Here is a 144,179-nt window from a genome sequence, read left to right on the forward strand (position 1 = left end):
TTACATGATATAATCGAAATGTACGGAAATGAATGATGTTGGAAATGGAAATAAACAAAAATATTATTATTATTAATTAATATGTTATTAATTTATCTGTTTTTGATTATTGACATTTAATATTATTTATTTAGTTATATTTATTTATCCATTCATTCATACATTTATTTATTTATTTGTTTGTTTTCTCATTTATTTATTCATTAATTCATTTCACATAATAAAAAAGGGTAGGTTCTGTATTGCCCGAGTAAGCATCTGCTCGTTTTCATCAGTGCCCCGTTAAAAAACAATAAATCAAAACATTGCAGTAAATAACTCGAGATGGTCAGAGATGCATCGTAGACCGTAGAGCATCTCTATTTTACATTTTGAAATGACAAAACAGCACGTGGTAGCAGCGCCAGGTGAGACGATATTCGCACGTGGCATTAAAGTTTTTTCCTTTTTTTTTCATGAAAGAAACTTTCCAGACGGAATCGTCCATGTAGAGAATTAGGGGGAATAAAAAGAATGTGTATCATTGACCATGTCATATTATTTCCAGATGCAAAATCGATAATGTCTATTCTCACAATATTTATAGATTTCCTGAAATTGGATACAGGGTTACTCATTTTAACTTTTTTGCATGAGTGTCTAGAGTTTTAAATGCAAGAATATCCCCCTCCTCCCTAATGGAATGAGTGGAATGTAGAACTCGCATGTGTACTTTCAACTTTACCGCGCCAAATCTGTGCATTATACGCTCGCTCATGCAGCAAGGCAATCACCGTGCCGTTGCAACTGTCCAGCGCTGAGTACCGGTACCCCATCCAGTTCGGCCGCTCAAGCCATACCGCTCGGCCCGCCGCCCGCCCCGCCGCCCGCCCCGCGGCCGTGCTGCTGACGTAGCTAGCTATCCGCAAGTTCAGTGGTTCTGTCATTCGCTGGTGTTGTTGATATGACGTGCAATCTTTTAATGACCTATTTGAGATGAAAGTTGATCCTGAAATATGTCGGAATCACAAGCATCGGTAAGTCAGACCAACAGAGACAATTTATGTAATATTAAGAGTTCCTTTCGTGTGCGATGATTTGCAGTGTTGTTGGGAACTTGTCTTCTGAAATTGAAAAGACAAAATGTGATGAGATTCGTTGTGAGGAGCCCGAGTAGCATGCATGACATGAGTGCGGAGAGATGGATGATGCTGCAAGCGCTAGATGACACATTTGGCCTAACTGTTCCATGAATCATGGAAAGTGCTGCAAAGACAAAACAAACCCCAAAATCATATTGGCTATTGTTATATTAAACCACACTAGGCCTAAAGTTAGCAAGTAAAACTACACTGTGCTAACTACATAATACACTACAGTATCGTCAGAAAAGATTGTCAGATTTACGATTCGTAAATCTGACAATCCTTTTTTTTAATTGATTTTGGTGTTTAAATTGGAACACAAAAAAAATTAGTATCAAAATAGTCTAGCATCTGTTAGGCCTAACGTTAGGCCTGTCTTACGTTAATCACTCACCAATGACCAATACATTGTAAAAATGTCAGAAATTTAACTTAAATAAATCCACAGAAACGATTTGTGAGGTTTTTTTTATTAAGAAAATATAGGCCCTAAGTTTTTTTTCTCCAGATACCCTACTTCTAGGACCTACTTTGTAAAATCTGATGTTATATTTAGTGTTAGGCCTAGAGCTAGACTAAACTTACCTCAGATTCAGTTACGTAACTAATAACAGTCATCACTAACTTTAATAGAAAAAAGTTAAATGAGTGAAATTACCACCACAATTGATCCTGCAACTTCAAGGCTGTGTTCAATCCTAACGTTAAACTTCTAAAGATATATCATGATTTTCAAAGACCCAGTGTGACAGTCCAAACCAAGATAATGCTAGAGACTCTAGAGATATTGTAATTGTTATTTTTTTGTTAAATCATGATATATGTTAAGGATTGAACACAGCCTTGAAGTTGCTGGATCAATTGTGGTGGCAAATTCACTCATGCAGGAAATTAGGAATTCCACCTAAATCTACATGTACATGTATTCTAACTTGTTAGAATAATATACCACAAATGCACTTAAAGCGCATGCATGCATGCAGGACCAAATAATGAGCTACATTAGGTGGTTTCAGACCGCCTCGAAGTTCGTCAGTTACTTACAGGTATTCTCTGATCGGGAAATTTACCCCGATCAGAAAATACCAGGTATTTTGGTAATGCGAAAGCAAACTACGCGTAATCTCCCCGAAACAAATACCGCTAAATAGTAGGTACTTGGCGAAATTACGAGAACTTTCGCGGGGATTTTTCCAAGGTCGCAGGTATTTTGGCGATGTGAAAGCAAATTACGGGAACTTTTAGCCCAGCGTGTCGTTGGGCGCGGGAGCTGTGGGTGGCTGCTGGGCTAAATCTAGTGATTTTGAATCTCTCGCCTTGCCTGCTTATCAGACCATACTGTGCGCATGCTCGTAACTTCAGGAACTTAGCTCGTTACTTCAGGAACTTATCCCGAAGGATATGTTTTGGGGCGGTGTGAATGCAGGAATAATTAATGGGTATTTTTAGCCGAAAACAGTTCCCGTAATTTAACGGGGATTCTTGTGATCGAGGCGGTTTGAAACCACCTATTGTATGTGTGAGAAGAATGGAATACGCTCCAAGGTCCATAGGACTGAGTGCGGTATATCCATTTGGCTAAACAAGCACGGAGTTCATTATTTAGGTCATGCACAAGAATGCGTGTACAACCCACCCCATGTTACTGAGACTTGCCCCGAATGCTATATTTGATCTAAATTCTGGATAATTCCAGACCTCACACCATCCTAGGGGGGGGAGGGGCAGTCACATATAAAGCTGTACACACGCGTGACACAAAAACGGGTTTAAAGGGTGTTTTTCAGTTTTGGAGGCGGCCCGCGTGTGGACTCATTAAGGGTTTAAAAAACAGATTTTCAAGAAAAAGTGGTTTTGAAAGACTGGTCAATGGTCAATCGCGGGGTCAAACATATTTAAGGGTATGTTTTTCCCCAAAAACTTTTTTTTTAAATTAGCCAAATTGTGTTTAGGGTATGTTTTTTCCCCAAGCTTTTTCCGAGGTCATATTTTGGCAACAACTTGTTTAGGGGCCAAAAATGTGTAAATCCTGCGAAAAACTTGTTATAGGGTCTTATTATGCACACAGAGAAAAAAATTTAGGGGGTGTTTGGAAATTCCTTGGTCACGCACATGTGTATCGCAATATATTTGATTGATGAATACTTAAAATATACTTGCCTAGAAATCTATCACACTTTCCCGAAAAAAATCCTTGAAAAAACAAGTTTTACCTCTTCAAAAGAAAGTTTTGTGGTTTTATAAACAATTGACCTTTTTCTCTCTTTTGACATGGACTGATCTACCATGTTATTGCATTCCTTTTTCCAAAGTGATTTTATCTTGCCTGTGATGACCAAAGTCAGGGTCAATATCATATCATATCAACCCTAATTTTGGTCATTCTACTGTGAAAATTTTGCTTGCCTGATTAGTTTTGGTCTTCACTTCAAAATACTTGCCCGACTCAAAGTTTTACTTGCCCCAGGCAATCGGGCAAGTGCTTATCATGTAGCGCTCTGCCGGTAGTAACTTTTATGCAATGGGACCCTCCTCGTCCTCCTTTGAAGATAAATGATCAGCATCTATTCACAGATTGCTGAAAGGGTTATCACATGACTTGGTCCCATTGTTTTTAATGCAGAGCAGTGCAAGGATGTACAGTAGTAGGCTGACATTGAGACAGCAGAGAAGGAGAAGGCAGATAAAAAAAGGGAAGGAGAGGAGAAGATTGAAAAGAATGAAATACAGGATCAATAAACAGTGGATTAAACTGAAGAAAAGGGAAGCAGTTATAGAAAAGAGGGAATCATTGGAAAAGGAAAAAGCGGGAAATACGGCAGAAACAGAAATAATGGAAGAAGTAGAAATAAAGGTAAGGGATTAAAGAGAAGAAGGAAAATAAGATTTTAAGATTCAATAGCCTGGATTCGGAAAGGATTCAAGTTTACAGTGCCCAAGTTTTTAAATCATGTGCAGCCATTCACACAATCCGATCCTGAATTGCCTATTTTCTTGAGGTGTGCCAATGTGGGATTTGTGCTTATTTTCGCCTACTAGATCCTTGAAGTCACAATGTATGGAGGACACCTCTTGGAGGTGAAAACAATCATTGCGAGTTTTCATGAACTTTTCTTGATATTTAGAATAAAATTTAAACACACTAACAATATCCACAGAATAATATAAGATCCCTTTCAGATCGTTAATGATAATATGAAGAAAAATGAAATGAATTGGGGGGGGGGCTGAATATTTGTCCCATGTCTCCATACATGTATCTGTGTGCTGTACTGTAGAAGAGGTGACTCATTGAAGTTGATAAATTTGATGATTAAGAAAAAATTCTTAGATGTATTCCAAAACCAGTCTTATTACATTGAGAATGGTTCCTTCCAGATAATTCTAGCTCTTGTAACAAAGCTTTAATTGATCGTAGAACATTTTTCTACGATTGATTGCATTGACTTCACCATGTGCATGTGCAATCAATCGGGAAAATAAAGCGTACGATTAATTGCTAACCTTTGTGTTGAAACGGGACCAGGCAGCGGGAGCATTTCATTAAACAAATAGTCACTGATTCTCACCGAGTATTGTTATAAGCTACTGAAATCCTTGCATTTGGTTGGCCGAGAACAGATTTGTCAGTGGAAGGCACTATCAAGGTGCTTCGTGTCCAGAATACTCCCCAGGGCTTCTGTTTACAGTATATTAAAAAATTATAAAGTTTATAATATAAACCTCTTTTGTGAAATCAGGCCAAAGAGTATGGCAAAATTAACAGTTATTATTTTTTGTCTTTACTCCACAACGTCCCATATCAGGAACCAACCGAGGGATGAATTGGGAGTGCGCACTTAGTTTATTATTATTCCTTGTTGCGTAAGTCTTTGTTGCGAAGGTATATAGTTGCATGCTTTCTGAAGTTCATCGGAGTCTGAGATTGGCTGGATGTCGGGGGGGGGGGGGGTAGAGAATTTCAGTCCTTGATGGTGTGTGGAATGTACAAGTTTTTGAAGCAGTTGATGCGAGTTGACTACTGGATGAAGGATTTACATGTACCGGATGTGCGTCTGGTAGCTTGAGTCGCCAGACTTAGATAGTCCGAAACCGGCAGTGCCAATTGTACCCCCCCCCCCGCCTTGTGCAGTATACCGAGCCTCGAAACTTTCCTTCTTGTCGAAAGGAGATCCCATCCTAACCGCTGCATTAGTTTGGTAGCACTGGTGGTTTGCCTATAGCCTGGGGAGGGGGGGGCACTTACATTGACGAGTGGATACCATGCGCGACCAAAAAAAACATGTACAAAGGATGTCTTTTTTAAGATAGGGTATACATGTAGGGTATCTACATGTACATGTATTTTCGATAGGAAAGCTACGTGTTTAGGGTCAAATTTGCGAGGGTATTAAAAAATCAAGACTAAAATGTATAAAAGGATGTACTTTTTGCCCCAAGAGTCAACACTATGTGTTTACAGTACGATTTGCGCGAGTGGGGTTGTACTCAACCCAAAACATATACATGTAGGTATAGGTATTAAAGGGGAAGTTCACCCTGAAGAAAACTTTGTTGTAAAAATAGCAGAAAAAATAGTAAAAATTATTGGTGAAGGTTTTAGGAAAATCCGTTAAAGAATAAGAAAGTTATTAGAGTTCAAAGTTTTGGATTTGTGACGTCATAAACGAGCAGCTGCCCCATGTGTTATGTAATATAAAATGCATGAATTTCAAATTTTTTATGGTTCTTGATGACTTAATTATGTTTTCTATTCATGATCGGGTGTGAAATGATTTGTCTATTGATATACAAAAGGTACAGTGAAAACCATTTTCAATTTTCTGAGAAAATGACATTTCATTGATTTTTTACCATTCGCTATGTACGAATGCTGCTCGCATATGACGTCACAAATCAAATAATTGACATTCTAATAACTTTTTAATTATTTGATGAATTTTTCTCAAACCTTCGTCAATATTTTTTATTATTTTTTCTGCTATTTTTACAATAAACTTTTTGTCAGGGTGAACTTCCCTTTAACCAATACTTGCCAATAGTATCGTCTTGTTTCCAATACCTGTTAAGGGTAGGGTTTCGCATGTCAATACTTGTTAAGGGGTGCATTTTCAGAATATGGAAAATACGTGTTTGGGGTGCTTTTTGAGATCTCATGGTCATGCAATACTATCCACTCGTCAATGAAAGTGCCCCCCACCCCCGGGGCTATAGTCATTACATACCATTCTGGCTGCCCTTCTTTGCACCTTTCCAATGTCATGAATATGTTCTTTTGTATATGGGTCCCAAACACTAGAACTTTCTCTCATGTAAACAATGTTTCCATTCTTTTTCTATCACAGCCAACCCTTGAAAGTGCAGCCAGTTCCCAAGCCCCTTCCCCCGTCACGGGCGCACCAAACGCACCGAGGTACGGAACAATCATTCCCAACAGGATATTCGTCGGTGGAATCGCATTTGGCGTGAGTATAGTTTTGATTACGGTACTAAAATTTCTATGAAAAGGTGTGAAGCATCTTGGTCGAGTAGTTCAAACACTCCACTTTCAAACAGAGGCTGCTGGATTCAAATCCCAGTCAGTGCTTTATCCTACATGTAGATGTACACAGCTTTTCGTAAGCTCCCTTTTTATCTTCTTTTGATTCCTCAAACTACATGTAGCAACAATTTTTTATTTCTAATCATTTTCATAAAATACAGACACAATGTAACACAAGTCAGAGTTAAAGAGAAACGCCAGTATTTGCAGTAAACACTGATTTCATGAAAAAGTCTGTAAAACCAGGCTTAATTGTCAGTACATCTTAATCAAGGATCTAGATCTGGTACAGTTACATAAACTAAACTTTGTGAAATCTTGAAATGTACCCTGAAAAATGTTTACACTGAAGATCATCAACACAGATAAGCACATGTGGGACAGTGTATTATTGCTTTGAATGTCGGCCTGATGCTTGACCCGAATCCTGTGCTTATTTGCTAATTTCTCAGCAATTACACAATTACTTCCACAATCCTTTTGCACATATTTTTTATTTATACAAATGGTGGTCATTTCATTGGATTCTGTACGAACTCATTTTGATTTCGTTACGATCGGACTGGCATTTTACCTTTAAAGGTCAAGTCCACCTCAGAAAAATGTTGATTTGAATCAATAGAGAAAAATCAGACAAGCACAATGCTGAAAATTTCATCAAAATCGGATGTAAAATAAGAAAGTTATGACATTTCAAAGTTTCGCTTATTTTCAAAAAAATAGTTATATGAACGAGCCAGTTACATCCAAATGAGAGAGTCGGTGATGTCACGCACTCACTATTTCTTTTGTTTTTTATTGTTTGAATTATACAATATTTCAATTTTTACGAATTTGACAATTAGGACCTCCTTGCCTGAAGCACAAAATGTTAACACAATGGAATTCCACGTGTTCAGGGAGGAATGAAACTTCATTTCACATGACAATGACGAGAAAATAAAAATATTTCATATAATAAAATACAAAAGAAATAGTGAGTGATGTCATCAACTCTCTCATTTGGATGTAACTGGCTCGTTCATATAACTATTTTGTTGAAAATAAGCGAAACTTTAAAATGCCATAACTTTCTTATTTTACATCCGATTTTGATGAAATTTTCAGTGTTATGCTTGTTGAATTTTTCTCTTTTTATTCAAATCAAGTTTTTCTTGGGGTGGACTTGTCCTTTAATGATAAAACACCATACTGACATTTTGCTAATTTACATATTCAAATAGAGATTTAGTTTTTATCATATTGCCAATTTATACTGACTGACGGAGTACTTATCAAGATTATAAGCCCACAATTATTTTATTTTAATTTGTTCGAATCTACTTTACATGCCCTTTAAACATCCAAGGTGTATAGGCCTTTACATGTGTATGCTATGGAATTTAAACCCTTATAGTACCCATAGTATGTTACAGTGAGTGGGTGATGTCCAATGTTTTGGTGTGATGAGGCATTGTATCTGTCTGTGCAAGGCAACATCAATCAAAATCAAATGAACAAGCTCTTGACCTTGAAGTGTAATCGCTGTGTATAAAATAGTCTTTGTTTCCAGACCCTATTGTACATGTGAATGTACATGTACCTTGAAATGTTTGATTACAGACCCTTACATGCCTACTCTCTGAATAAAATGATGGGTTTTTTTACTGTCAGATAACTCCTTTTAAAACTCAACATGAAAGTCCTCAAAATCTATAGTATTTGGCTGATCACTTTTTCTTTTCTTAAAAATTGCCGTTGTTCCTGTATCTGCCACTGTTTTTTTTTCCTCTCCTGAGAAAGAGTTGCTGAAGACATTTTAAAAAAAGCACATACTGGCTACTGTACACCTTGCATACATTAAAATGTACCATGATTTTTTATTTTTTTTTAGCCTGGTTTAATCAGTGTTCTCACATGTAGCTCAGTTGGTAAAGCGTCCGTCCCGAAACCAGGAGGTCGGGAATTCAAACCCCAGCTGTGTCAGACCAAAATATGTAAAAAGATGGGGGTTGCGGCTACCCTATTTTAGTGATCAGCATTTAAGGGATAGAGTCTCGCCAATCTGGCCCTGCACAGTGGCCCGCAATCAATTGGGCAAAATGAACTGTCAGAATATTTTATTTTCATATTTCTATTTCGAACAATACCGGTAATATATGGACTCTCATTATTGTATCCCTGAACAGAGTTCAGAAGATACTACAGATTTGGACTCTTCGCGCCGCTGTCACGTCCGACTAGAAATTTTTTATGCTTATTCATACAAAATTTATTCATAAATCACAAAAAATATGCTTCTACTCTGTCATTTCTTCATCAATTTCAATTCTGTTTCCTCAATTTATGTAACCAATATAATTCCCTTTGTCAACTGGGCTTGAATTGAAAATTGTGTCTAATTTTGTTGTGAGATGCCAGATAAGCTCCACATCATTGATGTGCTAGTTCAAATACTGTACTGGAAATAGCCCTGAGCCATAAAGGTACGGTAGTTACTGTAGCCTACACTTCCATATTGAAGTGACCTTACAATTTTGTATACTATAAATGTACATGTTGTGTGTACTGTACATGTAAAAATGTATCACATGTATATTATCTTTAGTAGATATTAACCTATTACATGTATGTACATGTACACTGTATGTTTTCAAGTTACTTTTAAAGGGGAAGTTCACCTTGACAAACACATCGTAAAAAAAATAGCAGAAAAGAGAATAATAAATATTAGTGAAGGTTTTAGGTTTTGTTGCACATTAATACCAAAACTGAAGAAAGGGTTTAACACCAGCACTCTACACTTGACACCACATTCTTAACACCAACACCACATATTGTGTTAATCCCCCTGGGGGCACAGTCAATTCATCAAATTTACTAACTCCGTCTTGCTGTTGTGTTTTTCAGCAGACAAGCGATGCAGAGCTCAGGAATTTCTTCTCGGCGTACGGTCACGTCAAAGAGGCAAAGATTATCGCAGACAGAGCAGGGGTGTCAAAGGGGTAAGCGTAATTTGTCTTGATTTTTCGTCTCCTGTTTTTAGGTGATCCTCAAAGAGATAAAGGCATAAATACTCAATTTTTCACTTGATTTTCATATGGTGCATTGAAAAGATCTTCCACTTTGAGCTGAATTTTTTGTTAGCTTGTTATTTCTTCAATGAAAATAGGTAACTAACAGAGTCCCCCCCCCCCCCCCCCCCATTCTTTTCAAAATTCCCAATTATATTTCAATGAAAATGCTTCCTGTACAAAGGTGAATGGGGAAAGCAGGGTCAGAAAAATGTGGTCAGAGGATGTCAGGGAAAAGAGTCATGTTTATATATGGATACCCCCCCTTCTTGTTTCATCAACACAGCTTTCTAATCTGCACATACATGTATCATGTACATGTATTGTACACGATACATGTATAGGAGGTGCATGGAGATGCGTCATTTGGTGTCATCCATGTAGGCCTATATGTTGCAGCATTGTATGCTTTGACTACTGTATATAGTTCCAGCACATTATCCCATTCAAAACAACTGTAACCTTATACTTGATGATCATGTATAAAAATAGAATGAGTCACAGACAGTATGTATTGACTTTAAGAAAAAAAAGGTGGGGGGTATCCAGGAAAAGATTTTGCCCTAGAGCCTGGATATTGCCAAAGGTTGTTCTTTAATATTTTTAAGAAGAACTTTTTAAAAATTGTTATGTGATGTTTTGGACCTAATGTAATTGTCATAAAATAAGTGGCCCATTAACACACACAAAAAATGTAATTGAAATGAAAAGCAAATGTAGATTGCATTTTATGTAGACAAACACAATTAACAAAATACATACATATACATGTTGCAATTAAGAGGACAGTGCAAACATGGAAGACAAATTGGATTTAAATAAAAGAGTTGGGTTGCCATTGGCCCTTTTTAAAGCTTGTGTATAGTTTTGGTAAATCCACCAAAATGCACCTATCACTATTCCAATTCATTGCTAGCTAATATGAATGGGTATGCCCTATAACAGTTATGATGTGGAGGATATGAAATGAAAATGTGTTTTACAGGATAATTTTGCAATTTTACATGGAAATTTAACTTGATCGGGTCACCCGATCAAATTAAAATATCTGTGTGTTTTTGTCTTTCAATTAAATCCTATTCCAAATCATGGAATGGGCTGAAACTTTCAAGATATGTTCTTTGTCTGTAACTTTTGGATATCTAATCACTAAATTTATAAGATAAGTGCTTGAATGCCCATTTTTTAAATTTAAAACAAGCATCGCCGAGAGAGGGCGCTATACATGTATATCCAAGATTTGAATATTTGAAATTTTCTCAGAGAAGTGCAGTTGGAAAAATATCTAATGGTCTCTACGCTTCAGTAAGACTGTCATATTAGATGATATTCGATTATCAATCACATTATTGACCCTTTACCAAAGCTATACACAGGCTGTAAAGATTTCACAATTATGATAACTTTGCCATATATGCTATTACTATGTAAAAATTTGATCGTGATTGGCTGCTAAAGCTGTGTTACCATGGTAGTTGCCACAGTGGCAAAATTACCGTAGTAACAACTCAAAATTAAATGGGGCCCTGAAATAAGCCATATAGGATGGGGGGGGGGGGTGACCGGATATTTAATATTTTCAAGTCTTTTTTTGTCTTTGGATTACACCAAAAATATGAATTCAATTCATTATCTTCTATTTTGTTCTCTCTAATATTTCCTAACATTTTGTACAAAAATTGATGAAACTTTGCTTAAATTTTTCCAAATGATTTTCTAAAATGGGTCATCTGGACACACAACCTGTCCTGACACATAACAACTGGGTACTATACATGTAACTTGGCCCTGGCAGTAGCACTCTTTCAAGTTCGAACTGTTGTTTTCTCTGGATACACAAAACTCTCCGGACACACAGCATCTGTATGCTAGTATCTGTAATGATGTACATGTATCACACATTTGTAGTACAACCCAATGTATCCATTCTGTGTTCACCTCCACATTGCTTGTATAAAGAGTAGTTCATTGCTAGGCCTATATGAATGCACTTTGTACATGTGCACGCACTTGTACACGCACTTGTACACGGTGTTTATAAGAAAGTATGCAGGCCCAAGACATGTCTGTAGAATGCCACGATAGGTCATTGACCTCTCTCCTGACTTGTCGCTGCTGTCAAAGCAGCTTGAGGATCTAATTCTTACAGACAGTCTGGAGACTGTTTTCTTAGTTGGTCATTTATGCATGGACCTAGTACCATAGGTCTATGATCTAATTAAAGGTTATCTGTTATTTCCACCTATAGTTTCTTGTTACTTTTTCGTCACCACAATTTATAAAGGTCACTTACGGTATTTCTATTGTAAAAAAAATTGATCTCACACATTCATGACAGGGCATAGGTATTACAGCTCGGGGCTTTTTTGCCCCTAAAAGGCTCAAAAGAGCCATGGAATTTTTTAAAAAAGATTTCTGGAGAAAAAAAATCCTCATTTATTGTAATGAAGAAAGATACATGTACATGTAGGACCATTAGAACCTTAATATGGATGGTCATTTAACTTTTATTCAAGAGATGATAATATTGGTGAAAAGTAACCAGATGATATATTAAAAAAAAAAAAATTATGATATTGTGCAGCTGTAGTACTAGTTTTAATACAATAAAATTTATTGCAAGTTTGTTTCACCCATGTTGAATTACAGTTAATTTAATATCAAGCTAAAGAAAGTTTGTGACTTGTCTTTTTTTAGGTCCACTCCTACTTTTACCCTATCAAAACTATCTTGTCTTTTAAACTAAGCCAGAGAATCACTGCTTGATAATGATATTCCCCTTTAAAACCAGCTGTGTTTATCTGTCACAGCTCCGCCCAGACCTGTATGTGATACTGTGATTGGTTGGGCATACTGATCAGTACTAATTCAATGGTACCAGGGTAGAGCTGTCTAAACCGCAGCAATGTACATTACATGTGGTATGTGGCATGAGGTATTGGTATCAGGAATAACTACATGTACATGTGCATGCACTTGACCTATTTTCGCTGCACTTTCTTTTTTTCAGCCAATGTGGTCATTTATACATTTTTGCAGCCATTGTGGTCAGAGATCTATAAAATCAGCTGTCTTTAGATTAATGAAAATCCAGCCCCGGGATCCAGCCGATCTTTCAGAGCTGAAATTAGTCCAGGGCAGGGACAATATTACACTGGGGGCTCGGGGTGATTTTGCCCCCGCAATGCTCGACAGAGCCGTGGAAAATTCAAATCGAGCTTCAGAAAATCCCGATTCACTGCGATTTTATAAATTCAATGTTCCTGAATTTCATGTAGGCAATAGAATGTGAAATCACTTTGATTGAACAAATAAATTTTGAAAAAATGTAGCCCCTGATATGATTTTTTGTGTGTGTGCCAGGGTGCAGTGTTATAAATTCAGTGTTCCTGATTAATATGTAGGCAGTAGAATGTGAAATCACTTTGATTGAATCAAATAAATTTTGAAAAAAAATGTAGCCCCTGATAATATGAAATTATTTTTTTTTTTGCCAGGGCCCAGGGCCTACAGTGCTCAGTAACACAATACATCATTGGCCCGAATTCACAAGGTGGTTTTGTGCAGATTTCCTGTATAAATTAATGATAACAATAATAATAAAATACAGTTCTTGTATAACGCATATCACATTATGAATAATGTCTCTATGTGCTTCCAAAGGAGTTGGATATTTTTACCTTGTCAGCTGTAGCTTGGCAGCCGTAATTACTAAGATTACAGTGCACACGCATTTCAAGGAATAAATTAGTGCCAGTTATACCCATTCACCTCACCTGGGTTGAGTGCAGCACAATTTGTACAAATTTCTTGCTGAAGGAAATTACGCCATGGCTGGGATCTGCACCCACGACCCTCTGTTTCAAAGTCAGAAGACTTATCCACTGGGCCACACCGCTCCACATTTATGCTTAATTTACCGCATATCAGGTGCATGTATAATAAATGTCCAATGCTGATGCGTGCTTTCGTCGCAGTGCTCCAAATTGATGCCTGTTACCATGGTATTCATGAGTCCGCTGTTAGAAGAGTGGACTCATTAATTCAAAATGGTAGACTCATGAAAAAAGCGTGGATAACCACGGCAACAGGCATCAATTTGGCGCACTGTGACGAAAGCGTGCATCAGCATTGGACATTTTTTGATATACGCGGTAAAGTAAGCGTAATTTATACAGGAAATCTGCAGAAACCATGGACTCAACCTTGGGTTTTCCAAGACCACTTTGTGAATTCGGGCCTTTGTGATTGATTGCAGACTTGATTTATAATCATGAATCACGTGCATTCAATTAGAAAATTTAGCCCTATGATAGTGGGACCCAAACCCATGAACTTGACCTACGGAAAAAATATTTTCCTAAGTAATATGGAAATGTTGTCTTGGAGAAACAGGAAAATTAGAGTTTGGTGTCTTTAGAATAATTTTTTTGTTTTCTTCAGACAATTATTACGACTAAAACAAAACAAATGCGTACAATGTACAAGGTGTTTGTGACTTATACCTTGGTCTCATTTGATCTACGGTGGCCGCACGGCGAGTCGACAACAGCCGTTTTATTAATTTCAATTCAAACCACCTATATGTAGTTGGAACAAAAAATGTTGAAACGACTGTTTTCGACTCGCCGTACGGCCGCCGTAGAGCAAATGTGACCATGGTATTACATCTAGTAGTTTGCACAAATTGTGGGACTTGTATTCAGGTTTTTCATATTTTGAACATTACTACATGTACTCGCACTGATTTTTATTCTTTCAAATTAAATTGAAAGGACTTAATAGCTCACAGTGATTGTTTTCAGTTTCCCCTCACTATGCAGAGTTTTCATCTCTTTTTTTTTCAGGTATGGTTTTATCACATTTGAGACTGCAGAGGAAGCACATAGAATACTAAAAGAACATGTAAGAATGCGATGCAGAAAGGTTGAATTCTTAATGATAATATTTTTTAAATTTTATTTCTTTTTTTGGGGGGGATAATGATGATGATTGTCCTAAAATGATATCATCATTATTATCGTCATGGTTGTTGTCATCGTTTTCATTATCATCATCCTCATTGACATCATCATCATTATCATCATTGTCATTATCATCATCATAATCATTACCGTTGTTATCATCATCACCATCCTCATCATTGTCATCATTATCATAATTATCACCATCATAGTTATTACTATCATTATCATCGTCACCATCATCATCGTCATCACCATCATAATCATCATCACCATCATAATCATCATTATCGTTATCATCATCATGTACTACTACTACTACTACCACCACTACTACCACATCGCCCCACCCCAACCTCTAGTACAACTATTACCTACATGTAGGTTTACTTCTGTTCTACATCACTATTGTTGTTTCTTTGTTATTATTTGGGGGTTTGAAATTATAATTTTACTTTTTTTCATCCATATTAATCAATTGTGAATTCTTAGAAGCAGGCTTTTATACCATGTACAAAATTGTTTTTTTCCCCCTTATTCACTTCCAGGCCAACAGTTTAGTGTTCAAAGAGAAGAAGCTAAACATTGGGCAAGCAATAAGAAAACAGGTGAGGAATGTGCAATTTTGAGGTTGTTTTAAATAGATTTGTTGCATGATTCTAGGTATGCATGTTTCTTTTTATAGCTCTCCATCACTCACATTTATTTTAATGTTTTAGTGTCCCTCTTCTTTAAAGTCTTGTCTTTGCCATTGAAGCATTGTTTTCATGATTTTTTGTCAATTTGCTATTCCATTTAGTTTTTCTTCAAAATTACTTCAAGGTATATCTTTGTTGCACATTCTGGAAATGGAATTGGAATGGAAATGTTTTGAAAATTGAACATTTCATATCCTCCAGAACCATAATTTGGACTCTGAAATTTGTTCTTGTTTGCTTTGAATGTAATGCAGTTTTCCAGAACTTTAAAACTGAAACTTGAGATCATGTTTGCTCCTGAAAATGCTTTATAAGCCCAAATACAAGTTACTTTAATACTGTTCTGTAGATAGACCTCTTTTGAAATTTGTTATTTTCCCTGCTTTGAAGAAATTTTGTTTTTTGCAGATTAGTTTGTTGACAAGTTTTTCACCGTTCTCATTCATTTTCAGCCTATCAAATACCCCAAAGATGTGGGTGAGTTACAGCATTTTTATTGCATTTTTTTTTTAGAGTAGATTTACTGCATGTTGCCCTTGTAGTGTGCTTTTCAAACTGTTTAATGGGCAGCTTGACTTTGTCTGTTTTTAATAGTTAAATGATAATTTTTAGATATGATCTAGTGACTAGCACTTGGCATTTGCATTGATAATGCTTTTCAAACTGGCACAGTATTGTATTGATAAAAAGTTGTTAAGCATTAAAGCATTACTTTCTTGGGTGATGTTAGATTGATAAGAAGACATTTGCTCCTATGACAATTGCTCCTCGGCTATTTCTTGAAGATATAATGCGAAGGTTAGGGCTGTGATAGGGTTTTAGGTTTGGAATTGGGTTAATAGAATTAAGGTTTGAAGTTTGGGTGTGATGAAGGTGATGATGGTGATGGTGGTGGTGGTGGTGATAATGATGATGGTGGTAATGATGATGATGGTGATGATGAGGATGATGTCAGATGATGATGACGATATCATGGTGATGATGAGCATGATGATGTGGATTGTGATGATGATCATGATAATAATGTGATGATGGTGATGATGATGATGATGATGATGAAGGTGGTGATGGTGATGACGGTTGTTGTGATCGCAATTTTTGGAGGTGCATCCACATTTTTAATGGGAAAGCTTTGTGCATTTTCTTTTCAATACATTATCTTGTAATGATTGCAAGGTATGTTTTCCTAGTTTAATCTTAATCCCCCTGCTGAAATTCTGTGAATATTTCATGTGATCAACTTGCAGATCCAGCCCTTATTCCAAGTGGGATGGTGTTCCACTCACCGAGCGGTGCATACAGCTATACATACCATAATGGAGTTGCGTACTTCAACCCAGGCGGTGACGTACAGTCGGCCAGCCATCCAGTTCAGACAACAATAGCTACCCACCACCATCCACAGCAGACACAGGTAACGTTTGTTGACTTTTGACCTTCCAGCCTTGACTGACATAGCGTTTTACTTATAGAAATCAACACTGTGTGAGTCAGGGAAAAAACAAGGAAGTTGGAAAAATTTCCCGGTAATATAAAAAGGTTTTTCTGACTTAGATGATAATTGGTGACCTTTGACTTATATGGACTTTGCCACTGAGTGAGGATGAAGGAATAAATTACGCAACTCTGGAAATTAGCAGTCAATAAGAGTTGTTCAGATATGAAGCAATGCAATGATCCCCTGCAATGGTATGTGCAGATATGGAAGGACATGTCACATCATTTATTGTAGTGAGATGTTTCTGTTAAATTATCTTGCAAGGATACTTAAGGGCCTATATACATGTAGTAATCTTTTTGTGGATGGTCAGTCAGCCGGATAAGAGAGAAGATGATTAGGCAGCCGATTTGTGGTCAGATTGTTGCCAAACATGTGGATCAAACTGCTTCCTCGTTTTTTTTGTCCAATGGTCATGAAGGCAATAGACACATTGGTAATGCTTTACAAAGAATATGTTTATTTTTTGCTGCTTGCTTTCCCCTACAGCCCCAGTATGCACCGTACACCGTCCCATTTATGCTGCCCCCTCCAGGACCACAGCATTACATGACGAATCAGCATCAACAGTTTGCCTTCCAACAGCCCCAGCCAGTCAGACAGGTATGTGATGGGGATTGTTTCCATTTGTTCTACTAGCAGAACCGGGGCCTGTCTTACAAAGAGTTGCGATTGATCTCATCCACCACAACTATGGAAAGCCAGCAACATCAAAATCTAAAATGCATACGTGTTTTAAAAATGTTCTTTAAATATGATGTGTGTTCATACATCCATTGTTGTCTTGACAGTGCAGTGCACTCCTTTATGTTTTCAAAAGTACATTTTTACTATTTTCATGAATAAAATTTACGACGTTAAAGGATTTTCATATAGTGAAAAATTGATCAGATCCATTGTGTTTCTTTGTAAAATAGGACTTTGAAGTATTCTATTTATACCTTGGAAGTAGCTGAAAGTTGTTTATTTTTACCTCTCTGTGTCAATTGGCGTAATATCAAATTTTTTGATGCACAGTTCTTGGACCAGCATTCCTAGGGCAGTAAATATTTTCTACTTAATTGAATATTTCTTTCCTCTGTCGAGTGTCAAGGGTTTTATGGCATACCATTTTGTTGCTGCTTAGTTTGACAAACTCTGGCATGTATTAACCTATGGTTTAAGTCTGTGCTCAAGTTATGGGGAGCTCCGTGTCAAACATTTCTTTTATGCCTCTTGTGAGCTTATTGATGGGGATCTTTTCAATGGTTTAATTTATGCTGAAGAAAGCTATTGTATCTATCATTTCAACGTGGTTTGCTATGCTTTTATTGTCAAATGTGATGATATAAATTGATAATCTAGTGAGAGTATCATAGAGATTTGTGTTTAACGTTTTGCCCTCCATAAAGTTAAACCTCAACATTAGACCAAGTTTTAGAAATGCCAGTAATTGCAGTAAACACTGCTTTCATGAGAAAGTCTGTAAGATAAGGCTTAATTGTCAGTATATCATCAAGGATCTAGATCTGGTTCAGTTACATAAACTGAACTCTGTGAAATCTACGCTGAAATATGTTCACACTGAAGATCACCAACACAGAAAAGCGCACGTGGGACAGTGTGTAATTACTGCATTGAATGTCTGGCCCGACGCTTGACCTGAATCCTGTGCTTATTTGCTGATTTCTCCGCAGTTACACAATTTCTTCCAGAATCCTTTGGCACATATGTTTTATTTATACAAACAGACACTTTGGTGGTCATTTCATTGGATTCTTTACGAACTCATTTTCATATTGTTACCAAAACTTGTATTTACCTTTAAGCTCAATCTGAATACAGAATATGGGCATCTAGCTTCAACTAGTTTATATGATTGTGTAATTCACTACTATAATCATGATTTTTGTCCTGTTTCTTACTCAGACTGCTCCACAGTATCAGACGCAGTGGAGATGGGTTCCAGCACAGGTAAAAATAATGATATTGGACAATGCAATAAAATATGTACATGTGAACCCCTATAAAGTGGGACCTTCCGGAAATAATTTATCTGTTTTCTAGTTCATCTGGGTCCCGTACAAAGACTTGTGATTGATCCAATCAATCACAACTATGGACGGCCAGCAACGTCAATATCTAAAATGCATTTTCAAAATATTTTTCTAGATATGATGTACATTCATCATTCTCTTGAAGATTCAGTGTGATTCTCTTTGTTTACCAAGTACATTTTCCAAATTCCTGTAAAAAAAAATTATGGTGTGGATGGATTTCCATATAGTTGAGATTGATCGGATTAATCGTAACTCTTTGTAAGACGGGGGCCCTGAAAAGCTGTAATGCTCACAGATTATTATTGCCTAAATTTAGTTAATAAAGTAAAATAGGAATTTAGAAAATGGGGAGGGGTCAGACATTAATTGCTTTTGTGGTGTTCCCCTTTATCTCCAAGTATTTTTTGCAGGTATGGTTGCTGACCTCTGATCAGCAACCGGGGTAAAACATTTGTACTATTATTAAGTGGTACATAAATGTTGCATATTATGATTATTATTTTTTTTATATCTATATGCACAAAGTATGACTACCAAATGCGTGCCTGTCTTACTTAGCAAAATATGTATCAATATCTTTGTAGCAGACAAGAATATTGCTACAACACAGAATAACAGTGTTTGTTGGCTTCTAAGATTGACTGTAAGTCTTGCTTAATTCTTGTGAACCATCACCTTTATTCTCATTTCCCCCAGGCCCCTCCTGCCGCAGCGGTGAACGGCAGCATGCTTCCAGTCTCTCCTATCTATCCCAGCCCTCCGCAGCCCCATAGCCATGAGGTCATCTACCAGCAGGCTCATCATTATCAGTCACCGGAGATCACAGAGGTACCCATTATGGAACCCTCACCAGCAGAGGTAAGGAAACGTCCCTATTCTATAGTGCATCCCAGAATAAACGAAACCGAGATTTAGCGATCATTTATCATAACTTAATCATACATAGAATAGACAAATGACCTACCAATTTAAAGCTTAGAATCTCGTCTTTCATCTGATGCTACTTAGGTTATTTCTTATTCACGCATGAGTGAGCAAAAACAATTTGAAGAAAGGATACCAAAAACTCATTTTGGGGGGTTATCTGGGTTTCAAAAAGAAAACCACATTTCTGAAAAGTTCAATATCTGCTCTTTAATTTGGTACCAAAATTACAAAAAATGGTCAAGAAATAAAAAAGTTCTGTTCATTTGAAATAAGGCTTGTATTTCCATAATTTCATGAGATAAACGTGTTTTCACCGGTTTCCCACAAAAGCTTTCGCATGGTGAACAAAAGATTTAATGCATGGCTGATCGTCAACAAAACAGAGTGTCGAGAGAGTTTGAAAGCCATCCTGGAGAACCTCTTCATTTTATGAAATTATTGAAATTCAAGCCTTATTTCAAATGACCAGAACTTTGTTATTTCGTGACCATTTTCTGTAATTTAGGTATCAAATTAAAGAGGAGATATTGAACTTTTCAAAAATGTGGTTTTCTTTTTGAAACCCAGATACCCCCCGCCAAATGAGTTTTTGATATCCTTTCTTCAAATTGCATTTGCTCACTCATGCGTGAATGAGAAGTAATCTAAGTAATATCAGATGAAAGAGGAGATTCTAAGCTTTAAATTGGTAGGTCATTTGTCTATTTTATTTATGATTAAGTAATGATAAATGATCGCTAAATCTCGGTTTCGTTTTTTCTGGGACGCACTGTATAGTGGTATAGTCCATGTACTGTGACCAGGGGGTGTTACACAAAGATTTAGTATGGCTTAGAGTCACACCTACATGCCGTCATGCACATGATATGCAATGCGCAATCTGAGTGATGGATACACGTTAATGCGCATGATCGGACCAATGGGGTGACGTCTTCTGTACCGTACACAACTGGGAATTTAAGTGTAACTCTATGTCACAATTAATTCTTCGTGAAATTCTTTGTTCTTCTGGGTGGTCCTGCACGATTGTCATGACCCTTCTCCATTCAAGCATGCCAAGCAAATTACAAGAAGGCTGAAGGACCCTTGAAATTCTTTGTTTTGACTAGGATCGAACCCACGACCTCCCGTTCTTGAGGGGGGCGCTCTACCACCGACCTACAATGCCAGGTCCTTGTTTCAGAAGGAAATACTTTTCAGGGGAAACGAAACTTGTGGTCTTTGAAAATAAAGGTGGTCCTTCTACACAGGTGGTTGACCATCAGGGCTCAGTTGCAGGAAGGACTTGCAACTGTTGTAACTTGCCATTATGGCAACTACCATGGCAACAGGGCTCAGCAGCCAATCAGAATCGAGTTAACCATGGTAGTTGCCATAATGGCAAAGTTAAAACAGTTGTAAGTCCTTTATGAAATGGAACCCAGGTGGGGCTCTATACCACCCGTTACTAGTAGCTCATTGATAACTCGCTTATTTTACTCGTACAGAGGATGGGGCGTAGAAGAGCTTTAGCTGGTTAAATCATTTTCTCCAAATATAAATCTCATACCTTTCGATAACAAATTATACTGTATGCAGTCCTGTACATTGGAAGGAACAAATTTTTTTGGGGGGGTTCCTTTATGCTACCTCAACTCGTAATATTTTGATTACTTTCTTTCATAGCTTCAGTGTTACAGGTACCATTAGCAATGAAAGGTGAGATGTGTTCATAAAACATAACGAGCATCAATGACTTGTGAGTTGTGGCTAATTTTGAATCCTTAAAGGGGAAGTTCACCCTGAAGAAAACTTTGTTGTAAAAATAGCAGAAAAATTAGTAAAAAATATTGGTGAAGGTGTGAGGAAAATCCGTTAAAAAGTAAGAAAGTTATTAGAGTTCAAAGTTTTGGATCTGTGACGTCATAAACGAGCAGCTGCCCCATGTGTTATGTAATAAAATGAATGAATTTCAAATTTTTTATGGTTCCTGATTACTTAATTTTGTTTTCTTTTCATGATCGGGTGTGAAATGATTTGTCTATTGATATACAAAAGGTACTACAGTGAAAAACCTTTTTCTATTTTCTGAGAAAATGACATTTCTTTGATTTTTTACCATTCGCTATGTATGAATGCTGCTCGCATATGACGTCACAACTCAAATAATTTTTTAATTATTTGATGAATTTTTCTCAAACCTTCGGCAATATTTTTTATTAATTTTTCTGCTATTTTTACAATAAACTTTTTGTCAGGGTGAACTTCCCCTTTAATTGCATCATTTGTGCAATGTAAAGAAATGTGCTTTAGCCTGTCTGCATGAAAAGGTGTGAAATTAACTGATCCAGAGGTGTGGTTCATTCTATAATAATAACCATATTTCTAATGCGCACATATCCACTCCGAGGAATGCTCAAGACGCCTGACAATTCATCATAAATTCAAATATATACAGTAAATTGGAAAAATATAAAATCACATATTAATTAAAAAAAAAAAAAAATCGTTCAAATTCATGAGGAGAGGGGGTTATTAGGGTACACATTACATATTCACATATTCTACATTCTAGCATTGTAGAACTGGATTTTAAGGAAAGTGATTGTGTAGAACATTGGGGGAGTTTGCACACTGGGATGCCCAACGCATTCAAGAACACAGGAAATGTATTGAAAATGCATTCGACAAAGATCTCGGCTGTTCTGTGTTATGAAGGGCATTTGACAAAATGTATTCTTGGTTCGCCATGCACTGTCTAGGTAAAAGCTACAACTCTCTATCACCTTGCTGCCTGCTATTCATAAAAATCTTAATTCATAAAAAAAATCTTATTTTTCAGAAAAATTAATCATACAGCCTTGTAGATTTTATCGCACACTACCACTGTGCAAATTTTTTGCGGCGTTCGGCGGCTGAGATTTCGGGGGGGGGGGGCGGAATCCACCCCCCCCCCCCCCTCGGCTGTGAGACGGGTCCAAATAGCCCGACCCTTAGGGTTAACACTAAATAGACTGGGCTATTTCGAGGCCTAAAAAGACTGGGGGGGGGGCTGATTCAGCCCCCCCTTATGATCTCGGCCGTTGATCGCGCGATCGCGACGAAAATTGGCACACGCATTACCCATGGCATTATCTACAAAACTATAACATCAAATTCGGCAAAAAATCTCATGTCTCATTAATTATGCTAATTTATGCGTAAAATCATAAGTTTGCTCTAATTAATAAAATAATGCCCCTGAAATGCTAATTTTTGTTTCACATACTCTAGATAGGCATCTGATCAAATTGATTTTTAAAAAATTTCAAAATCAAATTTATTTTCTTATGTATTCTATTGTTTTCTAAATTTCTTATGTATTTCTTTGTTTTTCGACTTTTTGTTTTTTATTGTTTTTTCAATGGAAATTGTCGGGGACTTTATTTTGACCATAAACAAGATAAAATTAATTGATTTTAAGCAGTAAAAGGAAAAATAATGAAACATTTATGAATTTTGGCTAAGAACACTATTTGCATTGGATTTGTACACAAATTCACGTTTTTGAGTAATTTTGGGACTGCATGCACTTACGAAATGTTGCGTAATTTTGGAACCGCGTACCCGGGGGTCACAATTTTGGTCTCAAAAGTTGCGCGAGACTTGAAAGTAAAAAGTCAGTGAGCGACGCGGTCAAAAAATTTTGCGCAGCGGATTTATCGCGAAAAATGTCGAGGGGGGGGGGGCTGAATCAGCCCCCCCAGTCTTTTTAGGGTTAAAGCTTATCAAAGTGTTGCAGATTTGATAGGCAGTAGTTATTAAAATGAAAAGTACCCCCCCCCCCTTAAAAAAAATCTTGCCTGATTGGGATACTTGAATAACATGTTGTTTTGACTGATGTGATCATATACTCATTCTTTATTTTCATTTTCAGCCCTGTATAGTGTGTTTTCTGTTAGTCTATTTGATCCTTCAAAACCTGACTCTTGTTAATATTGTGTATTGAACTTTTCTGTGTGCCTATTTTGTACCTTGCCATTGTTTGTACTTGAATTCTATCATTCCAACAATATCATACTTTCTCATACGAAAACGGAATCCCAAGGAACTGTCATCAAAGATATCACATAGAGCAAAACATGCACACTTGAATTCTATCATTTCAGCAATATCCTACTTTATCATACTGTGGTACACCACTTTGGAAACTTAATCCTGAGGAACTGTCATCAAACAAAAGTATCACATAGAACAAAATGTGCATATTACCATTAGTGATAATGGCCCGTATTCTGAAGTCGGGTTTAACTTAGACCATGGTCTAACTCTGTGCTAAAATTATGGGTAGCCAAACGTTTCAAAATTTTGTTTACAGTGAGTACATCTCATGTTTACTGTGCTCTTTACTAATTCTTTAGTGGTGAAGACAACTGTCATTCTTATCCTTCCCAGGCAGTTAATAATGTTTCGGGAGTCAAATGAGCTGATACATTGAACTTCTACTGTTATAGATTTATGTAACAACTGGCTTTCCATAGTTAAACCACAACTTAAAACCAGAGTTTAAATTAAACCCGACTTCAGAATACGGGCCAATATGATAAAGAATGACTGTATGTCAGCTTCTCTCCATTCAAGGATTTAGATTTTGTGTCTGTAACAATTGTTATATTTTTTGTTATTGTAATTTGTATGTATCATCTAGGGCACAACTGTAGTACAGACTGCAGAGCACTCAAACATGCCGACACAAGTCATTACTCGCCATCAGCCCTACATAGGGACAGTCTCCGAGCTCCAAGGGACGTACACAACCTCCTATGACCCCAACAGCATCCCAAACTCAATCGTCCAGAAGGTTACACCCAAGTTCACGGGCAAACGCCCCATAAAGATGCCGAGACGCGGGGACCGCGCCGTCAAGACCATCCGGACCGACATCCCAGGCCAACCCGGCACCTCCCCCATCGGTTACCCGACCATGATGATGGCGGCCCCACCCAGAATGGACGAGGCGATGATGATGGCTGGCCCCGCCCAATATGGCAACTCGACTCACATGGGAAATGCCACCCATGTGTCGGGAGGCGGGGACAACTAACTCGTAACCTACACCTTTTCTATCACCCACCCACACCCATTTTAGAAGTGTACATGTCGGTCCCATCATAGTAATGCTTGAAGTGTTGACAAAGGCTATTAAATAGGTGCCTAAACTTATTGTCTATGTGCAGGTGTATGTTTCAAAAGTGCCTGCTGAAAATATACTGTCATTTATAATGTGAAGTTGAAAATCTTTTTTTGAAATGGCAGTATTTTACTTCTTAGATTGCTGTATATATTTCATTCAAAGTTTAGATATGTTTAATACGTAAGAAGATCAGAATTGTATCTGATACATCTTTTTGTAAGTCTAATCAGTTAGATCATAGATGTCTTTTTTTCCAATCAGGGTATATGCAACCAAGTGTCTTCCATGAATTTTCTCAAAGAAAATTTGTCTTGCAATTACGGGATATGGGACTATCAGAAGTAGTTATGTGCAAAAGGCTTTGATAAAGAAAATTCTACGGGTTTTGGATTGGTGTTATACAGTAATGAGTATTTTGCATAAGTTTGATCGCATCTGTCTGCCACTCAGTCAACAGATATTGATGTGTGCTCAAAGGATGTAGTGTCAAATGAAGAAAATTATATACCTTGTGCCAACTCTTGCAAGTGTAGTCAAACAATTACATGTACAGTAATGTGAGCTTTCTTGTTTAATATTATATTAAAAAAAAGACAAAAAGCTGAAATCCTTGCCACATTTTGTGCTTAAACGAAATATAAAACTTTTGTGAGTGTAATAAAACAAATCATGTGTGCTCTTGTTATTTCAGCGAGAAATAATATAGAAAAACATAAAATCCTTGCCATATTTTGTGCTTAAAGAGGATATAACAGTCATGCAAGTACTGAAAAAATACTACCATTACATCATGTGTGCTCTAGAACTATTTTGGAAAGAAGAAGATGGATTAGCTGTAATCCTTGCCACATTTTGTTCTCAAACAGAATGCACAATGTACTTCGAGCGTTCAGGAAATGCGCAATATTTTCTCAAATTGTAAATACCGATATTACCAAAAAAAGGGTTTTTCTTGTGCCAAAGTTTGCTCGATAAGTTATTTCATAACCAGGTAAATGTTTCATAAAGCTTTTTGGAAGTTGTGATTGACTTTACGAACGACTGGGATTTTTCATTAGTTGCTGAATCAACATCACTGTTTTGAAACATCTTGCTAAAATTGCTTTCATTTTATCCATAGTTATTATTTGTAAGAAATATTGATTGTTTCCTGGTTACTTGCTATAAATCACTTTGATAAAAAAGGGGCTTATTTAAATTGTGATAGCTCAGTTCCCACAGTACCATCTAGACATCCTGAAATACTGACACAAAAGCTTGCTTGAAATGGTAAAATTCTTGCCCTTGTAATTAGAAATATATATCTCATTAGTCATATATCTTGTCTAACTAATACCATTTACTTGTAAGTGATATCATGAGCAACATGTCTTCAATTCACTTACTATGTTACCTTTCTTTATGCAAAAAGTAGAGGTATTTTGAAAGGAATCTAAATTTGGGGGAGAGGGGGGGGGACTGTTCATCAGTCTGAATTAAAAACAATGTTTTGTTTTTTTTTAAGTTAAGGGACTTAGTAAGAAAAATAGAAAATTGATCCTCCAAACTTGGCATTCAAACATCACTTTCGTTTAAACTACAAGAAGGCGGGTTACACTTCGTAATTCCGAAGGTTTGTAATTCCAAAACATGTAAATTGCCTATACCTTGATGTTCGTTAATCCCAAAACGTAAAAGAGTTAGTTAATCCGAATATTTATGGTGTTATTATAAGGTTTGATGTTTCAAAGGTTCGTCAATCCAAAAACAAAATAGGTTCGTTGTTCCGAAGGTTCGTTAATCCGAAAACGAAATAGGTTCGTTGTTCCGAAGGTTCGTTAATCCGAAAACAAAAAAAGGTTTGTTAATCATTAGTTTTCAGACTAACGAACCTTCAGAATTACGTACCTCATTTCGTTTTCGGAATAACGAAACTTCTGAATTACGAACCTCACTTCGTTTTCGGACTAACGAACCTCATTTCGTTTTCGCACTAACGAACCTTCGGAATAACGAAGCTTCGGAATTACGAATGTATGCGAAGAAGGCGTCATGATCTTCAGATAATTTTTTTTTTTTTTTTTAAATCTTTGAGATTTATGGCAACAGAATTACAGTGTAATTACATATCAAATAAAAAAAAGTTATCTATCAAGGGTCAATGACTGACAGAGATAAATTCATTGTAAAAAGTCCATGGCATAAAAGTCCAACTTGTGTGATTCATTTTTATTTATTTTTAGGGGTTGGTTATGTAACACTGAACAACTCTAGTAGCATTATTATACTAGTATATCCCAAATGATGAGGTATCTTTAAGATAATTCTACATTTGGGCAAACAAGTAATACATTTGCTATTATTTACTCTGCATGTGAACATATACACTAAATCACTATATGTATATATTGATTTTTATCAGGTATGCAATACATTAGAATAGTCACAGGAAAGCCATGGGTAGTCAAATATAATCCATGATTAGTCAAGTAGATGGTAAAAAACGATTAGCCATTTAGATAGTCAAATATAATCCATGAATAGTCATGTAGATAGTCCTATATAGTCCATTAGCCATGTATCATGGTCATCAAATAATGAAGTCGTCAAACTTCATTATCTTGTAAATTAAGATGCCGTCAGTAGTGTGTGATTAAATAACTAAAGCCAGTATACGCCTGTCGCTGTAAGAACATCTGTCTCGTGGTATAGATTTGTAGCAAAGCTATATGAAGTAGAAAAAAACATATTCATGGAAAAATTAACAGGCAAGTGAAAATGGTTAAACATTGTGTGTGAAAAATTTAAGGATATATGATGTAAGAGTACTTTCATACTTGTGTTTAGGATTTAGTTTTCATTGACTCTTTTATGTGCGACTGGTATTATGTTTGTCTTATTTGTTACAGTACTGCTCTATGCATCATACACGACTTTGTAAAGAGAATTTCTTTGTATGTGGAGTAATTTGATATTTATGTTTATGGTTAGTTTTCATCAACTCTTTCACGTACAACTGTAATGCATCATATGCAATGTACTCATAAATGAGTTTATTCTACAGTGGAAATATTATTCATAGAGGCTTATATTTAGTTCTAGTTGAAGTGGAAGAAATGGATTCCTGGATGTATGTTCACAACTGGTTTGTATGTCATCTTTGCTGATTGCTAAAAAGTGATCTGGGCCCCATCTTACAGAGAGTTGTGATTGATCCGATCAACCTCGGGTAAATGGAAATCCATGAATGTCACATTTTTTTCTTCAGGAAATTTGTACTTTGTAAACAAAGATAAGCACACTGAATTTTTATGAAACTAGGAATCGATGGATACATGTCATATTCAGAAAATATAACAAATAATTCAGACGTTGACATTGCTGGCATTCCATAGTTGAGGTTGGTTTGATCAATCGTAACTCTTTGTAAGATGGGGTCCAGGATTTATGTTTTCTCTCCCCTATCCAGGGTAATGTTTGTCTATTTAAAAAATTGGAAACTTTCAAAACTAAGTTTCAAAAATCGAAAAAGATTCCAGAAGATTTTCGGTGCTCCCAATTGCTTTCAACTGGATCTTACAATACTCATCGGGGTCTAAAATCTATAAGTTTGGATACAGTTGAAATACAGCAGTTATAATCAGTCGAATATTTTACATGTATATTGATCTAATTGGGCCCTGTGCCAAGAAGACTAGTGATTGATTCAATCAAACTCAATTGATCTCAATTGTGTACATGAAAGATACAAGTTGAGATTAATCTCATTCTGATTTTGTGTTGGATCAGTCACGGCACTCTATTAAAATGGGAATCTCATGTAACTGGTTAAAAGAACAATATTAATACTTACAATTTTACTCCTTTTTTATGCAAACTACGAATTCCCTATATGGATAGAAAACATGGGATATTTATTTTTTGTAGCACAACTTCGTGAGCTTAACCTGTATTTACAGTTCCTCTGATTTGAAACCTTTTGCAGCTTACCTTGTCATTTATAGAAAAGGCAGGTGACAGTCAGATATTTGTATGAAACATTACCTTGTGTTTGTATATATTTTGTACTCGAAATGTTTCAAAAATAACACTAAGTATTTTACTTATTAAAAAAGAGATTTGGCAAGTTTCATTTTATGTAATTATGCTACTAATTGTGTAATTTTAAATGGCTTAAAATAATCATTAATTAATCAATTAAAAAAAGTATCACTTTAAATGGCTAAAAGATGCCACTTAAGTTGTTGATGTTGTAAACAGATTAAACATCTTTTGGCGATCTAGTAAGGGAAGAATATGAATACAAAAATTGTTTTTTTTATAATTGCAACAAGTAAACATATAGTCACAAATGTCTTCCAGATAAATGCCTCCAAAATTGATGGTTGAAATATATTTGTGTTGTCTCCCCTACCTGTTAGTATGTTTTAAAAACATTGTTGTGGAAAAATTTTGCTTGCAAAATGAAATATAGCAGCAAGTCTTCCAAGCTGAAAATGCTTAACTGAAATTGGATCATCACAAAGAAAAATGAACCATGGTTGTAAAAGTAAAGATTATCAATTATGAATAGTATGAAAAGGTTTACACTCTAATGTCAAAAGACTTGATTTTCTTTGCGTGAAAAGAGTCAATCAACTTGAAATGTTTTTGTACTTCAGTCAAATAGTCTACTTTTTTATATATCCAATTTTTTAAACCAACTATGTACAAACTAATGAGGTCTCTATTTTGCTACGATGAATTTTTTTAGTGAAAGAATATCTTTTTCAAAAAGTAATAGAATTTTATTTTGACATTTTACAGAAAGATAATGAGTGTAAGTGCACACCCAGTTGCCATGTTAAAGTTCACTTTTTGTTCAAACTTTTGGCAAGTTTCTATTTTGGGGTTCATTTGTATTTTGTTTCTGAATGATCTGTCGTTTGTGTTCACACATTTCCAATTCTGAGACCATTTAAACTCCGCTGGGGTTTGGGTAATGCGTTCAAAACATTTTTTTCAAACAAGATAAGGTTAAAAAGTTCAGAGTTTTAAAAAATATTCAAGGTTAAATTTTGGATATGCATTTCATATTGATTAAAGGGAAAGTTTATAAATTCAGAGTTGGGTTGACAATATTATTGGTTAACCTTTGGAAGTTCACCTCATTAAAAGTTGTATTCTTGGACTGGATTTAAAGTCAAACTTATGAAGAAAAATTGAAATAACACTGATACTATGTGGTAATTACTTTCTTCTATTGGATTTTGGTGTAATCTCATTTTTATAAAGGTATTTGATGCACCATTGTAATGATTATGATGATATGTTGTTGTGTTTGCTAAACCCTATTCAAGGTTTGCTACTGTTTTAAATGTGACTGTTGACGTCATCCTTTAAAGTATTTCTGTCCTTTTTTGACTTGGTTAAAACTTAAATGCTCAGATGTTATGAAAAAGTTCTGGTTCTTTGAAAATGTTTTATTCTAGTTCATTTAGCTAATAAATCTACATTGTTATCAAGTTGATGCCTTCCTTGTGCCAGAGATGTTCAAATTTGAATGATTATAATATCCACATATATTGTGCAGAGATATTTTAAAAGTATTAAAATAATAATGTAACAATCACAATTGGGATGATATAAAATGTATGTCACAGGATTTAATTATTAGTTAATACCATAATTTGTCAAGTTATTTTAGGTGCACATTAATTGTACAACAATTATAATGTATGATTATCTTCAAGACACACATTCTGTGTATCTGAAATTGTTTTTGTTGCAATTCATATGGCACCATATTTTAGGAAAACTTTGTAAATGTATGGTTGCCAACAAATTTTCAACCAGCAAATTATGAGATTTTTGCAAGTTGATAATGATTAACAGTACTAAAATGACATGCATTTTTGAGCAGGGAGTTTTTGTACTTGGGCGTTTGTATATTCAGCAGGGGGCAATTTGTCATATCGGGCATGGAATATTTTGTACTAGGGTGTTTGTAATTTCGGCATGGGCCATTTGGAATATCTCAATTATAATAACAAATGCAATGAAACATAACTTAATTATCTTTGCTCTTTCAAAATTAATATCTAAATAATACAGAAAAATGCAATAAAAGTAACTTCATTATTTGTGATCTTTCAAAATTGTATTCTCATGCATTTTGTATTTGCCACAATTCTTTAAAAGAGTGGTAGTTTTCTATACACCATTTGTATTTCATGCCTTGTGTACTTTTAGACATGGTTTTGTCAAAAAAAAATTGCCAAAGTGTTCTTTCATGACGATGTTCAGAGTTATAATGTTTACCTTGTTAAATAGTTACCAAGTTTCAGAGTATTCGTGTGTTTTGTGCTGCTTACACGTAAAATCAAGGGTATGGTCAGTGCTTTAAAGAAAAATAAAAAATTTCTATGAAATTATTAAAGATAAGGAGACAGATTGTTGTGAACTATAGTAATGATTTATAAAGAAATTTATGCTGTGGACAACCAATAAAACAAGATGAATAAAAAAATCATGTTCATTCATTGCTTTTGTTTATGTGAGAGTAAGCTTCAAGTAATTTTTTTTATATGGAGTGTTGTGGCCCAGTGGAGTAGTCTTCGGACTTTGAAACAGAGGGTCGTGGGTTCGAATCCCTGACACGGCGTAATTTCCTTCAGCAAGAAACTGATCCACAATGTGCTGTACTCAACCAAGGTGAGGTAAATGGGTACCGGTAGGAAGTAATTCCTTAAAAAGCTGTGTGCACTATGAACGCCCAGCTAACTGGGTAATGTAGGAGCGCCTTGAGCACCTAACAAGGTGGAGAAGTGTGCAATATAATACCCTATATTATTATTATTATTATATCGACTCGTGGGGCTTGTTGCAAGAGAAATTATAATCAATCTCTATCTGATTTTCAGCCAATCAACAGAGTGTATTCTAGACTTGCAATTGACCATGTTATGTCTAAATGCAACTCGTCTTGCAACCGGCCCAAGATTTCCATTTAAAAAAATCATTCTGCATTCATAGGTGATGTACAATTTTGTTTGTGGGGTTTTACTTTAAGAGTATCCCGAATTTCACTATTTTTCAACAAGAAATCACCTGAAAATTGTGTTTTATGTGAATTCTGAGATATTTTCAATATCAATTATAACTGGAGATGTTGCCCTTGCCCGAAACATTTCAACCTAATATTAAGATATGCAACTATTTAGCTTATGTTTGAAAAGGAACATCTTTTTCTTTTCTTGATTGTAGAACGTGTACCTAGGGAAAATACAGTTGCTTCTATATTTTTTATAGCAAGATCGATACTCTGTGTTTAAAAGACGGAGTACTTTCAAATCCAATTTTTTTTTGAGGAGGGGCTATTTCATGTATTATGAAACTGTTCATAAAATTATGAATGCATTTATGAACATGTGACCAAGTTGTCAAAATATAAAGGGTAAACAAAATTGCAAACTATAAAAATAAAGGTAATACATATGGAAGAAAATATGATTTCATGGTGTGTGTGCATGGGATATCTCTCTTTGAAACTTGTAAAATCATGTGTTTACACCATTATCAATTTGAAAAAAAAGCTTTTAGTCTATGGTATTTAACGTAGGCTTCATGTAATCAAAAGACAGAACATCAAGGAAGTTCAGAGATGAAAAGGAATGAATAAAATCGTAGAGGGAAAAAGATTTGGATGGAATCACTAGGACCCCCCCCCCCTTCCTAACCCTTCTGTTGCTATCCATTGTGGCCCATATTCTGATAGCAGGTTTAACTTAAACTTGGGTTTAAAGTTGTGGTTTAAGTATGGGAAGCCAAAAGTATCAAAATTTTTAGGAAGTTGTATGTTTCTTATGTTTCCTGTGCTCTTTCCTGATTCATCGCTGGTGAAGACAATCGTCTATTTTATACTTCCTAGACAATTATGAATGATTTGAAACCAAATGAGCTGAAGTATGATATCTCTACTGTTAGTGATATATGTAACAATTGGCTATCCATACTTAAATCACAACTTTAAACCTGAGTTAAAGTTAAACCTGCGATCAGAATACGGGCCTGTATATGAATGTTTAATACAGTTATTAAAGTGAATACCATGATCGAGGCCCCATTTACAGCTCAAGTGCACACAGAAGAAAATAAAACGACACATTTTGTTTAATTTATTTTTACATGGACGGATATTTATTGCTTTTCTAGAATGTGTCCAATGATACCATTGTCATAAAAAATAAAACAGACATTAGTTTTGCATATTGTTCCACTGCAATCTTGCACTGCATATCATTCCAAATAATGATCTATAAGTATAGAAAGTAACCAACAACTTTGAATAACAGCTTTTCAAATATAGAGTAATATAGCGATTACAATATAGATTTAGAGGGATGCATTTTTATCAATGATAATAATACCCATACAAAAGTAAAAAAAAAAAAAAGGGGGGGGGTCCAATATTCAAAAACTTACATAAAAGAGAAGGTTCTCATATTTTACATTAAGCTATACACTGAAAGACAAAAGTTATATATCTGTTCTCAGATAATAAAAAAATACTTGAATAAAAAATATGTTAAAAGAAAGTAAATATTATTATTCAACCTACAGCATTTACAACCGCACCAGAATTTAATCTGTGTAAGATATAGTGTTTTGTATTCCACATAGTACAAATTCTCATTAAATTAAAAAAAAGACTATCATGCTCATTGTTCCTAAATGATATTCAGAAAATAATCACACAGAAAAACATGATCAGCAATTACAAAATGCGCATGTGAATAATTAAACGGCTCAGTTTTTGAGGCAAGAGAAATCTGGGAAGCATGATGTACAAGTTGCAAATCTCAGTATAAAAATGACCCATTTCATGAATTGGCCCTCATGAATATTCATTATCTCTCAATTGTGCCTACAGCCATTGAAGCACATCATAATGCTAATTATTCGAAATACTGAATAAGTGTCAAGTCCAGAAATAATTCATAGGTCTCCAATAGTCACACAATGTCACTAACTTTATTAGCATATTTTCAAAATACTATCATTTGAAGATCCTACATTCAATATTGAGACCATATAACTTTACAAATCCTCTTTGATCCTCATGGTTTCAACTTAAATATTTTGATTTGATAAAGTGCAATAACAAATTTACAGTAGATGTAGTAAATCTTTGATATATATCATAACAAGTATGAAACTTTATACATAGTCCCAAAGGCAGCGATCATTCATATATACACATACTATTGTCCAGTAAATGTTGAGGAATAAGATATATATATAATCTTAATTTGAGCTTATTATCACATAATACAATCATAAAAACAATTATCCATCCAATCTTGTCTTATTCACAGCATATAGGCTACAGAATAATTTCATATAATTGCACATACAGTTTAGACAAAGACAAATACATTAACACATGTAATAATGTAGAAAAGGCATTCAAAATAGTCGTATAAGGCATACTTAATTGCATAGATCTAGTGCACGTATATGAAATACAGGTGCAGGGGAAAATACTCAGTATTGCTATATAATGATAATATAATTACGGAAGAAGGCACCTAAAACATTGAATGCATGTTGCATATTTAGTATATTACATCTGGAAGAATACTACAATTATAGAAAACTATTCATTCATAAATCATTTTGATCATTGTTTAATTTATAGATCTCTAACCGTACATATATACATTACAAGGGAATACACAATTGTTGCAAAGGTTACTTTATCACTCAAATGAAGAAAATGTGACAAAATGGCAGCATACATACAAGCTCTTCATGCATTATAAAACCTTAGAGCCATTATTTCCCTTTGAATAATTGCAAAAATTTTTGAAAGATTTTCACTAAAAATACTAATGCAGAGGAAATGGGCACAAATGGTTTTCACTCTTGTGATTATTCCCTTGAGTTTTAGACTGCATTAGAAAGTTAACAGACAAAACCACAAAAAGGGGAACAAGAGGACAAAAAAAAAGCATTGCACCTCAGATTTTCTTCTCGTTTTTTTTTATAAATAGCATGTGATGTTAGGATGAGATGGATATATTATCTAGAGCAAAAACATCTTCACTTGAGAATTAGCTGAAATTCACCCAAAACAGGTTGTTACTCCATAAAAAAATCTAACTGGGATTTGTTATTGTAAGGTCCCCCCCCCCCCAAAAAAAAAGCCACAACTTGTGGCCTTTACAATGTGATGACATAGCCTTAACTTAATAATACTGGTAAATAATAATTATATGCTACATATATAAAAGCACTTAATACAATCTTTCCACACCCTGCATACCATAACACAGGCAGGGCAGATCCAGGATTTTCCAAAGGGGGGGGGGGATTTTCCCAAGGAAAAATTTGACAGGCAAAAAAAAAAGGCTTCACTAGAGGGGGAGCACTTCTGTTTTATCAGCATTTTTACATTAAAAATTTGAATTGTGCCTCTCAAAGGGAAAAAGGGAGGGCACGGGCTGACTTGGCCCCCCCCTGGATCCGCCAGTGTACACTGGTATTAGATATGGCTACCTTGATCACATGCCCGACTCATTTAAGGAGTTTCTTCCTCAGTACACCTGGATGGAGAGTGGCAAATACAAATAAATGCCTTATGCCAATGGATACATGTACTGCAGTGTACTTTGGACCGTGGCACTTCTGGTTCAAAGTCTGGATGTCTATCCACTAAGCCACAACACTCCATACTCATAGTAAGCTCAAGATCTGATTGGGAAAAGCTGAAAACTAGGCTTACAGTTACCATGGTAACACGGCCTTTACCTATACTGTTCTAATGTCCTCTCATCCTTGTCTACTTTGTTGAACGGGTTGCAGGGTGGTACCAAAGTGACCATCTTGGACATTCGTGATGTCCTCTTGTGTGCTGACTGGTTCGGGTCATATCGGTCAATCCTGTCGAACAAGAATAAAAGAATGAATTAATGAATCGACAATACATGAAAAAAAAATAAATACATGTACATAAAAGAATGATTATATAAATGAAGCATTCAAGGAATTTCTTCGTACCAGGTACCCCATTCACCTCACCTGGGTTGAGTGCAGCACCTAAAAATGTTGGTAAATTTCTTGCTGAAGGAAAGCATGCCATGACTGCGAATCGAACCCACGTCCCTCAGATTGAAAGACGAGAGTCTTAACCACTAGACCATGCACGATGCCCCTACATATGGAATCTACCATAAATAAATAAAACCTACCTGTGAACTCTAGCTGTAGTTTGTGGTGGCGGGATGGGCACATTAGCATTTGCTGGTTTCTCAGACTTCCAGTGTGTACAGCCTGTATATCCAGGGATGTTTGGCCGACTGTGGAGAAAAATCAAGAAACAAGTGGGTCAGTTGAGTGTGTTGAAATCAGTGGGTCAGCGAGGCACGATAGCTTAGTCGGTAGAGCGGGGTTTCGGATTCTGGTGACCCGGGTTTGAATCCCATCAGTGGACAAGTGCCCTTTGGTAAGGCCTTAATCCTCATTACCACAGAACCCTCGGAGAGGAATTTAAGCTGTTGGTCCACTGGTTGCTTGATTACAAGCATTAATGTGCTCTTAGCAATCAGGTAACATAAAAATATTATAATAAAAAAAAAGTTTAACAACTCTTCTAATATATTTCCTTCTTGTCTTAAATGTAGCAGTATATCTGCTAGTTAAGCGATTGAAATTTGCACTAGTAATCCAAATCATGAATGATATGAATCAAACTAAAACAAGTACTCTCATATAATCAGAGTTGATACAAAGTTTGATGAACTTTCTTTTGAAAGAATGGCATTTCAAATGTAAATCATGCTTGTAATATTCTTGCTTGACTAAAAATTTCACAAACACATGCTCTGTGGAAACAACCCTCTAAAACTTACTTTGCTGTGTCTGTGTACCAGGGAAGGCTGGTTCTCTGGACAGCAGAAGGGAAGAAATACTGCTGAGGATGATCTCGCTCGCCAAAACCTCCCACAAAACCAGTGTAGTTGGGAATCTGGTAGTTCTTCCGATGGGGGCTACAGCTGTTGATAAAACGAGAGGAAATTAGGAATAACAATTTAGGGTAAAATTGCTTGTTAAAAAAATTAATTCTGCAAAGTAGCTTTTTCTTGTTGATAATAAAATTTACATCTTTGCTAGGCTATTCATCTCTTGGATTTCTCTTCCCCCATGGGCCTAGCAATGATGTATTCCAAAAACAGGTCAAATGCATTACTATGATGCAGAGATGGGGGATTTGGGGGCTCTTGTTCCCCCCCCAAAAAAAAAAAATCACAACCAAGGAAAAAAAGAGAAAAGGAAAAGAAAATGAAAGGGATAAGGGTGAAATATATTATTTTCAGAATATTATGTCAAAATCTATCACCAACTTGGATTTTTTAGATAAAAAGGTAGAAATTTTTGCTTGGTCACTTTGCTTGCTCGCAACTTTTTGTCAATTTTACGCAATACACCATATCGAGCCACTCAAAATTTTTGGCTCAATAATGCCACTGCATATCTGTATATGGCAAGTCACTGGGACCCCTGCAGATTGTCAATGTTTGCTTTATTAGAAACTAGTTTGCATGAAATTTGAAACATTGAATGAGCACATTTTTTTTTGTAAGGATGAATGGCAACTCTATATTTTGTAAATGTTTTGGGTAAAGGCCGCATGAATTACCACATGATCTGCGAATAATAAACCATCCTTCAAACATGTCTATTTTATCTTGGTAAAACAAAATCACAACTTGGGAATTTTTGCATAATTATTCATTATCAAACATCAGAAGAGTATTTCAAAACCATATGATATAATAAAGGAGAGTCTGCTAAAACTTAAAATACATTGGGACCCCAGAGATCCATTTGAAATATGCAAACTTTGACTCAGAAGAAATAAAGAACACATGGATTGGATAATATTATCTGAAAAGAGTTTTTCCTCTTCAACTTTATACTAAAACTCATGCAAACTTTTTAATTGTGTACTTACAATTCAATCGGTCCTTTGATATGAAAACCATCTCTGATCTGAAACATGTCAAATGATCTTCCAAGATTCTAGATGGAGGGGAAAAAAGAGGTATTAGAATTGCTTCTTCTCCTATTTTTTTATGGTATCAGCATTCAGTCATATCTCTGTCTATTGTCAATAACATCATTCCAATCATCGAATTCATGTTTCTTACCCATTCTCTGTTCTGTTCATATTTTATATCAAAACTTTGAGAAATAAGATAATCGGACACCAATACTTCAACTCGGTTCCAACAAGTGCTTACCCTGGACAATTAAGTAGATTACAAAAGTACCGTGGCAATCAAGTCAAAATAATTTAAAATGGGGGATAAGAAGAATGGAAAAACTGTTTTCTTGGTTGGGACACAATATCAAAATCGCAAATCAATAATATGAATTCTATGCTTCCGATGTAGTGATCAGTCTTCACTTTTTGTGTTACCCATGATACTTTGCAGTCCAACTTCTTTTCCTATGCCGCCAAAGTGCCCACTGGCTACAGTTTCCTCAGTTTAATAGGCTGGGCTGACAAAACACATTCAAGGAATTGATAATAATGTGTTTATGAAACAGGGCTCCATAAACTGAGAACATACCTGCCATGGCTGTGCGGCAGACTCATAACGTTTGTTCACACTGAAGCGATGTGAAACCGGGTCTGGTTGTCTCTCCAGGGTGGTGGCTGGGGGTAGGACCTTGGGCGCCAATTTGGCATCCCAGTTCACCGCTTCATATGCCCTATATCAAGGAAAAAAAATAGTAAAGTGCAATACCCCTAAAATAGCAATATGAATGTAAAAATACTGAAGATATTTGATGTGCAGAATTGGAAATCAATATTTTCTACATAGTGGGCTTTCTATCTTACTTTTGTTCATACCATAAATAGTCTGTAGAGCCTCCATAGTTTTATTCTATGAAATAAGTATGTAAACACGTATGTAATCCTGGTAGGTGTTTCATAAAGCTGTTCTCAAGATACTAATGACTTTACGCACGACCGGTGATCCTATCTTGTGCTAAATGATATCCCTGTATAATTGATATATGACCTAAGAACATGTTCCAGTCGTGCATAAAGCTGTGCGTAACTTTACAAACAGCTATGAAACACCCCCAGGTCTCATATAATCATATTCACATAGTTTTACAAACCACTTAATGACTACCCCCACCCCCTTTCGGGTCAAATCTACTACACTCACCTTTGGGTAGAGGGTAAGTAGACATATCTTAGTGCTGCCTCATCTTTCCAATCTTCAGCTTTGTCAATGACCTTCAAAGATAAATTTAGAATCAAATTTATGATATAGGGTTTGTAATCATTATGTACACACTATATAGGCCTACAGGTAACTGACATGAATTGCTATATTTGTATTAAAGCTTGTGTATAGTTTTGGTAAATCCACCAAAATGCACAGGTCTATCACTATTCCAATTCATTGCTAGCTAATATGAATGGATATGCCCTATAACAGTTATGATGTGGAGGATATGAAATGAAAATGTGTTTTACAGGATAAATTTTGCGATTTTACATGGAAATTTAACTTGATCGGGTCACCCAATCAAATTAAAATATCTGTGTGTTTTTGTCTTTCAATTAAATCCTATTCCAAATCATGGAATGGGCTGAAACTTTCAAGATATGTTCTTTGTCTGTTACTTTTGGATATCTAATCACTAAATTTATAAGATAAGTGCTTGAATGCCCATTTTTTTAATTTGAACAAGTATCGCCGAGAGAGGGCGCTATATATCCAAGATTTGAATATTTGAAATTTTCTCAGAGAAGTGCAGTTGGAAAAATATCTAACGGTCTCTACGCTTCAGTAAGACTGTCATATTAGATGATATTCGATTATCAATCACATTATTGACCCTTTACCAAAGCTATACACAGGCTTTAAAGAATGGCCTAAACAATTTAAAGGAGCACACTGAAAACTACCTAACAAGGAAATCCAAATTAAATCATTCCAATCACAAATAATCAGTATATCAAGATTTTTGGTCATACAAAAGTTTGTAAAGCAGAGGATAAGAATTATGATAAACAACGAAAGATAAAATTATTCTATCATCACATCTTTTATCCCTTAGACCAGAACACATAACTAAGGCCTAATTCATAAGGCAATGAAGATTATGGCAAATGTCATTGAAATCTAAATATTGAATGACTGCTAACTCTTGTAATCCGTGATGGAAATAGGAATTACAATGGGGGGAGGCAGAAAAAAAATACCATGACTTGGAGGGAGCATTTTTTTTTTTACTATTTAACAAATTAATAGCAAAATAAAAATGCAAATTTACATAACTATAAAACATTTTTCGCTTGTGTATCCCGCTCGCATTGAATGTTTAATGAGATACATAAGATTATTCTTCATAAGGATTCCTGAGTTTGTTTTAAAACAAGTCGCCATTAAAATCACTATCATTATAAGCAATAATTTGACCAAACAACGCACAAGAGAGCGCTGCATTTCTCCATTCTATCTACCGGTAAACCTCTGATCGAATGCTATACATGTATTTAATCAAATTATTATGTTCAAGTTGAATGGTACACTTACATTTGCTTGATTTTTAATGTTCTTGGAATGAATCTGTTGCCATATAAGGTCCTGCTCTTTCTCTGTCTTTCTGGGATCTTTATCACTTGTCCAGCCTGGAATAAGAGAGAGAGAAGTTAAGTATATTATTTCAAAGTCGCCCTTGCTATGACTATGGAAGGTCTAACTAGAATAATCTTCAGAAAATAAATATTTAGTTAATAAAGTAAGTGAATATAGTATCCTAAACAATACAGTTTGAAAACCTCTACTGGAATGCTTCCCAGGGAGTGGAGAAAGTTATTAGGCCTATATATATATTATTTGCATGACACTCCCAGGGGTCACAGAACCGGGGGAGGGGGGGCTTTAGCCCCCCCCCCCACTTTTTTTCCAAAACCGTGTACAAAAACGTAAAAATGACCAAATAATTGTGATTTTTAGCATGGTTAGCCCTCCCCACTTTTGGTTCAGCCCCCCACTTTGAAAACCGTTCCGCAGCCCCTGACTGCAAAAACTCAGAATCCAACGTAATCAAAGAATAAAACTATAAATCATTTTTATATGTCCTTCCAAGGGATCACATACTATATATAAAGATATCTTTATTGTTTCCAAAACAAAAATTCTTAGTCAGGACAAGATGATTCAAATTAACTTACTGTAGTTAACTACAGGTGTAATGTACTAATTAACTAAGTCTGTCTGAACATACTCTCTTTGAAAATGTTATATATTTTTTAAAAATGCACCAGAAGTACTGACCTCCTAGCTTTGCTCGTATCATGGCATCGCTTATTTTCCTGCTATTCCAAGTACCGGGATCATTTAAAACTCTTGTCTTCTGCAACTGAGGATCATTGTATTGCAAGGAAGCAGGGGCAGAAGCTCTCAAAGGATTCATGGCTCCACTGCTCTCCCGCGAGTCAGACTCCTTTACCTTGTCTCTGTGAGCAAGAGTGGTCGTCGGTCGCGGTGAGAACGGGGTGACTGTGTTTGGTGGATTGTCCGACTGCTGCATGTTCGGTATATTCTTGACCCCCGTATTTCTGTCCACATCTGCTGCAACCGATACAAACCCACTAGTTGGGTCAATAATTGGGTAATTGTCTCGATTAGGAGCAAGGGTGTCATCATTATATTTCACAAAACCTGGGTGGCCGTGATCTTGAAAGCTAGCTACATCAAAACGTCCTCTTGAGATCGGCAGTTTCATCAAGCGCTGTCGCCGATTTCTCACAATGCCTTGGACGTCGTTAGCCCCGGCATTCGTGTCTACTTGAAGATGAAGTCTCAATCACCGAGTGGCCTCGGCCTCACCATAGTTTCGGCCATCTTGATCTGTAATTGAAAAATACCAGAATCAGGTAAGAATTACAGTTCTAGCTCATTGATTGTGGAATAACGGCATACTACATGCATCATAGCAAAATTTTTCATTTTCTTGTAAAATTGGAAAATTCTTCACAATGACCTGAAATGGAATCGATCATTAAAAATGGCAGAGACAGAGGTTTTAAAGAAATAATCCATAGGGATGTTGCTGTTACTAATTTAGCATTGAATTTTGAAACTTATGTTGGAATATCTGCAGTTTATCTGGAGGTATATGTGAGACTGAGAGCTATATCTTTCTTGGCTTTGGATCAGACAAAATTAACATTTTCATACATCTTTAGTGTGGCCCACAGAAAAAAAGGGAGTGATTTTTTTTAAATTTAATACTTTGCAGATCAATTCGCAAGTAGATATTTACAATCATATCCAAAGAATCCACTTCATGAATACTTCACAAACCATTATTTTGATTATTTTTGTGATATCGCAAAGTATAATTTAGACTTCACGAAGTCTTGATGAAGTCAGATATCACAAATATAATAAAATAACGGTTTATGATACAACAATAATTAAACATGATGTATTATAATTTGAAATTTCATGAATTGCTATAAGCAATTTATAGTTAGGCCCATCAGTAATACATCGGTAATTCGGCCCTTCCCTGATGTGTATATCTAAAACATTAGAAAAAAAATACATAACACGAATACTCGCATATGGACCGGGTAGAGTCTACTACACACTGATATATTTTGCTCGAACCTAATATTTTCGAAATTCACTGAATTAAACAGATGGCATTCATATACGTACCTAATGCCTGTCCTCCGCTTTAGATGATATGTCCTTTCCCACTTTTTTGAGGTGCTCGTTTTATAAGTTTCTTGTACTTTCTTCTCCTCGAGTGCTTTCGTGTTCGTCTGTGTCATATATGTCTGTATATGCCGTGCTGTGGTCTGCCGAAACAACAATAGTATACTACAGTTGCCAAGAAACGGAGTTCAATCATGTTTATCGATTCCAGCGAGATCGCAAATCTAGCTGATTGGAAGAGTCCATTATATTGAAGGGATTAAAATGTTCAAACATAATATCTAGCTAAGGGTTTTCTCGTGAAATTAATGCATTTGAATAATTCAATATTTTACTGAATTTAAGATTGATGTTTGAAAATAAATGTTTAAATGTGAATGAGGCAAAACTATTTTAGCTCACTTTGGATACTATTATCCGGTTTCCCCTCTGAAACGAATGTAGGAATCCAAACACCTGTTACGTCTTCTTCGATAAGTTAAGCAGAAGTTTCCACCAATCGGGTGCATTTTCAGTTTTCGTCTGCTTCTCACATTTTGATCTGAGTTATCATTCAGATCAGTGCATTTGAGTCACCTGACATTCTTAAGCATATATTTTCTTATACAGAAACTGTATTTAAATGAAAGGGTCCTGAGCAATATACAAACTTTTATTTATTTCAGGTTGCAAGATCGTGTCGTTGTTGTTTTTTTTGGGGGGAGGGTGTAAATGTCATCATGAGAGAGAGAGCATGTTGCAAGCGAAAAATTTCGAATTTGAAAAGAAAAAGCTTTCATTTCAAAGCTCTTGGCGACATAAATGGGACACCGCACAACACTTACATTAGGGTCGACATGTAGGCCTATCTATATTTTTCTCTGTGGTCGAAAAACGGGGGTCTTGGCTTGGAGGTGGGTGGATGGGGGGGGGGGCTACCATCACGGTTACACTTCGTAATTCTGAAGGTTCTTTATTCCGAAGGTTCGTAATTCCGAAACACGTAAATTGCCTATACCTCGATGTTCGTTAATCCGAAAACGAAAAAAGGGTTTGTTAATCCTAACATTTATGGCGTAATTCCGAAGGTTCGTTAATCCGAAAAGGAAATGAGAGTCGTAATTCCGAAGGTTCGTTAATCCGAAAACGAAATGAGGTTCGTAATTCCGAAGGTTCATTAGTCCGAAAACGAAATGAACAACGAACCTCATTTCATTTTCGGATAAACGAACCTTCGGAACAACGAACCTCATTCCGTTTTCGGATTGTCGAACCTTCGGAATAACGAACCTTATTTCGCTTTCGGATTAACAAACCTTTGGAATAAAGAAGCTTCGGAATAATGAATGTATACGACCATCACCGCTTGGCTATTTCATTAATCCCTACAGTGTAATCACTGCTAATCAAATCAAAGCTTGTTGAGCAAGGAGTCATACTACTAAGGCACACATTCATTCTATTTCATTTTATTTCATTTCTGCATTCATGATGAAAATACAACATAATTATACAAAGGCTATAACAAAATACAATAATACAAAATTCCTAATGTAAGCAAAGAAAAATAAATATTAACAAGATGCATTATTCATTTGAAAGAAAAGTCATAATTTAAAAGAATGCAAAAGACTGTCATCGTGAGCGATTAATAAGTGGCATCGTCAAAATAGTCTTTTCTTCACCGTACATGCAGGTGCAGGACTGTTGCGGTAGAAGGCAGTTGAATTATTATTTTTTTTAAGAAGGGGATGCATATAATGATTCTATGATTTTTGTTTCAATAGTACCATTCAATGAGTATATTGTTAAACACGACTTGATACTGTCTGGAATATTGTCTAAATATCAGGATCATATGTCGCATTAATTGATTTATGTGTTATGAATAACTTTAGGATGGTAGAGGTTTCCTGCATGTGCCGGTTGGGTATAGGAATGAACAGACCTGTTGAACCTAATTAAACAGGGGCCGCGGAACCGGGGGGCTGGGAGGCTTCAGCCCCCCCCCCCCCCACCATTTTTCCAAAACCGTGTACAAAAACGTAAAAGTGACCATATGATTGTGATTTTTAGCATGTTCAGCCCCCCCCCCCCCCCACTTTGAAAACCGTTCCGCGGCCCCTGTTAAAGGACTGAGAGAGTACATTATTAAAATATTTGAACATAACGATAGCTCTATCGTATTGATAACAGGGCACCGTTTTACAAAGAGTTGCGATTGATCCGATCAATCACAACTATGGACGGCTAGCAACGTCAATATATATTGCGTATTTGTTAAAATTATAACTATGATGTATGTATATTCATCCCGCTCAATTCGCTGTGTTTCTCTTTGTTTACAAAAGACATAGTGTAAATTTCCTGTAAAAAAGTATGACACTGATGGATTTCCATAAAGTTACGTTGATTGGATCAAGTGTAACTCTTTGTAAGACGGGCCCCAGAAATTGTTAACGTTTTGAGTGTAAAACATTTAATTGGACAGTGTGAGCCAAGTAAGGTGACCCAGCATGTGTACATACGAATTGCTCATTTTTTGTGAAGTTTGACTTTAAAGATAGAATTGAGTTTAGAACAACCACAATTTTCCCCCACGACATTGCAAAATGTATATAAGGAAGGGCCAATTGTAAGTATAAAGTTTTATAAGGAGGGATGAATTTTAACTTGGAAATTATCCCAATACTTTTTGAAACGCACATTCTAACATGTTGTATATATGTGTCGATTCCAAGTCAAAGATTCCTCAATAATTACACCTAAGAATTTAGAATGAATTTTAAGTTCTGGGGGAAGGGGTGGACTGGAATGGAAAATAAAGTATACAGAAATGATATCATAATTCAGCAGAAATAGCAGTTGAAAATTTATGAGGTTTCATTCTTAAAGATAATACTATTCTAATATAAAGGATCGCCATTTTTATAATCTATTGAAACAATACTAAGGCCTATTAACATGATTTAAAAAAAACGTAGCACCCAAAATACTCTCGATCGCAATGCCCACTTATGGCGGGACCACGGGGGGGGGGGGTATACGGAGGCACTTGGCCTCCCCTAGTCAGGATCATTGCTCCCCCCCAAAAAAAAATGATTAATGAAAAAAAGATGTATCGAAAATTTATTAAAGGCATCCCTATTCACACGTGGCTCCAAATTGGCACTTTCACTCTTACAATTTTGAAAATGTTCACATCCAGTCACTCGCGCTTCTCTCGCTCGCAGTGGTTGTTGATTGAGATTAATAAATGATTAGTGTTCAACAAGATAACATTGGGTTGAAAATCCAGCAGTTCAAGTCAATATTATTATTCCTCTCGTGACATCATTATTTTTTTAGCGAGATACGTACTCATTGGTCTTTAGTTAGATACTCATCCTGTTTATTTAAGTGCTATAACGCCCAATTTATCATCTCAGATTTTTCACCTCGCGCTTCACGCTCACATTATTAGTGAAATCTCTTCTTCATGTATATAACCTTAACCTTCCAAGTCAGTAGGGTCTGTTAAAAAAATTCTCTCGCCCTTGGTATATACCGCCACACTGAGGGGAGAGGGAAATCGAGGGAGTGTGGTTATCTATCTGTACGGTAAGATCATGGACCATCGCAGCTGCACCCCAGATATTTAGGCAAAAATGTCACATTCCTTTTGAAGTAAAAAATTTTTTTTTTTTTTTTGGGGGGGGGCTTTCCAAATTTTCGGGACTAATTTGATCTCCCTTTTGAAGGGAAAACTATTTCTCTTTTTTTTTTTTTCGCTTTTCAAATTTACATCAGCACCCACACTAAAAAATCGTTCCCCGGCCGCCAGGGCCCTATGTAAGGTCCCGCTGCAAGATAAGCAGTAGCGGATATGTGTGTGGGGGGGGGGGGGCGGTACTAGGGTTTAAACGACCCGTCCCCTTGGGTTGCCAAGTAAAAACAAAAGCAGTTACTTTAATCGGTGGTGTGCTAGTGTATAACCTTGAGGGGGTTTTTTGGGGGGGAGGGGGCTTGTCAATTTTTTTCGGAACCAATGAATGTCCTTCATTTTGTAGTAAAGCATTTTTCTTTCCTTTATTTTATTTCATTGATATAATTAGGAGTGGGCTATAAATGGGTGATTTTTGGTTTTACTGTGGGAACAGTTTTTTTGTGTTCCTTTTACCTTATCTCAACATGAAATGACAATATTTTTTGTCTCGGGTCCGAGAAAAAAGTGTGCCGGGCCAAAATCCAAAATGGCTGCCAAAACCACCCAAAATCACAGCTTTGGCCACAACTTCTTTATTTGGTGGTCTTTTTCTCTGGTTTTGGTGTCTATTCATATGTTTTAGGGGGCAGGCAATTTGTTTTTCCTATAATTAGCACTTTTAAACCACTATTTGTAGAGTTAAAAGGTAATTTTACCTAAATTTTCAAATTTTTATAGCCTTTTTCCAGACAAATGTAGGTTTTATTGTCCTGGAGTTCTTGGATATTAGATGGTACAAGGTCAACAATAGCAAGCAGCTTCATAGAGCTATATTGTTTTTATTCCTCTACTGTGGGTTTTACGGATATTTGTGAAATATATCTTATTAAATCAAAAAATTTTAATTATCCATAGGGGCAATACAGTATACAATGTAGTGTTACTGTACATACTACACTGCATATTTCCATGCATTGACCACCATGACATATGACAAGGCCTGTATATAAACTATAGTGTCATCATAGAAATAAGCTCTTAAGGTTTAAAATTAGATTGTGAATTGTGAATTTGATTGCTTGTCAGCTGATGTACATGATGAAACCAGCAACGTGAATTTCACATAAAATATCACATATCATATACGTACATCACATATCTACATGTAGCCATATCTTCTTCATTTGGAGGCTTTTTTACCTGGTTGTGGTGTCTAACTGGCCTATGTTTATGGGGTCAGGTAACTATATAATCATGGTAATGTTGATCAACAGCCAATCAGAACCAAGGATTCCATGTAAGTTACCATTAAGTTAACATAATGGTAAATTTTTATGCAACGGGACCCAGAATATCTACAGTGTAAATGCCATGATGTGGGGTTAATTACCTTTCTCCGCCCCCTGAATTAGCATATTTGACAAAACATGTCCTCAGTTTCTGAGACAAAACATATCTTCAACTTCTAAGGCATCTAATTCTAAACCTAAGAGCTCATTTCTACATGTACATGTATAACACTATAGTTTATACATGCCTTGTCATGGTGGCCAATGCATTTATGCAGTGCAGTATATTATGTACAGTACATTGTAATTTGTATACTGTATAGCCACTATGGATAATTAACATTTTTTTTAATGTAAGATATATTTCACAAATATCCGTAAAACCCATAGTAGAGGAATAAAAGCGATATAGCTCTATGAAGCTGCTTGCTATTGTTGACCTCGTACCACCTAATATCGAAGAACCCCAGGACGATAAAATCTACTTTTTGGCTGAAAAAAGGCTATAAAAATTGAAAAATTTAGGTACAATTACCTTTTAACTCTACAAATAATGGTTTAAAAGTATTAATAATAGGAAAAACAAATTGCCTGCCCCCAAATACATATGAATAGACACCAAAACCAAAGAAAAAGACCACCAAATAAAGAAGTTGTGGCCAAAACTGTGATTTGGGGTGGTTTTGGCGGCCATTTTGGATTTTGGCCCGGCACACTTTTTTCTCGGACCCAAGACAAAAAATATTGTCATTTCATGTTGAGATACATTACAAGGAACACAAAAAAACTGTTCCCATATTGAAATTACAAAAAAAGTATTTTTGACCCATGTATAGCCCACTCCTAATATAATCATTTTTTTTTGGGGGGGGAGGCTTTTCTAATTTCTCGGTCAAACCCATCCTTGCAGGCGCGCCGGAACACTTTCAGTTTTGGGGGGGCAAAATCCCGAAGGGGGCACAATATTTTTGACAGCGTGAGATACCGAAGCGATCGAGCGGGAGAGGCTGTGCCCCCCCCCCCCACGGTAAGGATTTTCTGTAAAAATGGAGTATAAAAGTTGCGTTTTTAAAAGCATTCAAAAATAAATTTCTTGAGAATTAAACAGTCTTGAAGTTCTCTCCTCCCTTCTGACCCAGACTGGTGTTTCTTCATGATCAGGGTCGCAGTTCCAGCAAATTACGAGCCTTATTGCAAACGAAATTGTTTCAAGCAAACCAATGTAATATAAGCCTTTTAAAGACTCTAAGATGACAAACATGACCTACACAGCCGGGGGCCGCCGATCGAGAGGGCAAAATTCACAAAATTCACCAAAAGTGTGCACGAAATCCTTCAATTTTATTCTAGAAAATGCAAAAGCTCCCCCATCACAAACCCCCTCGCTCTTAAGTTTCTTCGAAAATTTAGGTCTTGCAGCCCCACCCACTCCCGGATTGGTTTTTTTTTATTTTTGCAAACGTCCATGAATAACAAAAGCTGGGATGAACCAGAGAACATAGCTGCCATCTCGATCTGATTAGTAACAGGTAATGGGAAGAAGTTTTGGAATCTAAAATACATAAGTGCTATATCATATGAGCTGAAATAGTATCAGACAAAACGCCTTCCAATCATGCCAATGAAAAGGAATAGAGGAAAATACGGGGCTGTGAAAATATCTTAAGACTTTTTTTATAGTAGAGCAGTACTGTAACGCTTTTTTTTCTTTTATATTCTTTATTTACATTTTTATTCATATCTCGGATAATATGAGTCCGGTCAAGAAGACACTTTCACAGATGATTTTATTTTTTTCATGTCTAAACATTATCTCTAAGTTGCTTTCGAGTGGGATTCACCATTTTCACAAATTATAAATTATAATCCTCTACACATGATTATTCTGTGTGTAATTTTCTGATAACATGTCTATATTGAGTTGAAATGACCTTGGTATTTTTTAGGGCACTGACTTGTTATCACTGTATTAACTCAATTTATATTTAGTTGAAAATGAAATAATTGAAACAAGTTTCTCGAGATGTTATGGTTTCTGGGCTTGACAGCTATGACATAGATTCCATATGTTGCTCGAGTAATGTGTTCACGCGCGTTAGTGATATCGGGTCCGGTCTGAGCGTTTCTGGGCGACCGCGCGTTTGTTAGACGACACAGCCAGCATCATAGAATTATAAACCTAATCATTGGTGGACCACTATCAATTTGCCATTCGCTTTTAGTCTGAAATGTATTCATTAAAAGGTTAAACGTTATCACACTGTAATAAGATGGAAAATGGGCTTATCAAAGGTATGTTTCACAGAGGAACTGTTCGTCAAAAGACGCTAGGCTTACTATGATAATGTATTTGCCCCGTCAGGGGCAAAATTTTTTCATTTTTGACAATGGAAATGACAATTTTCAGGCGGAAAAGTGCCTTCGTTTACTTTTGTCCTTAAATAATTTATCATTTTTCTACTTTCAGGGGGGCACATGGGGGGGGGGGTAAAATCTCGTTTTGCCCCCCAAAAAAATTTATTTGGGGGGGGGGCAAGTGCCCCCCTGTCCCCCGCTTCCGGCGCCCTTGCATCCTTGCAAAAAAAGCTAGATTCGCCCCTGTGTCCAGAGACATTCCACATCCATAAACTTTAAGAGTAAAAGATTTCGATTATCACTAAAGACTTTCGTTTTTAATTATTTCACTAGCACTACATGCACGGTATACCAACAAATGACAGATTGAATTCATATGCTGAATATCACTTTTCATAAGTACCGCGATTTACGAATTTGCGGAGTGGTCTTGTAAACACGAATCTCTCAGAGTTAAAAATGACTCAAAATGAAACTCTGCATCTGATCTGGACAAACATCCCTTCCTGAAAGGGTTGCTGAAAAATAAACCAGAGATATGGAGGTAATCTATGTTGATTATTTTGGGGTAGGCCTATCGTTGGGTGTGAGTAAATACGATTCCTATTCGCGTTCACGTTCACATCACATCACTCACTCAGCGAAGGCCAATCGTCAGGGGTTCCGCACCCGGCCGTGGCCGTGGGCACGTTTTTTGGTGAGCTACTGTAATGAGGAGGAGGCTAAGCGACCATCGGCTCGCCAGGGCAGTGCAGCTGTGTGCGAAATGCGCACTTGGACTTTTGAGTTTGACTTTGTACAGTCAGTGGGGGGGGGGGGGCATTATCGTGATATTGGGAACCACCGTTCACTTCATAGTCTAGACATTCACATTGGCCTAGTACAGCAGCGCTTTATTTAGTCAGCAGTAGAGGCGCACGGCCAATATGGGAGACTCTCTCCAATAAGGGAGACAATCTCCCATATTGGAGACTTGCTTTGCAAAAGAACAAAAGAAACAACACCAACAAAAGCATGATTTTTTCCACCCAAACTTTTGTCCCACTGAGGTCAGAAGCCCATTTGTTTTGTGTGTGGATGACAACAAAAATCCTTATAAAAACAAAAGTAGACGGTGAAAAGGGGTAATATTTCATGAGGAATCTGCTTATCACATTTTTATTTGCCGCCAAGGTAATCCTTTTTAAGCAAATGTAAACAAAGAAAATTGGTCTCCCAAACTGGAGACTGTCTCTGAAATTGGATACCCAAATTCTTTATAAAAGTCTCTGATATTGGAGATGAGCTCTCTCATGGGAGACAGTCTCCATTATTGGCCGTGCGCCTCTACTGGTCAGTCACACGCACGGTTCCCTATTTCCACCTCCATTCACTTTGTACACAAGTGCGCGTACACAAATCTACGAGTGGTTCCCAAAGGCAAAACCACGATTTGGCCGATGGGGGTCGGGTGTCCGGACACGTACCGTACTAGCATGACTAGTTTTGAAGCACTTTTTTTGATTGAACTTAACCCAGCCCAGTCCAGGGAACTCCTGCCCGCGAGCGGGCGGGAGCCCAGGACCTTACATGTAAAAGGCATACTCACCTGACAAGCGTGAAGTATGGTCAAAATAATTCTCCGAATAAATAGTTAAAACAGAAATCAAGCACTTACCACGATTATATGGATGAAGGTCTAACGAGTGGCAGTTTCCTGACATCTGGGCACAAACTGGAACCTCAAAAAAACGAAAATTTCTCTACTTCTACCCCAGTCTTGATCGGCCATTTTGTTACGATTCATAACAAAAATGGCCGATCGAGACGGGGGTAGAAGGAGAGAACTTTTTGTTTTTTTGAGGTTCCAGTTTGTGCCCAGATCATGTCAGGAAACTGCCACTCGAGTCGTTAGACCATCATCTATATAATCGTGGTAAGTGCTTGATTTCTGTTTTAACTGTTTATTCGGATAACTATTTTGACCATACTTCACGCTTGTCGGGTGAGTATGCCAAATTACACGTAAGGTCTTGGGCGGGAGTTCCCTGGGCTAGATTGCACTAGGCCTAATATGAATTTAATAGTCATAGATCTCTATAATAATATTTCCCACTCATTCTATATTTCTATGAACAAGGTTTATCATGATAACCTAACTCCTTAGGCTTGGCCAGGAGGCTTCTAGATCTAAAGAGTAAAAATAATTTACTAACGTAAGGTTACTCTCATACGAAGCCAGTTTTATTAAATACATTTGTGTGTACATGTACCACTAACCACTCATCCTACGAATGAGGTTATGCCACTAACAAGTAACATGACTAAAATAAAAGTAAAAAACCTCAAACTTTCGCTCCCGAGATTTCTACTTTCTCTCTAAAAGATCTAGCCCTATGTGCATGGGATACAACTTCATTTCCGACATTTCTATGCTATGGATTTTATTTTTAGACAAGAATTCATTAAAAAAATGAGAAAAATATCATTAAAAGAAGGAAGAGACTTGCCCGATGTTTACGCCGCCATCTTGTATAGTATTGTTCATCACCCACGGTACCGACGCTTGCGTCAAGTGCATCAATATTTTTTTGTTTTGTATAAATTCCATGCAGCATGACTATTTTCTGGATGAGGCTGAACAAAAGCCTTCTCTTAAGTATATCTCATCCAGAAATCTCGGTTTTGGCTTGCACTAGCTTAATAGTACTAACACTTGCAGTCTCCAACCACCCTGTGTGTATGGAGTTGAGCTAGCTACATGCTGGCTGACTACTCATCGCATGCAATACCATGATGTTTATGACTACATGTAGATATAGGGTCTTTGCTGAGGAGTATGATGAGTGACTGATTGTGAAATGTTGATTGAACAGAACTACGCAGTTTGTCATCTCTCTCAGTCTCTGTCTGAGTGTCTCTTCTTTTTATTTGCCTGCGGCTTATGATTTTGTGTGTGTGCTCGAAATTTGAGTGCACACACTGATAGCACTCACACCAAAGTCAGCAATGGAGGTGCCTACTGCCTAGATATGGTCAAGTTTCCCAGCCAGATCCAGGGGTATTATTATTTGAAAAAAATGAGGTTGAAAAAAACCCCCAAAACAGTATACATGGATCCCATGGTCCCACCCATCTTTTTCCATGATAAAAAAAAGAGAGAAAAAAGGGCATTAATAATAATATACATGTATGAATATACATGTACATGTATGCATGAAAAAGCCTGAATTCCCCATCTCAACGTCATGCATGAACAAAAAGCACTGCATCTCGCGCATGCAGCCCTGTTCTGTTCAGAACTGTTATGTAATGATAAAAACTAAAGTTGTAAAAAAAAATCTTGCTTTCTTATTTTTCAAAAGTCCACATATTTTCATTTTCATCCTTAAATTTGATTTTTGATATTTTTTTCAGCATCGTGTTTATACAATTATTATTATAACGTTTTCTTGTCTTTAATAGTACATTGCAGGAACAGTATAAAATTTGGTCTAATAAAATGTATTGTATGTTTTTACAATTATTGTCTCTCTCTCTCTATCCCATTCTGCCTCTCTCTCTCTCTTGCCTCTCACTCTTTCTCTTATTCATCTGCTCTCTGTTCCTCCGTTCTCCATCTATTTCCTGATGTAGGGCTCTGACCATCTCTTTCAGCTGGATGAAGATGACCTGTTTAGCAGTGACGTAAGTAGAAACAGAGTGCTTCTCTCTAAATTCATGAATAAACATGAGATCATTTGTTTAAGTCATTGTGAATCAAGTGAAAAGTATTTAGAACCTTTGTTCACTAGATGACATCCATCTTTCAAAAAAAAAATGCATTGGGTTTGTCTAACGATAAAGAAAATGGTAAGTTCTTCATTTTTACAGTTCTTGAATAACAAAGCACATCAGACATTTGTGTGGATGTGTCATGGAGCAATGGTTCTGACCTGTGCATCACAGGGTTTGGTTTGAGTATTCCTGTACATGTAGGAGTTGATAATGGCAATATTAAGCGTACAAAATTTGTATGCAGCAAAACTAATGTAATTTGATGTCTAGGAGGATAATATTTTGTAAGTGCTTAGGTGCTGTGTCTTTAATTGGCTGGTTTATTGATGTTCTATATTATTCCTAAGAGGAACACTGCTTCTTTGGTGATCACTGTTTCTCTTTAAACTCCAGAAAACCAAAAATATGTGGCCTATCTTATAATGTTAACAAGTGGCTGGTTATGACCTATCTTTCCATACAGAGCTTTCTAGAGGAACTAGAGCAGGCAGATAAAGTAGAAAATGCGGTCTCCAAGCACAAGCAAACTGTGTCCCGTCCTGGACACCAACAAAACACCTTTAGCAAGACCCACACGACTGTACCCTCTATGCATGCAAGGACTGCAACATCAGGTGTACCTCCGGCAAGAACTCCTGGAGGAGGAAGAAAGTTTTCCTTCAAAAGTAAAACTTCACCTGAAATTCCATTTCCGCCATCCACTGGTAGCTGTAAGCAAGGAGCCCTCCCTATCAGTACTGGAGAAAGGATCGGGGTCGATTGGAAAAAGAATATAGGTTTGGTCCAAGAAAATAGAAATCAGCTCACTTCAAGTAGGAAAGATCCTGTGAATCCAATGCCAAATGTAAACAGTAATAAACTTCCTCAAAGCATGGCAAAGATTCCATCTCCATTAGCAAATTTGAGACAGTTAAATTCAAAGCGATTTACCCCAGTTACTCCCGTGAAAACAGTGTCAAAGGAAGCTTGTGATAAGAAAAATCTTGGAAGTGAGTCTTCCAGTACTCTTGATACTTCCCTTGATGAATTTAAAGAGCCTACTTCAGCAAGCACGAGTGTTAGCCATAAAAGTCTTGGGCAGTTGCGTCCAACAGGTTCAACTTTGCAGAACAGTAGACCCCAGATGTCAAGTTCAGATGCTGTCCAAGGTGCCCATGGAACTGTTACTCAAAGTATATCTAGACCAACCAAACAAAGTCCTGGGATTGTTAGAAAGCCTGTGATGACCTCGCCACCTCAAAGGCCATGTACCCCTCATCAACAAGGCACACCGCAAACAATTAATAAAACTCCTCAAACCCCTTTATCTTCCAGGGTTGGCTCAATGCCTTATGAACAGTTCAACAACAGAACCAACAACAGGTCATCCATGAACACACCCGCTCCTGCTGGTGCCTTCCAAGGAAGACAATCATGTGCAAATATGCAAGTGAGACATAATGTAGGACAGTCTCCAAGTACAGGGTCAGGTAATGCCAATCCAGGATATAATAATCAGAGTAGAGGTGTTTCATCTTATAATCAAACCCCTCCACCCCGTAGGCATGACCTGCAATATGGCACTAATAGTCATAGAACAACTCCAGGAAGTACAGTCGCAACCCCCGCTATGCATGGGAGAGGCAAGAACTTTCCAGGGAGGGGACAACCCCAACAAGATCACACTCCCGTCGCAGGACATGCTCATCGGCAACACACCCGGTAGCCGGACATGCCCAACAACAGCGAACTCCTGTTGTCGGCCATGCCCAGAGACAACATCCTTCCTCGAATAGACCACCTTTTAATCAGAGACAGTCCACACCTGGTCAACCTTCCCGACCAGTCTTGACACCCAGAGTGGCCCAGCTTTGCAAAGGATCGGGTCCCAGTCCTGGAACGGGTTCTGTCCACGGCGGGACCAGGAAATTTCCAGGACCTGCTGGATTGCTCCCCAAGCTGGTATGAACATTTTGTTCATCATTTTCTCCTTTTAACCTCCTCTCCATAAAATGTTGAAGTTCCAAAACATTCCTCCCTCAAGTAAATGTGAAATATCAGTGTATGATGGTCAAAATATTTGTTTATTTTTTCTGTCACTTTTCTTCAAATCCTCTTATTTTCTTAGACTTTGTACATAGACCACTTATTTCCCATCAGCATACATGTGTATTGATTATAAAAACTTTGCATCCAAAATTAAAGGACAAGTCCACCCCAACAAAAACTTGATTTGAATAAAAAGAGAAAAATTCAACAAGCATAACACTGAAAATTTCATCAAAATCGTATGTAAAATAAGAAAGTTATGACATTTAAAAGTTTCGCTTTATTTCACAAAACAGTTATATGCACATCTCGGCCGGTTTGCAAATGAGGGAACTGATGACATCACTCACTCACTATTTCTTTTGCATTTTATTATATGAATTATGAAATATTTAGATTTTCTTGTCATTGTCATGTGAAATGAAGTTTCATTCCTCGCTAAACACATGGAATTCCCTTATTTTAACATTTTGTGCTTCAGGCAATGAGGTCCTAATCATCAAATTCATAAAAATTTAAATATTGTATAATTCAAACAATAAAAAACAGAAGAAATAGTGAGTGGGTGACATCATCGACTCTCTCATTTGGATGTAACTGACTCGTTCATATATCTATTTTGTTAAAAATAAGCGAAACATTGAAATGTCATAACTTTGTTATTTTACATCCGATTTTGATGAAATTCTCAGCATTATGCTTGTCTGATTTTTCTCTTTTTATTCAAATCAACATTTTTGTGAGGTGGACTTTAACTTTAATTTAAGTTACTGTGGATATGATATGTGCTTATGCCTTATGTACATGTACTTACTTATGTAGAGCATTGTAGTTGAGCCAAACTTTCTCCCTGTACTTGCATAACGTTACTTTAATTTCACATAATATAATTTTTATTTTCCTCTTTTCATTCTGGCGTCCTTTTTAACAGAGCCCTGGTCAGAAGCTGAAAGATGCAGCAGCTGCTCTCAAGAAAAAGGTTGAAGAAGAAGAGCTATCTCAGGAAGCAGAGGTCAGTTATCATGAACACCTCCTTGTGCTTGTTGAACTCCGTTTTACTCTGGCAAATATTGTGCTTAGTACTGTCTTACTGTGAACAGAGAAATATTCACACTGCACTAAAGCTAATTGCCTGTTATGTAAGCAAGCAGTGATTTTGTGAGAAAGTCTTTGGAATCAAGGATCATTATCACCATATTATCATCATGGATAAAAGATATAGATCTGATTCATTTTCGTTACTCTGTGAATTTAATCATGAAAAGTTATCGGAAAATTATCATACTGAAAATTACCAACATAGATAAGCACATGCGGGACATTCTATTATAATTGCATGGAGAAATAGCTGACACTAGGCTAGAATGCCATGCTTATTTTGTCAATTTTGGAGCAAATACACATTTTCCACCAGAATGGTTTGGCACTATGCTTTTTGCATACATGCTAAAAGTTGGGTGATCATTTCATTTTTATTCTATTTGCACTCATTTCTAGATTGTTAGCAATGGAACACGTGGCATTTATATTCAATTTTCACAAATTTCACAATAAATGGGCAGCTGTGAATTATGAAATTTGCAAAAAATATAAGCAGTTACTAAGCTGAAGTGGTCGCAGTGCCAGCAATACAACGCCACATCACAATAATTATGAGTTGGTCTGGTAAAGCAGCATTAGCAGCTCACATTTTCACCTTTTTCAGGAGTCGAGTGAAGAGATTTCTGATGTCGGTGATTTTGAGCACGGAGCCTGGTTTAGGATGAAGGCAGAACTTGGCATAAAAGATGGTGATCCATCATCAATCCTTCAACAGAACAATATTAACCTTGTCATTAGAAAGGTAAGGGTGTTTTAAAAGGGCAGTGTAGTAATTGAAAAGAAAGACACAAACCTCCAACTTCTAATATATTACTCATCCCCCCCCCCATTTCTCCTGGGGGTTTTCACTTGTTTTTCACTTTCCTCTTTGATGTTTTCCTTTTTTGTCTCACCTGCGAAGCAAAGTGAGACTATAGGCGCCGCTTTTCCGACGGCGACGGCGGCGGCGGCGTCAACATCAAATCTTAACCTGAGGTTAAGTTTTTGAAATGATGTCATAACTTAGAAAGTATATGGACCTAGTTCATAAAACTTGGCCATAAGGTTAATCAAGTATTACTGAACATCCTATCAGAGTTTCATGTCACATGACCAAGGTCAAAGGTCATTTAGGGTCAATGAACTTAGACCATGTTGGAGGAATCAACATCGAAATCTTAACCTGAGGTTAAGTTTTTGAAATGTCATCATAACTTAGAAAATATATGGACCTAGTTCATGAAACTTGGACATAAGGTTAATCAAGTATCACTGAACATCCTGCATGAGTTTCACGTCACATGACCAAGGTCAAAGGTCATTTAGGGTCAATGAACTTTGGCCGAATTGGGGATATCTGTTGAATTCCCATCATAACTTTGAAAGTTTATGGATCTGATTAATGAAACTTGGACATGATAGTAATCAAGCATCACTGAACATTTTGTGCAAGTTTCAGGTCTCATGATTAAGGTCAAAGGTCATTTAGGGTCAATGAACTTTGGCCGAATCGGGGGTATCTGTTGAATTACCATCATAACTTTGAAAGTTTATTGGTCTAGTTCATTGAACTTGGACATTAGAGTAATCAAGTATCACTGAACATCCTGTGCTCATTTCAGGTCACATGACCAAGGTCAAAGGTCAATGAACTTTGGCCGAATTGGGTGTATCTGTTGAATTACCATCATAACTTTGAATGTTTATGGATCTGATTCATGAAACTTGTACATAAGAGTAATCAAGTATCACTGAACATCCTGTGCGAGTTTCAGGTCACATGATCAAGGTCAAAGGTCATGTAAGGTCAATGAACTTTGGCCATGTTCGGGTTTTTCGTTGAATAACCACCATCATATCTCTGTAAGTTTATTGGTCTAGTTCATAAAAAGTGGTCTAGTTCATTAAACTTGGACATAAGAGTAACCATGTATCACTGAACATCTTGTGCGAGTTAGAGTAGTATTCATAGTCAGCACTGCTGCTATATTGAACCGCGTGATGCAGGTGAGACGGCCAGAGGCATTCCACTTGTTCCTTTTTCCATCTTGTTTTTGCCTCTTCATATTCCTTCTTCTTTATCTTCCTTTCCTTCATTTTCTTCTCATATTCTTTTTTCTTTTCTTCACTTTGCTTTTTTACTTTAATTCCATTTTTCTATTCTAATTTTCTCTCCTTTTTTTTTAACCTATGTATGATATATGATATTTATTTTCTTGTCACATTTCAGTTAATTTTTATTATTTTATATTGTCTTTTTATACATTCACCTGACTTTACAGTCTGTTGTTTGTATTTTTTTTTAATCCCAATGAATATCTCCATACATGTACCTCCTCCTCCCTCCACCTCACAGAAAATCCCAGGTACCATCTAGATAGCGGGAGTGCTATGGTACTAAGAAGATTGTTAATATGTCGAATATCAGGATGTGTTTACAAAACAGTGGAGTCTGACTAAAAGTTATGCCTTAGTTCTGACATGCACTGTATGATATTTGACTTGTTATCGGATTGATCTATATACATTAGCGCACTTCCGTTTAGTGTGATCTTACTATTGCAGTGATGCATTATTTTCCACATGCCAGTCTTGATTAGATTGAAATTTGTTTTCACATTTCAACGTGTTAACCCCCCCTCCAGATTTCATGCTTGTAGATTTTGACACCATCTCTCCTATTTACTTATTGTCAAGACAAGCCTAAAGCAGCTGACAGAAAACAAAGTGACACTTCAGTTTTTGTCTCACCTGCGAAGCAAAGTGAGACTATAGGCGCCGCTTTTCCGACGGCGGCGGCGGCGTCAACATCAAATCTTAACCTGAGGTTAAGTTTTTGAAATGACGTCATAACTTAGAAAGTATATGGACCTAGTTCATGAAACTTGGACATAAGGTTAATCAAGTATCACTGAACATCCTGCATGAGTTTCACGTCACATGACCAAGGTCAAAGGTCATTTAGGGTCAATGAACTTTGGCCGAATTGGGGATATCTGTTGAATTCCCATCATAACTTTGAAAGTTTATGGATCTGATTCATGAAACTTGGACATAATAGTAACCAAGCATCACTGAACATTTTGTGCAAGTTTCATGTCTCATGATTAAGGTCAAAGGTCATTTAGGGTCAATGAACTTTGGCCGAATCGGGGGTATCTGTTGAATTACCATCATAACTTTGAAAGTTTATTGGTCTAGTTCATTAAACTTGGACATTAGAGTAATCAAGTATCACTGAACATCCTGTGCGCGTTTCAGGTCACATACCAAGGTCAAAGGTCAATGAACTTTGGCCGAATTGGGTGTATCTGTTGAATTACCATCCTAACTTTGAAAGTTTATGGATCTGATTCATGAGACTTGTACATAAGAGTAATCAAGTATCACTGAACATCCTGTTCGAGTTTCAGGTCACATGATCAAGGTCAAAGGTCATGTAAGGTCAATGAACTTTGGCCATGTTGGGGTTTTTTGTTGAATAACCATCATATCTCTGTAAGTTTATTGGTCTAGTTCATAAAAAGTGGACATAAGAGTAACCATGTATCACTGAACATCTTGTGCGAGTTAGAGTAGTATTCAAAGTCAGCACTGCTGCAGCACCGCGTGATGCAGGTGAGACGGCCAGAGGCATTCCACTTGTTGTGTATAAGCTTGATATTTTTGAACCAGGCAAGTCTGAAAAAGTTGACATGCAAAGTGAAGAAAATGTACAGGTATCTGTATTTTCAACCTCATTTTTTTGTCCTCAAGGCAAGCCTGAAGCAGCTGACAAAGAACAAGGTAAACCACCTGTGTGTGATGATCAAGACCATCTCCCTCAACAGCAGCGATGCCAGCGTTTGCCTCTGTGATCCCAGCGGTGAGATGCAGGGGACGATTCATCGGAGGCTGATTGAAGAGTACCAGGGAGACCTTAGACCTGGCTCTGTTCTGGTCCTTAGACAGGTTAGTCCAGGACTTGAATGGTTACTGTCTGATTTTATTACTGCAGATAGATTAGATTAGATAGATAGATGGATGGATTCATGGATTTACGGACAGACGGACGGAAAGATAGATAGATGTAGATAGATGGATGGATGGATGGATGGATGGATGGATGGATGGATAGATAGATATGTTTATAGGTAGATAGATGTTGATAGGTAGATGGGTGGACTGATAGAGATATAGATGGATGGATGGATAGATAGATACATTATTCATAAAATAGACAATATCATTAATTACAAGAGCTAATTGCTTTTTTGTATTCAATAATTAGGTTGGAGTCCTGAGCCCATCCCAGCGCAACCATTACCTGAACATCACACCTAGTAACCTGATACAGGTTTTCCCTGGTGAGAGCAACAGCAGACCAGGCAGCCAGAAGACACCAAAGAGAACCAGAAAACACTCTGGACGGTCAACGACCAAGAAGCGTCCATCCGAGGAAGAATCTCCTGGAAATGAACAAAGGTCATCTCCTGTCACTGGCATGGGCTCTGCAACAGGGAGGAGAGGCGAAGATGACGATGGACTTGGGTCAAGTGATGTACCAGATGTAGTTGCCATGGATGCAGATAAATACCTAGAGGATGATGATGCAGGAATATGGGAGGAAATGCTTGAGGATGAGGATGAGGAAGATGTGCTGCTGATGGATTCTCAACTTGGTGCAGGTGATGCGAAACCCGGACTAAATGTTACCAAAAAGGGACCAACAGGAGAGAGACGGGCAGCACAGTCTAAAAACTTGGATGGGGTAAATTCTGCAAAATCATCTTCCTTGTCCATTTCACCTCGTCCCGAGGATCCTGCAATAGCTCAGTTCTCTCAGCCTAAGAAACGATCACCACCAGTATCTTCAGCTGGTACTACATCAACATCCTCTTCATCATTATCATCGTCAGGAGTTTTACCTGTAACAACCAAAAGATGCCATCCTGTGTCATCCAAGCCCATTTCAAGTGTTGTCAAATGTCCTGAGGAGATAAAGAGGCCTTGCCTAAGAGATATTTCTGGTCTTGGTTCAAACACAGGTGGAGGATTTAAACCAGGTGGGCCGAACAAGGGTCTAAATAGCTGTAGAGAAGGTAGGTGGAAAACAGAATATCAGGAGCTACCTTTAAAATACCTCATGTTACTGACTGTAAAACCTGGTTTGCAGGATGTTTACCTCCCCAAAATTGTACATACATCAGGGGAGTGTTTCATCAACATTTTCATGCGACAAGTTGTCAGATCTGACATCTATCTCTTATGTTGATTGGCTGAGAGGTACTGTTACCCTGGTAACTGTCGGATAAAACGTCCGACAAGTTCTTTCATGAAAAGCCCCCCAGGGCTCAAAATTAGCAGTGGCCCGGGGCAACCAAAAATGAGAATCGGGGCCAAATAAAATCTGTAAAAGCCCACACTTGGTGGCCTGATCGGTCTGCCAAAGTTTTGATAAATTGTAATGTTTGTTATAGTTTTAAGGCTACCAAATTTGCTTCCGGGCTACCAAAAATATGAAATTGATGATTTTGATGGTCTAATCGGGCCACCAAGAAAAACATGTTTTCTTCCTAGCAAGTACAAAATGCATGTCAACTATATGAATTAATAGATTAGAAACAAGTTTGACATCTCGTCTAAGGAAAAGATTAGATGTTACAGGAGAGAAGTGGTATTTTGCACTGCAACACTTTTTGCCTTCGAGTCCCACTCTTGTTCGGCGAGTCATGTTTGCACCAGTGTGACGTCGCTATTGTTCAAACCCTTAGCAATTGCTTTCTGAAGGCAAGAAAAGGATTAAGCACAAGCAAAGGTTTATGCATAATAAATAAAGCAGTCGGTGTAAAGGCATGATCTTTTACTTGGCTGGCAATTGTTGTGCTTGAAGCAATTGCTACTTGTTGTGCATCTGACCCAATGTCCTCATTTTGTATGAGATCTACTTTCAAAGTGATACATGAGACATAATTTCTTATCTTTCCCAGAACTGACTTCATCTCCCTTCTTCTTTCTGATTGTTTCCCCTTTCCACAGAGAGTATTGGTGATCTTCTGGACGGACTTGAAGATGAACTGTTTGATGACTTCTGAAGGAAGCATTTATCATCAAGGAAGATTGGGAGAATGTCCTGTGTTCTATGGCCTCTAGGTCTAATAAATCTATTAGCAGACGCTCCACATCATCTAATTTAATACTGTAGATGTGTAACTAGTTTGTCTATACCATGTTGCCTAATGTCTCACTCTGCCTTTTATAATCAGTTTGTCTAATATTCAGTACGAGCCACAGAAACTTTAGCGCTCACAGAGCACTTGTAATAGGCCCACTCATATCTTTCAGATTGTGATGTCAAAGATGTAAATAATGCAGTGTTGATGTAATAGGCACCTAGTCAAATAAAATTTTAATGCAAATTTGATGGTAAATTTATCCAATAAAATACATTTTTAGCTCATACCTTTCACATCACCACTGTTTTGGGGCACATGCATTGATATAATCATGTAATGAGAATAAATATGCACTTTTGAGGGGATTTACCCCCCCCCCAAAAAAAAAAGACTAGGAGATTTGAGCTTGGCGATCATCTGGAGCAATTTGTGTCCTGTGATGTTCACTTTTGGAAAAAAAAACGAAACATTGATGAAAGAGTAGAGTAGATTTGCTGCCTTATAAGGGATACAGATATGGTGTTATGTATAAACTATAAATATGTGTCTAATTCTATGTACACAGTACTGCTGGTTTACATGCCTTTTCTATGTAGGTCACTTCCTAAGTTTGTTATACCCCTTTCATAAACCCCATTAAAATGAATTAGGCGGCTAATAGCAGCATAATTTGGTCGTAAAATTGGAGGAGGACAAGAGTTATCCGCATTACTCTGATGCTGCTATTATCCGCATAATAGCAGCATCGGGACAAGATTTTGAGTTTATGAACGCATTTCCAAATTATGCGGATAATTGCCATGGTGCGGTCACAAGGTCACCCTTTTCCAACACAACCGCATCGGAGGGGGCGTGTCCAGTTGTCATGGCGATTATCCCCCTTTTTCAGGACGGGCGCTCGTAAAAATAATGCGGCTTATTTTCGGAGTTTATGAACGCAATTTTTATTGAATTATCCGCATTACTCTTAGGCGGCTAATTGGAGGATAGGTTTATGAAAAGGGTATTAGTTACCAAACCTGTTTGTGCATGATGTAAAAAGGCCACAATGAAACATGATCCAACCTACCAATCCTCCCTTAACAAATAAGTTTGTTTGCCTTTTAAATATGAAATGTGATATTTTTGATAAAATTATAATTTATTGTCCTTGTAACATGCAATAATGGTAAACCATGCTATCAGGCCTCAGTATATAAAAATAATCTGGGTTTGGGGGTTTGATAACATGTCAAAGTTGCTACTTGCTACTGTTGTAATTTTATTACAAAACAGGCCCCAGCAAAATCTTCACTGGAAGAAAGCATCAATAATTTTGTTTTTTTTACTTAAATCTTCCATTGTGAGGGAAGATTTGTTGTTCATTTTACTTTTCAATGATGTTCCTTATTGTGGCATTTGGTGCTTATCCACAGAGAGGTGAAGGTTATTGTTCACATATGTATACTGTATATGTATACTTAAATATATTTTTAGGGTAAGAAATCAACCTTTATTTTATCACAAACTTAACTTCAGAGTGTGTTAATCATTGAAGTAAAAAAATAAGAAAAAGAGCTATGAAATTAAGCATGTCTACACTAGTACATTGCTGTGCACACTTTTTTGCATATGTGTATTAGTATGATAAAAAAGAACAACTCGGTGCACAAATGAGTGCATTTGTGCAACTCATATTTCATTCAAGAAAACTGTATATTTTAGAGATCACTTTTACTTTTCATTCACAATGCATTCAGCCCACCACTTCACACCGAAGGATCATAATTTGATCCTAACGAGAGAGAGAAAAGGGTATCTACATGTCGCATTTATGTTGTTGAATTATCAGTAGTATCAGGAATTCTTCTATGTTTGATTCAAAAGGTATCCATAGTCATTTGAGAAAGTTATTCTGGAAAAAGCGTGATAGATTGAAGCACTGCTGTAAAACCAAAGGTCATCTCTTGCCACTTATGTTGTATGACTGTAGATACAATCTTATGTGTAGTATACATGTATGTAGAAAGGTGCAAAGATATGTTTTCTTCTCTTTTCTTTTTTCCCCTTGTCAATGTCTTTAAAATGATTTATGTCCCCTATCTTATGATAAAAATTATATAGTACTTTCTCTTTCATTTGCTTTGGCAATTAACCAACATTCTGCAGGAATCCTACTTCAAGGCATGGACGTCTTTCAAAGTGATGTTCAATCATTTGCCATTGTGGAAGAGCCGTGGTGTAGTGGTTCTGACTCTCGTCTTGTAAACAGAGGGTCGTGTGTTCAAATCCCACCGCGGTCTAGCGTCCTTTGGAAAGGTGTTAATCCACGCTTTGCCACTCTCGACCCAGGTGCCAAATGAGTACTCCCAGGGAGTGGAAATTGTGCACTTTTCGTGCCGGATTGAAATGAATCCAATGACCGGGGTAATAATATGCTGTAAAGCGCTTTGGGCCATTCTGGGAAAAGCGCTATATAAAAATTGGCTGTTATTATTTTTTTTGTTTCGATATGCGAGGATAACTGATGAAAAATGCCTGTAGGATTCCCGCAGGAAACACGCAATTCTGAATTTTGATATCATTTTGGAAGGAAATCTTTACATCTTCACAGGGGCTATGAAAAACTTATTTGTAATTGATAGCAAATTCATTCATAAATTGATTGAAAATGTATTGAAAGATGAATTTTAAACTCAAATCAATCCGTACCCTCTGTTGCAAGGGACAGACCAGTTTCAAATTTGCAATTATAATGCTTATGATTGACTTGGGAAGGGGGAGGGGTGATTTGTGATTGATTTTGACGTTTCTTGCAATGCCACCTTACTTTGTATTTGTCTTTACTGACATCCAGATGGAAAAACTATGAATGACTTAAATGCCTTGCAACACTTAAATTCAGTTGTAGTTTGCTAGTTGCATCTTAGATGGGAATAACTGTCTTTTCTGCGGATTTTATTTAAGAATTTCTGTCATTTGTTTACTGATTACTAAGCATAGCCAATGTTAATGGAACGGCCTACTGTACAGGGACTGAAGCTTTTGGTTTAGTAGATGACCCTCAATTCATCGTAAGATTCTTACAGTGCAAAGACCATCATGTACTATTCAAAGATTGAATAAAAACACATAGAACATAGTTACATTGCTTTTATCTGATATTATTTTAATCATGTGTTGAGTTTTATGCTATTATAAATTCTCTATGAATCTGTACTTATTTTTTTTAACAATCAATCAAGAAATGATTCCTGGATCAAATTGGGGCAGCCGGGGACCTGTAACATGTAGCGATTGATTATGGGGCAAATTTTTATGAAAGATTGTACACAATCAACCACTGAAATCAATCTTAAAAATGAGTCCCACAATCAATCATGGGCAGAAATCTCTCCCCCAAGGTAAGGGGACCAGGGGCGAATCCAGGACATTCCAAGGGGGGGGGGGCACATTTTCCCCTGAAAAATCTAATGAGCAAAAAAAAAGGTTATATCACCCAAAATGTAAGGTCATTTCATCCAAAATAAATTTGACAAGCAAAAAATTTCAAAAGGGGGGGGGGGGCACACACTAGAAAAAAATAACTATTACAAATTTTTAATGATGTATAATAGACCACAAATAGGATATTGTCCCTCCCCCTAGAATTTCTGCCCATGCAATCAATTGCTAAGCTTTATGTTATGGAATTTAAGGTTGACAGTGCCACACTCAAAATCTAGGTGTCACGATGTAAAGTTAATATAGCAACTATATCAGCTTAATTAGAATGATGATGATGGTGATGATGATAATGACTTTAATTAAGATGATGATTGTATTGATGATGATGATGATGATAATGACTATGTTGATGAGATGTTGGGGATTGTGGTGATATGGTGATGAGGAGGAGAAGCCTTAGGAGCTCGAGGATGATGAAAATTGCATGATGATGATAATGGTGATGGTGACGATGATGATAATGATGATGATGACGCCGATAATAAGGACAAAATGGTAACAGAGATTAAAGGAGAATGATCCTTTAAGAACAAGATAGCTTGTGTGAAAGCAGAAAAATCAAAGAAACAGATCAACAAAATTTTGAGAAAAATCGGACAAATAATGAGAAGGTTGTGAGCATTTGAATATTGCGATCACTAATGCTATGGAGATCCTCACATTGGCAATGCGGCAAAGATGTGTGATGTCACTGATGAACAACTCTCCCCATTACACTAGTTACACTTAATAAATCGCCTCTTTTATCACATCTATCAGTAGATCAAGTATTCTTTCTATAGGAGGGCATGTAATACAGATTTTTAAAGAATACATCACGGATAAAAGTTTGTATCACCATAAGAAAAAGCAAAAAGAGACATTTTTGGGGTATTTTATAGTCCATCATAGAGAAAGTTGTTCACATGTGACATCACACATCCTTGTCGCATTGCCAATTAGAGGATCTCCATAGCATTAGTGATTGCAATATTCAAATGCTCATAACTTTTTCATTGTTTGACCAATTTTTCTCAAACTTTCTTTATTGTTATTCTTTGATTTTTCTGTTTCAACAAAAGCTTACTCATTCCATGATGATCAACGAGAGTAAAATGTAAAGTGGGTTCATTTTTTTTTTGCTATGCGCCATCTACGACAGCTTTATGATGGGATAAAGAGAAAGTAAGCGGAATTTCTGCGGCGTCCTTCGGCGAATTCTCCTTCGTAATTCTTCAACAAAATTCGTCATCATGGGGAAATCATTTGCCAATTTTATGTGCAAGAAGTTCTTTCACCCAGCGTCCTATGCAAATATTAAACGGGTAAGATAATTTAGGATATACTCAGTGCAATTTGTTTAACGAAAGGAATATTTTTTATTTTTATAATTTTGTCGTTTCTGGATTGCCGGTCCCACTCGTTATGATTTGTGTTGCGAAACGTATTTCCTAAACTCGACTTTCCAATTCCAGTTTCCAAATCTGATTTTCTCTTATCATTGTCAACATATAAAGGCCCTAGTCCAATATGATTCAATTTAGGTTTTCATTGTGCTTGAAATGTAGCATTTGTGATATCTGTTTAGTGCAGTGGACAACCAACCATGTTGATCCATGTCAACTTTCATCAAAAGTCAAACATACTATAGAATAGGCCTACACCATGGACATGATGATGGATAAAGAGTTCGTATCACAATAAGAAAAAGCACAATGCCAAAAAGAGACATTTTTAGGGTATTTTATAGTCAGTCAAAGGGATAGTTGTTCACATGTGCTATCAGTCACACATCCTTGTCGCATTGCCAATCCAATTTTTGAATGTGCATCATCATGATCATTTGGCCTTTTTAAAAATTTTCACCATCTGATCATGGACAGCTAACGAGTAACGTTACTTGTTAGCTGTCCATGGTGTATTCTTTAAAAATCTGTATTACATGCCATCCTCTAGAAAGAACACATGATCAACTGATAGATGTTATGAAAAAGGCAATATAAGTGAAATATGTACTAAAGACTAAAGTAATGGGGAGAGTTGTTCACAAGTGACATCTTTGCAAAGTTTGTTGCATTGCCAATTTGAGGATCTCAATAGTATTGGTGATCGCAATATTCAAATGCTCATAACTTTCTCATTATTTGTCTGATTTTCCTCAAACTTTCGTTGATCTGTTTCTTTGATTTTTCTGTTTTCACACAAGCTATCTTGTTCCAAATGTTTCATTCTCCTTTAACCTAGCTTACCTTTCACAAAGTTTAGTTTCAGGTGAATAATAATGTTGCTTTTCATGTTTCTGATCTTTGTCTAAAATATTTTCAAATTCAACCATTTTACACGTAGTTCATCAAGCCAACTTGGTAATTAAATGTGTTTGTTTTTTTAACAGGTATGGATGGCAGAACAGAGGACTGATGCAGAAAAGAAAAAGCAAGAAGCCTTGAGATCTGAATATGAAAGAGAACAAGACACTTATAACAATAGGTAATATTGTTTGTCATAGTGTAATTGTTCCACTCTTGTAGGGCTCCATTAGCAGACATTCCAACTGATCCATTTTTTGTCTCACCTGCGAAGCAAAGTGAGACTATAGGCGCCGCTTTTCCGACGGCGGCGGCGGCATCAACATCAAATCTTAACCTGAGGTTAAGTTTTTGAAATGACGTCATAACTTAGAAAGTGTATGGACCTAGTTAATAAAACTTGGCCATAAGGTTAATCAAGTATTACTGAACATCCTATTAGAGTTTCATGTCACATGACCAAGGTCAAAGGTCATTTAGGGTCAATGAACTTAGACCATGTTGGAGGAATCAACATCGAAATCTTAACCTGAGGTTAAGTTTTTGAAATGTCATCATAACTTGGAAAATATATGGACCTAGTTCATGAAACTTGGACATAAGGTTAATCAAGTATCACTGAACATCCTGCATGAGTTTCATGTCACATGACCAAGGTCAAAGGTCATTTAGGGTCAATGAACTTTGGCCGAATTGGGGATATCTGTTGAATTCCCATCATAACTTTGAAAGTTTATGGATCTGATTCATGAAACTTGGACATAATAGTAATCAAGCATCACTGAAAATTTTGTGCAAGTTTCAGGTCTCATGATTAAGGTCAAAGGTCATTTAGGGTCAATGAACTTTGGCCGAATCGGGGGTATCTGTTGAATTACCATCATAACTTTGAAAGTTTATTGGTCTAGTTCACTAAACTTGGACATTAGAGTAATCAAGTATCACTGAACATCCTGTGCGCGTTTCAGGTCACATGACCAAGGTCAAAGGTCAATGAACTTTGGCCGAATTGGGTGTATCTGTTGAATTACCATCATAACTTTGAAAGTTTATGGATCTGATTCATGAAACTTGTACATAAGAGTAATCAAGTATCACTGAACATCCTGTTCGAGTTTCAGGTCACATGATCAAGGTCAAAGGTCATGTAAGGTCTATGAACTTTGGCCATGTTGGGGTTTTTTGTTGAATAACCATCATATCTCTGTAAGTTTATTGGTCTAGTTCATAAAAAAGGGAAATAAGAGTAACCATGTATCACTGAACATCTTGTGCGAGTTAGAGTAGTATTTCAGGTCACATGATGAAGTTTCAGGTCACATGATCAAGGTCAAAGGTCATGTAAGGTCAATGAACTTTGGCCATGTTGGGGTTTTTTGTTGAATAACCATCATATCTCTGTAAGTTTATTGGTCTAGTTCATAAAAAAGGGAAATAAGAGTAACCATGTATCACTGAACATCTTGTGCGAGTTAGAGTAGTATTCAAAGTGAGCACTGCTGCTATATTGAACCGCGTGATGCAGGTGAGACGGCCAGAGGCATTCCACTTGTTAGAGTATTTGTTCCTCTTTTTGCTATGAACACACCGATACTTTTTTGGTGTGATTTGTTACTTTTTTTTAAATTTCCGATCATGGAGTATGTAATATACACAGCGTGTGACACTAGCACTGATCCGACAGTCCCAGACCTGTAAAAATCACTGTCTGGCCAGTAATTTGTTGCATGAAAAGAATAAGTAAATTCTTGCCTATGATCACATGTTTAAAAGGGTGAATTCTCAATTTTTCCAAGGAGAGTCATTTCACATTTTTTTCACCGATCTCACTACAACAGGCTGGCAATTGTTACGTTGAGACAAAACTTAAAAATACTCTTTTTTGTCAAAAAAACTTTCTTTTCCTTTTAAGAACACTTTTTTGTAAAGGGTTGACAGGTCTGCATTAGGCAAATTCAGAAAAACAGTTTCTGACCTCACCTTTTGAATAACACTACCAGGAGGATGAGGGTCGTTTTTTCCTCCAAAACAATAATTTTCCCCCTACCCCCAACCCCAGATGACATATGTGGTGACTTTCATTCAATGACCTGAAATGAGCAGAGATAAATCAAATTTGTGTCTTGAAATATTTATATTTGGGGGGGGGGATAGGAATGCAGCAGCACAAAGAATGTATTTGGGGATGAACAACCGATACTTTCTTTTATTTTTGCCTATTCATACTCAGGCTCTTTGTGGCATTGAATGACGATGCCCTTTTTAAAAACATGGTTAGGTATTTGGAGACATCAATGAGAAGTAATGCAGTATTTAAATGGAAAGTCCACCCATACCTCAAGTTAGATTTCCCAACTGATTTTCATATTTCGTGACCATCTGTTATCCATCTGCAATCCCACAAACTGAATTTCATGTTTCTATACCGTTTTTGTGTATTATCAGTCATCGGTCCCACAAACTGATTTCCAAGCTTTGTACCATCTATTATCAATTTACAGTCCCACAAACTGTTTTTAATGTATCTATCACCATCTTGATTCGCTATACAGGCAGCTAATGGGTGATGTACGGGTGAAGCATGGCCTGAATTTCATGTACGAACCGCCCAAGGGCATGAAGCAGGAAGAGAAGGAGGATGGGGATCAGGAGTACAAGTTTGAATGGCAGCGTGGGGCTCCTAGAGAAGGCTACGCCAAGGACATGGAAGTCACCGACCAACCCTTTGGTATTGCTGTCCGCAACGTCAAGTGTATCAGATGCCACAAGTGGGGCCATGTCAACACTGATAGAGAGGTATGTGGTTTTCGGGGATGTTGCATGAAGCCGGTTATAAATTTATGCATTATCAGGTGGGTGTTTCATAAAGCTGTTCGTAAGTTAAGAGCGACTTTAAGAACGACTGGTGATCCCTTCTTGCGGTAAGTGGTATCTTGAATTGGCGATGGTTAAGCGCGTAAGAAAGGTTCACCAGTCGTTCTTAAAGTCGCTCTTAACTTAAGAACAGCTTTATGAAACACCCACCCGGTTTATATCACCCATTTGATCTTTTTGACCTAGTAAATTGGGTGAACACGGGTTTGTCTCACAAAGAAATTGATTAAATCAGATTACAGAATTCATGCCCCAAAAATGGTCTACTAAAAGACAAAATCTTGCATAACTAAATTCACCACTTGGCATGTTTGATCCTGAAATGGCTGGAAGATGTAAAAAAAAAAAAATTGTTCTCTCTAATTGATGTCATCCATTTGAGTTCAAGTATCAGCACACACATGAACCACGATGGGAATTCCATTTGCCCCCATGAATAAAAGTGCCAAGCTTATTAACATGGAGGCATCTGAGCATGTCTCTGAGCTTGACCAATATTGTGTTTCTTTCAGACACTATTCATCAGAATTCAAGTAAGTCATGTCACACACTCACCTTTTTATGCTTGGAAAGTAGTGTGATACAACTTTCAGAAGGATATACAAGTCTTGTATTTACCAGTACCCTGCTATCTCTATGATACAACACATTTTATTTTGACAAAGTTCCCATTGCTTTCATCTCCAGTGCCCAAAGTTTGACCAGACCAAGGACGATGAGATTGCTGGACCCAGCACCGACAAATCTGACCTGATGGAGGATATGAGAAGGGATGGGCTGGCTCTGAAACAGAACGTCCTTGGAAGGAAAGTCAATGAGGATGCTAAAAATCAGGTGAGATTACTCTGTATGCAAGTAGATGTCTGTTGTATATTTTTGTGTACTGTACATCACCCATTAGCTGCCTGTATAGCGATTCAAGATGGTGATAGATACATTAAAAACAATTTGTGGTACTGTTGATTGATAAGGCATGCCAATCCCTGTTATCGGACATGATGGCTTTAAAAATAGCGGAAGAGTGCTTGCCTTTCAATCTCTGACTGATCTATACCAAACACTTGAAAAATGGGACCCTCCACCATAGTGTCAGGCGCTCAATTTACATGTAAGGACAGTTCATAACAGCTGAATTGCCTTCCCTTGGAAATACCTAGGTTGACATCCTTATGTGACCTCGCCTTGGAATGTAATATGTACTAGTACAGCTTTTCTTTGCATGTTGGAGAATCCTGATGGATGGGAGGGAAGAGAATGGCATTTGGATGTCACATCAAAATATCTGTCATTTTGGATATCATTATTTTTTTCCTTTTTAACTTTTAATTTCTCCTTTAATTTCATTTTGCTATTGTTTGATTGAAATGACTATTGCGAGAACCGGTAATCGAAACAGAAATATGGTTTTCAGGTATTGGATCAGATTTGTCTTTATTTTTCTCCCGACATCTAAGTTTGGAGGGGTACACCATGTATATACATTCTGGAGGAATCAGCGTACAGTTTAACTTGTGGTTTGGCGGTCTGTCTGCCAGAAGTCCTGCCGGTCAAAATACTTCCCAAGTTTCTCTAAATTACTCTTGAAACTTGGCACACACCTCTGTTTTAGTGTCAAGACATATCTTTTTATTGCATTGCCATGGTAATGACATGTTATGCCAATAAGTTAGAGAAAAAATTGTTATATCCTATTTTATTTATAACTCGTTTGTTTTCATGATTTTAAGGCATAATAATATGTTACCTTCTCACTTCTAACATGAAGTTGATGGACAGTAATAATTGGAATTTGAATCTAATTAATCGCCCTGAATTTTATTTGATATTGCAGAAATTTGTTGGCAGCAGTGACGAAGAGGATGATGATGTGGAACCAGAAGAAGCTTTCCTCAAATCACTCTCCATGAAAGACAAAGTGAAACTACTTAAGTAAGTATGCTCATGCTTACATTGATCCAAAAAGAATTTGTATGTTTCACAATTCATACCCCACCAACATTCATTATAACGAGAGGCCTAGTTTTTCCACTTACTGGTCAAACTTTTCCTTTATGGAGCATTTGCTGCAAATGAGAATGAAAACATTACAAAAAAAATTAACTCGGCAAGGAACCCAAAGCATGGGGAAGAATAATGACTTCTTTAAAAAGAAAATGACAGTGGTTCTGTAATAGGAAAGAAGTACGATGACTTATGCAGAGTGTTGAGTACTATTTTGTTTACCAATCTGTTGGGATTAACTTGCAGGACGGCACAATAAGCTCACAAAAGTTGTAAAATGTGCAAATGATTTTTTTTCACTTGTTTTGTATCCCTTTGTATACTTTTTAAATTGTTTAGAAATCGTACAGTGTGGAACTTGCCGCAGTTGAATCTACCGGGGTTGATAAAGTGGCTCTTACTGAATATTCATCTCAAGAAATTGACTAAAATATTTCAGTGAACTTGGGACGTTATAATAGGAATCCTAATCTAGGCATGCGACCTGTAGATATAGGCTTTTATGAGCCGAGCAGAATGATTTTGTGCATTTGTTTGACACTGTAAGGGCATATTTTTGTTTATTTGCTACATATTTTTGTCCTTGCAAAAAAATATAATAAGACAGTACTTTGCCAAGCTGATGCACATGGAATTGGATAATAATTGATTGAATTATGTATTTTTCCTAATTGCAGGAAGTTGGAGAAGATGGAGAAGAAGCAGAAGCGTCTAAATTCGAAGAGCTCTAAGAAGAAGAAGGACATGAAGAAGATAAAGAAAAGAAGAAAGACATCGCACTCATCGGATGATAGTGATAGCCACTCAGATGAACGAGGGAAGAAGGACAGAAGGAGGGAGAAGGAAAGACAGCATGGTGGAAAATCCAGGAAAGGACATTATGCTGAATCGTCTTCGGATGATGAACATTATGAGAGAGATAGAAAGGAGAAAGAACGTAAGCATAGTGCAAGATCAAGGAGAGGACATCACTCTGAAACATCATCAGATGATGAAGTTGATGACAGAGTCAGAAGGAACAAACAACGTAAGCATAGTAGAAAATCAGAAAAAGGACACCATTCTGAAGCCTCTTCGGATGATGATAGTCTTGATGAACGTGGAAAGAGAGATAGGAGAAGAAGAAAGGAACAAGGACACAATGGAAAATCGAGGAGAGGGCGGTATGCCGACTCTGATTCAGAGAGTGATTCAGGAGAAGAGCGGAGCAAGAAATCAATCTCAAAGCATCATGGTGAAAGACGGACAATCAAACGGGAGCTGGAGAGCGATGGGGAGAGTAGGAAGAGAGATAGGAAAGATGATCGGAGAGAGGAAAGGAAGATGAAGAGAGAACCGAGAAGGGATAGCGAGGAGAGAAGACATAAGAAAAGTAACGGGAGGGAGGAGAGTGACGGACACAGAGAAAAGAAAATCAAAGTCGAACGTTCTTATTCGCCAAGCCGTGATAGATATGAAAGGAATGGAAATGATAAGCGGATGAAGGAGGATGACCAGATGGATAGAAGACAAAAGAACGAAAGATCAGTCGGTCAAAACGATGACAGACATAGAGGAAGAGCTTCCAGGGACTATGAAGATGATGTGAATACTTACAAAGAAAGCAGAAGGGATAGAGACAGGGATGGAGGAAAGAGGGATAGAGAAAGTAGAAGAGAGCACAGAGACGAGGATAGGGGTCATCATCGCCATGGTGACCGTGGTGGACGATGAAGCATCCCTGGCCTGAAAGAGAATGGTAAGATATTCAATCCAGTATGTAGTGATAATCTTAGTTCTGTGAACTAAATGTGGTTGCAAGACTAGCACACTTTGGATGATGGTCTGGTAAAGAAGTTGCTTGACTAGAGTATGTTTCCTCATTACCCCTCTCACTATTTCTTTTGTTATTTATTGTTTGAATTATACAATATTTCAATTTTTACGAATTTGACGATTAGGACCTCCTTGCCTGAAGCACAAAATGTTAAAATAATGGAATTCCATGTGTTCAGTGAGGAATGAAACTTCATTTCACATGACAATGACGAGAAAATAAAAATATTTCATATAATAAATTACAAAAGAAATAGTTAGTGATGTCATCAACTCTCTCATTTAGATGTAACTGGCTCGTTCATATAACTATTTTGTTGAAAATAAGCGAAACTTTAAAATGCCATAACTTTCTTATTTTACATCCGATTTTGATGAAATTTTCAGTGTTATGCTTGTTGAATTTTTCTCTTTTTATTCAAATCAAGTTTTTGTTGGGCTGGACTTGTCCTTTAATGTCTTATTGTTCTTTCTTGTCAAAAGTTTACAGTATAATATAATGTAGGCCTCTAATCAATGACCGTGTTTACACTTAATCAACTTCTGCATCGGCAGTTGGTGCGCATTTCATTTACTTTACAATTGTGACGTAATTGTAAGCGCATGGATCCAGCGTTTTCTTTATTATGGCGTATATTGTTGGTGTGCGTATCATTTCAGGTTTTTGCATCGGCTCGCGGTTCTGATCCGGGAGCTGTAACAGCATGTAAACGCAGTGCAAGATAAACCAATAGCCGATTCTGCATCGGCTTTTGGTTCTGAACCAATAGCCGATCAAGTGTAAACACGGTAAATGTAGCACACTAAATTCTCCATGCCTTTTGCTGGGTATGAAAACATTTTTTATGAAAGTGGGCATGGCAGACTACAAACATCAATAATTCAAAAAAAATTTACCTCTCTTTTCCTTTTCCTGAACATGTTTCAGGAAGAGCCGTGGTGTAGTGGTTCTGACTCGCCTTGTAAACAGGGGGTCGTGTTTTTGAATCCCACCGCAGTCTAGCGTCCTTTGGCAAGGTATTAATCCACACTTTGCCACTCTTGACCCAGGTGCTAAATGGGTACCCGGTAGGATGCGAAAGATATTTTATGTTTGAATTTGCCAGCGCCATAATGAGGCTGTGATGAATGCAAGGAATGCTCCCCAGGGAGTGGAAATTGTGCACTTTTCGTGCGGGATTGAAATGATTCCAATGACCGGGGTAATAATATGCTGTCACGCGCTTTGAGCTTTGGGACAAGCGCTTTATAAAAATTGGCTATTATTATTATTATTATTATTATTTGAATTCACTGCGTTTCACTCCCATATGTTCAAGTTTCTATTATGGCGTAAAATATTCTAACTATATTATTTCTACGAATGAGAATGTGCACGTATGAATTGACGTTGATTCACAATTTGGTGTCATTTATAAGGTCATGTATGAGGTTATGAAGATGTTGAAAAAAATGTAACTTAATGAGGTTGATTATACTGTTATTCAGCGATTATTAGAGGCTTGGTCCCACTGGCTGACAAAGCATATTCATCACCAACACTGATCATATAAAGTGTATGTGGAAAAGCGTATTATTATTGCTTGGAAAACGACCCGACATTTGTCTGGAATTCACTGCTTATTTTGCTGAATTCTCAGCAATTACACAATATCTTCCAGACTCGTTTGGCACATTTATTTATTTGTACCAACAGACATGTGTGGGCGGTCATTTCATTGGGTTCTGCATGAGCTCATTTTGACATTATTACCGCAACTGGCATTTATCTTTAAGTCTACGTTATAAAAGTGAAATATATCACTGAGTTGGGATGGTAGAAATTGCCTATTACAAATGTTTAAAACTCCCATTCCAAATAAATCTATGAAACAGAAGAATTTATTCCAGATAATTATAATTTTTTTTTATCTTTAAATCACATTGGGTTGTATCGTGCATTTGCAAATCATGGTAATTTTATTTCTTGTAAATAGTTGTATATACACTGTATGAGTATCCTGAACATAACTTTGCAAATTTATTTGTAAAAGAATCATATGACAATCTAAATATCTTGAGCTTTGAATCAATCTTTGTTTCAGCATATGAATTTTGTGTAATTTGTTCACTGATAGTAGATTACCTACTGTGAGAATATTACATCGCCTCTATGGAAGCCTGGATTGCCCACCAGTTTGTAAAACGCTGGTCTTGCAAAGTCGGTTTCGAAACCCCGTTGCGGTTGTGTGATTTTCTCACATTACTTTTTTCCCCATGAATTTGTGATTCATTGAAGGGGAAGTTCACCCTGACAAAAAGCTAGAGAACTTCCGCTTAATTGATGCCAACCGAATATGAATGACTATTGAGAGGGTGTATTAAAAAGGGCGAGAGGAGGAGGGGAATAATGGAAAGGGTGATGGAGGAGCGAGAGAGGGAGGGGAGGGTCAAGTGAAAGCAATTTTTAGGGAGCGGAGATATTGGTAATATGAGGGAGAGGTGGTGCTGACTGTATACAGAATATCAGAAATAAAATGGACGATGATTGGGAATACGAGATTTAAGCCTGAATGCAATGATGAGGGGAGAAAAGTAGAAAGGTGGGGTAAATTAGCTATCGTCTCAAAATGTTCGTGAATTGTGGACATCCTACAGATAGAAATTTCTGGAAGGATTGGTCGAATCACATTGTTTCTGGGCTTGTGATATTTAAAATGACAGCCAGGGCTCTTTCTTGTGTCGTACACTCCCTTGCCACCCCACCCCCTTCCTATCTCCCATCCCCGATGTCATTTCCTCGATCCATTCTTTCCATCTTTTTTTCTATATGATATCTCTCACCCCCACCCCTTATTTAACCACTTCTCACCCAACTCCTCTCTTCTTAGCTCCCATCCTCTATGTCATTTCCTCGATCCATTCTTTCCACTGCATACTCTATTTTTCTATCTGTTTCTCACCCCCACCCCTTCTTGAAACACTTCTCACCCCACCCCTTCTCTTCTTAGCTCTCTTCCCCTCTGTCATTTCCTCGATCCATTCTTTCCTCTGTATTCTCTATTTTTCTATCTGATATCTCCCCCCCCCTCTTCTTTAACCACTTCTCACCCCACCCCCTCTCTTCTTATCTCCCATCCCCTATGTCATTTCCTCGATCCATTCTTTCCACTGCGTCCTCTATTTTTCTATCTGTTTCTCACCCCCCTTCTTTAACCACTTCTCACCCCACCCCCTCTCTTCTTAGCTCTCTTCCCCTCTATCTTTTCCTCGATCCATTCTTTCCTCTGTATTCTCTATTTTTCTATCTGATATATCTCACTACCCCTTCTTTAACCACTTCTCACCCCACCCCCTCTCTTCTTAGCTCCCATCCCCTATGTCATTTCCTCGATCCATTCTTTCCACTGCGTCCTCTATTTTTCTATCTGATGTTTCTCACCCCCTTCTTTAACCACTTCTCACCCCAACTCCTCTCTTCTTAGCTCTCTTCCCCTCTATCATTTCCTCGATCCATTCTTTCCTCTGCATTCTCTATTTTTCTATCTGATATAATTATCTCACCCCTCTTCTTTAACCACTTCTCACCCCCTCTCTTGTTATCTCCCATCCCCTATGTCATTTCCTCGATCCATTCTTTCTACTGCGTCCTCTATTTTTCTATCTGATGTTTCTCACCCCCCTTCTTTAAACACTTCTCACCCCACCCCCTCTCTTCTTAGCTCTCTTCCCCTCTATCATTTCCTCGATCCATTCTTTCCTCTGTATTCTCTATTTTTCTATCTGATATCTCCCCCCCCCCTCTTCTTTAACCACTTCTCACCCCACCCCTCTCTTCTTATCTCCCATCCCCTATGTCATTTCCTCGATCCATTTTTTCCACTGCATTCTCTATTTTTCTATCTGATATATCTCACCCCCTTCTTTAACCACTTCTCACCCCAACTCCTCTCTTCTTAGCTCCCATCCCCTATGTCATTTCCTCGATCCATTCTTTCCTCTGCGTCCTCTATTTTTCTATCTGATGTTTCTCACCCCCCTCCTTTAAACACTTCTCACCCAACTCCTCTCTTCTTAGCTCCCATCCCATATGTCATTTCCTTGATCCATTCTTTCAACTACATCCTCCTGATATCTCACCCTCTCCTTTAACCCCCCCCCCCCCCCCTCTCTCCCTCCCTCTCACTCTCTTCCTGTCTCGATCAATGTCTATCCATTTCTCTATCATCCATTTATTTTCATCCATTCCATTTTAGAAATTGACTGACTCAAACAAAATTAGTGTTAAAATGACAATTTAATTGGTTTTAACGAATTCAAGAAAATCAAATTAAGAAGAAGGCAATAGTAGATATGCAAATCCCTTGTAAATATAATATTAAAAAACCCCGAAATATCATAAAATCTTTTGAAATGATTATAAACATGCTTATAGTTAAAAATAGATGGTGCTCGAGCACAAAATAATAAATAGGATCCTATCTTAACTCGCACACAGCCGGCAATTATTTTGTGCCATATACCCGTGCATGTTGCTGTATAGGCATATCATCATTTCATTTAGTTAATGAAATAAGAGAAAGCAAATCCCTGAATGTCGTGTTATGGTATTGAACATGATGGCTATATATCAACTATCCAATTATTCGTATTGCTATTTCAAAATTCTAATATTGAGAAGGGCTTAAAGCAGTTTGTGATTGGACATTTATATTTCACAGATTGTATGCGCATTTGATAACAATCACCGAAATCATAGAAAATCAATGTGCAGTTCCTGCTTACCTTTGGTAATCTAAGTTCCATTTGTTTAATTTCGGAAAGTGTCTGCATATAAATTGATTGATTAATCGTTAACAATTTAAAATTCAATTTTCCTAGGTTTCTCCATAATATTCCAGATATACGTAACGAGTATAGGCCCGTGTAAGCGGATAGAATGACATATTTCATATCGCAAAACTCGTCTGCTTCCCAAGTTTGCTGCTCCAAATATGAAAGATATGTTGATTGAAAGGCACGGTGCTGAAATAGGGTATCAACCAACAAAAATCGAGACCAGGGAAACTGTCCCGTCTTCAAGTGACCAGCACACGCCTGATGGTCATGGTGATTGCCATTGTCACAACACATGTACGCTCTTATTAAGATGCACGTCATCATGTAGGTGACGGTGACTATCATTGGATCAAAGAAATACTCGCGTTGTCCGTCTCTCCTTAGGTCCATGGTTCAATCAGCACGGAACCACCTTAGTCTGCAGGCACAGGACCCGATTGAAACTTTGATCAACAAGTGTGTCTCCACGCAAAGACTAGCACATACTAAACTTGCTGTTTCAATTCGAGGGCCTTCAGTGCACAAGGCATGAGTAGGCTGCAATTCAGACCCTTAACTCGAGTGAACATGGTGAATGGGTCTGCACAGCAGACAATAGAACCGTGCATCATCAATCTCATATGATATTATGCATTATATCATGAATAAAAAGAAAGGGTCTTTGAATTGGTGACGGTCTGATGCGTGAATCGTGGATGAGTGAATAAGCCTTCCCCTTTCCTTTGATTCTGTCACTTACACAATAATTACACAGTAAAAACGCTGTTTAAAATTCTTACACAACGCTGTTTACTGTATGAACCTTACAGTAATTGTTTACACAGTTTAAACAAGTGTTTAAATCTTAAACAAAGTTTATTTTCTATTTCTAATCTTCAATAAATTAAACATGATTGTTAAAATTGTTAAACAACTACTGTAAGGTTCATATAGTAACAGGGTTGTATATAATCTTAAACAGCGTTTTTACTGTGTAGAATGGTGGTATCGGGGTGAATGCCAATACATCTTTATATCAGATCTAGATAGATCAATGTGCTCCGTTTCTAACATTAAACACATGTTATCATTCATCACATTAGAAAATAATTCATAAACCATTTCGATGTACATGAAGAATAAAAAACAATAAATCTCCTAGAACTCAATATACACACAATTTGTCTCAAAATATTCAACAAGCAAACTTCCAATATCTCTCATAGAAACGAGGCAAGGTAATTAAATTAACAATATCGTATATAAATATATATATTTCACTAAAAGAAATCAGTATATTCCACACATGTCTTCATATGATTAAATCTATGATTTTACACCAAATAGACCATTCTCCTATAAATTCCGGAACCATTCAAATATCCAAATATTGTATTGCAATAACGCAACAAGTGCGATAATTCTGTTATTTTCTCTGAAAAAAATATATATGAACTTTGAAATATAGCTCTGCAATTAAGAACTAAATACATATCTTTAAAGACAAACACAATGCCATAGAGCATCTCCTATTTCGATCAGAGGAATGTTCTTCTAAATCAATAATTGTACAATTATATTGCACAATTTCTGTATATACTCGAATGCGCATTACAATAATGTTAATATTATTATTACCCGGTTATATAGCCGTGCTTCCCAAACAGGTGCTCTGGCATTCGAGGAATTTCTTGCTGAAGGAATACACGCCATGGCTGGGAAGCGAACCAACGTCCCACAGATTGAAATTCGAGCGTCAAAACCACTAGACCACGATGCCCCCAAATAATAGGGACATCACATAACCATAGAATATACGACAGTAATAATAATAATAATATTAATTAAAAACATGATGATGATAATATGAGTGATGATAATTATAATAATAATAATAATCATGATAATAATAATAAAACCGCATTTATATTGCAACGATGTCTCTAAGCGGTTAAAATATACATTATTGAAAAAACTTTTATGTTGACTAATGTCCTATTCTTTAATCTTTAAGCTTATTCCTTCATGAAAGATATCATAAATATTGTTTCTTAATTAAACCGCAATTTATATTGCATTCTTATTAATCACAAAATCAAACTAAACTTAAACCAGCATTTTTACAAAAAGAGAGAAATTAAGATCTAATAAAATCAACAAATACAAAAATGAAATATTTGGTTAATGTATATAAATATATTATATTAATTTCCATCCTTTTATATTATGTTGTAAATATATGGTAAAGGCGTGTGTTGGCTGTTATGACAAACAACAAATGAAATACAGCTGGAATTGTAATTTGGCAGAGGCAAGTAACATTTCGTCGAAAGCAAAAGTTTCATTCCTCCCTGAACACGTGGAATTCCATTATTTTAACATTTTGTGCTTCAGGCAAAGAGGTCCCAATCGTCAAATTCGTAAAAATTGAAATATCATATAATTCAAACAATAAAAAACAAAAGAAATAGTGAGTGAGTGACATCATCAACTCTCTCATTTGGATGTAACTGGCTCGTTCATAACTATTTTGTTAAAAATAAGCGAAACTTTGAAATGTCATAACTTTCTTATTTTTCAGCCGATTTTGATGAAATCTTCAGCATTGTGCTTGTGTAATTTTTCTCTATTGATTTAAATCAACATTTTTCTGAGGTGGACTTGACCTTTAAAAACCTTGAGAAACTGTCGGTTAAAGTGCGTAAAGACCCGAGTGCAGAGCCTGCACTTCGTAGATTAGAGGACGCGTTTTTACGAAAGTACTCAAAACATGATAGCGCGCCGTGATTAAACGTTGCAAGTCTATCCACACTACACACATACTCCATTACACTCACCCATGTACCCACACTGCACCTTTCCATCTCCACAAACACACTCACAGTGCACCCGAACGCACACACACCACCATATATATATACATATATATATAGACGGGTGTGTATAACATAATAAAAGGCATGCATGAACAGTAGCCTGTTCTAAGCATTTAAAAATGTGGAAATAATATTGAGGTTTTTCCCTGAATATATGAATAAAAATCTGCAAGGAATTATGCTTAAATCTATCGCTAAATTGAAAAATATATACGTAAATTTATAAAACACTATAATGAACTTGAACTGTTTGAAAGTTTCTGATATCAAAAGTACTGGATTTTATAATTTCTTCTGTCATGGATGTCCGATGATGGTCAGTATGCACTTTAATTAAAGTTTCATCAGAGAAATAGAAATAGAGCGGTGTTGGCTCAGTCGGTAACGCGTCTGCCCGTCGAACCAAAGATCGTGGGTTCGAGTCCACCCCGGGCGGATGACTGAAGCCAGCAGTGCGTTGTGTGTAAACGTCTTTCCCGTGTTTCATAGATGCAGGCTATGTTACAATGGAAAACATTCCCTCCCTCGGATAGGACGTTAAATGGAGGCCCCGTGTAGAGGAGAGTCACCACCTTTGCACGTAATAAGAACCTACTGCACTATTCGTATAAGAGTAGGGGGAAAACCCGGTGTAGTGGTCCACTTGCATTCCCCCAATCAGTTGTATCGGGAGGAGAGACCTGCGGGTCATAGTGATTCAGTTCGCTTTTCGCCTCCCAGGCACAGGTGATGCCAAACAAATAATAATAATAATAGAACAATTGTCTATTAGAACACATTTTAATTAATATATTTCTTATTATCATCATTATTTAATTCCTGATTTTCACGTGTTTTCTGAGGATAATTCATTCTGGAAAGTGAAAGCACTGATGGGTGAAGTTTTTAGACGTGATCGACCTTTGATTCAAACCACCGCCGTATCTTGGTCAGGGAGGGGAGAGTACGAAGTGGATACTATCAGCTCCTTGCTGACATCTCTCGAAGGCAACAACGATTCTTTTTTACCGCCCTCAACGCTTGATTTGGAGGACGATCGTTTCCGCCGTGTTCTTCTATTCAAGAGATAGACAATCAAGAACAAAATTGCGGACAGTCCCCAGAAGGCGATGCACATCATCATGGAAACCTTGTAAGAGCCGGTAAGACGATGGGTGATAGCTGGAATAAAGAAAGTAAACAAAAAACGGCAATTGAAATATGAAACTGATCAGAGGACCGACGTTGAAAAAAATTGCATTTGTACTCCTTTGTACCCGGCCACTAAAAGAAACTAGCCCGAATCTCAAATACGCACTTCTGACTGTAAGAGTGGAGTTGACTTTATTTTTTCGGCTGACTCGCTTTGCTCGTTCATCTTTTTTGATCGAATTCCTCATAAAGCTATTCATCCTTTTGATGGAAACATTGTAATTTTCAAATACACAATGATGGATTGTAATGCCGAATATAATGAGGAAGAATCACATATTTGATCATTATTATTAATTGTCCTCGATTCGAACAAGTTCTCACCAGGTAGAACTGCAGCCACTATACTGCCGAAGCCCCACGCGGCGAAGGTCAACGCATAGGCCTCGGCAGCTTTATCTCTCCCGCTGAGCTCCACGGCCATACCAGTTGACAGCGAGAAATACAAGCCACGCATCGCTCCTGTCACTGAGAAATGAACAGAAAAATTGGCTCAAGTAAATTGCAATTGATCAACTGTGATGATGAGGACCAATTTGCAATGTTATCGCTACAAAGTCGTTGCCTAAATAAAATCGGACATTGGTTAAAAAAAAAACCCTGATCCTTGCGGCAGTAGGCCTATATACACAAAGCAAAGTTAACCCAACCAGTGAATGAAGAAATTCACGTGACTGGATATCAACATTATTTTTGCCCTCAATCGCCCTCCTCCTCACCATAATAATCATCACCGCATATAGTATTACCAAGGAGATATCACCTATAGCACAACGTTAGTACGGAGAAGTGGAAACTAGGCAACCTTGGGATTCACTAGACTTCACCATGACAGTTTATAATCTAATGAATATTACACCAATTATTGGTAGTTAAACCACGTATTTGAACCAGCTTGGTAGTTGGACCAAGTATCTGGGCCAAACTGACAGTGGACCAAATAATTTTAGAGCTAACTGATATATTACATTATATTGCTCTCTAATCTTGCCATATTTTTATTATTGTAATTTGGTCTGGGCTAACACATACCAAACCCATCTTAAAAAATTATGTTCCCTTCAAAATAAAATTGTGCGTATAATTTCTGTAAACGACATCATACCACCAACAGACACGAAATCTTTATTTCATTCCCAGAAACTGCTGAAATTTAACGACATCAATAAACTTCAGCAATGTAATTTTATGTACAGGTGTTTAAATTCTCAAATTCCAGAAAATTTTCGTGATTTCTTTACGCATGTATCAAATATACATCATTTTGATACCCGAACAAATAACCAAATATATATTCCTAAACACAAAAAGATTATCTTTCAACACAACATCCGTTATTCTGGCCCGAAAATATGGAATGATCTTCCAGACTACATAAAAAAATCCTTGTCAGCAACTAGCTTAAAATTTAAGATTAAAAAATCAATTTTATCATCCTATGCTTGAATATCCTAATACCTTACATTCCTTTTGATCTTAAGTTAACATGAATAATGTGCAAATGTTGAGGCATTATTATTTTTATCTCTCCCTCTCTCCATCATACATTGTTGTACGCTCTACTTGCTCGGTACTCGGTAACTCATGCCCGCCCGCCTTCCTGCTCACTTCTCCCTCTCTCGTTTTCTTCCCGTTTTCTTTTCTACTTCTCTTCTCCTTTCCTCGCCCTTCTTATCTTTGTATTGTATTTTGTGTATTGTATATATTTGTCCACAGGCGTATCCCGCCACAAACATTATGCTTCTAGGGACATACGCCTTCCTCTTTACACATAAGTTGTTTATATTTATATTCTTTATAGAAATTGATTTTTAGTGTATTCTTGTGAACAATAATGAATGTAACTTTGTAAAATGGAGGAAAATAAATGTTTCTTTGAATTGAATTGAAATTGAATATTAGACCAATATCTTGACCAAAATAGTTGGCAAAGTATGTTCAGCCATGATGATGACGATGATAATAATACTACTAATAATAATAGATGGGATTTGTAATGCGCCAAATCCTCTCTGCTGAGTGGCCAAAGGCGTAGTGAAATATCGACAGAGGGAGAAAAGTACTGGAAAAATTATTACGAGTGGGAAGCATTGAAAAGAGTCGTCTTAAGGTAACGTAATGATCTGAGAAGTACCGACACAAATGGCAAAATAACTTACATATGGAATATAAATAGAACACCCATTGAGGGGTTACTAGGAGGATGATAATTGATGCCCCGCAGCTGATGGCGGAGATGGTTGGGTAGGTTAGTAGAATTGAGAATGGGAGGAGGTGGATAAAAAGAACTGAGACCCGGGCGACCAGAGACGAACCGGCCATAAATGAATGAAACAGCGCTGTCTCCTTATCCGACACTCCAACCGAAACCAGGTAGCTTCCCTAGGTGGAAAAAGAAGCAAGAATAGTTTCATAACCATTTTTGGGGTAAAAAAAACCCGCACATTTTGTTGATGTTATTGGGAATGTATAGTCCAGGCCACATTTTGCCAGCTTTTGCCTTTGACTCTGACTGGGTCCCTCGTACAAAGTGACTCGGGTTTCTTCAGTGGCCACAATGACTCGGCCGCGAATATTTTCCGTCAGTACTTGTGTACCCGACGCGAGAGGGCAGTATACCGTAGCCGTACACTTTTCTATGAGAATGGCGATATAATAGGGTTTATCAATTAGTCAGATTACGCCTCATGAATATTCATGGCGACACGAAATGTTAGATACGTCATAATTTCTGACCCATCGATTAGCTCGATCGATTGAAGTGGTTAAATAGCCTATCCCGCAGTCGAGCACAATGCATGGACGCAGACTCGAGTCTCGACCAAAACAATTTTTTAAACTTGAAAGCCCAAGATTTGTAGTCTGATTCAAAGCCTCCAAATCAGCCGTGTGCACAAGTACTGACGGAAAAAAAATCACTTGTCGGCCTCGACCACCACACCCATGCATCTTAAAAACTAGTATAGTTCAGGATAGTATAGTAATCAGTAATGGAGTGGCATGGGGCACCGGGCATGGTGGCTCAGCGGTAGAGCGTCCGCCTCATGAACGGGAGGTCTTGGGTTCGATCCTCGGCCGAGTCATACCAAAGACTTATGAAAATGGGACCTTCTGCCTTCTTGCTATAGGCGCTCAGCATTTAGATTGGAGAAGGGTAATGATAACATGTTATGTTATGCAGGGCCCGCTGGTAGAGCAGTTTCCTAACTGAAGTGGCTACCCTGGGTAAATAAAACGTTATTATTATCATTATGATCACTTTCCCACCATTGTAACGGAACTCAGTAGCCAATCACAATCAACGTTTCCATGATAGTTAAAATAATGACAAAATTCCCGAGCGGTCCAAGGTCTTATTGTGTAGGAGCACTTATAAGCTAATTAGATGGACGTAATTCATGCCGGAATAATTAGGTAGACATAATCAAACCCGAGCTTACCACGTTGGTAAAGATCGAAAGACAGTGCTGTAAAAACGGAAAACATCATCAAGGGAATGGTTGTCCATTTGCTCTTTTTCACAGAAAGGGGGAGGGGGAAATTGATATGCAGTTCCATACTCACAAAATTTATTAGGTTGAAAGAGATGGCTATGAATGAAATGACTGTTCCAATCAGAAAAAGTGAAAAGGCCGGCATCTTGAGCAATGCGACATATTTCCGTATCGACGCTTTCCAATGCTTAATTTCTTTCTTCTCCTTCCCCTCCTCCTCTTGTTCAGCCATCTCCCCTTCGTCCTTCTTTTGCCATTGTCCTTCTCCATCCGCAACTCCACCATCGACGCCTACCTCGTCCTTTTCACGATCACGGAGCTCCATTCGCATAGCCTTCTTGTCGTCGACAACATCGTAGTCGTCGTCGTCTATGAACATGTCCTTTGGAGGTTTGCGGATGAATACGATGTAGAGGAATGTGGCGCACAAGGTGAAAAACGATAGAAGACGTATCGACCACCGCCAGCCCCAGGTGCTCGCTGTGGTCTGGATCACTGGACTGAAGACGAGGATAGCTGAAAAAAAAATGAAATCAAGGTCTTCGTGATTTAAAGGAATCGTTCATTATTCTAAGGGGTAGGGGAGGGGATCGGGGTCAGGGACGACTGCCCTCTATGATTTCCAAGTAATGGGGAAAAAGAAGAGGGTGGAAAAACGAAGAAAGTGAGATAGAAAAGGAACACAGAGAGAGAGAGAGACATACACGAGAATGATTGGTTGTTTAACTATTTATTATTCAAATTAAATTAAGAAAAAATATGTCTTGCCTACCCCCATTGAAGTAGGGTAAAATAGAATAAAACGTCGTGAGGGAACTATCGGAGAGGGTGTTACTTCTAAAATACATGTTGTTCCTAACATCCGAAATGAAAGGGGCTATCACGAAAGCTCTAAGCTCTTGTTCATTGGATCATGAACTTCTAAAGAAGTGACGAAAACAATGGAGTGTCTAGGGTAACAACTATGGTAACAACCATGGCAACGAGCGCGGCAGCCAATCACCTCAAAGGTTTTATTGTAGTCATTATTGGGAAAGTAAAGTCTTTTTTAAATTGGGCCCATGATCTCGGAAAGGGATATGTGTTGTACAGTAAACGTGTGTTAATGGGGATTAGCAGGTTTATAGACCTGCATAAGATGGGACCCTTTAAAGAACATGTACTCACATATTTCAAATGCTAGTCCATTTGAAGAGACGGGCCCCGCACAGTGCTTTTTATCGAAATATTCCGTGATATAAACGCAACCCGCAGTGTAGACGATCACCGCGCTCCCACCGACCATCAAACTGTACGTGATGAAGGCCGGCCAAAGCTCGTGGATGAAGCTCGTTGTGAACAGCCCGATCGAGCAGATGAAACACCCGCCTACCATCGTAGAGCGGTAGCCGACCCAGCTCACGATCTGGTTCGCGAGCGGAGAGAAGAAGCAGGTGAGAAACCATGGGAGACCACCGAGTACACCTGTTTGAAAAAAAAAGAAGTAACGGACTAGAATCAATTTTGAGATGACGTATACCGGCACACATATTGCAACTATATTATGAGCTCCTTAACATGCCTCATACCTGGTTCCCACTTTAACGCCCCATGATTGAATTTGAAACTGTGATCTTAATCGTATAATAATCGTAACGATTGTATCAGATTAGTCGTGGCAATCGTACTGATCGCAATAGGTCAACAAGTGGAACGCCTCGCAGTCTCACCTGCATTACGCAATGCGATATAGCAGCAGTGCTGCCTCTGAAAACAGCTAATGAATAATTATTCATAGAAGAAAACACTAATGTGATAAGAAAATATGTCCATTCACCAAAAATGACCTTTGACCATGATCATTGTGACCTAAGACATGTGTAAAACCATCATTCATGCTTGATTACCCTTATTTCGATGTTTCATGAGCTAGATCCATAAACTTTCAAAGTTATGATGCCAATTCAACACATACCCTCAACACGGCCAGAGGTCATTAACCCTTAAATGTCCTTTGATCTTGGCCATGTTCCTGAAACGCACAAAGGTTATTCAGGGATACATTGCTGCTCTTATGTCCAAGTTTCATGAACTAGATCCATAAACTTTCAAAGTTATGATGACAATTCCACAAATGTCCTAAGTATCACCAAAGTAATTCCTCAAATACCCCTAACATGGCTAAAGTTTGTTGACCCTAAGTGACCTTTGACCTTGGTCATGTGACCTGAAACTCTCATGTGATATTCAGGGATACATAGTTGCTCTTAAATCCAAGTTTCATGAACTAGATCTTTCAAATTTTAGTTATGATGACAATTGTTCCTCAACAACAAAATACCAACATGGCCTAAGTTCGTTGATCCTAAGCGACCTTTGACCTTAATCATGTGACCTGAAACTCAAGCAGGATCTTTAGTGATATATTACTACCCTTATGTCTAAGTTTTATGAACTAGGTTTATATACTTTTGAAGTTATGGCAACATTTAAAAAACTTAACCTTGTTTAATATTTCGATATTGATCATGATTCCCCCAACATGGTCTAAGTTCATTAACCCCAAATGGCCTTTGACCTTCGTCAGTGACCTGAAACACAGGCAGGATGTGCAGTAATACTTGACTAATCCTATGGCCAAGTTTCATGAACTAGGTCCATATAGTTTTTTTTAGTTATGATGACATTTCAAAAACTTAACCTTGGTTAAGATTTCAATGTTGACGACGCTGCCGTCGGAAAAGCGGCGCCTATAGTCTCGCGATTTGTGCCGCTGCTTTGCGCTTGTACATGTTGATGTGCGTGCGTTCGGAACTTGACGCTCGCATTGATTGGCCAAGATATCGAAAATTTAATCGGTAAGCCTTGATAAAAGCACAACTCGTTGACGGCTGCCATATTTTCCTCTCCGGCAGAAGATCAAAAAATAAGGAATAACCCGGGAAATATAACTCATCGGTAACGTATATTTTCGATTTTTTTTTCGATTTTAAATAATATCAGTAGAAAGATTAGAGTCTAACGAAAATAATGGGCCTTCGTTCAAGATAATATAATGTCATTTAGAAGCTAAGAGAAATAAAAAATCTGGACAAAACCCGTCCTCCGAATAGTCGGGCCAGATTACACATGCAGGCTCGCACTAACACTTTACCGTCGGTTTATGGGGATTAAAGTAAAATGTCAGAAATTGTTGAATAAATCCCCAGAAACGATGGTTATTCCTGTCTACGTTTTGCGCAGCAAGATGACCTTGCGAGCGACTTCAAACATTAAATAAAACTGAAAAGCAGTTCATTGAGACATGATCATTTGACTTCTTATAGTAAGCCGTCCTAAAGACCCAGCACAAAATTTGACAGAATCATATACAGGGTAATTATACTCACTTAGTTCGGTCACACTTGTTTCGAAATCTCGCTCCAGATAGATGAAAAACATCGAGAAATCCCCAACGACACCGAAGGTAACCGCAATACCGACAGCCCAGACCACTGTCGTAATCCATCTGAAGTACATCGGATCAATCCATAACCGTTTGAACAAAGATTCGGAGGAATCGGATATTCGGGGCGGTTCGGGCCCGTCTGGCTCGCCTGGGATCGGTTCGAAGTGACCCAACGCAGTTCCATTTTCCATTTTCTTGTCTTCGCCTCGATTGCACAACAATTTACAGTAGCAGTTCACCATTCTGATGTCGAACTATTACCACAAAGGGTGATCCATGTGACTTGATCCTCATTGATGCAGGCTCTTAGAATGTCAGAGCTGAAAGAGAAAAATTAAAAATATAATAAAATCATTACTTAGCATTAAGGCGTTCTTCTTAAAGAGATCTGTTTGCATTTGACGATAATAGACATATCATTTAATTAAGTTACACATTATTATACTCCATGTTCCATGTTCAATAGTATTTCGGCTGTGTATATGGGTGATGTACGCAATCATATTTGTCGGGGAAAGTAAAGGCCTATCACGATTTGTTTTTTTCGATTGCTGTTTTGATAGTTTCGATGTGATATAAACTTGTCTACTAGACTGCAGTCGGGTTGACCATGCATGTCTATATGCGAGCGAGCGAAGTAAGCGAGCAAACTTTCAGTAGTTGTGAGATTAGATGCCGTCATACACTGTGTTTCTTTTTACGTCTAAACGATAAGATGGAGCTAGATTACCAATATTTACTCATTGGTTACAGGTGTGGTGAGAATGGAAGAAGGTGTCACAATTAGCAGGAATAAGGATGCCTTATAAATACGGCATCTCAGACCAATAAACTAATCGAAACGTGGAAAATAGCACGCTGATGCAAAATGAAAATATTCCAGAAATTAATGATTTCAAACAGTCTTTAAAATGATTTTCAGAGATGATGCAATATTCAACATTGCAAAGTAAAACAGTTCATTCACATTGCAAAACTTATTGATTTGCCAATATAATATAATTTTAATACTCATGTAAAATGGGTAAAATCGTAAAGATTCAGGAAATATAACAACCCCTGTGTAATCGAAGGACGGCATGCATTGAATATTTTGATCAATGTTGACAGTCACTGGCGTGACAAGATAAACATTTTGAGGGAGCCAGGCGTGCGGGGTGCATGGGCCAACATTTAAAGAAAGCTGCGAGCAAGGGAAGCGCGAAAGCAATGATTAAAAAAAAATAAACAAAAATCTAGTTTTGTGATTGATTATAGGCAAAATATTCACAATCATAACAAATTTCTATTTCTCAACCTAATTTTTCCTTTCTTCTTTAAGCGTACTTTTCTCCTAAATCCACATCACCCTGATTTGTTTTCTATTGCTAACATAGATCGGGCTTTTTTCCTCTTGCTGCTTGCAATAACAAAGATGTCAAGGATAATATACGGACACGTTTGATTAAAAATAAAGACAAAACAACATAAAAAATCACAATGGGGGACTGTAATACTCTTGTGAGCCCTTCGCAGAGGGAGAACCTACTCCCGAAGCCACTCAAATCCGTGTATTCGGATGAATTCGTAACTAATTCGGTTCCGGCGTAACTTGGCCTTAAGCTGCAGCTTAAGGCCAAGTTACGCCGGAACGTACGCATGACTTTTGTCACTGATTGGAACATTTTATTAAATAAAATGTGAGCAACAGTGGCGTACCGTGGGTCACGGTATGGGTTGATCTGAAAAAAAAATGTTGAGTCACTTGGTGAGCGTGCTCAGTTGCCAGGTATACTGACTTAAACTGACCCAATAAAGACATTTTAAGGACAGTGCCATTAAACGGATATGTATCTCATTGATCACATAATGCGAGCTGAAATATGTTGATATTCAGAACTAAAAGGGATACTATAAGCAAACTTTTGTAATCATGATACGTACTTGTCTCGCAAAACAAACAATGCGAGCGCGAAGCGCGAGCTGAAATTTTTGTATATATTGACCACAAACAGGGACATTTTAAGGACTATTGTTTTAAGGAATCCATTAAGAGTACAATTATCTCACCATATTCATCTCATGCGAGTGCCAAGCGCATACTTATTTTGTTAGAATTACATCTAAACACATAAAGCACTTTTTGTAGTCATTGTAATATGCATCTCACTAATCAAAAAGCAATATGGAATTGGGATCACTCAATTGAATGGTTTACAAGTTACTTATATGGAAGATGCCAGAAAACGACAGTGCATGGTATATCATCTGATTTATTACCCATTAAATCTGGAATCCCTCAAGGGTCCATTTTAGGGCCGCTTCTTTTCATTTTACATATTAATGATCTGCCTTTAGTTCTTAGAAATTGCAAAATAAATATGTCTGCAGATGACACTATTATATATTATGCAAGTAACAACTACTCTGATCTAGAAAACAAAATCAATGAAGATTTGCAAAATGTGAAACGATGGCTTGATCACAATAAGCTTAGTTTGAATATCAAAAAAACTGAATATATTGTCCTAGGAACTAGAAATCGACTAAAACTATTCAAAGATGAATCCGTAAATATTCGCATTGATGGAACCCCCCCCAACAAGAGTTACCCAGTGTAAACTTTTAGGAGTAATTTTAGATAAAAATTTGTCATGGGGAAAACACATTCAAAATGTACAGAAGAAATGTAGTAGTGGTTTGTTTATGCTAAAATCGATACGAAGTATGGTTGACAAGGATACCATGATTCTAGTCTATAACGCCCTGATTTCATCTCATTTGTCATATTGTGATATACAGTGCGTCCCAAAAAAACTATACACTTTTGAAATGGCTGCCAAATAAAAAAATGTAGCACTTTGGGGGAAAAGACTTATAGATATGGAAAGCCAATAAAGTCAACTTTCAAATGACACCAAAAAGTTGGAAAATTATTCATGCTTGAGCGAGCACTGCCCACTGAAACAGAGGGTATGCAAATTAGGGTGGGCTGGAATTAGCCTTCCAATTTCTTTCAGATGTTTTGTTTGGTACTTGCAAAGTTGAAGGTTATTTGGTGAGTTAAAGATCAGATGTTATCAGTTTGTTGTTTGTGAAAATTTCATACGTTATTATATTGAAATTTAATGCATGAGTGATCATGAATTGCAATTTTTAGTGCAGCTTTATCATGTGGATCATGTGGATCTTAACAATGTGTTCATGACAGTCAGGAGAAGAGGGGGTAATATGACTTAGGTAGGTGAAGTAAGTTGATGGGCTTAAGGTCAACAGAACATTTAGCAACCCCTCCCTCCATCTCTACCCCCTCCCCCCACTTCTCTCCTCCTGGGAGACTAAGCTTGGCTAGGCTGGGCAGGAATTAGCCATACAGTTTTTTGAGAGGTTAGTCCTTTGGAACTTACAAAGCTAAGGGTGTTCTGCTATTCATGAGTGAGATAAGTTTTGGTTTTAATAGGCAAATTTCATGAATTACTCAATTGAAATGTACTGCATGAGTGAACAGGAATGCAATTTTAGTGTAGCATATTCATCTTGTGGACATCAGAAGTGTGTTCATGAGAGTCAGAGTAATGTGATGGTACATGTACCTGTTACAAGCAAGAGGGCGAGGTATGCTAAGACTTGGTTAAAAGGGCATTCCTCTTCTTTTTGTCCTTTTACAAATTAAAAGTCATAGGTACCCTCCCCTCTTCACCTCCATTTTCCAGCCCCCCCCCCCTCTCTCTCTCTGTCTCATCTCCCGGATTGTAGCCTTTTCAAAACTTAACTGCCAAGTGACCGGTGGCTGATGGTCAGTTTGAATGATTGCCAAAAAAAATTAATGATTATGATGATTAATGAAATAATTTATTGGAAAAAAAATGAATGTTTTATTGATCACATTGCACATTGAATGAGTTAATTTACTGATAAATTGTTGATTGAATGATTGATAGGAAAAAGTTGATGCCCTAATTCAGAATTAATCATTAAACCAACATTCTGCTCTGGACTTCACGCGTACATAAGAATAGCCATCAGTCTCTCAACAGGAGGGGAGGGTGGGAAAGAGGGAGGGGGCGGGGCTGAATGTTCTGTTGACCCTTATTCCATCAACCTACTTCTCCCACTTAAGCCCTATCTCACCCCCTATTCTCCCGACTGGCCGACTCCCATGAACACATTGCTGAGATCGCCATGATAAAGTTGAAATGCTGCCCCAAAAGAGATCCAAATGATAAAGCTGAAATGCTGCTCCAAAAGTGTAATTTGTGTTCACTCATTCATAAAAGTTCAATTTAATAACTTAAAAAATTTGCTTAAGCTATCAAAACTGATCAAGGTTGATCATTAATTTATCACAACGCCCTTAACTTTGCAAGTTCGAAATGATTTGCCTCTCAACAACTGAAATAAATTGGAAGGCTAATTCCAGCCCACCCTAATTATCATACCCTTTGTTTCAGTGGGCAGTGCTCGCTCAAGCATTAATATTTTTCCAACTTTTTGGTGTCATTTGAAAGTTGACTTCATTGGCTATCCATATATGAGAGTCTTTTTCCCCAAAGTGCTAGATTTTTTTATTTGGCGGCCATTTCAAAAGTGTATAGTTTTTTTTGGGACGCGCTGTAGTATGGGGGAATTGCGGCAAAAGATTCAAAATCGGGCAGCTCGCGTTATCAATAATACCGCCTGGGCTTCATTCGGAAACGATAATCTCAATGAACTAAATTGGGATACACTTGAAAAGAAAAGGAATGAAAGCGTTGCAATAATGATGTTTAACATACTCAATAACTTCGCCCCTTCATATCTAATCAATAGATTTTCCCTTGAAGAAAGATTACATAACACCAGAAGTGGGAATCTCAATTTGGAAATAATGCAAATAAAGTCTGAATCTGCAAAGCGCATGTTTATGTACAGAGGCGCCAGTATGTGGAACTCATTGATTATCTGTGTGATATGGATTACAATGACTATTTTTCTGTTTAATTGTTTTTATCAAACATCAACAGACAATTTCTATTTTCTGTCCCCAGTACGTGTATTATTTTCCAATCATTTCATATGTTTTGCTTTTATATGGCATCAGTATTAACCAAGTTTTATAATTATTTTCAGTGCATGTATAGTTATCATGAATTTTCCAGTCATTTTTTATATGTTTAGCTTTTATCATTGATAAATCATAACTTGTATTCATTTTCTTGTGCTCGGTTGTCCATTATAGAAACATGTATTTACTTTGACATTTTACTTTACCATGTATGCACCGCTTTGTTCCAATTTACAGACAGATATTTCATGTTGTAAGTTATTGATGTTTTTGAGAACGGTATATAATTTCTTCGTCTTTTTCTTACTATCATTATTATTCTTTTTCTTCTTCTTCTTTTCTTCTTCTGTTATCTTCTCTGTTTTCTTTTTCTTCTCCCTCTAACTTTTCCCTTCTTCCTTTTTTCTTCTCCTCCCTTCCTCTTCACGTTTCAATGATTGCCTTGTAATATTTAATTGATGCTTAATTCTGTTCCATTATTCGTTAAACACTGATTTTAAAATGTTTACTCTGTCAATTGTAATGTTCGACACGGCCCCAATGTAAATTAGTCTGTGAACTGTTTGGGCTTTTTAACCGTGTATAAATAAAATAAATCTTATCTTATCTAAATATTGCGAGCGCGAAGCGCGAGCTGAAAATTAAGGAAATTCAGACCTGAAGAGGGGCATTCTAAGGCTTGTTTGTAGGAATTCACGAAGACCATGCATTTTACTAACTAAATGACCCGAGCGCGAAGCGCAAGCTGAAAATATTTCATACTCGGATCAGAAAAAGGGACAATTTAAGGACTGATTTTAGGAATTCATTAAGAGCAGACATATCTCACTAATCCACTAATGCGAACGTAAGCACGGACAGGATATGTTCATTTTAAGACATTAAAATAGGTCTTAATAGCTTAACGTTGTTTATTTAAATACATGGACACTTCATATTGGCTGGATTGCATATGGAAACAAACACTCTTTATTATTAAGTTCTTTGTTTTAATAAGTAATGCATCTAAACATATATTTCCATTTTATACCGATTTTATTTTTTGTATATTTTGTAAGCCCCAACTAGTGAGGAGAGCTTCATATCAGAAATTAGTTTTTCTTTTAGTCATCCTCAGGCACTAGTTGGTGGTAATACATTCCTCTAATACATATTCTTGTTGTCTTTTGCCTGGAAATGAAATGAATTAAAATTTTAAAATAAAAATGGGGCAACCACTCTAAGTAGTCATGAAAAAGAAGCATATGTCACTACATAAAACAATAATAATTCGAAGTGCGAGGAAATATATTTGGTGTATGTATATTGACTTCAAAATTGGATGTTTTAGTACAACAGGATTATTTATCTCGTTAAATAGACAATGCGAGCACCAGGAACAATGAAGACATAGGCCCTGAGCAAATTGTGTTTCATAAAGTTATGATTTTTTTATCTTTATGTAATATCACATAATCATAATAGAATATTATAATAAACAATGATTTCTTCTTTCCCACTATACGTTTCTCTCCCTTTCTCCCTCTTTTTTCCTTTTCCCCGTTTTTTTTTGGGCCAGCCAATGGGGGGGGGGGGGGGGGCACGTGCCCCCCATGCCCCCCCCGTAGTTACGCAACTGGTGAGCAACACAGGGATAATCATAAAGCACAAGAAATTGTCACCAGTCACGCGTCAAGTCAATCTTAACTTGCAATCAGGTTTATGGAGAGGACCTATGAGCTTTATCGTAATGAGTTATACCGTAGTGAACTTTAGATTCTTAATTCATGTTTCACTTCAGCTAAGGAGGCCGTTGTGTTCAATGACACTTTAATTGTTCTCTCAACCCACCCCGAGTCTATTGTTAGACTAATGTTTCGCTAAAATATCATGCTTGATTTATATCCTTTGTCAGCCAAGGCTGATTGGAAATCAACGCAAATGATTTAATTCCACTGAACAAAAGAACATTACATAAAATTTGAAGGACAAATTACATTATGTTTATGCCCTACTGATTTTCAAAAAAAAAACCCACCAAGGTTCATTGGTTTCACTCTTTTGTTCTCTTTGACTTTTTTGTCATAATTTCGTATCCTCCCCCTCCTTTCATTTTCGTTTTCTTTTCAGTCACCAAAATAGTGAGAGCTGTACGTATGCGGCCACGCACCTGCACGTTTTATCATCACATCTATACTTTTTTTTATTTTTATTATCACATCGCACCTTTTTTCCAAATAGGCAAACATCATCATAATCACCAGACTTATATTCAAAGTTATACGCCGTGTACTTTGCCGTTGAGAGATAACTCTAAAGCAAATTAAAGTGTTGTGACATTAAAAATATGTTAAAGGCCTACAGCGAGGTTTCCATGACATTTGCTCTGGCGACAATTTCTCCGCTGTAAATTTCACTTATCAATAGAATGACCAAATTCATCCCTGGGGAGCGTTTCATGAAAGGACTTGTCGGACGTTTCATCAGACAGGTCCTGTTTGATCCGACAGTTACTATCGTAACAGTGCTTCTCAACCAATGAGAATCCAGGAAAGTTGTCACATCTGACAACTTGTCGGACGAAAAATATTTATGAACCACCCCCCCCCCCCCCCTGGATTCAACTTCCCTATATATCCTAAACCTACATGTAACCTTAAAATAAAACCCTATTGCAACCCGAACCCTATATCAGGTGGGAGTCACCCTTCTGCGCAAGATCAGAAGATGGTCTGTTGAAATCAAATGGCATGATGGTTTAATATTCAATGAGATAAGCACCAACCTTGATGCCTTGACAATTAACGATATTTTTTTTAATTATGCTTTCCATGAAATCCGCTGGAAGCACTACGTCCATGAGCTAAGTTGACCAAATACATTGTAATAGCAACATGATATGCTAATGCATTCAAAATATAAATGCAACAAATATCTTCGTAAAGTCTATGGGACCTTCAAACAAACCATAAAAGATAAGGACGAAATTCGAGGGTTGAATGTATACTACCAGTGGCTAGCATAATGTCAGACATTCCATATCTGACCAGAAAAGGATACCTCGACCGACTCATTTTAAAAATAAATCGGCATTTAAAAAGACTTCGCCTGACAGCGTCAAATTCATCACTTGAAGAATTAAAGGTCAAGTCCACCTCAGAAAAATGTTGATTTGAATCAATAGAGAAAAATCAGACAAGCACAATGCTGAAAATCTCATCATAATCGGATGTAAAATAAGAAAGTTATGACATTTCAAAGTTTTGCTTATTTTCAACAAAATAGTTATATGAACGAGCCAGTTACATCCAAATGAGAGAGTCGATGATGTCACTCACTCAATATTCCTTTTGTTTTTTATTGTTTGAATTATACAATATTTCAATTTTTACGAAAATTTGACAATTAGGACATCCTTGCCTGAAGCACAAAGTGTTAAAATAATGGAATTCCACGTGTTTAGGGAGGAATGAAACTTCATTTTACATGACAATGACGAGAAAATCAAAATAATTTCATTTTTCATATAATAAAATACAAAAGAAATAGTGAGTGAGTGATGTCATCAACTCTCGCATTTTGGATGTAACTGGCTCGTTCATATAACTATTTTGTTGAAAATAAGCGAAACTTTAAAATGCCATAACTTTCTTATTTTACATCCGATTTTGATGAAATTTTCAGTGTTGTGCTTGTTGAATTTTTCTCTTTTTATTCAAATCAAGTTTTTGTTGGGGTGGACTTGTCCTTTAAAATGGCCCTATTCTTCAGCCAGTAAAATATAGTTTCGAAGAGGTAATGTATCTTCCCAATTTGGTAAAAGAAAGTTCAGTAGCTACCCTTCCTAAAGAATTAGTGTTAGATTGTCAATCACATCCGTTCCTATTTGTCAAATCAGCAATATCAAATTAAAAAATTGAGAATGGGTTGGCTCGAATGAATGTCTTTTTGCCTGCCAAGATGTAATTAAGCCCGTTTAACCACGAAACGCAAATCAATTCATGTAGTTTCGAATTTCGAAACAAAACGAATGTACACAGAGTATCACTGTAGCCACCAGTGGTGTCACCAGTTTCATGGGGAAACTGAAAAGTGGTATTTGTTGGAAATAGGTAATCTTGAAATTTTCATATTTTCTTTTAACGTCCATTTTACAGTGGACGTTAAAAAAAATGCCGAGATATATCTCAAACCCTTATCATGTCCTAAAAAATATATTATAGTTTCAAAATGTGTAAAATCCTTAGAATCCCACAACTTTTAGATTAAAAATTACCAATTTCTACTCACTTCTATACTATCAAAATATTGGAACATTGTTTATGTTGTTACCCGTAAAAAAGTTAGTTACGTTTCTGCTCATAATATACGACCTGAGGCAGCAGAAAGCAATAATATACAAAGCATATTTCCTTTTTTATCTGGCCAGTCAGTCTGTAGGAATCTTTTGTATATCTGCAAAGAAAAATTAATTAATTGAATATCCTTACATACAGGGGCGGATCCAGGATTTCCCAAAGTGAGAGGATGGCAATTTGTAGAGGAAAAAATAGCAAGCCCCGACCCCCCCCCCCCCAAAAAAAAAAAGAAAAGAAAGTAAATGAATAAATACGTTAATGAAGGTATTCACACGGAATGTATGGTTATAATTTTATGTCAGGAAAATTTTGGCAAGCAAAAAAAAGAGAAGCTCCTCACTTACATTGACATGACATATTCCCCTGACATATTTATTTCTCTCAAGGGGAGGGGTGGGGACAAGCCTAGATCCGCCACTGCTGACATGTTTTTTACCTGTAGTATCAAACATGAATGAATGAATGAGATGGTACCCCAATCCTCTTTTTACCTCCATGTAACGACTAAACCCAGTCGATTTCCTCGTCTACGAACCAAATATAATGTAACTGCAATGATAGCTCTTTTCACGGTCTTCCTCGCCTTTTCAGCGGAGATTATTCTACAAAATAATTATGATGACCAGCATATTGGAGACGGCACAAAGAAAATACAATGGCACATGCTTTCTTGACGTTTCGCTACCGAGGATGGCAACGTTGATTTCAATTAAAGTGTGTTTTGTGAAATTAGATTTGCCGCAAACAAGCAATAAGGACAATGAACCGTTGCGATACAATGGCTTTCTGCAAATATGCATTACGACAGATTAAAAACACTGTATGTTGAAAGACATACATTTATTTAGTATCACAGTCACGTATTTCATTAGATGTCTTTGTGTACACTTACACCCGAGGGGCTCAATAGTTGCCTCCCCCTATAAAAGTTCGCATTTCTTAATAAAATAAAGAAACATTTAACGTATTTTTCAACGTCCTAATCTTCCTCCATAGTTAAGTGCGCCCTATTGCAGCTGGTCGACTCATATATATATTTCCACTTCTAATCTGCTACACAATAATCGCGTATTTCAATATGATTGAGTATAGATAGAATAATTGCATCCCCGTGCCCGGAATTTCCCGAAATAGTGCGCCCAGCCCCTCCAAACTCTTCCCCTCACTACGCTGCATAGTGCCCGGTGTCATTTATATTTGAATGGCACCGACTTATGTCATTATGATAAAAAAAATCGAGGTATCAATACCCTCCCCCTCTCCCTTTCTTATTCTCTCTCTCTCTCTTCTTAAAGGTCAAGTCAACTCCAACAAAAACTTGATTTGAATAAAAAGAGAAAAATTCAACAAGCATAACACTGAAAATTTCATCAAAATCGGATGTAAAATAAGAAAGTTATGACATTTCAAAGTTTCGCTTATATTTAACAAAAGAGTTATATGAACGAGCCAGTTACATCCAAATGAGAGAGTTGATGATGTCACTCACTCACTATTTCTTTTGTTTTTTATTGTTTGAATTATACAATATTTCAATTTTAACGCATTTGACGATTTGGACCTCCTTGCCTGAAGCACAAAATGTTAAAATAATGGAATTCCACGTGTTCAGGGAGGAATGAAACTTCATTTCACATGACAATGACGAGAAAATCAAAATATTTCATATTTCAAACAATAAAAAACAAAAGAAATAGTGAGTGAATGACATCATCGACTCTCTCATTTGGATGAAGCTGGCTCGTTCATATAACTGTTTTTGTGAAATGAAGCGAAACTTTGAAATGTCATAACTTTCTTATTTTGCATCCGATTTTGATGAAATTTTGAGTGTTATGCTTGTTGATTTTTTCTCTTTTTATTCAAATCAAGTTTTTGTTGGGGTGGACTTGTCCTTTAAGCCTGGGCTGGTGAGGATGTTTTTTTATATATAATAATAATAATAATAGCGCCATCTATCTAAAAATAATCTATTCCGAGGCGCATTTCTTAATTATTATTATTACCCCGGCATTAGCTCGAGCTGCCTTTCAGCGCACAGTGCATTCAAAGAATTAATCGTGCCGGGTACCCATTCACCTCACCTGGGTTGAGTGCAGCAGTTTCAAACTATCTTTCATACAAAGAAGTAATGATTTGATTTTACTTATACTTTGAAATTTATTTTTACATTTTAAAAGGTGGGTTCTGTTTATGATATTACCTTGTGTTATGGCATTGTATGGATCATAACATGTCCCCATTTTCCCCCTTATTCATAATCATACTTACACTAGATCCATTAACACTGAACAATAAATCAATTCATGCAAGCAATTAATTCAAACGCAATAATAATACAATTCTGAATACTGCATTTCAATCTTAATTCACTTCAGTTTCATTAAATAATCCATGATTATCTATACGCAAAATGCAATATTATGTGTTTTGGATTTATGATAATGCATTCTTTTAACCTTTGAAGTTTATCTGGATAAGTGAATATAAAATGTCTGATTTTCGCTTGCTCATTTTAGTTTAATTTTGTTTCAACTTTTCAATGCAGATACCATCCACCGTGGTTAAACAATTTTGGTATACATCGGTGTTAGTCTGCAGATACAGACCCTTGGTTTTCGCAATTCGCCTAGAACATAATACGGAGTCTGAACTAGTGAGACTAGATTCACTGTGTACTGTGGCTAGACACAGAGTCTTTGGAGTTTAGTCGTATACTCTTGACCAGTCCTGGTATCGGTTGAAGCATGGAGCTCCATGGTGGTTGAAGTGTCGAATATATTTCTAGTGTCGAATATATGTTGAAGTGTCGAATATATTTCTATATTCCTTGTATCTATTTTTGAGGGGTCCACATTATACAAGCTTTGCTTTTCAGTGGACCCCTCCATTCTTCTTATGATAGCCTATATAATTGCATTGATTTAATTATATTTAATGATATTGATTATATTGATTTAACTTGACATGTATGTTAATTTATATTTAAATTACTTTCAAATATGTATTTTTTTCCCCAATATTGAATTTTGTTCATGCTATTGTTTATTTAAATTGAATCAATCTATCTTGTACTTATTTGTATCATTTTGAAGAATGAAAATAAATTTGAATTGAATTGAATTGAGTCTGTTCGTGCAGACTTCATCGGATTGGTTACAATACTTTTATTCATAATTATTGTTGCAGTATGTTTCATCATTTTTTTTTAAATTTCATCATAATATATATATTAAAAAAAAGCAAACTGTGATTGATTTCAGAAACACGATGCGTAGGCCCCTAAGCATTAGTTCTCCACAAAGAGGTTGAACATGTGAAATACTTGGAAAGTGTTTACAGAGACCGATATACTGTAAACATGACATAAGAACATTCAAATTACGTAAAGAACAAGCAAACCAATCATATCTACATTCAGAGAACGAAGAATATCCACATTGATAATGGTTTGATTGTCCTGTTTTATCAGGCTGTCATTAAAGAGCATATTGACCTAATACAAATTAAGTTGCATCATGGACCGATTGCATGCAATGCAATACGGTATTTACTATATGAACCTTGCAGTCGTTGTTCAAAAGTTATACAACCATGTTTAAGTTATTGTATGAGAATAAACAGCAAGAATGAGATTTGTTATTTAAGATTTTAAACACTTGTTTAAACTGTGAAGCGACGACTGTAAGGTTGATATATTGCATCAGCGGCGTACCCAGGATTTTCCGCGAAAAAAAATGTGACAAGCAAACAAAAAAAGGTCTTCAAGTTAATTTTGCTTCTCAAAAGGGGGGAGGGGCATGTCCCCTGGATCAGTTGTGACTCGTCATGGTCAGGGGGGCAGGGGTACGTCTCCTGCATCAGATGTGACTCGTCTGCTCATGAACTACAAGCCTCCGACATTATTTCTCTCTTCAAGATGTCGTTCTCTTTCATTTCTTTCCAAAGGAATTTCTCTCTTGCACATTTACTATTACAGGAATTCGAATATTCTATCACTATATGGCTTGTCACCCGCTCCCCGACCTTATCATTCTCCCTATTTCAAATGGTACCGTCCAAATATACACGTGTATGAATACATGCATGCATTGAACGTATATGGGGGTCCGATCGTTTGATTTTCTTCTTTTTTTAACAAAAAAAGACGGCGTTTTTTTTCAACCAATCAGGCTGAACCTTATATCACAAGAAAGAGTTACTACCTGTCTATCTGATATTCTTTGAACTCAGACATTTTGACACGAAAGTCAGACGCTGTAAGAGAAGATCGACCCCTAAACAGTGCAAAAAGTGCTTCGCTCACACAAAAAACACGAGAAACTGTTTATTTTCAGTAAAAAAAGACGGTTGTTTTTTAATCAGAATTTTAAAAAATGACAGATATCATGAGATGTAAAACAAGTCTAAGATTAAAAACCGTTTGAACCTGTGAAAAATCTCGAGTGTTTTTTTAGATATGAGTTAAAAGAGCCTAAAATGGGTCTTTTTTGTAAAGTTTTTGACGCCGGAATAGGGGATTTGCCACGGTGCGCATAAAGTGAACACAACAAATTCATATGCTTGGGTACGCTGTTGCATGTACTGTAAACAGCGTTGTATAATTTTTTTTAAACAACGTTTTTACTCTGTACTTCGGAAACGGTACCAAGTAAAGAAAGATGGGTCTCGCGATCGGCGATGTTCGTGTGTTTTTCGGTATCCCAGCAAGGCAATTCGTAGCAGGGGCGGAGATTCTCGAAAGCGTCCGTAAATGCTCACGAGGTGTGGACCGGAGCACAGAGTGCAGTGCGTGATGGTAGATCGGCGCGCTATATAATGAGCGATTAGCAAGCAGATCCGAAACCTCGTTCGAAAGTCTCACGAGCCTAAAACATTTTCAATAGACTCGTGTGCAAAAAGTGGCCGTTTAAAAAAATTCGTAAACAAAAAGAATGAAAATCGAGGGTTGAATTTTACAGTGGATAGGATCCATATCTGACCAGAAAAGGGTACCTCGATCGACCGACTCATTTTTTAAAAAAGTCGGCATTAATGAAGACTACTGCCGAGGGATCAAATTCATCACACGAGACAATGGCCCTAATTCTTCCGCCAGTCAAAATAGTTCCAAAATTGGTGACGTATATTTTTATTGGAAAAAGGAACTTTCAGTAGTTGCCCGATCCCTCCAACCAGTGTTAGATTGCCAATGATACATATTGCCTTAATCACCTAAATTGAGGGTTGGCTCGATCGAATAAATATATTTTGCCTTCCAGTTAATTGTAAATAGGCCAGTGTGACCAGAAGACGAGTGGTCCCGAGTCTTAGAGATTCTGATCTGATCATGGACCCAGTAGCGTACCTAGCATTTTCCACAAGGGGGGCAAAATCGTCCGCCAAAAAAATGACAAGCCAAAAAAAAGGTCTTCAACCACAAATAAAGGATTTCGTACCAGAAAAAAAAAAATTGACAAACAAAAAAAAGGGAAAAAAAGGTCTTCAACTTCAAAGGTGGGCCGGGGGTCAATGTTGGCTCGTCAGGGATCAGTTATCAGCTGTGACTCGTCAGGGGGCAGGGATAAGTTCCTTGCATGGGTTGTGACTCGTCGGGGGGGGGGGGGGGCGGCCCCACTGTCCCCTTCCCGTAAGTACGCTAGTGCATGGACCTACTAACTGTCTCTGTAGATCTGATTGACTGTCTGTTTGAACAGAGGTTATTGTCAAAAACAAATAAACTCATTACAGATCCAAGCCATCCTCTAAATGCCAAATATTCATTCAATCGATCCGGGATCCGTATAAAATCCACGCAGTGATTTAGGTCACGCTATATCCCGCCAATCTTTCGTTCCTAGTAAATCTATTCACTTGTATAATCAACTTGTTAGGAGAAAATATCTTTACAATACTCCCGACTAACCATGCAAGTAGTCGATGGATAACGGCAATACAAATAATAATTATGATACTACTACTGCTACCACTACTGATAAAAATGGTGATAATGATGACGATGATGATGATGATGATAACAATAATAATAACAACAACAACAATAATAATATGATAATAATAATAATGATATAAAATAATAATAATGAATATCAAAGAGATAATGACTGTTAATTCAAACTCTGTAACTACAAGTAATGGTAACAAATTTTACATGCCATGACTTCTTGTGAAGAATAATAATTTTTTGTCTGTTTTGCACAAGAGAGCTGTTTGCCGTTTTCTATCTTGTATCATGTATATGCAATTGTGTTCATAATTACGTTTATACCCATCCTGTTCATGATTACAAAAAGTACTTAGAACGTCCAGATATCATCCCCGGATATCAAAGCTGTTCGGCTCGTGAGATATCATCTTCATGGACCAATTAATGTAAACTGCTAGTCTTTAACAGGTTCCTTTTCAAGTCAGTATATAGAGACTACATTTGAAATAAAATTAGCTTGCGCGCCACGCTCTGTTTTTTTTTTAATGTGTGTCACCCTCCCCCCCGGCCCCAAAATGTTATTTTGTCTCCTCCTCCCTGGTGCCGTCATTGCCACGGACCCGATCCGAATAGCACTGCCCCCCCAAAAAAAAAAATGTTCTACAACCGAGAACAAAAGGAAATGATAAAAGGAAAGAAAGATGAAAGATACGTCATTTTATGCATACCATGTCAAAATCAATCTCAAAGTTAAAGGTGTTTTTTCTCGCTGGCTGGAGACTTATTATTAAGCAAATTTTTGCTGCATGCGCCATTGTGTGCCCCCTCTTTTTGTTCTTATCACCCATTGAGCTTCGCCCTAATGCACGGGGCACAATCATAAAACATCCAGTTCATACAATTATATGACCCCTCCGTTCTCCCTTCTCTTTCTCTCCCACCCCCCCCCCTTTCTTTCTAATCTTCCCCTTTCGCTTCTCTCTCTCCTATTATGTATTCTCTCTTTCCTTGTTTTTTTTTTTACTCTATCCACTGGCGGCACCAAGAGATTAGTCAGGACCGTGGTTCCCCATGCTTGAAATATTCCGTTTTGTTAATTTTAGCCCCCTATTAATGTGCATGCGCCGGGTAACCGAGTCAAGTTCTACAAGTTACGATAGGTGGTTACCCTGGATATGCCGTCGGGATATTTCTGGGGGCCCCTCGAAAAAAAAAAAATCTTGCCCTTTTATTCACTGACGTTTGTCCCCTAAATGTCCTCGTACTTGGGCAAGCCAGTGTTGTTATGGTTGCCCGAGACGTGCTGCACCTGTAAAACCCCTTAGCTTTCAAAACCCCTGAATATTTGAATATCGAATATTGGTCCAGCTTCACAGGCGTTTGAATATCGAACCTGAATATCAAACCAACTTCACAGTTTGAATATCGAATATCCAACTAACTTCCTGCCGGTACGTTCCTGTACAATATACTCTGTAGCCTCAGCTCTTCGCATTGCGCTCATTATAACGAACGGTCTCATTGGTTGATTTAACGTCACTACACTAATTCATTTAACGTCATGGCGTTAAATCGTTGAGCAGTAATTCGGAATTACGTCGTGTAGTAACTATTTACTACATGACGTAATTCTTTAGGTAGTGTAGTAATTGGAATTACTACACTACGTAATTATTTACGTCGTGTAGTAATTCGAATTACTACACGACCTTAATTATTTGATGTAGCGACACTAATTCATTTAACGTCATGACATTAAATCGTTGTGCTGTAATTCGGAATTGCGTCGTGTAGCAATTCGAATTGCTACACGACGTAATTATTTACGTCGTGTAGTAAATTGAATTACGACACGACGTATATCCATGTTTTTGACGGTCTCCTGCTTCCATATTCAAAACCACCCGACCAAGAGGTTTCCAGCACTCAACTTGAATTCCTTGATTTGTACAAAGCAGTGGTAACTGTCAGACACCGGGATCGGAATAAACAGGAATTGAGGTAAATTGCCAATTCGTTCACTGCAACCTCATCCACTCACCACATTGTCTACCTTCATTTAGTCTAATGCCATTCCGTCCAACTTTCGTCAAACAACCATTTGGTCCAATAACCGTTTGGTCCAATCATCACTTCGTACAATCACCAGTTCGTCTATTACCATTTCGTCTAATAACCAGTTGGACTAATACCCATTTTCTTTTCATTCATTTGCACAATTAACACTTTAGTTTAACGAGACTACATGGTGAATGGCTATTGGACCAACTGGTTATTAGACGGAATGGCATTAGACTAAATGAAAGTAGTACCCCCTTTAAGGATTATCAACCAATAACAAAAGAGAATGGAAGAGGTAACCAAGATGTGACAGTCCAAGTCATGAAACCTATCAAATGAGAAATAGGGGATGTTGGGATGGTGACATAATGAGAATGTTGAGCATAAGAATTAGATGCGAGAACGTACTAAATGAACAAAATGTGAAAAAGAAAAGAACGAAGTAATCAAAGTGATTAAAGGATGAATGTCAAAGTGACAGACACACATAATAATAATCATAATAACATTTGTAGGGCGCTTTATACTGGTGTTTCAAAGCGCACAGGTTGGCAGATAATAATAATATACAGTCAATCGGTCAAAAAAAAATATGAGAAAAGGTGAGCTTTAAGTGACGATTTGAAAATTTCTACGGAGGGAGCATTTTGGATAAGAATTGGGAGTTTATTCCAGAGGGTGGGAGCAATTACAGAAAATGCACGATCACCATAGCGGGTCATAGTGCGAGGGCCATGAATTAAATTATTGGAATATCATGAACGTAAGGATCTGACAGAAGAGGAAGAACGAAGGGAAAATTATTCATTATTATTATTTTACACACATAATGATGGAAATGTGCTTTAATATGCGTTTTCCACTGACCAGCATTATAAACGTAATTATGAACACAATTGCATATACATGATACAAGATAGAAAACGGCAAACAGCTCTCTTATGCAAAACAGACAAAAAAATTATGATTCTTCACAAGAAGTCATGGCATGTAAAATTTGTTACCATTACTTGTAGTTTTACAGTTTGATTTAACAGTCATTATCTCTTTGATATTCATTATTATTATTTCATATCATTATTATTATTATCATCATCATTATTATTATTATATTATTATTGTTGTTGTTGTTATTATAATTGTTATCATCATCATCATTACTATTAACATCATCATCGTCATCATTATCACCATTTTTATCAGTAGTGATAGCAGTAGTAGTATCATAATTATTATTAGCTTTCAGAATTCAGGGGTTTTGAAAGCTAAGGGTTTTACAGGTGCAGCACGTCTCGGGCAACCATAACAACACTGGCTTGCCCAAGTACGAGGACATTTAGGGGACAAACGTTAGTGAATAAAAGGGCAAGAATTTTTTTTCGAGGGTCCCCAGGGACACCCCGACGGCCTAGCCGGGGTAACACGTATCCTAACTTGTAGAACCCGACTCGGGCAACCATATAAACACTAGTTTGACCTGGTGCATACACGTTTAGGGGGCTCAAATTAACAAAATTAAAGGAATAAAGGGCTATTTATCGCATTTTATTTAATTATTTTTTTCCAAGTGGCCCCCAGGAATATCCCGACGGCCTATCCGGGGTAACCACCTATCCTAACTTGTAGAACTTGACTCGGTTACCCGGCGCATGCACATTAATAGGGGGCTAAAATTAACAAAAAGGAATATTTCAAGCATGGGGAACCACGGTCCTGACTATTCTCTTGGTGCTGCCAGTGGGTAAATAATAAAAAAACAAGGAAAGAGAGAATACATAATAGGAGAGAGAGAAGCGAAAGGGGAAGATTAGAAAGAAAGGGGGGATGACTTGAACTGACTTGAAAAGGAACCTGTTAAAGACTAGCAGTTTGCATTAATTGGTCCATGAAGATGATATCTCACGAGCCGAACAGCTTTGATATCCGGGGATGATATCTGGACGTTCTAAGCACTTTTTGTAATCATGAACAGGATGGGTATACAACTATAAAATTGATGCGAGCGCGAAAACAAAATGGAGATTTCAGACCGGGATTTCAGACCAAAAAGAGACATTCTAAACACTTTTCTAATCATGAAGAGGATAGGTATATAACTAAATATTGGTCCAGCTTCACAGGCGTATGAATATAGAACCTGAATATCAAACCAACTTCACAGTTTGAATATCGAATATCCAACTAACTTCCTGCCGGTACGTTCCTGTACAATACTCTGTAGCCTCAGCTCTTCGCATTGCGCTCATCTAATGAACGGTCTCATTGGTTGATTTAACGTCAGACTACACTAATTCATTTAACGTCATGACGTTAAATCGTTGAGCAGTAATTCGGAATTACGTCGTGTAGTAATTATTTACTACACGACGCAATTCTTTAGGTAGTGCAGTAATTGGAATTACTACACTACGTAATTATTTACGTCGTGTAGTAACTCGAATTGCTACACGACGTAATTATTTACGTCGTGTAGTAAATTGAATTACTACACTACGTAATTATTTGCGTCGTGTAGTAAATTGAATTACGACACGACGTATATCCGTGTTTTTGACAGTCTCCTGCTTCCATAAATCGTTGGGCAGTAATTCGGAATTGCGTCGTGTAGTAATTCGAATTACTACACTACGTAATTATTTTTGTCATGTAGTAATTCGAATTGCTACAGGACGTAATTATTTACGTCGTGTAGTAAATTGAATTACGACACGACGTATATCCATGTTTTTGACGGTCTCCTGCTTCCTTGTTCAAAACCACCCGACCAAGAGGTTTCCAGCACTCAACTTGAATTCCTTGGTTTGTACAAAAAGCAGTGGTAACTGTCAGACAACGGGATCGGAATAAACAGGAATTGAGGTAAATTGTCAATTCGTTCATTGCAACCTCATCCACTCGCCACATTGTCTACCTTCATTTAGTCTAATGCCATTCCGTCCAACATTTCGTCAAACAACCATTTGGTCCAATAACCGTTTGGTCCAATCATCACTTCGTACAATCACCAGTTCGTCTATTACCATTTCGTCTAATAACCAGTTGGACTAAAACCCATTTTCTTTTCATTCATTTGCACAATTAACACTTTAGTTTAATGAGACTACATGGTGAATGGCTATTGGACCAACTGGTTATTAGACGGAATGGCATTAGACTAAATGAAAGTAGTACCCCCTTTAAGGATTATCAACCAATAACAAAAGATAATGGAAGAGGTAACCAAAATGTGACAGTCCAAGTCATGAAACCTATCAAATCAGAAATAGGGGATGTTGGGATGGTTACATAATGAGAATGTTGAGCATAAGAATTAGATGCGAGAACGTACTAAATGAACAAAATGTGAATAAGAAAAGAACGGAGTAATCAAAGTGATTAAGGGATGAATGTCAAAGTAACAGACACACATAATAATAATAACATTAATTTTTGTAGGGCGCTTTATACTGGTGTTTCAAAGCGCAAAGGTTGGCAGATAATAATAATATACAGTCAATAGGTCAAAAAAATATGAGAAAAGGTGAGCTTTAAGTGACGATTTGAAAATTTCTACGGAGGGAGCATTTTGGATATGAATTGGGAGTTTATTCCAGAGGGTGGGAGCAATTACAGAAAATGCACGATCACCATAGCGGGTCTTAGTGCGAGGGCCATGAATTAAATTATTGGAATATCATGAACGTAATGATCTGACAGAAGAGGAAGAACGAAGGGAAAATTATTCATTATTATTATTTTACACACATGATGATGGAAATGTGCTTTAATATGCGTTTTCCACTGACCAGCGTTATGAACACAATTGCATATACATGATACAAGATAGAAAACGGCACACAGCTCTCTTATGCAAAACAGACAAAAAAATTATGATTCTTCACAAGAAGTCATGGCATGTAAAATTTGTTACCATTACTTGTAGTTATACAGTTTGATTTAACAGTCATTATCTCTTTGATATTCATTATTATTATTTTATATCATTATTATTATTATCATTATTATTATCATATTATTATAGTTGTTGTTATTATTATTGTTATCATCATCATTACTATTAACATCATCATCGTCATCATTATCACCATTGATAGGTACCTCAGTAGTAGTATCATAATTATTATTAGCTTTCAGAATTCAGGGGTTTTGAAAGCTAAGGGGTTTTACAGGTGCAGCACGTCTCGGGCAACCATAACAACACTGGCTTGCCCAAGTACGAGGACATTTAGGGGACAAACGTTAGTGAATAAAAGGGCAAGAATTTTTTTTCGAGGGTCCCCAGGGACACCCCGACGGCCTAGCCGGGGTAACACGTATCCTAACTTGTAGAACCCGACTCGGGCAACCATATAAACACTAGTTTGACCTGGTGCATACACGTTTAGGGGGCTCAAATTAACAAAATTAAAGGAATAAAGGGCTATTTATCGCATTTTAGTTAATTATTTTTTTCCAAGTGGCCCCCAGGAATATCCCGACGGCCTATCCGGGGTAACCACCTATCCTAACTTGTAGAACTTGACTCGGTTACCCGGCGCATGCACATTAATAGGGGGCTAAAATTAACAAAAAGGAATATTTCAACCACGCATGGGGAACCACGGTCCTGACTAATCTCTTGGTGCTGCCAGTGGGTAAATAAAAAAAAACAAGGAAAGAGAGAATACATAATAGGAGAGAGAGAAGCGAAAGGGGAAGATTAGAAAGAAAGGGGGGGGGGATGACTTGAACTGACTTGAAAAGGAACCTGTTAAAGACTAGCAGTTTGCATTAATTGGTCCATGAAGATGATATCTCACGAGCCGAACAGCTTTGATATCCGGGGATGATATCTGGACGTTCTAAGCACTTTTTGTAATCATGAACAGGATGGGTATACAACTATAAAATTGATGCGAGCGCGAAAACAAAATGGAGATTTCAGACCGGGATTTCAGACCAAAAAGAGACATTCTAAACACTTTTCTAATCATGAAGAGGATAGGTATATAACTAAATATTGGTCCAGCTTCACAGGCGTATGAATATAGAACCTGAATATCAAACCAACTTCACAGTTTGAATATCGAATATCCAACTAACTTCCTGCCGGTACGTTCCTGTACAATACTCTGTAGCCTCAGCTCTTCGCATTGCGCTCATTATAACGAACGGTCTCATTGGTTGATTTAACGTCACTACACTAATTCATTTAACGTCATGACGTTAAATCGTTGAGCAGTAATTCAGAATTACGTCGTGTAGTAATTATTTACTACACGACGTAATTCTTTAGGTAGTGTAGTAATTCTTTACGTCGTGTAGTAATTCGAATTACTACACGACCTTAATAATTTGATGTAGCGACACTAATTCATTTAACGTCATGACATTAAATCGTTGGGCAGTAATTCGGAATTGCGTCGTGTAGTAATTCGAATTACTACACTACGTAATGATTTACGTCGTGTAGTAATTCGAATTGCTACACGACGTAATTATTTACGTCGTGTAGTAAATTGAATTACGACACGACGTATATCCGTGTTTTTGACGGTCTCCTGCTTCCATACATGGTTGCTGCAGAGAGCGGCTCCCTAGTAAATGAAAACCCTTTGTTATCGTGAAACTTGTCTCTAAAATCTGTACAAGCTTTAACCGTCAGGTGACAACGCTCGACCTCGCGAGAACAATTATAGATCAATCGGCCCATTCAAATCATTTGATCCTACCAGGAGAAAACAGATATGTCTTCCCAATCAGTGGCGGGCCGTGACCCGGAGAAGACAAAGCATTGGGGGGGGGGGCACAACATTGTTCACAGACAATGCAGTGCCCCCCCATGCTTTGTCTCCTCCGGGTCACGGTCCGCTACTGTTCCCAATGATACATCATTTACATTACACCCCGTTTTTATTTGGGGAGGGGATTCTGAAATGAAAAATATGTTTTTGCAAGAATTCTGTCACGGTTTTTTGTGATATCGGATGTCGTATAAATGAATTTTGGATACCATACGGGGGGGGGGGGGTGTAGTTGCTCTGGATACGGCTTAGAAGTGCGTTCATACCGAACCCTATGAGAGTAATGCAAAATGACGTGTGGAAATTGCCACGGAATCGTAAAAAAACTAAGATCTCCTTTTCTTAATAGTTCACAATGTCGCTTTCGATGATATTTGACAGCTCCAAATTTTTTTAACACAATGTGAAACTGAAGAATTTTACACTGCTAGAGACAAATTATCCTTAAAACAAAACTAAGAATCGTTTCTGGAACAGAGCCTCGAGAACATCTGTAATCTTTCCGCCTTTTCACACGGTACCAAAATTGTAATTTGAATGACGATTCCAGGGAAAAATAATTCTAATGACGATTTTTTTTAGCACGAGTGAAATCAAACTAGAATCACGAATGCTAATCACAATCACGAATTCGAATTCTACTCTGGAGGTGAATTCCAGTTAATAGACCGGTTTACTAAAATATTCAAATTTTACGCATACCAGTTTCACAAAGGTTGCCTCTAACAACCGGAAAGCTTGCCCGAGGATTGCCCGACATAGCAAAAATGAATGTATGCAAATTGGAATCCAAGTATTGAAATACCATTGCTAAGTACAGGTTAATGGAATATTTCACACTGCTATTCGGGTGTTCCGCTCATTCCACCCATCACCTGACTCATTAGTTTCTAATGCCATTATTACATTATCACCCAGACATCTTTTATCACCTCATTCCTCATTTGGTTTATGAATTGGATTACTACATTTTAGTTGGGTTCTTCTATTTTCTTTAATTTCATTGGTTAGCTTTAAGATGATGTAAATAATGTTATGACACTCTGGCAACAATTTTGATGTGGGCCGAGGAAGGCCGACGGTATAAATATAGACCAATTTCACAACGTGAGAGGGCAGCAGACTGGTCGCCATGCTGCGGTGGGCGAATCAACTTTTATAGTACACAAGTCAATAGGGTATTTGGTACATTCGTTCGATTTTTTTTTTATTTTGGACCAATTGAGCAGATTTCTTGTAAGATTCACAATGAGCATTAATCGGAGAAGTTCAGGTCGCAGCTGTGCTGTGTTCAATTGCCACAACAATTGGAGAAAGCTTCAGGATTGGAAGCAAAGTGAATGTGAAATTCACTCGCCTTGGACTCATGAAGCCTGTTTGTGTGTGAAGCCGTACTCCCTGCATAAGTTATTATGATAGCAACTCCTGCTGGAATGGTAACTACCATGGCAAAAGTGAGAATTCTGCTTCCTGATTGGCTTTTATAATAAAAGTTGCCATTCCAGCAAGAGTTGCTATCATAACTTTTTTATGAAATGGGCATTCTCACTGTTACCATGGTAGTTAACATTCCGGCAGGAGTTGCTATCATAACAACTTTTTATGAAACAGGGCCCTGGCCCTCTCTTCCCCTTCCTCCTTTCTCCTTCCTCTATGTTTTATTCTCTTGCCTTGCCCCCTCCTTTTGGATACTTATAGGCCTGCATAAAATGTGGTGGTGGTGGTTTTTTTTTGTGGGGGGGGGGAGGACGGGGGGATTTATTTGATCATGCTTAGATGGAAATATCAGTCCCTCTCTCTCTCCCTCTCTGTATTACACTATCCCTCTCTCTCTCTCCCTCTCACTATCCCCTTCTCTGTATTACACTATCCCTCTCTCTCCCTCTCTCACACACTCTCTCGCTAGCCCCCCCCCCTCTCTCTCTCTCACTACCCCCATCCCTTTCTCACTATTCCCCTCTCCCCTCTCACTATCCCCCTCCTCTCACACATACTCTCTCCCCCCTCTCCCAACTCTCATCCTCTCTCTCTCTCACTCTATGTATCGTTCACTCTCCTGCTACTCTAACACAATTTACTAGCAACAAGAAGTGAGCTCCCTGATGAAAACCAACAGCGATTCTTGGTCATCATCAACTCACTTTTACTGACAAAACTAAGGGGAAAAAATAGCCAAAGTGCAAAAAAATCATCATACCTTACATCGGTCAGATATGGCCATTGTCTTACATCGTCTACCCAGGTGTCCATGCTTTATTTTATTGATTTATGATGAAGTTAATGACACAATATCAGAGCTTATCTGTAATCTTTCATTGAATTTGTACACAGATCCAATCGCGGTCAGCGCACTTGCCCACCGCAGCAATGGCGTCGCCGATAGAGGGCCAATATACATAAACCGGCTGTGAAATTGGTCTATAGAGAGCATTTTAATAAATGAGACACAGACATAGATGCACATATACGACACTACAGAGTCAGTCTCTTCGTTTAGTTATTCTCTGTCTTGTGTTCCTGATATGTTAAGTTTGCTGTTAAGTTCCTGAGTTATCCTGTTTTAAACTGATTATTTTATTCTCGTGAAATAGGTATTTAGATTTAAAACCTACAACTGGTGGCAGGAGTGGGATGTTATGTTATGTTGCTATGTTATGTTTGCTGTTAAGTGGGATGGTATATTATGTTATGTTTACTGTTAAGTGGGATGGTATACTTATGTTTGCTGTTAAGTGGGATAGTATATTATGTTATGTTGTTATGTTCTGTTGTTATGTTATGTTTGCTGTTAAGTGGGATGGTATATTATGTTCTGTTGTGTTTGCTGTTAAGTGGGATGGTATATTATGTTTGCTGTTAAATGGGATGGTATATTATGTTATGTTTGCTGTTAAGTGGGATGGTATATTATGTTATGTAATGTTTGCTGTTAAGTGAGATGGTATGTTATGTAATGTTTGCTGTTAAGTGGGATGGTATGTTATGTTATGTTTGCTGTTAAGTGGGATGGTATATTATGTTATGTTTGCTGTTAAGTGGGATGGTATATTATGTTATGTTATGTTTGCTGTTAAGTGGGATGGTATATTATGTTATGTTGTGTTTGCTGTTAAGTGGGATGGTATATTATGTTATGTTGTGTTTGCTGTTAAGTGGGATGGTATATTATGTTATTGTGTGTTTGCTGTTAAGTGGGATGGTATATTATGTTATGTTTGCTGTTAAGTGGGATGGTATATTATGTTATGTTTGCTGTTAAGTGGGATGGTATATTATGTTATGTTGTGTTTGCTGTTAAGTGGGATGGTATATTATGTTATGTTTGCTGTTAAGTGGGATGGTATATTATGTTATGTTGTGTTTGCTGTTAAGTGGGATGGTATATAATGTTATGTAATGTTTGCTAATAAGTGGAATGGTATATTATGTTATGTTTGCTGTTAAGAAGGATGGAATATTATGTTATGTAATGTTTGCTGTTAAGTGGGATGGTATATTATGTTATGTTTGCGGTTAAGTGGGATGGTATATTATGTTATGTTCTGTTTGCTGTTAAGTGGAAGGTATATTATGTTACGTTGTTACGTTGTGTTTGCTGTTAAGTGGGATGGTATATTATGTTATGTTTGCTGTTAAGTGGGATGGTATATTATGTTATGCTGTTATGTTATGTTTGCTTTATTATGTTATGTTTGCTGTTAAGTGGGATGGTATATTATGTTATGTTATGTTTGCCGTTAAGTTGGATGGTATATTATGTTATGTTGTTATGTTATGCTTGCTGTTAAGTGGGATGGTTTGCTGTTAAGTGGGCTGGTATATTATGTTATGTTGTTTTTTTGCTGTTAAGTGGGATGGTTATATTATGTTCTGTTGTTATGTTATGTTTGCTTAAAGTGGGATGGTATATTATATTATGTTATGTTTGCTGTTAAGTGGGATGGTATGTTATGTTATATCTGCCGTTATGTGGGATGGTATATTATGTTATGTTATGTTTGCTGTTAAGTGGGATTGTATGTTATGTTATGTTTGCTGTTAAGTGAGATGGTTTGCTGTTAAGTGGGCTGGTACATTATGTTATGTTGTGTTTGCTGTTAAGTGGGATGGTATATTATGTTGTTATGTTATGTTTGCTGTTAAGTGGGATGGTATATTATGTTATGTTGTTATGTTATGCTTGCTGTTAAGTGGGATGGTTTGCTGTTAAGTGGGATGGTATATTATGTTATGTTTGCTGTTAAGTGGGATGGTATATTATGTTATGTTGTGTTTGCTGTTAAGTGGGATGGTATATTATGTTATGTTGTGTTTGCTGTTAAGTGGGATGGTATATTATGTTACGTTGTTATGTTTGCTGTTAAGTGGGATGGTATATTATGTTATGTTTGCTGTTAAGTGGGATGGTATATTATGTTATGTTGTGTTTGCTGTTAAGTGGGATGGTATATTATGTTACGTTATGTTATGCTTGCTGTTAAGTGGGATGGTTTGCTGTTAAGTGGGATGGTATATTATGTTATGTAATGTTTGCTGTTAAGTTCCTGAGTTATGCTGTTTCAAAACTTAATTTCATTCTCATCAAGTAGGGGTTTAGATTTAAAACCTTCAATACAATACAATGTATTATAAAAATCTTATCATTGAATATAACTGAGGTGTTTTGGTGCCCAAATTGTTAACTAGAAATGGATTTGCACCAGCATTTGTGAACCTAAAACATTTCAAAAATATTTTGCTTTGCATTTTATGTATGCCTATAAAAATCACCATCTGTGAAATTCCTAGCAAATTCCGCGTGCGCGCTAATCATCTTTCCTTTCGCGATATCTATATCTTTTAGTGAACCCAGAGGCCTATGTAAGGGTTAGGCCGACACCAGAAATTTTCAACGACAAACACGAGGAATGCTTAGCACAGGGAACAGAGATTTCTTTTCATGTCTTTGTTTTCCTTGTCAATCAATAATTGTTCAGACATATTGATTTTTAGTGTAAATCGACTTTCTATCGGCTGAGAATCGGACACGTACATGATTGTATACAATTTGACGACCGGCCATTGCATATATCTGCTTCAGCTATCCTTTTACTACAAAGAGTCAAAAGCAATGATGCTAAATAAAACTAGTGATTACTGTTGCGAGAGGACAACACCAAGCAATTAATTATTCATACTATAACCGAATAACATAAAGTCGGTGTTATGTTCAAACTGTGAATATGGTGTATTTTCAACACCAGATTGTCCCCCTCCCACGGATCCTCTCAGTGGTAGTACCCCGCCAACACTGTAAAAACTATTGTGAAGAATATGTTAAACATATTCTTCACAATAGTTTTTATAGTGTTGATGGCGGGGGAGTCCGTGAAAATATATATCGGGTGTAATCCAACAAATCCTGTTCATTCCGACCCGGGGTCCGACAGTTACCACTGTAACAATGCATTGAGCAAATCAAGGAATTCAAGTTGTCAGATCAATTGAGTGCAGGCAACTCCTTGGTCGGATTTATCAAATTCTCAGACGACAAATTGTTGGGGGCCAGTCAAATATATGGCTGTGAAAGGCGGTTAAAGGGGTGTTTTTGGACGCGGGCCGCGCACGTTGATGGTATCAAAAACACCTATTTAAAAAAAGGGATGGTTTTGAGACTGGTCAATGGTCAAATCGCGGGGTTACACTATTTCTGGTGGTTTTTTCCAAAGTTTTTTTTCTCAAGACTAGCCAAACGTGTTTAGAGTATTTTTTCCCACAAGCTTTTTTCCTTGTTTCTGAAGTGTTGGGGTTATTCCCGATTGTATATATATATATATATATATATATATATATATATATATAAAAATAGGTGTCACATTCTGGCAAAATTATTGTTTAGGAGCCAAGATGTGTAAATGAAGGCCGCGAAAAACTTAGGGGGTTATTTTGCACACAGAGAAAAATTCGTTTCGAACCGGGCGTTTGAAAATGATTTTGTCACGCATGTGTAAATGATCCTCAGTGGCGGTAAATGGACACCCAAAATGTGAAGATGAATAGATAATTGAATTATTACGTGGAATTTCCAAGTAGGACTTGCAATGCTCAAAACGCAAACTATATAACGTCATGAATGCATTGGCGGCGGAAGCCAAAAATTTTAGGAGGGGACAACCAAAAAAATTTTGACAAGCAAAAAAAAAAAAAAAGGTTCTCAACCCAAAAATTTTAGGGGGGACGTAGGAAAATAAATTGACAAGCAAAAAAAAAAAAAAAAAAAAAAAAAAAAAAAAAAAAAAAAAGGTCATCAACAACAAATTTAGGGGGGGGACCGTCCCCCCCTCCTCAAATTTAGGGGGGGACACGTCCCCCCCGCTTCCGCCGCCTATGCATGAATGGACTTACAAAGGCTGGCCAAAACACGTGATGATGAATGAACATCACTTCCAAGCAATTGGTCTACGGTGTATACATAGGCGGCGGAAGTGTGGGGGGGGGGGCAGATCCCCCCTAAATGTTTTAGCCGATAAACTTTTTTTTTTTTTTTGGCTCGTCAATTTTTTATTCTGGGTCCCCGCTAACTTCTGGTGGACCACCTATAAAATGTCTCTTTTCCCCACCTAAAATTTAGGTTGATGACCTTTGTTTTTTTTTCTTGCTTGACAATTTTTTGTTACATGTGTCCATCACAAAATTTCAGGTAGACCCCTCTAATATTTTGGGCTTCCGCCGCCGATGAGTGTATAACATGATATGATGGAACTTACAATTTGCAACAAATAAGAAAATGAAATATGAAGAATGAACAAACAAACCTATCATTGGCCCCGGTATATAGCATTTTGAATACAACACGAACGTTTTGCATGTATGACCTGATTATCAGTTGTGACATGCAGCGTTCATCATGGTCATAGATGACCTTTTCGAAAGAACAGCTAGGATTTGTATCGGGCAATTTACCGCCATTGCGGCAACCCCGCGGTTCACAAAAATACAGCGTAAACGCATTACATAGATGGCCTGGATATTTCAATAATTAGCGATAGGTCAAGGCAAGCTCCGTCAATATTCGCCATACATAAACATCGTATACCCGGATCGTCTATCATGGTTAAGCAGTTATATTGCTATGCTATAATGTAGTTGAGTTGTCAAACCACGGATGTATCTCGGATCTGCTTGACACTGATGAAAATATAAAATGACAATTCACGCGTTTTGTTGCGGGTACTATATCGCTTGTGTTTTACGAATAATATTTGAATATATTGCGGTGCAAGGTCAGAAGCTAGCAACAGCGATCTACTGTGCATTGTGAATATATTGATTAAACTGTCGTTGACGCATTTGAAAGCTATTGCTATATATCCAACTCTGCTTACAGTGATCTGCTTTGCAGATTTGCATATGCATTAAGCACCATAGGCCTGTCTGCCTGATGGGGCGATTGCCTGTAATTTGAGATAATGCATACCATGTAATTAATGATTTCGCTGTATAATTATGTACAACTTTGTTGTATATTTTTTTCAACCCTTGGCTCCGTCTTGCACAGAAGACTTACGATCGATCCGATCAACCACACGATGGAAAGCCGTTAGCAATAATTTATGTCAACATCCAAAACGTGTGTTTGTTCAAAATATTTTCTCTAGATATATGATTTATACTCATGCATTCATATTTGTCTTGACAGTTGGGTGTACCCCCTCTTTATTTTCAAAGGACATTGTGAAAATTGTATGCAGGACAAAAATATGACAATGACGGATTTCCATATGGTTGAGATTGATCGGATCAATCGCGACTCTTTGTAAGACGGGGCCCCGATCAGCGTTCGTGGTGATATGGCAGCAGACAAGCTTTTCGGCAAGCCCCTCCATAATTACTGTCATGATTATTTATTGAACTAAGCTTAGGTCATGTTTTGTATTAATCTCATCATCTTTCCTCGACATCCACACACACACATACACACCCCCACACACACACACATATATATATACATTCTAGTTTATATGTCAGATACTTAATGCATTAGGACTTTTCATGTAATGTATAAGTCTGCATTCAGATCTCTCTGAAAACACCTTTTACAAAAATCCTAAGAATCTGTAACCAGTCCGAATGAGTGTCAATAATCATAAGGCTATCATGGGAAACACGCATGGCGGCGAATAAAATCAAATAACATGAGTCGGTAAAAATGCCGAGGTAGTAGGCAGGGGCAGATCCAGGATTTAAAGAGGGGCATATTTTCTTGAGGAAACACTTTAAGTAAAAAAAATACATATATATATATTCTCTTTTAAAAGCGGGGGGGGGGCACACTTCTGTTTTAACGACTTTTTACATTACAAATTTTAATTGTACCTGGATCCGCCAGCGGCATGAAATTCCAACTTGATCCATGCAGTTTCAACTGTTTTTTACCTTCAGGGCTTTTCAATACAGTATATTCATGGAATCGTGTATTGAATTCAACTTGTTTTCATCGTAGGAAAATATGCGCGTTCAACCATATCTCTTTACAATTTTCATAATCAGGCAACCTTTCTTTTGTTCAAATCATAAAGGCGTCCATGGGGACAGAAACTCGTTTTGGAAATCATTTTATAATATTCATGCGCAAGTGCCATTGATAAAATGGGAGGCTCCCCTCTTGAAATTCCACATCGTCATTGTTAGCTGAGACTCTTAAACATGTTAAATATTAGATATATTATATACAATATCTCATCATTTTACGATTTATATTTCTTTTCTTTTCATTGTAAGCCCTGCACAGATTTGATTATTTATAATTGTAAAGCGCTTTGATACAAATCACATGAAAAGAGATGATTAATATATATATATATATATATATATATATATATATAAACACTCAAAAAAAGTTAATTTTCTTTAAAATAATACCATGCTTGTTATGATCATGCCATCACGAAAAGAGCAAGATTGAAAAGTCTTGGATGAGGTCTGAATTGAAAAGCTGCAAAACAGCAGAAATTAATAGTCATAAAGTTACAATACAGAATATGCATATGGTTATGCTTTGTCTGTATAAATCATAGAGATGTATACCAATCTCTGTGGTGTCAATATCATGGGTGTCGATCACGGGGGGGGGGTGGGGGATATACCTCCCCCAATAATTTAGGGTAGAAAAATTCTAATAATGATGATAAAAATATGAAAAGTTTGATCATGTTGATTATAGTATGCCATCAATCAGTTTGTTTCCCTCGAAATTCGTGTATATTGTTATTAAATAAAACATTCTTTTCCAGGACTTTTAAACAGATGGGTGGAGGTTCAAGATTGAAAATGATGAAATTTTTATGTATATGATATTTTTTAACACATGACATTAAATGACCCCGACGAAAAAAACTTTTGTCGATATGGTGTTCCATCCCACCAGTGGTGAATAAATTAATTCTGATAAATCAGTTAATTCAAAAGGGTGGAAAATAAACCACTCCCAAAAGATGTCCTAACTTGTGATTATCCTCATCCACAAGAACATTTTGTGTCAATCACCCCCCCCCCCCCAACCAAGAATACCGATCGACACCCATGGTCAATAGAGATGAAAATACATTCAAATCTAGCCCCTGCTTCTGTATATACGGTAGAGATGGTTCTGTGTCTCTGCATGTGAGATAACATGGTTTGAGTCGTGGTTTGAAATACCCATGCATTTTTGTTATGTGTTTGCTTGTGCAGAGGTGTGTTTATATATACATATTTTTTCTACGGCATTTACTTATGATTATATATATATATATCAATATATATATATATATATATTATCTATATATATATATATTGTGTTTTTTCTAAAGCTTTGCTTTATAAGCTATAATAGGTCCTAGCTCAGTCATTCAATTCGTGAGTTTACTATACATCTGTGCCTACAATTTCAAAATAATATTTACACATGTACATTCAGGGTCCATGGTTTGTGTTGCTTCTGCAGTATCTCCTTATTTTCACCTTGAACTTGCCGTGCCTTCACTTGCATTATACATAAACAAACACGACACCATTCAATCATGGAGCTATATATATGCTCCATGTTACCATCATGAAAATGGGAGTCTCTCCACTTGAAATTCTATTCTATGAACCTTATTATAAAAACGAAATTGATTTCACACTTTACCTTTATACCTTCCACTGGATTTCTCTCATAATCCAAACGATGATGTAGGTTTACCATTCGACATTATATACTCCTGATCACTGGTAGGCCTATATATACGTTTCCCGTCGAGCCAACGTCAAATGCACAGGCACCTCCAGGAACACATTTCATCATGTTCATGATGAGCAGTAGTTTGAGCTGGTCGTACCGCCTCGGATTTGACGAGCTCGTCATCTGCTCGGCTGAATGCAGACAGAATGCAGGGCTGCAGGGGAGCTCTACTCAGACGTGTGATTCAAGATCAGATGTAGGGAGGGGGGCAGTCACACCAATGATATCGATTTCAACTCGACCAAAAGTTTGCCATTCAAAATGACGTAATCTCTGAGGGTCTTCTTCTTCTCTCTGATAACTCTCTTTTTCTTGCTTTCCTTCGTCTTTGTTTTTTTTTTTGTGTGTGTTTCTTCCCTCCGCTTCTATTCTCATGCTGTCTGTTTTATTTATTTGTATTTTTTTCCGACATGCATGTTGCTGTCTTCAATGTCTGCTATGCGGCGGGAGGATGCATAATTTTCATTTCATTTATTCATTTATTTCACATCTTTATACAGGATAACCAATTCAGTTCTACACGATAAAAAACATCAACAAAGATAAAAAGCTGGTTTGCAATTGGGCCTTGTTGATAAAAATTATAAAGTACATAATATGCAAAATAAACAAGAAATAAACCTTTAAAAATCCCAATCCTCATCAGAAACACACAGAAGCACCGAAACCCCCCCCCCCACACACCCCATTACACTCTGCAGACTCTTTACTTACTTGTAACATATAATAAATTCAACATTATGATTAGATATTGAAATAAGCGAAAACAAATTTTACAAATAAGATACAATTAAGATACAAATGATGTGGTAATATTTTTAAGAATTCAGAAGACGTTTGAATATTACTAATGAGTGAGCAGATCGAGTGTCTTGGGATAAACAGTTCCATGCACTTATGCCTACCGGTATAAATGTGTTTTTGTAATACTGCGTTTTGAATTTCGGGGCTCGTATAGCATTATTAGTTCTTCGCGTTATACGCACTGATACATCGTCATTAAAAATGAATTTGGTACTTAATAAATGGTGAGCTAATCTATTTACACACTTGTTTACCATACATAATGTAGATTTCCTGTACAATTCTTTTAAAGAAGACCAGGAGATAATTTGAAAAATACGCTCTGATGGGGTTTCCCATGTATAACCACTCACGATGTATGCTGCACGTTTATGGAGTTTTTGCACCGTATTATAATTAGATTCAGGGGCCGATTGCACGAAAGGGTCTTTGCAAGGACCGTCTTTCGTGTCGCCCATCTTTTATGATAAGCTGTATGCGGGGTATTTCCGAAATGTATGATAAACAAATAAAATTCAATAGCTAGCATTTAAATCGATTTGTATACGATTTCATGATATATCACATCATTTTATAAACAAATATTTTGTTTACTTCAACGGATGAAGAAAATATGTTTGCAGGTAGTTTATTTAAAATGCGTTTCACATGGCGCATCATAATAAATGGGCGACACGAAAGACGGTTCTTGCAAAGACCCTTTCGTGCAATCGGCCCCAGATCTATACGACCACACATTTGAACAATACATTGCATGAGGGAGAACGAACCCTATGTATAATCGTTAAAGTTGTTCCACGTTAAATATATGTTTGTTTCTTGTAATTAACCCAAAGATTTGTTTTATTACTTTTACAATTGAATCAACATGGTTTTTGAATGTCAAAGTATCATCAAGTATCCTGCCCAAACATTTTGTGCTGTGATACACACTCTAGAATAGTGTTTGATATTGATTATTACAGATAGTGTTTTGGCCCCGCAAGGTTGATAACCGCTGTCGAGAACCAAGAAGCATTACTTTGGGTTTTTATCATTTAATATCAATCTCTTTACATGTCCACTCATATACTCTTTTCGTTGCGGAGTTAAGCTGGTTTTCTACAGGTTCTATGGTACTACCGCCATTTATTGGTTTCTGCAACACTTTTCCATAAACACATTAACAAAGAAAATACAATAATAATATACATATAACTGACAAAGCAAAACATTGAACAAAATTGCATTTTATATTAAAACGTCGATTTTTTTTAGAAGGTTGCAGGGGTTGCCACAATAAGCTAAGCTTGACTGTGTGGCAACTCCAGACTTGACTGCGTGGCAACCCCGTAATAAATTCATTCAATCAGTTATTTGGTTCCGTTTGCTCATCTGCCAATCATTTTTATGTCGTATTTTGTAATCATTGCTCAGTTGCAGAGTCACCGAAGAAGTGTTGTGTTCTGTGATATTGCGATGACTACATATGGGTGTGCTCAGATGCATAAAAACTCACTTTGGTAACTTTGCCATCCATTGGTATCTTTCACGGAATCCTTGATTTTGATTGGCTGTTGAGCATTGTTGCCGTGGTTACCATAATTGTAACCTTTATTGCAAAGTTACCATAATTGTAACCTTTATGCAAGGGCTGCATGGACCCAGGTATCTTATTTTCTACACTGTAAAAACCGTGGTGTTAAAATTGACACCAATCAGTGTTAATAGAGGACCACACCATAAGGTTTTAAAATTACACCCTTAAGATTGAACATAACACCAGAGTGTTAATGTAACAACCAAAGGTTTTGTAATAACACCTATAGGTGTAAAACTAACACCACCAATTTAACACCGGTGTAAAATAACTGGTGTGGTCCTCTATGTACACCGGTTAACACCACAGGTTTTGCTGTGTATAACGTTGTTTGACTTTGCATGTGTACCTTCTGCTCAATCTGCTGCAATGATTCATTTCTTATGATATTTTCAGATTATTTACGTACGATTTGTAGGGAATGAACAATAAAGGTAACATAACAAAAAGACTGCGGGTGAGCTTCACTCGGGCGTGTGTGTGAAAGGTGAGGGGGCAGTCACACCAATACATCGATTCCGACCCGACTGACAGTTTACTATTCAAATGAATGTAATCGGATTGATCGACTATATAGCTTGCGATTCCAAGGTCAATCAGTACGTCAATACATCGAGTGTATCCATGGAGGTAGAACTTTGCAGCGCTGAGGTCTTCACGAGTTTCGCGATCCGCTTTTCTCCGAGTGCGCCGATGCGTGTTCACAATCGGGTGCATGTACCCGTTCCTTGAATATGGCTTCTCTTTTCCGCGTGCTGATGATCTAGTTATTGGGAATACTTATCGGATGGTCCAATACCACTTGGTCTACTTATCATTTCGTCCAATTTCACAGAGGCGGCAGAGCAGAGGTCCTCTGCTCCGCCGCCAATGCAATTTCATATAGTCTAAACCCATTACGTCTACAACCACTTAGTCTAATCCAGTTTGTTATTCCCACTCGGTCTAATATCCAATCCGTCTAATGAGCAGTTGGGCTAGAACCATTCAGTCTAAATTCCAGTTGGCCTGACACCGCTTGGTCTAATTTTCATTTCGTCTAATTTTCATATGGTCTAATTCACACTTGGTCTAATGTGCATTTAGTCGTAATATAAACGAATTATTATTTAGGCATATTTGATCTAAAATTAACAAATATGGTCATGGATAAATACACCATGCATCATTTAATACATGTCACCAGGATCGGGAGGGGTGGAGCCTGGGTAGGGCTAGTGGAGGGCGCGAAACCTCTCCATGAAGGACTGCCGATGACGAGATAGTCGCTCATCGATTTCGATTTCATAGTATTATTGTATTATAGAAATGATTTATATGTTATATTTTGTAAATATGTATATTGAACTATCATTGTAAATGTAAAAAGATTGAAAGAGAAAATAAATGAATTGAATTGAATTATACTAATCAAAATTGATTATTCTAATCGAAAATGAAATCATTCGAGAAATTTCATGGACAACTCAAATATGAAATAAGACAAGACAAAATATTCATGGTCTATACACAATGCTAAATTGAAATATATATAATATGTATAATTATATAACCAAGCTCCGACTAAGCGCTCATATATACAGGGAGGTACAAAAGACCGGTAAGGATACCATCTATTTGTAATCCGAGAGTGTCGGAAGAAAGTATGGTAGGGGACGTACGAGTTCCATATAATTGTGACAAATACACAAATTTACGTCAAGAATTTGTTTTGAAAGATGAACAATATGTATGTATTGATATAGACTACAAGGACAAATATAGGACTAAACGTCAGTTTGGAAATTGTTGCATTTGTGTATGAAGGGAGTGAAGAAACAAACCTCCAATCATTTTCCCCTAAATCAATATAACCAAGGTAATTCAATTGATTTCTGCGTGAATTAATGAATAGGTCGAACAGTTGAGGCAAGCTAAACTTATCTATTTTAAGGCCCAGAAGCTTGGTCTCGTCTGTATAAAATGGACTGACTATTGAATACGAATGTTTTTAATACCCTTATTATTACTCTTATTCACACGGGGCAGGCACTGCAGTTGTAGAGCTTCTTCCTGCAGGTCTTATCAATTCAGAAAGATGTTTATGTTAACAAGTGGGATAAATTGCAGTCCCAAAAGGAAAGGGGTTCATTTTGATTGGTAATGGTATCTGCAGTGTATACCCGGCCTTCCCCTTTCTCGGCTAAGCCATTTGTGGGCTTGCCGTGGTCTAGTGATTCCGACTCTCGCCTTTCAAACAGATAGTCCAGGATAGAAGAGGCATAACCTTGTTTTTTATATATACAATATTTTTTGATGGTTTCTTGTCAATTCGAGGGTGCTGATTACGAATCTGAATGATGCCACTCGTGTAACCTTGAGCATTTTCCGCAAATTGGCATAATCCAATATGGCCGCCAAAATATGCAAATTACCCATGAAAATCATAAAATTGTCCGCACATTGGTTGTAAAATGCATGAAATTGTGTGGCAGGAGTGAAATACAATCTTAAAGAATAATTTTTGACAAAATATTTATTTTCCTGATATTCAAAATGGCCGCCATATGCCATTGTCTACACTATCATGTACAATATGAATAGGGAAAACTAATCTTCACAAAAATGAGCACTAAACTGCAAAAAATCGCGATTTATGAACGAAGTAATATATGGAAATCACCATTACTAACGAGATATATAATTTGTAATGTCATATATGGGAAAATTGCAGTATTTTGATATCTAAAGTAGCCGCCACTGGCCCAAACAGTATTGCGTACAATGGCAATGGAGGCCAAAAAATTCTCAAGAGTGATCACTAAAATGCTTATAATGAAGATTAAACAATTGGAATACTGACTATAAACATAATTATTAACGAAATATATTATTGATATGATATGTATGTGGTAAATGTTGTATTCTGATATTCAAAATGGCTGCCAAATGTCCTAAAAGTATTATACACAATGAGAAATGGGAGAAAAGAAATCACAATAGTGAGCACTAAAATGCATATGTATGTGATAAATCAATTAGATACTGTCTAAAAGCGAATTTTCTAACGAAATATATCATTCGGGTTTCAAGTTTGTGGTAAATACTGTATTTCGACTTTCAAAATGGCCACCATCGACACCGTATTATGTACAATGCAAAGTGGGAAACCAATATTCACAGGAGTGAGCACCATAAATGCACGTAATAGTGATCTATGAGTAAAATATTATCTGAAAGCATCATTTCTATTAAGATATATCATTTATTCTGCCAGTTAGGTGATAATACGGTTATTTTAAAGTCAAAATGGCCGCTACAGTCCCTTACGGTATTATACACAATATGAATGGGAACAAATCATTTGAACAGAATTTGCCTTTGCTTGGTCAAATGGTGATGTATGAGTGGAATATTGTCTGAAAACATGATTTATAACAAAATATATAATATCTTATGTAATTTAGGTGATAAATACTGTATTTCAACATTAAAAATGGCTGTCATATGCCCTTTTTGTGAACATCATTTGTCTCCACCGAAATTGTATATATACGATAAGTGCTTATGGTGGCCATTTTCAATTTAAAAATGCAGCATTTATCACCTTAATTACACAACATTATGATACATCTAGTAAGAAACCATGGTTTTAGACAATAATTCACCTTTACATCACAATTCACATTTATATGCAATATTTAGAGTCAAGCAAAGCCAAATTCTGTCAAAATTACATGTCCTATGTTACAATGTACACAATACTTTTAGGACCTCCTATGGTAGCCATTTTGAATTTCAAAGTACAGCATTTATTACCTCCACCATGTACACGACCCATATGTGATGTATTCAGTTAGAAATAATGTTTAAGACAATATCTTTACTCATATATCACAGTTATGCATTTTATGATTCTCACTCTTGTGAAAATAAGTTTTCCTGTTCGCATGTTACATAATTTATCTAGGGCTTGTAGAGGTTATTTTGAATGTCAAAGTACAGTATTTATCACCTATATGGAAGAAGAAATGCGATGATTAAAAAAAATGTTTTCAAATAACGTTTTACTCATACAACAGGATTATATGGATGTCAAAGTCAAGCAAATCCAAATTCTTACAAAATCATATGTCCCAATTCACATTGTAGATAATACTATTAGGGCCTATAGGGGCCATTTTGAATTTCATAATACAGTATTTATCTCATGCATGACAAAAGAAATGATATGTCTTCCTATAAAACATGTTGTCAGACAATATTTTATTCATAGATCACAACTACATGCATTTTATGTTTCTTACTCGTGTGAAAATTAGTTTTTCTATTCGCATTGTACATGATTAATATAGGGGCTATGGCGGCCATTTTGAATTTCAAAATACAACATTTACCACATAAATGGCATATTTACATGTTTTTAGTCAGTATTCCACTCGTTTATCTTCATAATCTGCATTTTAATGCTCAATCTTGTCATTTTTGGGGCCCGGCCATTGCCATTGTACATAATACTCTTTGGGCCAGTGGCGGCTATTTTAGATAACAAAAATACAGCAATGTTCCAATATTTGACATAATAAATAATATATCTCATTAGTAATGATGATTTGCATATATTACTTCGTTCATACATCACGATTTTTGCAGTTTCAGAGTGCTCATTTTTGTGAAAACTAGTTTTCCCTATTCATATTGTACATGATAGTGTATACAATGGCCTATGGCGGCCATTTTGAATATCAGGAAAATGAATATTTTGTCGAAAATTATTTTTTAAGATTGTATTTCACTCCTGCCACACAATTTCATGCATTTCACAGCCAATTTGAGGACAATTTTATGAGTTTCATGGGTAATTTGCATATTTGGGCGGCCATATTGGATTTTGCCAATTTGCGGAAAATGCTCAGGGTTACACGAGTGGCATCATTCAGATTCGTAATCAGCACCCTCGAATTGACAAGAAACCATCAAAAAAATATTGTATATATATAAATAAACAAGGTTTGGTCAATTTTCTATGGGGCCTATCCTGGACTAAGAGGGTCGTGTTAGTCCAGTAGACGGTCTCATAGGCCATGTACAAGACCTGGAAAAGTTAAGTACAAGGTTTTTTTTGTTGATTCGTGTTCTAGATGGGTATTGAAGTAAATTCAGCTTGGTTGCCACCTTGGCAACCTTGAGCTTTTTTTTAATTAGCCTAATTAGCATCAATATCTAATTAGCATATGTACGATATGCAATATACTACTTCTCTTAAACCAAAAAGACTAAAAACATAAATAATATCATTTTTCTAAGAGGTCCTGTGACACTGAATCCATGCATAACAATATTTTAAATATCTAAGTTATGCAATTATCGTAATCAGCCCAATTGGCATAATGAGCTAATTAGCATAAGTGACTAATACACTGGGTAGGGGAAGGCGGGGTAAGTTGAGCATAGGGGCAAGTTGAGCCACCAGCCCCAGGCCAATAATGAATGAGTCAGACGTTGTGGTGGTGTCATGTATTGATGACCCATAGCATAACCCCTTACCCCACCACATTGTTTCCAACTTTGAAACAAAAAGTAGTTTTTTTAGAGGGGAAAATATGAATTTCAGCCAAAAAAGTAAAAAAGGGTGTGAAATAGATAAGTGCTTTATAAACACACACGTCTTTAAATATAATAAAGACATGATAACAACATTATTAGTCCAGGTATGGATCTTCATTCTTGTCATAGTCTTTTATATGATGGATGCATAATAAATGTGTGGATATGAAATTATCGCACTAAGTTCGGACTGGGGTAAGTTGAGCCACACAGCATGGGGCAAGTTGAGCCATGGTAATTCATATGGTAATGTATCTTAAAAAACAAACAAACCATAAAAATCGATTGAAATGCAGGCTGAAAGGAGCAAATTTACATGACTGCTCTTTTCCTTTTACAGGATGTTAGTATTTATAGAGAATTAGCAAGTGAAAAGACTTTAAACAAAAAATTGACATGCTGGTTCTCCCCCATACATTTTGTACATAGTTTTTGTGGCTCAACTTACCCCAGAAGGTGGCTCAAACTTACCCCATATATGGGGCAAGTTGAGCCATTTGACATCGTTTTTTTCAAAGGTCACGATGACTTTCAGTGTGGGGATAGAAAGTTATATATAGGTGGAAAATATTTCAGAAGAATTAAATTTCAAGCAAGGTACTTATTTCGACAAGATTATTAATCATATCAATTCTAACATGCAAAAAGCAAAAACTGTCACAACTTACCCCGCCTTCCCCTATATATGTATTTGTGGATGTCTATCCAGAAAATTCCCAATACGTAAATAATGCAACCCTTTTATGGTTTTCTATAGCGAGGAATTCATTTATGACATTATTTTTCCATCTTAACCAATGTAATCGCCGTTATTAGCATAATAAGCATAATGCACTAATTATCATAAATGTGTGTAATATATATAAAATACATGTTTCTTTGTCATTTATATCGAGAATGCCCGAAAAATTAATAATACAGCTATCCTATGGTTTTCTATGGCGAGGAATTCATTTATGACATTATTTTTCCATTTTAACCAATGCAGTCGCATAATTAACCTAATGCATTATTAACCTAATACTCTAATTAACATATATTTATATATATATATTTATATATAGATTTATTTGTCAAAGTACTACAACAGCCAGAAAACATAAATAATAGAGCTATCCTATGGTATTATTCTATGAAGAATTCTTTTATGAAATTATTTTTCCCGTTTAACAAATGTTACTGTTTTAATTAGCGTAATTAGCATAATGCGCTAATTAACTTATGAACAATATTTTACATATTAATATATATTCCTTTGTCATTTCATATCAAGATTGAATGAAAAAAAGAATAGTACAGCTATCCTATGATTTCCCATGACTAGGAATTCACTTATGACATTATATTTACCTTTTTACCAATGTAGTTTTCGTAATTAGCATAATGCGCTAATTAACATGTATATGCAATATATATATTTATATATATATATATATATATATATCATATTGAGAAAGCCTGAAAACAAACAATTACAGCTATCCAATGGTTTTCTATGATGAAGAATTCTTTTGTGACATTATTTTCCTCTTTTAACAAATGTTATTGTGTAATTAGTGCAATCAGTATACTGCGCTAATTAACATAATTAACAATATAATATAGATATGTGCTGCACTCGACCCAGGTGAGGTGAATGGGGCCGGTAGGATTTATTCCTTGAACGCTTTAGCCCCTATTAATATGGCGGCTTAGCTATAGCCGGGATAATAATATGATACCAAGTATCAAAGCGCAGTTGAGTATATGCACATAGTATATATATATATATATTCCTTTGTCATTTTATATTTAAAAATGCCTGAAAACATGAATGATACAGCTATTTCATAGTTTTCTATGACAAGGAATTAATATGATATCGTATTTCACTTTAAACAATGAATTGGTGTAATTAGCTTAATTGGAATAATGAGCTAATCAAAGTGGAGCGCCTCTGGCAGTCTCGCCTGCATTACGTGATTTTATACAGCAGCAGTTTTGACTTTGAAAAAAGCTATTGATTTGATTTGATTTGATTTATTCATTTCCGTTTCACAATAGTATAATGAACATAGCAATAATATAATAAACATAACAAAACAAGGTCGAAAATACTACGAGATATAATATGTATGCATAAATAATCATAAATTTAAAGAACACAATTGAGTAAATAAATTTATCTATAATGACATTTGTATTTGAAAGTAAAACGGAGGAACTTGCCGAAAAAAGCAAAGCTTGTACAGGCGGCAAGCCCCTAACTTAGTTTCAATATAAAACTACAACAAATAGATATTGGTTCGTAATAATAAATTTGTTTAAAAATAAATACAATTTTTGTGCACTTGAAAAAACGTAACTGATGGGTCATGTAAAGAAATATTTACGTTATACAATATTTTAAGAGAGGGGGAGGTGAGGGGGGCAGAAGGGACAGAGCAGTGCAATACACTAAGTAGAAAAGAAATATGGCAGGCAGCAGGAGCAGATACTTGGCTAATTGCAGTTTTAAGAAGAAAAAATAATGTAAAACAAATAATATACATGACTATATGTATATAATATAAACTCATATACATAAAAGTTGAGTATAATTAAATCAGTTATTTTAGTTACGGTATTCAGCTTGACCTGTTTGCGACGAATATTTCAGAATTAACATTTTTTTCAGTTTGCGTTTAAAAATATTTACATTAGGGGATTCTTTGAAATCTTGAGGCAGAGAGTTCCAATAGGCAGGCCCGGAGAAGACAAACGAGTTTTTTGCAAATAAAGTTCTTGTTAAAGGAAGATGATAACATAGACGTTGCCTTGTTGGGTAGCTGTGTACGGAAGCATTTTTACGGAACATATTAAAGAAAATGGCGGGGAGATCGTCCCTGCTTAATTTAAACATAAATTGACTAAGTTCGAAAAGATATATGTCATTTACTTTAAGAATGTTATTTTCAAAAAATAAGATATCAGTATGTGATCTAAAGTGTGTTTGAAAAATTATTCTTAGAGCTTTTTTCTGGAGAAGTAATATTCTATTTATTTGTGTTTGTATTGCACATCCCCACGCAATAATTCCATAATTAATATATGGTAGAATAAGTGTGTAATATAATGTTAACAAAGTGCGGGAAGGGAGAAAATGTTTAAGTTTATTAATAATTCCAATGTTTCTTGAAATTGTTTTACATATACTATCGATATGAGGCTTCCAGGATAATTTGTCGTCAATAAGGACACCCAAGAATCTAGTAGTGGAAACATTATTAAGAACAAAATTATCAAAGAAAATCCTGTCAGTTAGAGTATTGACTTTATTACTGAAAAGCATGTAGTTTGTCTTCTGGTGATTAAGTGAAAGTTTGTTGGCCTTGATCCAATCTGTAACATTTGTTAGTTCAAAGTTTAAGGTTCTAACGAGTTGGTTAATATCATCATGGGAAAAGAAAATATTGGAATCGTCAGCAAAAAGTATAAATGAAAGTAAATTTGATGTATTTTTAATATCATTGATGTTAGTAATAAAAAGAAGTGGGCCTAGTAGGCTACCCTGGGGGACACCGCAAGTAATTGGAAGAGTAGTCGAATTGTAATTATTCACTGATACAAATTGGGTCCTATCAGTGAGGTAACTCCTGAACCACTCCAAGGCCTTCCCTCTAACTCCATAATGACATAGTTTATGAAGGAGAATTTCATGATTTATAGTGTCGAAGGCCTTGGAGAAGTCCAAGAAGATACCGACAGTATGACAACTATTATCGATGGAAGTGGTGACTTTATTTATAAATGACAAAATTGCATGGGAAGTACTGTGATTTTTACGAAATCCAAATTGGAAGTTTGAAAAAATGTTATGTAATTTGAAGAAATCACTAGTTCTGGTATGGACCAGTTTTTCTAGAATTTTAGATAGTGAAGTTAGTAAGGATATTGGACGATAGTTAGAAACGAGTTGGCTATCACCTTTTTTGAACAGTGGGATGACTTTGGAGATTTTCATTTTATTGGGGACCCGTCCAGTGGTAAGAGAGATATTAAAAATATGTACCAATGGATCAACGATGGCTGCAATGATTTTTTTTAGAAGAAAGTTTGGTATACCGTCATACCCCGGGCTTTTTTATTCTGTAGATTGCTAACAATGTTTATGATTTCCATAGAATTAGTAGGGCTGAAAAACATAGAATTGGGGTTAGGGTCGTCAAGGAAATCAGAAAAGGATTTGTTAGTTCGAGGTATATTTTTCGCCAAGTTGTTGCCAACATTTGAAAAATATGAATTAAACTCTCCTGTGATTTTATGAGCGTCGTCTGTAATAGTATTATTTGACTTTATTTTTGTGATTGTAGAGCTTTTTTTCTTTTTGTTCAGTACATTATTAATAATCTTCCAAGTATTTTTCATATCATTTTTGTAAATGTTCAATTGGGAAGTGTAGTATTCCTTTTTGGCAATACGTAATAATGTGGTAAGGGTGTTTTTATAACAAGTGTACTTAGAACGAGAGTTTTCGTTAGGTTTAGAAATATATTTATAATAAAGATTATTTTTACGATTAATAGATCGTAAAATAGATTTAGTGATCCACGGATGTATTGGGATTTTTTTATAATTTGACTTTCGGTGGGTGATAAGAGGGACATTGGTGTCTAGACAAGATGTTAATTTGGTAATAAAAATGTCGTAAGCTACATCAACCTCTGTGGAGTCAAAAATGGTCGACCAGTCAGTATTGTCTAAATCATTAATTAAATGAGAAATGTTATCATCGGTTATTTTACGATAGGAAGTATTATAAGATTCATTCTTAAAAAGTTTATTTTTAGACAGCTTCGCAAAAATTGAAAAGTGATCAGAAATATCACTAAGAACTATACCAGCTTGGGGGGTAGGAAAAGTTACATTACTAAAAATATTATCTATAATAGTTGCAGAAGTGTTAGTCACTCTCGTTGGTTTAGTGATTAGTGGTAAGAAAGAATTAGTCAAAAACGTTTCGAGAAACTCTTGCGAGATATTGTTATTGATGCAATTCATTAAATTGATGTTGAAATCCCCCATAAAAAAACAATCTTTGTTTTTCAGAAAAGGATTGAGTAAAAAGTCATTGAGGGTTTCCAGAAAATGTCGAGTATTTGAATTAGGGGGTCGGTATAAGACTCCCAGTATCAGATTTTTTCCTTTTGGATTGATGATTTCAACAAAGAGTGATTCTAAAGCGTCATTGGATAAAGTCATATTATTTATAAGATTATATTCGTATTGCTGGGGTATATAGAGTGCAACACCACCACCAGGTCTAAGAGTTCTGTTATTAACAACTAGATTAAAATCGGAGAGTGCAAAAAGAGAACAAAGATTTTCCGAAAACCACGTTTCAGTTAATCCAATGATTGAATGTTTCGGAAACTGATTTCTATCAAGAAATAATTTTAGCTTATCGAAATTTTTATTGGCACTACGAATATTCAGATGGAGAAGAAAAAATCTTCTTCAAGACTGCTAGAATTAATTAAAGATTTAAAATGTTGTTCTGTAAAATACTGTGAAGTAATAAGCTGCCCACATGGGTCATTTGGGTCAAAGTTTGAGTTAAGATCAGCAGTATTATCATTCAGGTAGTTTTTTATGTAAGTATCAAAATAGAGGTTTTCTGACGAAGCGCCGTGTTGTGATGAAAGGGACAACAGGTCATCGTTGCATAACGAGCTGAATGGAAAGTCAGACAAATCAGACGTCGGAGCCGGGAAGAATTACACTAGATACGCTAAAAGAGTAGACACGCCGCCATGCTCCTGCTCCTGTTGCTGTGCAAGAAGAGGGAAACGAAAATGAGAGTGTGCTGTGCAAGAGAAAAAGACAATACAAGTTTGAAGGAAGACAAGTAAAATGGGAAGAAAAGAGACAAAAAAAACAACGAACCAGACCAAATACGAGAACGATCATTACTAATGTACAATGTGAATGAAATAATTATAAAAAAAGAATAACCCAAAAAAGAAAGAAAAGAAAACAAGATAATTAAAAAATTAAAGAAGAAAAAAAATTAAAGAAGAAGAAAATAGAAAACGGATGTAACTGAGAATGCTACAGACCAATCCACGTGATAAGGGGGAAATAAGAATGATTTGCATTTCTCCCTTAGGAATTATACAGTCGTTGATTATACCAGTTATTGCAATTATTTGTTTACAAATGTCAGTGGAGCGAGACCAAAAAAAGTTGTGTTGGTATAAACGTTAACATCAGCAACAAAGGTATATAAAGTCTGTGCCCACAAAAAAGTACTTTCACACGTTTTGAACAGCGTGTGAATTGACAAGTATTTTTTCATACAATGTCACCAAATCGATGGTAACTCAAACCAGATTCGTTTTCGGGGGGGGGGGGGTCTTATCCAGTTACTAAAAGCTTTCAAATTGCTATCATATTATGCAAGATCGAGATCAATCTTTCCGTCGTTACACTCTAAAAAAAAGAAAATGTCAACTTAACCATGTTAACAGTTGAAAGGCCGGAGGAGCGACGACATCTTCCAAATGCTGCGTCAACCCAAAACCCAAAACTGTTGGGTTCAGCTTTAAACAAGGGTGGACGCAACATCTGGAAAAGGCCGGCACCCCTCCAACCCTGATTCAACATCAGAATTCTTAGAGTATATGCAATTGCAACTAGTCAGGAATGAGTGCAAAAAATCAGTACATCAATAATGATTGGAAGTTTTTTTTTTTTTTTTTAAAGTATATAGGCTACTACTGACATAACGCAGAATGGCAATTGGTGAATGTGCAGCTGACACAATGCATGCTTGAGAATCTGGAGCAGGGAAAGATGCCAAAGAAAATTGCTATCTCTACAGAAACGTATAGTGAAAGCGATAATAGATTCAAAGTTCGTTTATCGAAATTGTAAGCATTGTAATAAAATGAAAAAAAAATGCATCATTGGGAACTGGCTCATTCATCCAATAAACCATCTGCATCTCATGAATTACATTAGCAACCGTTTGTCTAAAAAGAATAAGGGCACACGGAAGCATTCAGCTGACTCGACTGCATGTATTGCGATTTAACTCAAGTAATTGCATACATGGATGGATGGATACATGTTTTTTACACAAGGATGCAAGGCTTAACAAGTTGCAAACAAGAAAGGGCAATTCTTAGTAAAAGAAAACAAAGTATTTGCTAGCACCAAGTTCCATTTGTCATTGGTTATGCAACTATAGATGTATAGAACTAACGTCGATGTGAATCACGTTCGGTCGTTGATCGAGAATCAAGCGTTGTGTGTCGAGAACTGTTCGCAATGTTCACGTTCAATTTGCAATACTCCTGAGTTAGAAATTTAGACACGTAATAGTGGGGGGGGGGGGGTATCCGCAAGAGTGCGATATACAAGTTTGCATAACCAATATTGTAAATATACAGATTTGGAAAATAAACGGGAAAAACACTGAACTACTAGTGTGTTGTCAGGTGAAGTCAAATATCAATATATGCTCTGCCTATTAAGAATTATTGGTATGAACCCATATTGCATAAAATATGCACGGAAGAACAATTCATAAGATGTCCATTGATCCAAATGGCCTTAGACCATCATCAAGTGACCTAACATGTGTGCAAAACAATCCATCCTTGATTACCCATATGTTTATGTTTCATGAACTAGATCCATAAACTTTCTAAGATATGATGCCAAGTTAAAAAATACCCCTAACATGGCCAAAGTTCATTGACCTTATATTACCTTTGATATTGGTCATTTGACCTGACATGCGCACAGGATAAAATTATACAGGGATAGGCCTACATGGTTGCATTTATGTCCAAGTTTCATTAACTACAGAGTGAGTCAGAAAAAATGTCCCACTTTTGGTAAGTTGAATTGTTTGAAATATGAATATTTAATCATTAGTTTCATGATATGTCTTGATAGAGGTATCCTCCCAGTACATTCAGGTACCTTTTTCATTTGATCCCCTGCACGCATGACTGAACAGCGGACAATCTTTAGAAGACTGTCAGATCTCACTTTCGCCAAGATACAGGGTGGGGAATAAAACACTCTTTTGAACAAAGACAGTCCGACAGACTGAAAACACACACACACACACACATCAAACATGCACACGCACTGGCAGACCCACTCAAACATGCACACACACACAATTGGGCTGACTCCTTGCTGTTCTGCGACGACCTGAATGCCCTGCGTTCAGGTTGGTACTCGTTCCTGTTCGGTGATATTTCTGAACATTCCGGAGAACAGTCTTTCTGCTGGGACACCTAACATCTGGGTAACGGCGGCGAAACCCTTGCAAAACAACTGCTACACTCTGAGTCCTTGCATACTCGGTGACCATAAATGACCTATGTTGTGGTGTGAATTGAGGACGAACCATGATTCGTGTACTTTTGCTACTGTAAAAAAGAGGCTCAATTGGCTGCTGCCAAATCAGGCAAGCCCTTTTATAGGCAAGTGCAACAAAAGCATAGACATCCATTGTAAATTTTCATTGTTAACCAACAAAAGACATAACCAGCATATTGGATTTATGTGCACTTGATGATGATGATGAAGATCAAGATCAAGATGATGACAATGAGGATGATGATGATGATGATGATGATATGATGGTGGTAGTGAATGTGTTTTAACGGGAAAGATTGTCGGGAATTGCCACTTAAACATTCAGCGATCTTGCTAAAAATCAATGCTTAATCAGAAAATAGAAAATTATGAACCAGTTTTTAACATTTGTGTTGTGTGTGTTTGTGTGAGTGTGTGTGTGTGAGCATTCCAGTAAGTCTGTCTGACTGTCTTTGTCTAAAGCACTGTTTTATTCATCACCCAGTAACTTGGCGCAAGTGAGATCTGACAGTCTTCTAGAAATTGTCCGATGTTCGGTCATGCGTGCACGGGATCAAATGAAAATGGTACCTGAATGTACTTGGAGGATACCTCTATCAAGACATATCATGAAACTAATGATTAAATATTCAGATTTTAAACAAATCAACTTTACAAAAGTGGGACATTTTTTCTGACTCACTCTGTACATCTGGATCCATAAACTTTTAAAGTTATGACAATTCTACAAATACCCCCAACATGGCCAAAGTTCATTGACGCTAAGTGACCTTTGACCTAGGTCATGTGACCTGAAACTCAAACAGAATATTCAGTATTACTTGATTACCCTTATGTTTGAGTTTCGTGATCTAGGTCCATACACTTTCTAGGTTATGACGACATTTCTAAAACTTATCCTTGGTTAAAATTTTGATATGTATTCCCCCAACAAGATCTTAGTTCAATGGCCGTAAATGACCATTGACCTTAGTCATGCGACTTGAAACTGAGGTAAGATGTTCAGTAATACTTGATTGATTTTATGTCCCAGTTTCATGAACTAGGTTCATATGCTTTCTAAGTTATGATGACATTGACATTGCTTGGTTTATATGATATCAATGTTGACGACGTCGGAAAAGCGGCGCCTATAGTTTCCCTCTGCTATGCAGGTGAGACAATAACTACAGTGACAACGAAATAAATGTATTGCACCTGTATTTTAATTACCACTAACCATAGGATAGCTTTCCATGTTTTCAGGCACACTCGATATAAACTAAAAAAATCCATAATTCATTGTTCGAAATAGACATGAAATAAAATACTCCGAAAATTTGCTTTGCCCAATTGATCGTGGGCCCGGCAGCCGCTGAGCAGCGCCAGATCGACGAGACTCTATCCCTTTAATCGTTGAACGTCAAACAGGGTAGCAGCAACTCCCATTTTTTAACGTCTTTTGGTCTGACGCGGCCGAGGTTTGAACCCCCGACCTCCCGATTGTGAGACGGACGCTCAAACCAACTGAGCCAACACACCGGTCATAGGAATATATACTTGATATATTGCACATAGATGTTAATTAGTAAATTGGGCCAGTAATTCTAATTAAGGCATTGACATTGGTTAAAATGGAAAATTACTGTCATAAATGCATTCATCAACATAGAAAACATTAGAAGAGCTGTATTATATATGTTTTCAGGCTAATGTAGACAGTATTTTGACACAGAAATCTAGTTATTGCAAATATATATTAATTAGCGCATTATGCTAATTAAGCTAATTATAACAATAACATTGTTTAAAGGAAAAAGATGATTGTCACAAAAGAATTCCTCATCATCGAAAAACTATAGGATAGCTGTATTATTTATGTTTTCGGGAATTCTCACTCAGTATAAAATGACAAAGGAATATATATATTGCACATATATGTTAATTAGCGCATTATGCTAATTATACTAATTACGACAATTACATTGATTAAAAATGGGGAAAATAATGTCAGAAATTAATTCCTCGTCATAGTAAACCATGGGATAGCTGTATTATTCATGTATTCGGGCATTTTCGTTATAAAATGACAAAGGAATATATGTATTGCACATTATATTAGCGCATTATGCTAATTATAATAATTACAATTACATTGGCAAAAGAGAGGAAAAAATAACGTCAGAAATTAATTCCTCGTGATAGAAAACCATGGGATAGCTGTTTTATTTATGTGTTTGGCATTTTCGATATAAAGTGACAAAGGAAAGTATATTTTGCACATGTATAATGGTAATTAGCGCATTTTGCTGATTATGCTAATTACGACAATTACATTGGTAAGAAGGGAAAAATAATGTCATAAATGAATTCCTCGCCATATAAAACAAGCATAGGGTTCCTGTATTAATCATGTTTTCGGACATTCTCGATATGAAATGACAAAGAAATATATATTTTTATATGTATTACACATATACATGTATATGTGTTAATTAGTGCATTATGCTAATTATGTTAATTACAGCAATTACATTGGTTAAAATTGAAAAATAATGTCATGAATGAATTTCTCGCTATAGAAAACCCTAAAAGGGATATTGGCCTTTTTTGGATAGACATCCACAAATACGTACATATTACACTTACGCTAATTAGCTCATTATGCTAATTAGGCTGATTACGATAATTGCATAACTTAAATATTTAAATTATTGCTATAAATCGATTCCTCGTCACAGGACCTCTCAGTAAAATGACATTATTTGTGTTTTTAATCTTTCTGGTTTAAGAGAAGTAGCATATTACATATCGTAATATGCTAATTAGATGATTATGCTAATTAGGCTAATTAAAAAAATTGCTCAAGGTTGCCAAGGTGGCAACCAAGCTGAATTTACTTCAATACCCATCTAGAACGCAAATCAACAAAAAAACCTTGTACTTAACAACTTTTCCAGGTATGAAAAATATCTACTGGACTATGTGTTCGAATCCTAGCCATGGCGTGTTTTCCTTTAGCCAGAAATTTATCCACACTGTGCTGCACTCGACCAAGTTGAGATGAGGAGTAATTCCTTGCTTGCACTGAGCGCCGGTGATGGTAGCTCGAGCTAAAGTCGGGGTAATAATCCCGGGGGGGGGGGGCACTTCCATTCACAAGTGGATACCATGCGCGACCATGGGGTCTCGAAAAGCACCCTAAACACG

The 144,179-nt window shown here is 36.8% G+C and overlaps 5 protein-coding genes across 6 annotated transcripts; 3 read left to right on the forward strand and 2 right to left on the reverse strand.

Moving 5' to 3' along the window:
- The first annotated feature begins 872 nt into the window (after window positions 1-872).
- On the forward strand, window positions 873-26,470 carry LOC121426728 (protein boule-like). Of its 2 annotated transcripts, none has more exons than XM_041623105.1 (11): window positions 873-1,016; window positions 6,470-6,589; window positions 9,556-9,650; window positions 14,567-14,624; window positions 15,232-15,291; window positions 15,834-15,858; window positions 16,629-16,795; window positions 17,369-17,482; window positions 18,788-18,832; window positions 19,615-19,776; window positions 24,512-26,470. In XM_041623105.1, exons 1-11 carry the CDS (start codon window positions 996-998, stop codon window positions 24,905-24,907), a joined length of 1,263 nt encoding a protein of 420 aa, XP_041479039.1. In that variant the 5' UTR covers window positions 873-995; the 3' UTR covers window positions 24,908-26,470. The 2 variants fall into 2 exon arrangements, with proteins under 2 accessions (XP_041479039.1, XP_041479040.1); XM_041623106.1 differs by having other exon boundaries at window positions 9,559-9,650.
- Window positions 26,471-34,952: 8,482 nt separating this feature from the next.
- Window positions 34,953-42,821, reverse strand: LOC121426435 (spermatogenesis-associated protein 48-like). Its single transcript, XM_041622734.1, is given in 10 exon segments — window positions 34,953-35,899; window positions 36,208-36,315; window positions 36,868-37,011; window positions 37,971-38,038; window positions 38,593-38,734; window positions 39,202-39,272; window positions 40,582-40,676; window positions 41,326-41,856; window positions 41,859-41,901; window positions 42,718-42,821. Coding segments are annotated over 9 exon segments (1,332 nt in total). The 5' UTR covers window positions 41,896-41,901; window positions 42,718-42,821; the 3' UTR covers window positions 34,953-35,763.
- Window positions 42,822-50,431: 7,610 nt separating this feature from the next.
- LOC121426400 (homologous recombination OB-fold protein-like) lies at window positions 50,432-63,304 on the forward strand. Its single transcript, XM_041622690.1, is given in 9 exon segments — window positions 50,432-50,569; window positions 53,641-53,691; window positions 54,245-55,475; window positions 55,478-55,722; window positions 56,741-56,821; window positions 57,515-57,652; window positions 60,646-60,840; window positions 61,160-61,970; window positions 62,908-63,304. Coding segments are annotated over 9 exon segments (2,814 nt in total). The 5' UTR covers window positions 50,432-50,563; the 3' UTR covers window positions 62,964-63,304.
- A 4,440-nt stretch (window positions 63,305-67,744) lies between these two features.
- LOC121426532 (corepressor interacting with RBPJ 1-like) lies at window positions 67,745-75,634 on the forward strand. Its single transcript, XM_041622876.1, has 6 exons — window positions 67,745-67,834; window positions 68,902-68,996; window positions 71,368-71,611; window positions 72,377-72,523; window positions 73,521-73,618; window positions 74,368-75,634. The coding sequence occupies exons 1-6, from the start codon at window positions 67,763-67,765 to the stop codon at window positions 75,401-75,403; spliced, it is 1,692 nt and encodes a 563-aa protein (XP_041478810.1). The 5' UTR covers window positions 67,745-67,762; the 3' UTR covers window positions 75,404-75,634.
- An 8,377-nt stretch (window positions 75,635-84,011) lies between these two features.
- LOC121426850 lies at window positions 84,012-91,878 on the reverse strand. Its single transcript, XM_041623248.1, has 6 exons — window positions 91,232-91,878; window positions 89,031-89,327; window positions 87,934-88,379; window positions 86,529-86,751; window positions 84,694-84,837; window positions 84,012-84,339 (listed from the first exon to the last, which is right to left on the reverse strand). Exons 1-6 carry the CDS (start codon window positions 91,530-91,532, stop codon window positions 84,086-84,088), a joined length of 1,665 nt encoding a protein of 554 aa, XP_041479182.1. The 5' UTR covers window positions 91,533-91,878; the 3' UTR covers window positions 84,012-84,085.
- Between the last annotated feature and the right edge of the window lie 52,301 nt (window positions 91,879-144,179).

Source organism: Lytechinus variegatus, chromosome 13 (genome assembly GCF_018143015.1).
Source record: "Lytechinus variegatus isolate NC3 chromosome 13, Lvar_3.0, whole genome shotgun sequence".
Taxonomy (NCBI): domain Eukaryota; kingdom Metazoa; phylum Echinodermata; class Echinoidea; order Temnopleuroida; family Toxopneustidae; genus Lytechinus; species Lytechinus variegatus.

What these genes read in the sequence shown, in the direction of transcription:
- LOC121426728 (XM_041623105.1), top strand. Translation starts at nt 996, where the DNA reads ATGTCGGAATCACAAGCATCG. An exon ending in GGCAAGCAATAAGAAAACAG is followed by an intron (nt 15,292 to 15,833) that starts GTGAGGAATGTG and finishes ATTCATTTTCAG; the next exon opens with CCTATCAAATACCCCAAAGA. An exon ending in GGAGATGGGTTCCAGCACAG is followed by an intron (nt 18,833 to 19,614) that starts GTAAAAATAATG and finishes CATTTCCCCCAG; the next exon opens with GCCCCTCCTGCCGCAGCGGT.
- LOC121426532 (XM_041622876.1), top strand. Translation starts at nt 67,763, where the DNA reads ATGGGGAAATCATTTGCCAATTTTATGTGCAAGAAGTTCTTTCACCCA. An exon ending in CAAGACACTTATAACAATAG is followed by an intron (nt 68,997 to 71,367) that starts GTAATATTGTTT and finishes TTCGCTATACAG; the next exon opens with GCAGCTAATGGGTGATGTAC. An exon ending in ATGAGGATGCTAAAAATCAG is followed by an intron (nt 72,524 to 73,520) that starts GTGAGATTACTC and finishes TTGATATTGCAG; the next exon opens with AAATTTGTTGGCAGCAGTGA.
- LOC121426850 (XM_041623248.1), bottom strand. Translation starts at nt 91,532, where the DNA reads ATGGTGAACTGCTACTGTAAATTGTTGTGCAATCGAGGCGAAGACAAG. An exon ending in CTTTCAACCTAATAAATTTT is followed by an intron (nt 86,752 to 87,933) that starts GTGAGTATGGAA and finishes TTTTCCACCTAG; the next exon opens with GGAAGCTACCTGGTTTCGGT. An exon ending in GTTCTATTTATATTCCATAT is followed by an intron (nt 84,838 to 86,528) that starts GTAAGTTATTTT and finishes TTCATTTCTCAG; the next exon opens with TGACAGGAGCGATGCGTGGC.